This window comes from Apus apus, chromosome 17, assembly GCF_020740795.1.
Source record: "Apus apus isolate bApuApu2 chromosome 17, bApuApu2.pri.cur, whole genome shotgun sequence".
Taxonomy (NCBI): domain Eukaryota; kingdom Metazoa; phylum Chordata; class Aves; order Apodiformes; family Apodidae; genus Apus; species Apus apus.
This window is the reverse complement of record NC_067298.1, coordinates 4579598-4703467: the sequence shown is the minus strand read 5'-3', so window position 1 is coordinate 4703467 and position 123870 is coordinate 4579598. Positions and strand designations below refer to the sequence as shown.

Below are 123870 nucleotides of genomic sequence, written 5' to 3'. Positions count from 1 at the left end.
GCATCAGAGCAGCTTCCCTGAGCAGAGTGCTGCTCCTCTCCAGCCCTTCATCCCAAGCTACCTCAGCAGTGCTGGATCAGAGAGGCAGTGTCTTCTAACCAGCTTCACAGAGTGCCTGTGGCCTGTATGAAAATAGGAGGGGAAAAGGAGAGGGAGTGGGTTTAAACCAGGCAGGGTGCAGCAGGCTAGAAGAGGCTAGAAGCTGGCAGGGGGACATCCTGCAGCCCGTTCTCAGCACTGTGCCTTACCCTGCCTTTGCAGACACCATTTGTTGTGTGCAAACACTGTGCACAAGCAGGTGTGCAAACCCCATTCCCCTCCTTCACAGGTGAGCGCAGCCTGGAAAGACCCTTTTCCCTGAGTCCACCGGAGAGGAGGAGCAGATGCCAGCACTTGGCTGAGGCTCACCACAGCCCTGTGCCTCCCCGACACTGGGCACACCTATGGTGCCATCTGGAGCGTGACACAGGGACAGAAAATCCAAATTCTGAGGCAACAGGGCCAGAGAAATGCCAGACACATCTGGCTGTGTCAGGTCGCTCCGCACCGCTGGCACCCGTCACACGGATCGAGGACAAACCCTCGCCTTTGTTTTCTCCTGTTTGAGCATCACGAGCATCCTGGGCTTTGTAGGATGGCAGCTTGGGAACATTAACTCACCGTAGGGTTATTTTGTCTTCATGCTAAACTCTTCCTGGAGATGTCAGCTGCCAGAATGTGTCATTTATGCTTCACGGCGCTGCCTTAGCGTGTGGCAGTGACAAGGAACAGCGTCCTTGAAGGAAAGGCTCAGTCTGGATGGTTCTTCTCTAACAAGTGGGAGCTGGGCTGGGCTGAGCTGGGCACTCAGGGTCACTAAAGGTGTCAGGGATGTCTGTGGTGGTGGGGACATGCTGTCCTGAAGGAGCATCAGTCCCTGGGATGTGCTCCTGAGGCGAGAGGCAAGACTCGGGCGGTAAGAGCTGCGTCCGAGCGGCAGCGCCCTGCCCACCTCCTGCTTCAGTGAGTCACAGCACATCACCCTGGGAAACCAGAGGGTATGGGAGATGGTCACTGGGTTGCTGCTCTCCTGGCAATGGGCAGACAAGAATGGTGGAGCTGACAGGGCTTTTGAAAATGAAATGGCAGGGTGTTTCTGCCAGCAGTGACTGCAGGTTAGTGTGCTCGACTGGCTCCTTCTCGCCATCCAGCCCAGGAAAAGGTGTCACCAGGGTGAGCCTGCCAGCAGCTGGGGGCACCTCAGAGGGTTTGGGTGCTCTGCTCTTGGTGTCCACAGCCCTAGGGCAGGAGAAGGCCCCATGCAGAGTGAGCAGCACCATGCCAGGAGCAGGCTGCAGCCCCTGTGGACGTGTCTCCACTGCAGCCCAGGTGGACAGTTGGCATTTTGCAGCTTTGCACTTGTGTTTTCACCTTTCAAGAAGCTGCTCTACCAGCAGGGAGCACGGCAGCACTCTGCCTTCCTTGACTCAGTTTACCTTGCAGAAAACATCTCGCTTCTCTTCCCCTCACAGCTGCTCCTGCAGTTTTTTCACCTGTGCCCTGCAGCTCCTAGACAGAGGGATGGAGCCGAGGAACTGGAGCTGTGGATGGAAGGCTGGGACTTGTTTCCTTCCCACGTCCCTGTTGTGAAACAAGAAGGAACTCGGCCAGGATCAACACAACAAGCTCCATCCATCAAGTCTGGTTAAATATGGACAATTGTTTTGAATGTTATTGGAAGGGAGAGGAGAGAAACACATGAGCAGGCACACGGGTCACTGCACAAGGAAAATGAAGGCAGGCGGCTGCTGCAGGAGGTCCTGCCTGACCCACAGGGCGAGCGTGGCCCCGGCTGGGAGATGGGAGAAGGTCTTCAAAGCCTGGTGTTCTCTCAGCATCCCCTCCCGGTGCCACCGGAGCTAAACTGCCCTTGATAAAAAGGAGACCTGATGTTGAGCAGAAAGCAGCTGCAAAGGGTATCTTACCACTGCCAGCCCAGCTCTGCCTCAGGCCGGTGCTGCAGGAGGCTGATGGAAGCGACCTGCGCGTCGTGCCTCATCTTTAAAGCCATGGAGGAGCCACAGAGCTCTGCTCAGGCACTGGGAGCAGGGAGTCCTGCAGACCTGAGCCAGGGCGAGGCTCAGAATCACAGACTCATTCTGGTTGGAAAAGACACTCAAGACCACAGAGTCCAACCATAACTCACCTCTACAAACCATTAATGTAACTCCACCAACTCCAGTGCTTAAACCGTGTCCCTCAGCACCATATTTATATCTTTTTAACATCTCCAGGGATGGTGATTGAACAACCTCCCTGAGCAGCCCGTTCCAGTGTTTAATTACCCTTTCAATGAAGAAGTTTCTTCTAATACACAACATAACCTTCCCTGGCGCCATGTGAGACCATTTCCTCCTGTCCTGAGAGACAACTCGTCCCATGACAACAGGGTCCAGCTGTGGGCAGTGAGGGGAAGGTGCCATTTCAGGGCAACACCAACACCAATTTGCTTCCTCAGAAACAAGAACAACTTGGGAAAACCCAGAGAGCTGAAGGACTGGGTGGGCTCCAGCAGTTCAGTGAGCAACCCTGAGGAGAGCAGGCAGGAGCTCAGCAGGATGGTGGCCCTAGGCTGAACAGGGCTGGCTGCTTTTGATACTTACAGACAGAAAATACGTTTTGAAAAGTGCTGACAGGCCGGGGCTGTGATGGAGCCCTGGGTGCTGTCTGTGAACAGAGCCAGTGGCTGCTCCAGCAGGGCTGTCAGGAGCTCTTATGGTGATGCCACTGTGGGCGAGGTGGCAGCCAGGGAGTGGGGATGGCGTGTGAGGAGCAGGAGGATGATTCCTCAGCATCAAAGGGTCAGGAAGAGAGATTCTGGAGGAAGCCAGACCCAAATGTTGAGACTCAACAGCTGAAGGTTGCACCTGACCCCTGGGGTCACAGGTCCCCCAGCTCACAGGGGACACACAGCTCACACTGTGGCATTTGGCACATTCAGGCTTCTTTGTAAAATGAATGAAAATGTTTTGTTTTGTTTGCTTGAATTTATTTTTTTTTTAACCTTGCTTTCCAACAGATCCATCCTTTGCACATGCCCTGGGTAGGAAGGAGCAGCTTCACCACAAACGTGGCCATGGCAAAAATCATCTCAAGCTCTGGGCCAGCACCAAGGTAAGTTCCCCCTCTCCCCCCACCCCATGATGTAAAGATTAATTTTGTTAATAAAGGACAAGAGGTCACTGAGGAATAGATGGAGGGTGGTGGCATGAAAGCCTGAGGAAGCAGCAGGGAAGGAGCCCTCACGTCAGTGCCAGGCAGGTCCCGCGGGCAGCACTGCTGGGCAGTGTTTACAGCTTGACATTTTCATGCACTCTGAAAGAAAAGGAAAAAAAAAAAAAAAAGTGTTTGGTTTTCAGGGCGAGGGCGTCACGTCTGCCTGCCTCTGTGCCCTGGGGCATGGTGCCAGCACTGCCCTGAGCCGGGGACAGCCTGGGCCCTGCAGGAGCAGCTGGGGGTGAAGACAGGCAGGGGCTGGACCAGCTCCGTGGTAGGGTGCCCATGAAACCCTGTGCTCCCATCACCCAAGTCTGCTGACCTTGTGCTCATGCTGTGGATCTGCTGCAGCTCCCATCTCCCTTCCGACGCTGCCACAAGGAGCCCTGTGTCCACTCCTGGCTCCCCAAAGCCCTCCTCACCCCTCGGAGGTGCCAGCCTTGTTCTGAGCCTGTGTAGCTCTTCTCTTCACTGCAGTTAAGTCTCTTGAACAATGGCAGGTCCCTCCACTGTGTTTTAGGGGTGTTCTTACCCAATTCTGCCATTTTTTTTCTGGAAACACCTTACCTGTGCACGCCAGGACACAGGTGTGTCCCTGCATGTCCTGTCCTGTTGAATGCTCCTCTCTTGTACCACTTCTGTCCATCCCTCTTTCAGCTCCACTGTTCTCTCAGCTCTCCTGGCCCCTCTCCCTGCCCTTTCCCACCTCTACCCTACACCAGCACAGCAAGACCAGGCTTGGTTTGGGGCTTTCATGCCTACAGTACTATCAGCCATACAGCCAAGAGACCCCCACCCCTGCCCAGCCTGATTTATTTGCAAGTGACCAAGGGTGAACAAAGGGGCTACATGTGGGGATGGTCACAGCGCCTCCCCCCACACCTGCCCATCACCTCTGCAGCTGCAGCCCCATGAGGAGGAGGCTCAAGCCCACGTGGAGAAGGTTCAAGGCTCCTGGAGGAGGTTCAACCCCATACAGAGGAGGTCTGAGGTTCAACCCCATGTGGAGGAGGTTCAAGGCTCAATCCCATCCGGAGAAGGCTCAGCCCTGCTAGGAGCTGCTCAGTTACCTTGTACCCCCCCATCAGTTGACCAGCTGCTGGTTTTACTGGCCCTCAAAGTGGCTCAGCACCAATACAAAGCTGTGATCAGTACAATTTTGAAGCCATGTGCTCCCAGAGAGGGTAAGGCACGTGCTGGGGCTGGGCTGGGCTTCCCTCCTCGATGCCACCCTAGTGGGACCCCCAGGACCACTGCAGCCCACTGAGGGAGGGGTGGGTTGGAGCTGTGCTCCCACTGGCACCTTGGGGCTGCAGGGACACACAGCTGAGACCCCGGCACCACACATTTCATCTACTGATGACCTGAGAGCACTGCCACAGAGCGTGTCACCCCGTGTCACCCGAGGAAAAGCCGTGTCGGTGGCCCAGAGAGAGGCAAGCTTTTTGCTCCAGCTAATAATCCCAGCCAGGAAAAGATAAGAGATGCTACAGAGCTCCTCCAAGCCCCAGAACAGCTGTGCTAAATCCCTTTAGTCCTCAGCAAGACATTTGTTTACAGGGAGACTAGATTTTATTACCCAGGGTTGTCTAGTACAGGGTGTTCATGGGCTCCCTGACCCCCCAGCAGTGCTGGTGCTGGCACAGAGTATGGGGGCTGTGGCAGGGTTTGGGTCAAGGTGGGTTTTCAAACCTGAGATGACCTCTTTTGGAAGAGAGCAGTCAGCTGGGAGAGGGATGAGCCAGGTAGCACCCGTGCCAGGGTCAGCTTCCCTTTGTGCCTGAGACCAGCAAGGGACAAGTGACACTTGCCACGAGCCCAGCTGCAGGTCAGACCAGCCCCATCCTGGGAAGGGTCCTGTCCCCTTGGGCAGGACATGCCACAAGTATGACTTTAGTCCCCCTGAAGCACTTGCTGATGCCAGCAGGGATCTCCTCCCCACTCCACCAGCACCAGAGGACCCCAGATCAGCCCAGCTTCCCTCCCTCTCCCCACCCATGCCCAGCAAACCTCAGCTCCCACCTGCAACCAATTCCTGCCTCTCCCAGCCTGGCAATTAGAGCCTTTAATTAAACCATTAACCCACCTGGCACTGGGGGTTACCAGGCAGCAGTGAGGCAGTGAAGCAGGGAGCCAGGGTTGGTGGGACCCTCTCTGGGACTGGTCACCCCCATGTGCCCCTCCAAACGGGGCTGAGCCACAGCCTTTCCACACTGGGGGTGGTTTGTACCCTTCAGTGGCCCCACCAGCACCGGGAACAGGATCCTCCCGGTGACACGTTGTTCCAGACAGGCAGCAGAGACAGACATCCACGTATGGCTGATCCATCTATGCATCAGGGAGGGCTGTGGCTCCCCCTCAAAAGTGGGGGCGGTTCAGATTTCTCCTCTCACCTGTCACTAAATCAAAGGCCATTTGGATTTAATCCGCGGGAGAGGCAGGTTTAACCCTCTCCTGTGCTGGGTGTCCCCATGCTGGGGTGAGGACCTGCCTCACCCACCTCTGGTGCAGGGAGGGGGGGCAGACAGGCTGCCAGCCTGCTCCTCCCTCCCCCGTTTCCTCCTGGTCTCCCATCCAGGGCTCATTCCAGGTGGGAGAAGAAATGCTTCACCCCACGAGGCTGCTGCCCAGCGCCTGCCTGCGCTGATGGGGACATGCTGGGCAGGGAGGGTCTCACTGGGGTTTCTCATTACAGCTTCCTTCTCACCTTCCCAGCTGACCTGCCAGGCAGCCCAGCTGAACACACAGCTGCTCTCACGTACACCATGAATTTATCCAGGGGCAGAACAGGGGCACAAGTGGGTGACGTGGGGTGGACGCATCCTGCAGGCACTTGTTGCCTTTGCTGCCTCTCTGTCCCGTTCTGGGGTACAGAGGCACCCCATGGCAGGAGTCAGGGATGTATCAGCTCCACCAGCTTCCAGAAGCTGGCCCAGACTCATGGAAAAGTGTCTCAGTGCTGCAAAGCATTTGCCACTTTTATAACGATGCTTAGAGCTTAGGAGCAGCGGGCCAGGCACATCTCTCCAGCAGCTGGGGAAGCCCCTCAGCCCAAGCACTGAGCTCCTCACCCCACAGAGCAGGTTCTTGGGCACCATGTCCAGGACTGGAGCATCCCAGCACCACCTCCTCCAGCACCGTGCCAGAGAACATTGTTCTCAGCTCCCTCGCTGTCCACTGTCCCCTCTGAACCATGACAGCTGAACACTGAGATGTGAGCTCCCTGAAAGCACAGAGACAGCACGGGCTGTTCCTAAGGTCTGGGAACTGTCTTGCTGGAGCTCATCCCAGCACTGCAGCAGAGCCATGTCTGGAATTGGGGGCACTCGGTGCTGGGAAAGGTTCCTGTGGTCTTTTGGATTCCCCCTCATACCATTGCTTTAAGGCAGCAGCCAAAAGGCTTGCTAGTGAAACAGAGCAGTAGTTGTAAAAGATGCTTCAGAACTTGGCAGAATATTAGGACCTTTACCTGGGAGAGTTCAGCTCACACCCTCCAGTCAAGGAGCTCCCTCCCTCCTGGGCCCCTGTGAGGGTTGGTTCAAGGACAGAAGAGGCACCACAGTGTCCCAAGTCCCAGCCTGCAACCAGCAATGGCAGGGGCTGTGCTCAGGCAGAGCTGGTGTTTCAAGCTTGGTTCACTGCTCTGCCTGAGCCCCAGCACCAGCTTGGGACCTTGGGAACTGTCCCTCATCTCCACCCAGGTTACCCACCATTCCATGGCTGTTGGCCCTACAGAGGCTGGATCTGGGGTAAGGATGACCAGGAACACTCTTGTTTCAAGTCTCCAAATGCCCCTTGTTCCAACCTGCCTGCGAATGCTGGGCCTGGGGCTCTACCTGCCCCAAACCCACCCAGCTCATTCACACCCTGTCCCAGCTCCTGCTGATCAGGGCTGTTGCTCCTCATCCTTCCTCCTGCTGCTTGCACTGCTCCCCGCCAGCAGCTCGGGGCTGTTTCTCCTCCCAGCTCCCTTGCAGGCAGCTCACTGCCTCCCTCCCTCCCTCCCAGGGCGTCCTGGTCCCCTGTCCCATCCCCAGGGCACGCTCCAGCTCAGTGCTGGCACAGGCTTTGCCCCTTCCAAGCTCCAGTGCCCATGGGTGCTGAATCCAGCACTCCACCCGAGTTACCAAATCCACAGGGGCCAGATCCCAGCCACTCCCACAGCCCTGCTGAAGCCAAGACCCATCCCAGCTCCCCTCACCCTCCCAGTGAGTCCCCACGGATGGATTGCACAGCTTTTCTGCAGGACACATCCATAAAACTCCCCAAGTGCTCATAAAGGTCCCATGAGTCTTTCCCCGGGGGGGAAACCCAGGCTTTAATTACCATTTTTTTAATGATACCTGCCCCAAGCTGGCTGGCCAAGCCCTCCTTGGAAAACACAGCATGTAAGCACCTCATTCTGGACACAAAAGGCTGCAATGGAAAACAAGGCTGTGTGTTCATCCCTCTCTGGTTCCTTCCCCCCACACTTCACTCTCCCTGCTGTCAGTGGACATGAGCTGATACGGAACGAGACACTCATGCAAAAGGCCTTTGGAAATATTCATTGCTCATCTCTTAACAAGATTACCCCTGAAACCCTCTGTTGCTCTGAGGGAGAGTTAAAGCCTTCCTGGCTCTCGGTAACCATAGCAGCACAGATGTGAAAACTGAGGGGAGGCAACTGATGTGAAAAACCATCGGGGCACCGAGGCAGGAGCTGCTGCTCCAGCACACGGGGGCTTTGTCTCACCCAGACCATGAGGGATGGATCCACTTCCTGCAGAAGTGGCTCAAGGTGTAGGGACAGGACCTGGTGGTGGCTCCCGTGGCATCAGGGTCACCTTCCACGATCTGGGAAACCCTCCATGGCTGGCCATTGCTGCTTGGTGTTTCCCAGCGTGTCCAGCAGCTCGTGAAGGAATGGTTTAGAGCCAGGATGGGGGTTTGGAGCCTGGGGTCCCCATTCCCTCCTGGCATGGGTTTCTCCTTCACCGAGGGTACCTCTTCTGCAATCTGTAAGAGACACTGGGTGTTGTGAGGTTGAACAGATCCATGTTTTGTGGCCCTGTGGAATGAAACACTGGGAAAAGAAGCAGTGATGAAGGCATGGAACAGCCCCCAGCACCTCCTGAGAGCTGGAGAGCCCCCCTGCAGAGCTTCCCCAAAGCCAAGGGGAGCAGCTCTGGGACAGGCTCTCACCTCCTCTCCTGAAGAACCCTGTCATTACAGCTATCTAAGCAAAAAGAGGCATTAACCAATTTCTTGTCCAATTTAAAAAAAAAAACAAGGGTTGTTGGGGTTTTTTTTGCTTTCAACAGCTTCCAAAGCTGGGGTCAGATACCTCGGCACACTCTGCTTCCTCAACAGCTTTCATTCTTCATGTCCACCAATGTCAGTGGCACGTCAGGCACCAACCCATGATCACTGCTTCACGGTCATGCCCAAACCCAGCCCTCTTCACTCATCCACCCCTTCTCCTGGTCCTATGGCTGTGCCATCACCCCTCCTTCATCCTCAGCCTAGGGCATGGCCTCTGGGCTCTCCTCACAGCAGAGTAAGTCTCTCCAGAGAGAGCTTCAAGTGTGCAAGAGAAGATACATCACTGGATGCTGCAAAACCCCATCGGTGCTGTCGTGTACTGGGGGTATCTGGACACCAGCCCCACGGCCCGGCCTGTGAGAGACCCAACCCTCCTTCTCCCAAGGCAGACTGAGCCAAGGAGGGGACCCTGCTCACCCTGACAAAGTCTCTTGGCTTTCCTCACAGCAGGATCAGACAAGGAAAACTCCTGGCAGAGCTAAAACTTCAGTGTTAAGGGTAATTCTTACGTAAAGGGCTTCTGGAATCAACAGAATCAGTTCAGCCAGAACCAAGCACTGGATCTGGTACTTGGTGCTGGGAAGCAGCCCCTCCTTTTGAGCAAGTTCTCTCTGCATTTGCACTTTGCATAAATCAGCTCCCAAAACAAGTCCAGGGTGGAAGAGGGAAGGTGACTGCTGTGGAAACACCCCCAGACCGGGCAGCCCCACTCCCCTCTCAGCAAACCCGTGTCCGGGGGCAATGCCCGGCCCTGCCGAGGGGACACAGATCCCACCTCTCACCACGGATCAGCCAACCCTCCTGGGTCACTGTCGTGCTGAAGGAGGTCACGGCTTCACCCACCCACCCACGGCTGCTGGGCAGCTGCTCATGGAGCTGGCCATGCATCCTTCTCAGGCACAGCTGGTTTTTTTTTTCTTCTTATTTTCCCCTCAGGTTAAACATTTCCTAGAGTCACCGCCTGAGTGACAGCCAGACGTGGTGGTTTTGATCCAAGGGTTTTGGGGAGAGATTCTTCTGCCCCCTGAGGGAAGTATTTCATCAGCTCCCAGAAGAGCTGGGCACGCTTGCAGCAACCCCACCTGCAAAACGAGGTCCCCAGCCCCAGAGAAGAGCAAGAACTGTCGCGGGTCACCGAAGCAGCCCCTGCTATGGCTGGCCATGAGCCACCCAACGGGTGGGGGACCCCTGCTGAGCTCCCCTGCTGCCAGCAAACCCACGCCAAGACACGAGATGTTAATCTCCAGGGAGGAGGGAAGGGCAGCAGGGCTGGCGCGGCGCAAGGGCTGCGATGCTGCCGGCTCCCCGGCTGCGGCGGGCGATGCAAGCGCAATTTGCAAGGCAGCGCTGCCTTCCAGGGCTGGAGGGGCTTTCCAGGACTGAGCTCTGCGGATTGGCCCGGAGCACCCCGCTCTCTCTCCTCCCTCCCTGCCCTCCCTCCCTCAGCACCCTCAACCCACGGAGATTGGACAGTCTGGTGCCACATGGCAAAGAGGAACCAGGATAAAAGACGAGCTGGACTTGGAAGCTGTAGCGTTTGTGGCAGATCGGCTGGGAGAAGTTTGCCAGGGAAGTGGCACCAAAGTTCCCTGACTGCACGGAGCTGGTGCAGGGGAGGACAGACAGCCAAGCAGCCAACCAGGGACACCGCTGGGGTGAGCAACAAGCTGTGGAGCATCCTGTTCCCCTCTGCGCCCAGCCATGTCCCCGGTGGTGAAGGAGAAGAACCACGTGCGGTTGGTCTTCTTGGGAGCTGCCGGCGTGGGCAAGACAGCCCTGATCCGCCGCTTCCTGATGGACACCTTCGAGCCCAAGCACCGGCGCACGGTGGAGGAGCTGCACAGCAAGGAGTACGAGGTGAGCGGGGCCACGCTCAAGGTGGAAATCCTGGACACCAGCGGCAGCTACTCCTTCCCCGCCATGAGGAAGCTCTCGATCCAGAACAGCGACGCTTTCGCCCTGGTCTACGCTGTCGATGATGCCGAATCCTTCGAGAGCGTCAAGAGCCTGCGGGAGGAGATCCTGGAGGTGAAGGAGGACAAGTCCCCTCCCATCGTGGTGGTGGGCAACAAGGCGGAGAGCGGCAGCGAGCGGCAGGTGCCGGCAGAGGACGCCCTGTCGCTGGTGGAGCTGGACTGGAACAGCCGCTTCATGGAAACATCGGCCAAGGACAACGAGAACGTCCTGGAGGTCTTCAAGGAGCTGCTGCAACAAGCCAACCTGCCCAGCCGGCTCAGCCCGGCGCTCTGCAAGAGGAGGGAGACGCTGCCCAAGGAGCAGGTGCTGAGGCCTCCCATGAACAAGACCAACAGCTGCTCCGTGTGCTGAGCCGCCCGCCCGGGCCGGGGGAAGGCAGCGGCTGGAAACTCAGGTGGGCTGAGTGGGGAGAAGCCAAAACCAACCTTGCTGCCTCCCACACCTTCCCTTCTCTTCCCCACCCAGCCTGCTGGGACTGGTGAGAGTTGGAGATGATGAGGTGGAGGGACCTGGGGTGGGGGGGATGTGGGTGCTGGAGGGGAGAGTTCCCGGAAAGCAGGAGGTTTACCTGGGACACGGCCATGGGGCAGGCAGCAGGTGGCATCACCACCCTGGTGAGCTTGCAGGCGAGCAGGCAGGCAGCTTCTGGGGTGCTAGGAAGTGGGACAAACAAGAGGTTTGGGCTGCATGCATCAGAAGGCAGGTGTGGACCCCCAGGCAGCCCCACCGCGTCCCCGGTGCCGCTCTCTGGGGTCTCCCGTGGGTCCCACCAGCGCTCGCACCAACAACCTCCTGGCTCCACCAACAGATCCAGTGTCCAAAGTAGTTCTGGTTTGGTACCTCACACCCAGCATGTGACCGGGCAGTCTGTGCCTCTCTCTGGTTTTCTCTTATTTTGGTTTTTCTTTTTGTTTTGTTTGTTTTTAAGCACCCCCAATAAACACCTGGTTGCAAAGTGGAGCTGGGACAGGTCTGCCTTTCTTTCTCCTCTGCTTCAAATGCTGCAGTGCCTGATATCAGTGCCCATACCCCTTATCACTGTGTTTGCTTTCCCTCTTCCATGCTCCATCACTATCTGAAGCCTCCCCAGCTCTCCAGCCTCCCCTGGAAGTGTCAGGACACTTGGTGTTCCAATTTTCCTGACAATTTAACCACTACAGTTTTTACCAAGCATGAGTAACTAAAAATAAACCAGCTTTTCTCACGTCCAAGTACAGAAAAGAACAACAGCCATTAGAAGGCAGCTGATCCAGTGACATAAAAACCATAAACACATTAAAAGGAGGTAATAAAGGGAGTGGGAGAGGAGCACAGAAGGGCAGTATTTGCTGTGCTTCAGCATGCACTGCCCTGCTTTACTCTCCCCTCACACAGCCCATCCCTGCTGTAACGAGCATTTAACCTGCTCAGCAGCCCCACAACCACAATAAATAAGGATATTAAAGCTTTAAAGTGGATTAATGTCATCCATCCTGCTCCAGATTCAATGGAACTGGGCAATCTGGGGTCCCCAGCTTTAAGAAGCCCAGCCCTACAATAGGTGCAGGATCACATCCAGTGATCCCAGCCCCTTCCCAAACCAGGCAAAGGAGGAGAAGGTGCCAGCAGGGAGAGCCCAACCTCCCCGTGGGGTCCCAAGCTGCCACATCCCCTGTGGGCCTTGGTGCAATGACAGTGACCTCCAGGCAGGTGAAAGCCTCCTCCAGGAGCCTGGTGCAGGATAAGGCTGGGGGCAGGAGTGGGGGGGCTGGCAGGCAGCTGGGGGGTGCAGGCAGGATTGCCATGGGCTGGGTTGTCCTCACTGCTCTCCTGCTTGCAGCCACATACCCTGGTGCTGCCACCACGACGCTCTGCCAAGCCATGTGGCTGCTCCTCACCCAGCGCCTCGGGAACACAGGGAGCAGGACTCAGGGCAGAGCCCTTTACTGGGGAAACCTGGGGTCCTGCCCAGGGGGACCGAAACAGGAGGGCAGTTCACTTTTGGCCGCTGATCCAAGGGGGTGGCCCCCTGCCCACCGCAGCCATGGGCACGCTGGGTGCAGCCCCAGGTGATGCTGCACCTTGTCCCTGCCCATCACCCAGGCCACCCTGTGCCCATCACCTCCCTGCCATGGCTGGATGGGGACAGGGCTGCAAACGGTGCAGCCTTCCCAACAGCCTTCCCCCCACACCCCGAATCACCCTGGGGAGAGGCTCCTCGTGCCCCACCACCCTCCCTGGGCAGCCCGGGTGGGCCAGGACCCCTGCTCCCCGCCAGCCCCCGCCCCAAGACCTGCAGGGTACAGCAGCACTGGTGCAGAGATGCTGCAGCTGCGACAGACGCAAGAGCCTGAGATGCAGAAGACGCGAAGGCTGAGATGGTGGAGACGGAAGAAGGTGCCAAGACCAAGACGCGGGAGCTGCAGCCCGAGGTGCGGGAGGTGCCAGGGTCCTCTCCACGTGCCCACCTCCCGCTGCCCCCGCAGCGCGGGGCTCCAGCAATGAGTGGAGCCATTGGAGGAGCTGACCCAGCAGCACAGGCCACACACCCAATGCCTGCCTGCCTTATACAGCCCTCCCACCCCCACCAGCTCCCGGCGGTACCAGCGGGCCGGGTCCCACCCCCACATGCCCCCCCCTCCCCGCTCCGGGGGGCTTTGCGGGTTTTGTGGGTCTTCGCAAGACTCACTAGAGATGCTGGTGCAGGCGCTGCTGAGCTGGGGTCACCTACGTTGGGGTTCGCAAGCTTGGGCCATGGGGGGACACAGCATGGGAGCTGGGCTTTGCCAGACCTTTGCCACGCGGGGAATCCAGCAGGACAGGAGCGCTGCAGAGGTGTTCTCCCGGTGGCTGAGGGCAGGATGCAGGGCAGGGGGCAGCAGCCTGGAGCCTCAGCCGTTGCGGGGCAGCTGTGATACCAAAAATGCAAATAAAGCAGCGTGCCAAGAGCCCCTTGGTGCCCGGCCCGGAGGAGAGAGCTTTGCCAGACCCAGTGTTGTCCTCAGGGCTGGTGTGAGCCCTGCCCCAGGGGCTGCCCGGGCACGTTGTTGAGCTGAGAGTCCAGCAATGGGACAGGGCAAGAAGTGACCCCACTGCACGTGTGCTGAGTGGGGCTAAAAATACGCAGGTTTGAGATGTGGGGGTGCAGCCTGTGTCCAGCCTCTGCTTTAGCAGAAAAATGCAGCTAAGGGCAGTCCCAGGGGAGCTGGGTCGTGCAGGAGAGGTAAAGCCCTCTGACTGGCTTGGTTCCTACCTGTGTCTCTGTACCATGTGGTGAGGTGAAGAACTAAACACCTGCAGCGCATTTTCTTTCAACAAGTGGCAGCAGGTGAAACGGCTTTTCCTCCCCAGCCCCCAGCACAGCTACTGAGCACAGAGTCCCTGCGGTGTGGGGGCTGAGCCCGGGCAGGTGAGCTTGGGTGCAGCTGGGACAGAGCAAGCCATGCACACGGGCTGGCTAGAGCTGTCCCTGCTCACCTGCTGCAGGCACACACCTAATGAGAGGAGCACGATTTGCCCTTCCTTCTGCTTCCCTTCCCAGGAGGAGAGGGCAGTTAGGGGAGCTGCTTTGTGCCAAGGTTTCAGGGGAAAGCCTGGGGAGGGCAGGATCCCTCCAAACATCCTTCCAGGTCTGCCCTGGCTCAGCTCTGCCCTGCAGTGCTTGGCTGAGGCTTTAACTGTGACCCTGGGCACTTGCAGCCTGTGGGTCAGGGGCACAGTGGAGGAAGGGGCTCTCACCTCCAGAGCAGCTGCTGGAAGCCCTCCAGCACACAGGAGATCCAGCGTGTAGAGGGGGGGATGCCAGTGACTGTGGCCTGAGGGCAATCAGGGCCTGCCAGGGGCTGGATTCTCCCTTAGCCAGAGGCTGCTGTAACATACCAGGGCACAGGATCCAGGGAAAAGCCTCTGTCCCCAGTGAGCCACACATGGGCATGAGACTGCTGTCCCCAAGATGGCATCCCAGGCAGCAGCACTTGCTCTTCCAAACCCATCTCTGGGAGGCTGGAGAGACACACACGGGGACACCCCCCCCCCTCCTGGCTGGTGCTGAGGCCTCTGGTGCTGCATTTCTACAGAGACATTGCAGAAAACTTCACCTGTCGACGGGCAGAACCAAGGGCTGCTCTTTTCATCCCCCAAACACCAGAAAGATCCTGAACATCTCATTGCAACTCTTCTCTTTCCCTTCCCTCTGCCTTCCCATTCCCCCCCCCCACAGCTGAACTTTTTCACTCCAGAGCAGACAACTAGCCCTGTCCCCATGCTCACCCACGTCACCCCCCCACTGGAGAAGAGCTCTGTGTGATCCCTCCAGTTCTGTTCCACATCATGTAACACATCCCATCGAATGGCTGCGAGATGCTGCCTCTTAATTTGTGTACACAAATAATCAGGGAGAATAAAGATGCTGCCTGGGAGAGCTGCACAGCAGCAGCAGCCTGGGGGGGTGAGGGGGCAGGTACTGGGGCTCCACTGCCAGACCCTGATGTGCCTAATTGGTGCTGGCTGCTGCAGTTTGCTCAGGTCTTGATTGATGTAAAGCTGGGGCACAAACACTTCAACCAAGGACACTGCATGAGAAAGCAAAACATTTTAAAACCAAAAGCAGCACTTACGGATGTAATTAGCCTTATTTGTCCTCAGGGCCTTGCACTGAGCCAAGCTCAGCTCTGAGGAAAACAAAGTCAATGTGCTCAGTGCTCTGGAAAGAGGGAACCTGCTGCCCTCGCATCACGAGCCCCATCAGGACCTGTTACATGAGCCCCATCATGAGCTTTAAGCTCATCAAGTCCAGCCTATGACCTAACACCACATCAGCCAGACCATGGCACTAAGTGCCACCTCCAGCCTTTCCTTGAACACCTCCAGGGACGGTGCCTCCACCACTTCCCTGGGCAGTCCATTCCCATGTCTGATCACCCTTCCCATGAGGAAATGCTTCCTAATATCCAACCTAAATGCCCCTGGTGCACCTTCAGGCCAGGCCCTCTTGTCTTGTTGCTGGTTGCCTGGAAAAAAAACCCAGCCCCCACCTGAGCACAACCTCCCTTCAGGTAGTTGAAGAGAGTGAGAAGGTCCCCCCTGAGTCTCCTCCAGGCTAAACAACCCCAGCTCCCTCAGTCTGTCCCTATAAGATTTTCCCTCTAGTCCCTTCACCAGCCTCATTCTCTCCTCTGGACCTGCTCCAGCACCTCAAGATCCTTCTTGAAGTGAGGAGCCCAGAACTGGGCACAGGACTGGAGGTGAAGCCAGTTTGGAGCATCCTGGTCCCTCACAACCACACCCAGCTCTCTTGGTTTGCACACTCTGCAACTGCCTTTTCCCAAATTTCCATCCGAAATTGCTTCCAAGCAAGGAATTATTTACAAACATACAGACAACTCCAGCCAGTGTTGGGAGGAAAGCCTCGCCTCACCCGGGAGGTACAGCCGCAGAATGGGTGGCAACGGGCTCCAGATGTGCCAGGGGAGGGTGCGGGACGGAGATTCCGCGCTGGGAGGGTGATTAAACTGCTGCCCAGGGAAGTGGCTGGATCCTCATCCCTGCAGGTGTTTAAAGGACAAGTCGATGCGGCACTGAGGGACGTGGTTTAAGGCCTGGATCCGGGAGAGGTCGCGGTTGGACTCGACGATCTCGAAGGTCTTTCCCAAACCAGAAGGACCCGCTGCTCCCGGGGCCGCCCCCGCGGGCCGTGCCGGGCGGCTCCCTGCTGCCGCCTGCTGGCGACACCGGGAAGTACAGCCGGTGGGAGCGGCGGGGGCGTTTTCCTCTTCCCGCCCCCCCGGGCAGGGTCTGAGAGGCGATTTACGGCGGCCCCCCAAGTTCTTCCCGAGATGGGAGGGGAAAGAGGGGACGAGCGTTGCTGCTGCTCCTCAGGGATGCCCAAATAACGCAGCTGGCGTTGACCCGAGCGGGTGGGCAAGGGCAGATCCTACCTGCTTGGATTGCTGGCCGGGGGGTGAGGACTGAGCTTCGTTCTGCATGAACCCCAAGTTTAGTCTCCAGTGGTTTGTGCTTGAAAGCAACACCAAGGGGTGTCCAAAGCCCCGTGCTGGAGTCACTGGGTGGTTTTGGCTGGTCCCAGGTGCTTGACTTCATGTTTTGCATCCCTGTTTCAGAAACCCCCAGGAGAAGGTGCATTTCAAGGATGCTGAAGCACCTGGGGCACCTGATTTCAATAATCAACTGATTATTGAAGTTGCTTCTAGCTACATGCCCATCCAGGCCACTGTGCAACCCAAAAGCCACTAAGAGGCAGCAAAAGCTTAAAAAGCAACTCGGGGACACGGCATCAAAACATGTAGTAACCATTTGATGAACAACAAATACAGGCTTTCAGACCGATGCAGCGAGTTGGGCACAGCTCCAGAACCACCATATGACATGTTTGCATAGTGATGCTACAAAGAAAACCCTCACTGAGCCAGAGCTATCAGGTTAAAACAAGTAGTTGGGGTGTTCTGTATGTTCTGTTTGGTTTTGTTTAGATTTGAAAGAAGCAACTCACCTGCAAGTCAACTAGATCCTTGTACTCCAGCCCCTGTGCCTGGGCTCTCTGTCCTGCTCCCCAGCTTTGCCTTTCCAGCCTTTGCTGCTGCACACTCAGACATGGTGGGAAGTGCAACTCTCCTCATCCTAATGGGTTTTTGGAAATCATAGAATCATAGATTCATAGAACCATTCAGGTTGGAAAAGCCCCTTGGGATTCCCGAGTCCAACCATCATCCCTGCTCTGCAAAGGTCTCCCCTAAACCACATCCACCAACACCACATCCAAACCACCCTTCAACACACCAGGGATGGTGACTCCACCACCTCCCTGGGCAGCCTGTGCCAGTCTCTAACCACTCTTGCTGTGAACATTTTTTTCCCTACTGTTCAGTCTAACCCTGCCCTAGTGCAGCTTCCCTCTTGTTCTGTCACTGATCACCTGTGAGAAGAGACCAGCACCAGCCTCTCTACAATGACCTTTCAGGTAGTTGTAGAGACTGATGAGGTCTCCCCTCAGCCTCCTCTTCCTCAGACTACACATTCCCAGCTCCTTCAAGCGTTCTTTATAAGACTGATTCTCCAGGCCCTTCCCCAGCTTCCTTGCCCTCCTCTGTCCTTGCTCCAGCACCTCGAGATCTCTCTTGAATTGAGGTGCCCAAAACTGGACACAACACTCCAGGTGTGGCCTCACCAGTGCTGAGGACAGGGGGACAATCACCTCTCTACTTCTGCTGGTCACACTATTTCTAATACAGGCCAGGATGCCATGGGCTTTCTTGGCCACCTGGGCACACTGCTGGCTCATATCATTAGAAACCCCAGGTCTTTTTCTGCCAGACACTTTCCAGCCCCTCTTCCCCAAGCCTGTAATGATGCAGCAATAAATGAACGGTAAGGTAAGCAGAGCTACTTGCCAGTTAATGTTCTTCCTATGATCAGACCTCTGAACGTGTGATCATCTCAGGGAACAGAGAGGTAAGGGCTGCTTCGCTATGGAGATTCATGCCTGTCCCTCTCACATAGTTCAGATGTGCTTGTGCTCAACCTTCCACTGAGCACAGGGATTCTATTTCTAAGTGTGTACACACACACACACACACACACACACACACACACACACACACTCTCTCTCTCTATATATATACTTCACCCTGGCAGAATTTGCAGTTCTTTACCTGCAGCATCATCAGTTCCTCTGCCTTTATCCAAAGTTTTTGGGAAGGAGACAGACATGTGCCCAGAACAGGCAGAACAAGTGGGTGCTACTTACACTCATAAAATAATGAAAAACTTGTTTGTTTGTTTTTTTTCCTGCTCCTGGGGGCTACAGACAGTAAAACATAATTGTAAGCCATGAATGCTGTAGCCAGAACAAGGCGACCTACTGCAAAACCAGAATCTGCTCCTTTCCAACACCATCAGTAACACAGATCTTGAGTCTGTGTCAGTACATTTTAGCAGTATAAATTAAGAATAAATTAAGTGAGGAAAGGATCCAGAAGATAAAATTACAAATTACAGAGGAATCTGCTACAGTGTTGAACATTATCAAGTGCAGTCCCCGGAACAAAATGAACATTTAAAACAATAACCTATTTAATTAACTCAGGACAGACCTAGGCAGCTAGCAGATGGGGGGGGGGGGAAGGAATTTCTCACCAAGAGTCAGCAGCCTCACAGCTAGTTCAAGGCAAGCCACCTTTACTAACAATAATATTTATTGAAAGCAAATCAATCTTCCAGCTTGTTGTGTTTGATAACATTTTAATCACCCTGAAATCATGACTGCACTGGGACCACGTTTTTTTTTTTCATCAGAGAAAATGTACAAGCAAACTCGTTTCCAATGCATCATCCGACAGTAAAAAACAAACACCGGGGGGTGGGGGGGGGGCACACACAGGACAAAGTGTCATATTAATTTCTAATGAAAACCTTTTCATTAGAGAGAAGAAAAACAGCGGGAGCGCGAGGGATTGAAAATGGTCAACTTGACTGTCTTTGCACAGGCTGGATGGGCCGTTGGAGGCTGGAGTCTGGCAACTTGCAGCAAGCAATAGTTAACCTGAGAGATTGGGTGTATCCGCTGGAGGAAGACACCTAGACCCCACTAGAACATGGGCATGTTTAGTAGTCCGTCCTCCCTCAGGAAAGCTACCATGTGGATGAGTGTTGGAGGTGCCTCTCCCAAATTCCAAGAGCACGGGTGCGTTACTGGAAGAGGCCCCTTGGGAACGAGGGGCAATGCGAGAGGACAGAGGTCGGGCTGCTCCCGGAGACGTTAAGGTGCCGCGGGTACGTTACCACCTTCGAAGCAACGCAAGGAGCTGGGTGGGACAGTCCAAGAAACCTGCAGGGAGCAGAGATCGTCCTGTGCGGTCCGTGGACGGGCCCATGGTCTCCTTCCAATTCCCACTAAAGAGAACATGGTGAACCACAGACATCTCCAGACATTTAGGGAGCTGCCGTTTACCTTGGGGCTCGGCGGGGCGGGCGGGGCATCCGGACAGTTCCCATCCAGAGTTCCTTTGAGCTCGATATCCCGTTTTTTCAGAACTTCCCTTCCCTGAAACTGGCTCGGCAGGACTTGAGCAGAGATTGTACATTCAGCATCAATACAGTGACACAGTTAGTACACCTGTCGTTTGTACAACGCGTGGACTCGAACAGACATTTAGCAGCAGTTCATATACAACGTTAGGAGAGGATCCTACAGGTCACCATGGCAAGCTTTGATCTGGTGTCATAGCTCCACACCTTAGCTGCCCATAACCCAAATCCTAAAGGGTTTTGTTTTTTCCATTCCATTCCCAGACTCTGCCAACTCCAATAATTCTTAACATATACAGATATCCATATACATTTATATTTTTTTTTAATTGAAATGCTCCTTCACATACACAATCATATATTGAATTATTAAGAACAAGAATATATTTTTGGAGCAGAACGGCAAAACGATCTGCTCTGCCAGTGCCACCCACAAACTAGACAAGTAACTAAGAAGAAGTTTGACAGTTTCAGACCACTTAGGAAAGAGAAATCCTCTTGGCCTAAAGACAGGGGAGCCATGCAGTGAAAGTGCTATGGAGGGTACAGTAAATGCAATATACAAAAAAACCCACAAATTGTTAAAACATGTTTTCTTGTAAAGATTCTGGAGCCGTAAGGAGAATCCTTATCAACAGGAACTATCTTTACAATTTCAGAAATATTGGATAGCATTAAAGCAGGAAAGAGTATGACACCAAAAATAAACAGAGCTAGGCAAACACTAAGAGAGATTTTGGCCAAAAGCTGTATTTCTTTTCATATACCAGGATGGATATTGAATTTTAACAGTGCATCTGATTTACAAAAAGCCACCTCTGCCAACCTTGTGGAAGACAAAAGCCCTCGTTAGCTAAAACATCTGACTCCATTAGGGACTTTGATGTCTAGGCAAACAAAGCTCAGGGATGCTGAAACTGAAAAGCCCTCCTTACTAAGGCAGAAAACTCCAATCAAAATAGAACTTAAACCAAAAGCAAGGAAGGCAAAGAGAAGGCAACTCTCTTTGAAAAGTTTCATTACAAACACCTGGAAGAGGAAAAAAAACAAACCAAACCAAAGAAACCAAACCAACAAACCAAGCAAAAAGAAAACCCAAACAAAAACCCCAGGAGGTGGGAGGGGAAGCAGCTCACAGCAAAAACCATCCCTGGCACTGGCTGTGCAACTTTGGAGTGGGCTTGATAACCAAATGAGCAGAACAAGCTGCAGCCTGGTTAGTGCAGCTATTGAGAGGGCAGAAGGTGCCTCCAAACCTAGATTATTTTTAACTCTATCATATCTGGCAACAAACTGCAAACTTCCAAGAGTTGCTGGAGTTTCCCTCACCCCATTAGTCTTTCTTATTAAAAGTACATGAAGTTTATGGCAGAGCTGATAATCCTGGTGACACCGAGGATGGGCAAGTCCCAGGGCAAGTTGTCCAGGGCTGTGAGCTGCTTCCTCAGCCCTGTTCTTCATGGTTGGTTTTTTCCTTCTCAAATGACTTCATGGAATGACTTTTACTGAACTAACCAACTCCTAACCACTGGGGCCACGCCTGCTATAAATCCCACTTGGTGTACAAATCACCCCAGTGTCACCAAGAGGTGAAGAACTGGTTTGGTGGAGGTTGGAAGAGAACACAGGCTCCTCTTCAGAACAAGGGAGATGGAACAAGTTTAGGTCCCTCCACAAACCTGCTGCGATTCACCTCCTGTGCCTGACGCTACCTGCTGGAAATACCTCCCTTGATTTCAAGACCTGAAAGGCCAAACATGAAAATATTTGGGTGGTTTTTACCTTATTATTTACAGGCTATTTCCTCATAAAACGTAATGGAACTGGCATTCTAGATCTAGAGGCATCCAGGTCCAGAAAATGGGAGGCTACGAGGTGATGGTAGAGCCGGAGAGGAGCTTCCAGCCTTGCAGTATCCAAAGGTTAACAATTCATCTACTCTATTACTAAAGCCATGAATAAATGAGAAATCCAGAATTATAAGCAAAAAAAACCACCAAAGTATGACTGCTTTTGATGCAGCACTTGTGGACGTGATATGCAAAGAGTTCATGCTACAAGCTCATGAGGATGTCATCACCAACCAGCACAGACTCCATGTGTGTGACTGTGCTCACAGGAGTCACTTGCCTGGCTATATACACTTCATTCTCATTCATATTGAAAGAGTTCAACTACTTCCATGAAAAGTCCCTTTAAAGAGATTTTAACAATATATTTTTTTTTTTGTCATATCCCCTGCATAAAAGAAAAATACACTTTATTTGAACAGCCAAGAAAAAACTGCAATTTATTAAGTTTCAAAGAATCTTCGTACTCTTGAAAGCAACTTTCGGTGCATGTTCTTTTAACAATCACATTCTATGAGGAGAATAAACATTAAAAGCCACAATTGTTGGTTTTTTTTTTTTAATCTCAGAGTTACAGACATCTTTAAATCCAAAAGGAAAGGCAAAAAAAAAAAAGCCCCAAAACGAACGAACAACAAAAAAAAATCCCACCCTCCCAAAAACCCTTAAACAGAGATTTTCATTCTCAATTTTTAAAATATCAGGAGTTTTTCTACAACTCAATGCTAAACTTCAGCATGGAAAATTGTATGTAAACACGCACATACACACATACATATTTTATATAAGTGTGTGTGTGTATATATATATATAAAATATATATGTAGGAGGCGTGTAATGGCAATGAGATGCAATTACTCTGAGGAAAGGTTATTCAGCTAAATACACTACTAAAACTTGAGAGAAAAAAACAAACAAGTCTTGAACCCAGTTTGTGCATAGTTCATGATCCTCTATAAAACCAGCTTTTGTTAATTTGCAATCTTGCAGGACCCTTTAAATCTGATAAAACCATTAAAAAGCTAATCTTCAAAAGAAAAAAAAACAACAACAAAATAAAATAATAATAATGTAATGCACAAGTTTCCTGATCCAAGCAGGCAGGGAGCACAATGTTCATATAATTTTTAAAACATACTTGAAGTGTATGTTATTCCATTGTCTTTCTTCCTTTCAAAACAATCAAAAACATTGATTTTTTTTCTTTTTTTTTTTAAACATAAAGCAATTTTTTTTTAATATATAAAGCACTCTTCAAACATCTATTTCTTTTGAGTCCATTATTTGGTAAATATGTAACTGCTACACATTAGATTAGGTATTTTCTTCTTTCTTACTGTCTTTTTTTTTGTGTGGTTTTTTTTTTTTTTTCCATTTTATTTTTGTTTTTTAATAATATCTTCAGTGCTAGGAGTTGGGTTTTAAAAATACATGAAATGGTGTGGAGTTGCTCCTCGGGAAACCCGGCTTTCCTGAGACATCTTCCACCATGTGCAAGATAGTGATCACAAAAGTTTTTTCGCCACTTCGACGAAGAGGAGGAAAAAAAAAACCAACAACAACAACAACAAACGACAACCAAAAAAAAAAAAATCAAAGTTTACACACAGCAATGGCCAAAGAAAAGAATCATAACAACACTGTTCAATCCCAGAGCTCTGAAGTAGCATATCTTCATTCTGAAAATAAGTTTTCTTTACGATGGAAGTCTCTCTCTTTTTTTTTTTTAATGTTTTTTTTTTTCTCTTTAGGTTTTTTTTTTCTTTTTTAATTCCTTTTTTTTTTATTTTAAAGTTTGAAGGAGGAAAACAAACACAAAAAAAAAAAGGAAAAAAAAAAAGGTCTGTAAACAGGTGGGAGCCTCAACTCCTGGCTCCTCCAAAAGCAGTCAAAACCTATGTCCAAGTGCTTGTTTCTGTTCCTGCTTGCAAGGGAACTATCCACTCTTTACAATTATCTATGGCCACAGTTCAACAAGAGTATTTTTGTTTTCAACTTGATATTCCAAATGGAAAAATGGTGCAATACTCCGGTCATCATTTTCTTGCATTAGTCCACAATAAAAAGCTGCTAAAGGTAGATATACATATTATTCTCCAGAGATACACACTGTAATTTTTTTAAATGCAATTAAAGAGTCCTTGAGTAAACATTTACACGTGAATTGTCGCCGGCCCCTTCGATCAGTTTCTTGTTTTGTTTGTTTTTCTTTGTAACGTGATAGGATTAGCTACAAGAAGGGCTGCGGACACTCAGTGCAAAGTTAGAAGCTAATAACAATTCAACATTTGACCAATGAGCAAACAAAAAAGCATATACTGAAGGAAAAAAGAAAAACATCACACTTGTAGTTACACCACCCACGGGCGCTCACTCACACTCACACACTCACACAGCTGTTCCAACAAAAACATATAGTCTGAACTTCAAAAACAAAAATCTTAGAGCCTGTTTTTTTGTGTACTGATGCCAACCTGGAAGTGTAATAATTAGACTTAGAAAGTGTTCACATTTTGTTATTGGCCTGCTGGATTCAAGTATTTGCATGTTGATATGTTTTCTTTTTTTTGTTTGTTTTGTTTTTTCTTTTTTTTTAAAACTTTTTTTTGTATATATATATATTTATATTATTTTTTTTTGGGATTAAAAAAATGACATGAAAAAAGTAATGAAACAAGGGTAATGTGCATAGGCAGATCCATGGGAGTAGTGGACACAGAGATACCCCAGCCCTGCCCTCCCCTCTCCCCCCCCAGCTCGACCTGTACAGTCAAGAGTCACTTTTCTGATTTGTTAACTTTTCTGTACCAATGGTAAATATCACACTTCACCCTTTCTGATTATTGGGTCCGCCTCTGGTAATGTGCATAATAGTCACAGGCTCATTTTAAATAGGCTTTCATTTCCCCCTTTCCCCCCCTCCCTCCCACCCTCCCCACCCAGTTGATAAAATAACCCTTTCCAGCCCAAATTCTGAAAAGTGCCCTTCATGATAGACCTATTTCTAAGCAGCTTTTATACTTGGTTTTGAAAAATCACCATACAAACATAAAAAGACAACATAAAAACAAAAAGCCATGAAAAAAAAAAACAACAAACACAAACAACCAAACAAACATCAAAACCTGTCATTAGCATGTGACACTGACCCAAAGTAGCCCATACTGTTTCATCAACAGTTCACAAGGACTTCTGCAGTTTCATATTCGATATTGGACAGAGGTACTAAAAAAAAGGGCTGCCAGTCTGATCTGTTAAAGCTGGATTCTTCATCAAGCCCGGGACTGGAAAGGGTTACAATATTTTTATTTTTTATTTTCCTTTAGTGCTGATGATTGTTATTTTCCATTTTCATTTCTCTTGTTTCCTAGATGGACTCCCCGCTGAGAAGATCACCTGGAAGAAGAGTATTCAAAGGGGTCGGGCTCCCGATAACTCTGCCATCGTCAGTGCTGGGGGGTCCCCAAAGGCTGCTGGAGTACTGAGGGACCCCCCCCCAGAGCAGGTCGCTGCTCCCCTTGCCCCCCAGGCAGGGGGTGTTCCAGTGCCCGGCGTCGCTGCGCACCAAGGCGTGGGAGCTGCTGGAGGAGCCCAGGCGGCTCGGGTTGGTTCCGGCGTTGGACTGCCAGCTGGAGGTGGGCGGCAGGGCCTGGCCTTGTGCTAAGAAACGGTTCACTTCTTCCTCCCCAGCAAACTCGGCCAGGATGGTAGTGTTTCCCAGGACACACCTGGGGACAGACACAACAGGAGGAGGGAGATGAAACAGGAGCTGCAAAGGGAGCTTTCCGAACATCACATCTTCAGGATTTCTACCTTCCGCAAGCGCGTCGGGGAAGGGCCACAAACGCAGGCTGGGAAACCTGTGCATTCCTCATACCAATTTCAACTGATTTGCCACATTTGAGCAACATCTACATAGCAAAAAACCCCCCACATAGCCAGAGATGGAGAGTGTGAGCAAGCTACTCCCATCTCAAACCCAACAGGAGCTGAGGGCATTGGCTCTGTGATGTATTTTCCAGCGATCAACTCCATGTAAACATTAATCTGTGGAACAGACAGTGGCTGGTGTCTCTGGGAACTCTAATACTGTCCTCTTGGCTTCCACAAATCCCATCGTATTTTACCCTTGTCAGCTTGCCAGGAAACCAAACACATACATAGCTCAGCCCTTCTCATTCAGAAAGGTCTGTCCTGTCCCTGCCAGCAGTGTAATTATAGTTGTGCCTCAACCTATCTAAAAAAACCCACTGAAATGGAGGCCTGCCCAATATGATAATGTAAGGCTGTTGCCATATACATATTTAAAATAAGCACTTATCTCCAAATTCACATAATGATTTTCCCTTTGGCATTATTGCTTTTATCTGCACTTATGTATCTAAGACGGGTCAGTTCTTCATTTCATTTTTTCTGAATGCTGCTTCTTAAGAGTTGATTAAAGAATGGTCAACAGTTAAATAAGCAACATGCTCATTAATATAATCATTATTAATAGAATTTCTGTTAATCAGGTTCATAATGGGAAAGCAGCTGCAAGTGTACATATGGAATAACCATTGCTCCTAAATCTTTATGGGGAGGTTATCAGGCCACTAGTGCAGCCAGCTCCAAATGGTGTTTCCACTAGGACCAGTATTTTTCATCCTATTCATGCTTTAACCTGTTGGTAAAGAAAATCACTTTGCAACTCTAAGCACCCACGTGTTCTCTTGAAACATCAATCTCTATGTTCTTAATCCTCCCTCCTGTCACTGATATTATCAGTTAAATTCTCCAGCTCTTGTGTAATATGCCAATTAATCCCATGGATTTGAAAAACACATTTTGTTGTCATACATTTCTTTCAAAACTCCTTTAAAAAAGGGTGACCACCACCAACACATGATTTATCATCCTTTTGTCATTTCTGTTGCCTTCTCATGCTCCCTCTGAGCTGCCTTTGCAATTCTAATCACCTCTTACAAATTCTCTGCAGGTGATAAAAGCTTAATGAACACTTTATTAATGGTGAATATCTATGATCAAGTTTTGTAATGACCTCTTGTTCACTAGGATACCAAACCCCCAGTTACTTCTCTCTCTGTTTTACAAAACAGGCTTCAACTAGTGATCTGTTCTGAGTCTTAGCAAATAAACACCTAAGAAAATAGTTTCTGAGCTACAACTGGCTATATAACAAAGGAAAGAGAAAGCAGGAACATACATATGCAGAGACTTCTGGGCCTTGGCTGCTTCTTCCTTGGAACTGTATCGGACCACAGCATTCCCTTGCGTCAGGTTCAAGTGGAATGTTATTAGAGGGCCATGTTGCAAACACAGTGTCCTCAGTGTGGAGCCATCAATCTGGTAAGAGGAAGGTTGGGAAAGGTTACCTGTATTCTTGTGAGTTTACTTTAAATGCTTGTTAACTGAAGTTTTACAAGCTAAAAAATAAGTACAGGTGAAAGAAAAAACATTTTTCTTCCATAAGAAGAATATTTTAATTACAGACTTGTGGCTTTGTTGAGAGAGACAGTGTCTTTTTAAGGCTTCCCTACAGTCCAGTGCACATTTCCCAGTGTAGGTGATACAAATGGTATTTCTCATTAGAAGTCCACTGAAGTCTAGAAATACGTCAAAGGAAAAACACGTTCATAAATACAACTCAGTTTTCCCCAAGATGAATTTGGATGTCTTCATTCAAGGCTTTGTGGCTTAAGTTCTTCCTTGTGAATGACACTACATGGAGGATGTGACAGACTTAGGGGGAGAACCAAAAAAAAAACCAAGCCCATAGGAAAAGCAGATTTTACATCTCTGTATCTGCTTTAAAGCATCCCCCTCCTCCAAACTTATATAAATGGTGCACAATGAATGACTAATTACAGCCTTGAATGCTTATACTTGATTTGACAGCACTTTGAAAACTTCATGAATTCCCTGCAGAAGACAGACACTGGTAATAAATGCAGAATAATTTCCCTTCAAATGAATGCAATGACCATGGTTCACCCATGTTCTTCTCATCATCCCTCAAATCTGGTCAGTCTCTTCACAACTAGTTATGTACCATTCCATTTACCTGGGGCGTGAGGTTTCGAAGAACCAGCCAGCTGCTTGTTCTCCCTGAGCTGTCAGTACTCCATGCAGAACCTACAACACCAATGTCACCACAAAACATGGTATCAGGGTGTGGAGAGCACAGTACAAGAAGAAAACTTATCTGCAATCAACAACAGGCTAAGCATTACTGCTACTGAAAACAAATCCTACAGCAGTTTCCTCACATCTTGATTTATTGTCTCCTTTGGAATGAAAACCTGCTTTTGTTACATTTAAAAGATCTGTGCCATTTTTCATGTTCCCACAGGAACTATTAGAAAACGAGTGGATGTGAGCATGACACTGCAACAAACTATCTTCAGGTCACATTAGAATTAATCTGGAAGACACATTTTAAAAGCAATTCAGATATCCAAGCTCAGATTGCTGCTTGCTATTAAAAGATGTTTATAGCCCTGCAGCATTCTGCTATTTGCCAGTGATAGATTAATGTATATGACTTATTCAAAACAGGTAATTCTGCACTGACAATGTTCTGATTTAAGATGCAAGGACATAAGCAACAAAACCTGCTTTTCCAGCTCCAGCCTAAGAAAATTGTACAAGCTTGGTATTTATGAGTGGCACTTGAGAAACCAGAGCTTCTGTGGTCATGTCTGTAACCACACTCAAGCTCCAGAGAGATTCCTGGCACCACCAATATCTGCCCTCCAGGTGGGGTTTTGGTGAAGAAAACATAAAATAAATGGCAAAAAGGGATGAACATTTAATTCCCAATACAGTGAAAGCAGATTAATAAAACAGTCAGCTTTAGAAAATAAGAGTAATACTTTGAAGGTGACAACACCTCAGAAACAAACATGGCATACCCACTTACATAGCCAGATCCATGGTTTCTAATATTTGTATTAAGAAAAACAATGTAATCAAAAAAAAAAACAACAAAACAATCAGCCTGCATGAAAAAATTAAAAGACATTTCCTGAGGACCCTGCAATGCCATCAAGTCCTAAATGCTTCTCAACCATGCTCCAAAAATGTGTTCTGTATTAAATTCCATGAGCTGATCTTGAAGTCTTGTAGGCAGTCATAAATCATCCCACAGAACAAGAAGCATGTTTGAAAGATATTTTTAGTAATCAAGGAAATGGAAAAAAAAAAAAAATCAAAGTTGAGGTGAAACTATTTGGCAATTGCTCTGTAAAATCAGGAATATGACCAAGTGAAAGATGACAGCTTCATTTTTACAATTTTACCTAGAACAGACATGAGCTTCATCCCCAAAACAGACACATTCAACCTGTACTAAGCCTCAAGTTTCTGGAGCCTAGTAACAGAGCTATTTGGTGTCCCTGCTGTTGTAACACAGAATAAAAGCAATCAATTATAAAAAGGCACTGTGGTGTTACAAAATAGAGAAGCCAAGAGTACCAGAGGAGTAAGAGCTGGTCCAACCCAGGGGACTGGCACCCCACGTAGATGATGGCTTGGTGTTTGTTAAGCCTGGAGGTGGTCTTGTAGGAGCAGTAGTGTTTCTGGGTACCTTCCATAGTTCATGGGATAGAGAGGCTTGTGTATGAGAGATTGGGCCAGAGGACCACGTAGACTTGATGTCTGACAATTTACCTGCAATAGAAAAAAAAACCCACAATAAATTTGTGTGGTTTTAGTTAGCAACAACTCTTAAACCAAGTAGGATGGGGAATCATCAAGCTTCTGCATTGACTATATTCTTCCAGCCTTTCAGGAGATGGAAGAGTAGCATTCTTAATCATTCAGTGACATAAATCCTGTTTTCTTTGAACACACTTTCACTAGTATTTACATTTTCAAAGAACTTTGTATTTAATGAACCACCCAACACCTGCTACATATACAGTTTCCTTTTTCAAATCTCCTAGTTTTTTGCTTTCTTGTAAAAGACAATACATGAAAAAAGATCAGAAAATTGAATTAAGTATTTGAAATCTAATTTCATAAAAATTATAATGAAATACTTCAAGATTGTCTCTCTTAAAAATAATTTAACCACTTGATCTTACACAACTCATTTTATCTGATATGAAGTACCGAGTATATATCCTTCTGCTCTTGTGATATTAAAATTCCAAAGATCAAAGACCAACAAAAACTGTATTTCTGAACATTCAAAGTAACAAATACTCCTTTTCCATGTCTTTGAGAAAAATGAAGTTTTCAGAAGGCACGATCATATCACAATCTGTTACTCTCTGTAACTTCTTACTGTTCAGTCTGTTGTACCTATCCTACCCTACTACTGTTCCTACCAAATCAATTTTTTTATAAAAGAATAGAAAAAACCAAGAATAACAAATGCATTTAGCAGTCAGACTGGCAGACAAAACTGATTCAAATTACAGATACCAAATCAAATTTTTTATTCACCGTTAGACTTAAGACACCCTTGCTTTTCTTCCTTGTATCAACACATGTTGTGAAGAGTTCAATTTTCTGGTCCTAGCACAGTGTTTACCACTGAAATGGTCACATCCCTGCATCTGCTCCCAGAACAAATAATACTGTGATTGTGCTGCCTTAATGCTTTAATGTTGATACTTGGTCTGACAAAGTCCAAGATGCAAAAATCCTGTGAATCTTTTTAAAACCAGATTTGAACTGGCAGACCAAGCTCATATTGAATCAGTGCTTTCCATCAGGCAGCCACTAAAGTTCTTCATTAGTCCCTACAGCCAAATTTACCAGTCACCAAATCACAGTTACACACACACTCCCCACGTTGCCTCTATTTATCACTAAACTCAATGATTTTATACTCAATCATAACAATTGAAGTGAAAAGGCAATCACTCTCCCACCTTCTTGCAAACTGTAGCAACAAAAAAAAATTTAACAATGTTGATGAAGACACTAACAAGGGTAAAATGGCAGGAGGACAGGGAGAAAGTCTGAGTTTTGGAACTCAGAGCAGCTCAGCCTGGGGTGTAGCACACGATACATGCACATTCCCACAGATTAGATGTTGCTATGTCACTACTCATGAGGTTAACAAAGAGATTAGATGACACTGCAACCAAATAAAAAGCAAACAAAGCAGAAATGCATGGCAGATAAAAGAAAAGCAAGCCACTCCTTTTCCCTTCATTGGAGTTAAAACATTCCAAACAAACCCTTTTCATTTTTCATTCTGCAGTATGAACTGGAGGTTGCACCTTGCTTTATTCAAAAAAGTGGAAGGTTTTTATTGATTAGATATGAAAATATTACCACAATCCATACAACAGCCCCAAATCATTTTTATAATGGGACAAACTGGATATTTAGATACCCAGCTAGCAAAGTTTCCATGATGTGCAGAAAAAAATGCTCCAGAGTGTATAACTCATTAAAAAGAATAGGATAACTGTTCAGACCATCTACAAGCTCAGCATCAGGCTTGGGATTGACTATTAAAAGACATCTAAGAGCCCCAACCCCTCCAGAGCCATGCAAAGTACCTCCTTGAGGTATTGCCAAACTTCTTCCTGAGCTGAAGACAGTTCACTTTTAACAGTGAGTTTATTAACAAAAACCATCAGCTCTTACTAGATGCGTCTTGTAGGGGCATTTCTACTGAGGTCCTAGGCATTATTCCTCCTCCAAGTTGCAATGGAAATAGCCATGAATAGACTAGGATGCCAACTCAAGAGTGACAGCACGTGGCACCAAGTGGAATAAACACATTTTTCCTTAGCACAACTCCAGGCATACCATCCAACGCTCCCCGCTGAAGAGCTACCAGGAGAGCTGCCAACCTAGCACAGGACTTAAAAACATACAAATCTGTCCCTCGTAGCCCTCCTGCACTAACTGGGACAGCACTTCCCAGGGCCTTTTCTCAGGATGCAGAAGGGTGGGGAAGTAGAAAGGCCAGATTTCCTACCTGCAATGCTAGGTGCGGATGCAATGCTGCTGAAAGAGCTACTGTAGCCGGAGGCACTAAGCGGCCAGGCACTCGATGAAGGCAGCGTGGCATTCTGAGATGATGTTGGGGATGACCCTGCAGAACCAGCAGAGAAGCAACTAAGAAAGATGAGCATAATGATGTTTGGTGTGACAAGAGCAAATCTAGTCCGTGCAAATACAAACCATGCAAGGCATTTTTCTTTCATCGGCCTGGTCTCTCAAGTCTAGGAATGAAATGTTACAGAAAGCATGATACAGTGAAACAGAAGGCTTTGATAGGGAAGAAAAGAAAGCTGGCACAGTAGCAAATGTACTAGCACCTGTGCAGAAGATAAATTCTGCATTTCCATTAAGAGATGTGACTTTCTTAAAAAAATCAAGTGTTAAACTGTTTAGTCTCAAGGAACAGGCTTCATTGATAAAGGTGCTCTGCCAGCTGACTTAAGCAATGGCAACTGTAGATGAGCATAGATGTGTATGATAAACTAACCTCTTAACCATGGCTGATTTGTCCTAAATTACTCAAGGTAAGCACTTCTACATCCTAATGCCCACAAACATCTTCAGATTTTTGCACACTTTCAGTAAGGCAAGGGTATATTTTAGCAATCTCTTCTCCAACTGATAACATTAAATGAAATAGCCTGAAACCATCTTGGTAAATCATTTACAATCTGAGGAGCTATCTAAGCATACATACAATTTTCTTACTGGCAGCAAATGAAAGAAACTGAACAGAAAATAAAAGATCTTCATTATAAAGACCAGAAGAGCTGGAAGTATTCTCTCCAGCCACCAACAAAATTAAGTGTGTATTCTAGGTGACTTATCATTGCTGACATACTGAGATGGGCTGTGATATTGAAACATCTTTAACTGACTAACAAGAACAGGTGAGTTCTTTGGAAAAGAGTGCTGCACTGAAGGAGGAGGCAAAAGGCCACTCTCATCCCTCATAGCCCAATAAAAAACAGGCTTCATGTTCAGCTGGAACAGCAACCAATACACTTCACCTCATTCAGACTTCCTTGTGCTGCAAAGGACACCAATGCAGACACGAGTCTCAAGAAAAATAACTATGTCAAGGCCTTCTCTGTAAAGAATTTATTCCCCAGGCAGGCCTACAGAGCTGAAACTGTTCCTAATTCTGCCAAGACTTTCAAGCTCATAGTAGCTGACACTGCAAAGCTTCATTAGCAAACAGGGTGAGAAAAAAGATCAGTCCAAAAGCTTAGGTTTTGTCTGTTTCTAAGTGTTCAGTGCAAGGACAGGGTAAGCCACAGTCTAGGCCTCTAAATGGAGATCAGCTCTGTTAACACAATCCATGTGCTTCAAGCTGCAGTGTTCACAGACTGTCTCTTCCTGGCAGCATGTTGTGAAAGCCCTGATCTCATATGGGGAGCTACTGACAATAACAGATGATTTTACCTAGGAGCAAACACCTCGGTTAATGAGCATAAAGAAACTGATTCTGCAACTACATTTTTAATTAGAATTTTTATTATTAACTAGCAAAAAAGCTAAGGAGGAAAGGCAGCATATGTGGACCCCAACAGTCACTGATTTTCATAAGTTTTTGGCTTTTGAAGGCCCGTTTGCTTCTGCAGAGATCATCTGTACTAACCCTCTGTCATTGTTTCCTCATTCCACAGATTATACACTAGCACCTTACAGGTGCAGGTAGCTCTGCAGGGCTAGGCTTTTGGCCTAAGGGAGCATCTCTTGGGTGCATACCTGAACTGTGACTGGATTAAGTCTTATACTTTGCTTTTCATAACCTCAAACCACCCAGGTTGCCTGCCCCTTGAGGTGCACTTGGGTCATGAAAAATCAATTCACCATTACTCACATACACAAATACTTCATGGTTCAACCAAAATGAAGATTGTTTTCTGGTAAGAGACAACAGGAATCATTCCAGGCAAGGAAAATCCCTGCTTCCCTTCCCTCACGTTTCACATCCCTTCAACTGAACTAACAAGCTGGAAACCCATTTCAAGGACACTTGTGATTCACAAATTACTAGAACAAAATCCCAATTTTTAATTCTGACAGGTCCTTCTTGACAAGCTGATTACACTATTCCTGTGCATATCAGAATGCTCAATTGAGTGCAGATAACTTGCCTATTTGGGCACACTGATCACAGCTAAACCAAGGCACCTCCCCCTTGATCTACTTTCAGTACATGTAGCTAACAAGTAGCATATTCCCAATGGTTTATTGTTTTGGAGAATACCCTTTTAATTCTGGAGCAAGCACTGCCAAGACAAAAGGAATGGAAATGGCACTGGGAAATACTAGTGTACTAAACAACTCCCTGTTTTTTTTCTTTTCTTTGATGGTTTTAGGGATAAACCAGCTCTAATTTATTTTGCTGATTGGTCTTCTAACAAAGCTACAATTAATTAACCTGGCAGAAGCCTGCTGCCTCAGCAACAACTGCAGAACTTTTGTATTGTGTCTTCTGAGCCTTTCACAAAGTGTATGTAAGAGATTGGCCACCATGGAGAGTGAAATCTTGTTCAAAACAAAGCATTACAGGTTACAAAAACTTCCAGTGACCACAGAAGTGTATAGGATGTCTCTCAGCTTTTTCCAATATAAAAAATATTTACATTTCCCATGGAAAACATATTTAAATCAACTATTTCTGGATTTGCAGGGAAAGTTCAGAGAAGAAGCAGTATTAGATAAGGATTCCATGCAAAAAAACAGACTACATCCACAACATACGAAGTCAACTTTTTTGGAAAGAAGAAGAAAGTACCCACAGATGTGAAAGCAATTTGTGTGTTTACCTCCACTCTTGAGAAGATAGCGATTAACATCCTGTATCGTGGTGTTTATGGTAGGCCCAGTTGGAACACTTCCAGGAGTAACATCAGGGTCATTTTCAGGATCAATATTCTGCAGTCCTTTCCACGGCACTCCTGGATGAAACTCTGTTTCAAATACAGTAAAAAGAAGAGCAGCTCAAGTTATAAATCTCCTCAAAGTTCCTGTGTAAACGTGAGGATTCGATAAATTAAACCAACGTTACGTTTTAAGGACATCAGTTTAGCTCAAAATGCTTTGTATTTTGATACCTGGTGGCCAGTTGATGCTGGAGCCATTGGAAATCTTATCACTCTCAGATTTGGCACGTGACCAGCTGTGAGGAACAGCTACAGGTGGGCTGGCAGGAGACTCACTGTTCTGAATCAGATCATACCGGCCGTAGGAGTCATCAATGGAGGACTTTCCTGGAGGACCAATACTTAAACCTCCAGGTATAGCACCTGTAATGGAAAGGCTTTGGTTAGGAGTGGGACTCATTCTGGGTATGGAATTTCGTCAGTCCCTGTATACTGATGTACTCTTTTTTTTTCTTCTGTAAAGATAAAAAATAAAATTAACACCATGATTAAGCCTTATCAACACCATGAGCAAGACTTAACAGCCTCTGAAGCCTATGAGGAAGTGGATCTGGTACAGTCTAGATACATTACATTACTGCCACAAAGAGACTAAGTAATTCAAATTATTACACTGATGGTAAAGAGGAATTTTCTGAGATAGAATACTATGGAATATCACTGCAGGCAAGTCCTCTTCCCATCCTTCTCTAGGTATTCATTGCTGATGGGTTGGATGGATGATTTGAAATGGCCATTCTCATGTTTCTACAAACTTATCAAACAACAATTTGGCATAAACAGTGCAGCTACTTGCAGAATAAAAAACTATTGTAAAAGAAATAATTAATGCTGGTCATAATAAAATCCAGGATACAACAAAGTTAACAGAGCACCATGTTATAACAGAAAAACTTGGTACAGGAAATAAAGGAATAAATGACTCAGGATACTGGAGGCGTGTGGGATAAAGGTGTTCAAAGAGATTAGCAATCACTTCTGGCAAAATTTGAAGTTTGTGCTCCTGATTCCCAGGGTGGGTAACAATGTAATCCATCATGCCCTTGTACAGGACTGGCTGGGAAAGGTTGATGATACTGGAAGAATTGTGGGAGAAAGCCAACGTAAAGTTTTTTTGGATTGAAGGTATGCAGATCTGGAGTAAGGGGAAGCTTGTGGGGCTTGTTTTACCAACACTAATGGCTTGTTTTACTTCAATTCCATGTTCTGAGCAACAACATTCAGCAAACGAAAAAAAAACATTCCTACACTGCATGTAGGAAGTGACAGCTGCAAGAACTTCAATGCACTGCTGAATGGGACTGCAGAAATCATCTTAAAAATACCACAGTCTCAAAAGGTGCTCTGTACCGACCATTCCTGAGCACTTTACTGAAACTAGTAATGAGGAAAAAAAAATGACAATTGCACTATGACTCAAGTCTCTTTGCAAAAAGCCAGGCTGACAGATGAAATGTGACATACCGTGCTTGCTGGAGTTCTGGTCAAGAGAAGAAGCAGCACTAGACAGATTATCCATTGAGTTGGGGTGTGTCCACTGAGGAAGGCGAGACTGGGACTGAGAAGTGTCCTTCACTGACAAACCACCAGTAATGTCCATGTTATTTACATTCATGTTCGGGTTCAGTCCAGCTGTGAGGAAATAGGTCATTAGATATCCTGCAGGATTTAAAAGTGTTTTAAAAATCCAGCTCCAGAATTTATTAACCATTGATTTTCGGGTATCCGTATTGATTTACTTGGCACATTTTCAATCTGCTGTCAGGAACTTGGGTTTTTATGGGAACACCCACTTAGCTCCCATGAATTCAGAATATGTTTCAACTTTGCTAAAAGGAAAAAAGAAAAAAGATGTAGGGATACAATTTCAAAGCTGCCAGTGTTCCTACTTGCTGTCTTTCCTTGTCTCAGAAGAGGCACTCTGGAAGAATGCACTGGAACACTACATTTCAACCAGTGAAGAATTTGCAGCATTCCATTTCCAAGCCAAAATATTCCAACTGTCTCACCAGCACAGCCCCATGATGTCTGCCATATTGTTTTGCTGACAACATTGAAAAAATCCCAAATGAAGCAACTACTTAAAAGGAAGTACACACAGCTGCTATCTATCAGAGCTGGTATTGTATTATTTGGGCATAGATTTTGTGTAACCAGAACAAAAATCACTCACACTGTATTTAAGGAATGATTTTTGACATGCCTCTGTGACACAAATCTGGGTCCTTTTTGATATATAATCCTGAATGTTAGCAAATCACAGGAAGCTGAGATATGACAAGAACCTCTTAGACTTAGGCATTTAATTCATACATTCTTTTGCCTTCTGATGCTCCCTGCCACAACAGCTCACCCTAGCAGTCAAAATTACCTTCTTAACTGCTGCATGGTAGATAAAGCTTGGCAATTCTATTGTACACAGCATAAAGAGAGTCACAAAGAGATTAAACAAATTCCTTTATGTCATAAATGAAGTCTGTAGCATATGTTAAAGAATCACAGAAAACAGGTTGGAAAGGTTGTTCTCTTCACCCTATTTCAAGGCTGAATCAATTGCTTTGACATCAATCATATTTGACAGAGCTATGTCTAACCTACCACCAAATGACTGGTGGAGAAGACTTCAGACACTGCCCAGGTAATTTATCCCAGTACTCTAGTTTGCTTAAAGCAAATAAATTATCCTTAATGTTTAACTAGATCTCCTTTTATGCAACATAAGTTGATTACCTCTTGCATTAGCCACATACAAGAAAACTTCAAAGCTAGCTTTTACGTTCTTCAAGATTCCTGCATGTCTCTTCAGACTTCTCTTTAGATGAAAGTGAGCAGAGGACTTCACTTCCTCCTTAGCAATAATGTTTTTGAACCATCACCTGCACAACACTCTGCATTTCTTCAAAACTGATCGATCTTTCTTGAAATAGATTGACCAAAATTGATGCTTTACCAGATTATTACAGGAAAAAATGACTTTGCATGACTTTCAGATGATAATTCCTGTTCATCCACATGACATTTGTGTGTTTTACAATATGACGCTGTTAATATGTATTTAGCTCATAAACAGCAACATATGCAGATAGTTAATGCAGCAAATCTTCCATCCAGATATTTGTAGGCAGAGCACAGGTGAGCAAAGAAGGTTCAAAGGGAGACCTTATTATGATGTTCCAGTACTTGAAGGGTGGCTGCCAAGAAAATGGAGACTCCCTTTTTATAAGGAGTCACATGGAAAAGACAAGAGGTAAGGGGAGCAAGTTGCTCCTGGGGAGATTTGGACACAAGAGGTAAATTCTTCACCCTGAGGACAGGCAAACATTGGAGTAGTGTCCCAAGGGAAGTGGTGGATTCCTCCACATTGAACAGGTTTAAGTCTCAGCTTGACAGGGTACTGAGCTACCTCATAGAAACTATAGTATTACCTAGAAAGGTTGGATCAGATGATCTTTGAGGTCCCTTCCAACCTGGCATTCTATGATTCTATGAAATGCATGCCACCTGAACAGCTACCAGACAGGCACCTAGCACCATGGGTTTGTTGAGGCATTTCAACCCTATTTAACAAAACACATCTTCTCTATTCCTGTGTTGTATTGTAGAGCACAATATTTAGATGCTGAAGCAGTGAAATCCACTCCCTCTGTCTTTTCCATGGGGAACTGCTTTAATGAGGGACACTTACCAAGAGGGTAAGGAGCAAAGGTGTTCGGTGAAGACTGTTGCTCTTTGGTCTGCAGGTCAGGTAGGCCGGGAGCCTGGGGATGGGGTGAAAAGCTATCCATGGCTGATTTGCCTGCAGAGGGGTGCAAAGATAGATGTGGAGGGGGAGGCTGCTGCTTCATAAGCAGGGCCTGGGCCAGCTGGCGCTGGTGCTGCTGGATCTGCTGCTGCATGTTATTGATTGTACGTGCAACCTGGCAAGAGAAAGAATCAATAAATGCTCCATTGAACAAAAGGACACTAGATGTCTCCTGCTTTTCTCTACAGTGAAATGATACAATAGATCTCTTTACAAATAGAAATTGACTGTTCGAAGGGTTGAAGAGCTTTCCTCCAATAACTGAATGCTGTGAAATAGCTTCATTACTCTAGCACTCTTCCCTTTTCAATACTCAAGCCATGCACTGTGTTACTGTTTCTAAGGATGCTTTAGCTGCTTCGGTGTAACAGAGCACAATCTCTTGAAGCTACTGAAACCAAACTCTTAGGAGAGAGATTTTAACTGGCAGGGTAACTTACTTGCTGCTCCTGTTGTCTCATGGGTCCGGAAACATTACGCTGAGCCTGTAACATCTGCTGCTGGATTTGTAAACGTTGGTACGCCTGGAGACAGAGAGGAGAGGGCTGAGCTCCTAACACATGCAATTAGCCAGACAAGCTTGCTTGGACTGCTCTGGTACATTACAAAATAAGACACTAAGAGTCTTCTGAAAACACACAGTAAAGCAAAAGTAACATCCTTGTTCCAAATGTATTTTATTATGTATTTAATTCTAGTGTTCCCTGTTGTTTGCTTTTTTAAAATCAAACATCAATTAAAAATGTTTTAAGTTTATGAGCAATAAATTGTCATTAAACATGGGAACCTTTTTCTTTGTTTGGAAAAAAAAACGTAACCCAACACAAAAATGAAAAGAATGTTTATACTATTACACAAATAAGATAAATACCAATAGTTATTTTTGGTTTGGCCATTTTGAGTTCTGACAGCACTTGGTAATTAGTTGTGCTGCTTCATTCCAGAAATTTTCCACAATTTTAACATGATTAGCTAGGCAGTAAATTTGTTGTTTCAAGGTGTTGCTCTGAAACATGTATTTAAAATCCAAAGGAGCTCTGTAAGGTCTCTTTCATCTGGGTGCTGTTTAATTATTACCATTGCACGAGATCAATGCTGTACTCTCCAAAACTAGGAAACTAGAAATGAATAATAGTATCAAACACTACTCCTAACAGAAGAGCTTGACTAGCACACTGAGATCAGCAATTATGCTAGTCTTCATCCACAAGTCTACCTTTGAAACACTGACTTACTGGTAGCAGTACCTCTTCTGAAAACATTCTTAACATCTAATTAAATATTTTCATACACACACACGTGCAAAATTTTCAAATACAGCAAAAGAGCACAACTTTTCAAAAGTAGTTCTTATTACATGATGTGCTTAATATACATGTCATTAATTACAGGAAACTTATCCTACACTTCATTATTTAGTGAGAGAAATGAAGTTCTCCAGGTAACTCAGGTGACCAGCACTGCTGAGATTTCTCTCCTGTGTGACACAAATCTCCCAGTTGTTCCATTAGTTGCATTTGTTGGCATGTAATACACAAGTTTAGTGCTGTTTGAGAACATACTAGGTTACTCAAACCAGTAGGAAGACAACTGACTTTTTTTTGTTTCACTCATCAGCTGTAAAGGATAATTACTCCACAAATGACTATTTATAAAGCCTGAGGCAAAAAATGCATGATTTTGTTTCTTTAAAAAGAAATAACCACCAACGTAATCAGCATCTGACTGTTTGAAAGATCTGCCATGTCCATTGAAAAATTTAGCTAGCCACTTTCTCATTTTATCTTCATGCCTCCCATTCTGGAGCTTATTTGCCACATCTTTTAACTTACCAGCTGCAGCTGATAGAGCTGGTTCAACATCGTCATATGCTGAGGATTATTAATTGGCGAGGTTAACTGTGCAGGGCTGAGACCAATGTTTTTTGCTGCAAACTGCAAAAGCTGTGCTTGAACCTAAGAAAGAGCAGTGTATTAAACATTGTATATTTACTTTTAACAGTGGCAACTGTGTAAGCCATTAACAAGAGTCACAAGACATCAGCTGGAAAATATTACCAATACCCAAAGTAGCACCATGAACTATAAATTAACAACAGGCTCTAATACAAATCCTAATAACCACACTCCAATGTCCATTTAGAGCAAAAGAGCTGAGAAGAAACTCCTCAGCTCTTTAGAAACACTACTTTTTGCAAAAAGGAACATGAGAATGTGCCCACACAGATCATGTAGAGAACAGACATGCGAGAACATCCTACCTGTGTTACATGCTTACTGGGCTAAGAAATAAATCAGAGACACAGCCAGGCAACAGTAGCTGCAAAGCCTCAGCAGCCTGACGGAATGCATATGGGGAGAAGAGTGTGTATGGAAGAGTTCCAGGGAAAGGAAAAACTCAGGAATGGAAGTGTTGTCTAACCTGAGGGGATAGAAACTGAGGCACTTGAGCACGAAGACTAGGCTGGGATGAATTAAGAGGTTGCACTGGCGGTTGCTGCGGCTGTTGCATGGTCCTGGTTTGTGCTGCTCCGCTATTGCCAAACATACCCAGATTGCCACTCGGTATCTACAGCAGGACAGGACAGACATTGGCATTTAAAGACATCACTCAGCATATCACCTGGAAGTTACTTATCCGCGCAGCCTTTATCCTCAGGGATTATGACGGGCACGGATAAAGAAGCCAGCAGATACAGACTGTACTGACGATCAGGTTTAGGATCAGGCATGGCAAAGATCGCCAGGTACCCAACGTCCCAAACTTTGCACAGATGCCTCAACAAAAGGCAGCAGAAGTTGAAGATCAGTATTTTAAGGATGTATAACCCTAGAGGGTCACAAGATGAACAAAGTACTTGCCAAAATGTTTGTGTTTGCATAACAAGGGACAGGAGAATGGAGTCATTAAACTCACAGAATCCAAATCCTTAAATTATCTCGGCAGTTTTTATGCTTAAGTCATTCTACGAAGCTACTGATAAGGGACATGCTATTAGTTCAGTCTCTGCTTCTGAAAGATATGCTTAATGGGCTCTAAGTCCTGAACAAGTACTGCCTTCAGAAAAGTAACTTTAAAAGAATATACATAACAAAAGCCACCAGAGAATGATTCTGTAGTTTTCCTGTGTTGTTCTTTCTTATCTTCGCTGGAACGTCAATTTATATGGCAAAAATAACCTTTTCGTAATCAACAGTAGTTTACAGCCTCTCAGTCTTGTGGTGTTTATCAATCTTCCCCTCCATCTCCTTCCCTTTTCTTTCCCTTTCAGCCAGTTTTACTCAGCAGCCAAAACATCTCCCTTGCCACCATGCTCTATGTGACCAGAGGTGCAAGAAGCACAGCTTCTTTCTTCCCACCTGTCAATGCTGTGAGCCCTCTTGGCACTTATAGCAGCAATAAAAAAAGACCCCATCACTTCTCTCCCATCTCATCCCTGAATAATTATGCCAGCCAGGAAAGATGAATTAGAGGAATGTCTCTGCCTCAGAGTGTGTGACAATTAGCCATGCCTCAAAAAAAGACACCTCACATCAATCAGGGCAGAGTTAGACCAGGGTTCAGTGGTATAAATCCAGAACACTACAGTCTCTTCTCAACGGATGCATGTAATTAGCAGGCTAATTACAACTAAGCAGTTGTTTTATGTCCTATAACATGGAACATTTACACAGCAGGTAGTTTCTCCCCTGATATTTCACGTGAACAAAGACGTTGCACACGCTTCCCGTGTAAAACACCGTTTCCCCCAGGGAACCGATGAGTCCAAGAGAGCTGAAATTCAACTTGGGATCTTCCCCAACAGCCTTACCTGTCTAGAAGAATTCAAGTTTTGCATGCCCAGCCCTGAGGCAATCCCGCCCAGGGTCTGATTAGGGAGTGCACTGTTTGAAAGGGGGAGCTTCAGGCTTGGTGAAGGCAAAAATGGTGAAGTAGTGGGCTCTTCCACTAGGCCGCCATCCTGATTGGAGAAAGAAAGGGTGAGCTGCGTGCGGTGCCCAGGAGCAGGCAGCACACAAAACAGTGTCCCATGGAAATAGAAAAGGGCATGGATGAATATAAATATTAAAAAAAAAAAAAGAACAAAAGAAGAAAAAAAAGGCATGAATAACAGGGAATGAAAAATATGGAGTGAAGGGAGAAGAAAGAAAGAAACAGTATTAAGGTACTGTTTTTCTTTATTTTGGTACACTTAATCCACTAACATAGAATCACCCTCACCCATCTCTCCAGAAGCAAAGGAGGAATTCAACAACTGAGCACTGAGTTATCACCTCTTCCTCCCCTCTTAGCTCCATCTCCTCTCTCCTCCCCCAGATGGAAAGGTGGAAAGAGAAGAGACCCAGCAGATTTTGGGGAAGCCTTTTGTTCGGTTAGTAAACTCCCAGCAGCGTAGCACCAAGATACTGCTTTTGTTAGCCCAGAACCTGAGAAAGGCCAGATCAGCTTATATGATACCAGCCTGCACTTCGTTCCACATCACAGCTCTGCTCTTAAAAAAGCATTTTTGCACTAATCCCCTTTCCTAACCGAGACACATGAGCCTCGTTTAATATTCACATAGCACCGAGTTATTATTATCCACTATGAAACATCACACTCTAATGCACCCAAGGAACACAAATATCCTTTAAAACAATAATTATAATGTTTTCTGCATAACCTTCCTAGGAAAGTGATTAAGACACTGCCTGAACATCCCCCAGGAGGAGGCAGATTCCAGCAAGCCATGAGGACCATGAGGGATCTGGCACACAGAAGGCAGCCCCCGTGGGGGGAGGAAACCAGCAAGTCAGAAAATAAAATAAATCATATAATCCCCAATCAAACAGGTAGATATCTAGCTAGTATTACAGTGGGGTACCAAGGTCAACCTCAAACTGTGCTTTGATGTCTGGGAAGCCTGCGGCAAGCATGATCAAATAACACTGTGTACAAAGTAGAGCTCCCAAAAAAAAAACGGGCAGAGTGAAAAATCTTTAATTTGCCATGTGCTGGACTGGTGTTTTCCAGCCAATATATTCATTGCAATGTAAGGCTTTTAAATAGGTGAGGAGGCTAGGTTATTTCAACCAATAAATGTGATGCCCCAGAAGATTGTGAGATACTGATAAATCTCCTTTTGTTAAAAAAGCAGCCCACTCTCCCAATCAGATACCCAAACAAATGACCTAACACAGCAACCATGCTCGGTAAATTTTATGTTCTAAGTTAATCCTGAAAAATGCATTTTCAACAGCTCTCCTTTGATGCAAAGAAAAAGTTTCTTTACTATCAGGCAAAGTGACACTTGACATGCTATCTGACTATCCTGAGGGGGACACTGACATTTTCTAATGATATCCCCAAGGCCTTTCAGCTCAAGATATTTTACATTCTACTGGACATCAGTCACACTCCACAAACAACTGCAGCTTGCATGACAGTAACAGGTTCAAGGATTTCTCCTTAGATCACAGACATATGTTTACAATTCCACCCTTCCCCCTTTAAAGTGAAAATAATTTCAAGCTTCATGCGTGCTCTCCCCTTCAGATGCCATTGTTTCCTATGTGAAGAGGCCTATTGACCATGAAAGAGCAATGCAGTTCCTCCCTGCCCCCAAATTTATTCAAGCCTTGTCTCATTGTCATTATTTTTTCCTCATTTTGGAAGCAGGCAGTGCCAGGGACAGTGGAGGACAAGCCACATTGGAGACTCAGGCATCTAATTTCCAGATCAGGCAGGCTCTTGCTGCAAGGCCATCTTCACAAGAGTGCTCCTTGGCTGAACTGCAGCAAATGTCTTTTGTGGCAAGTTTATAACGGATTATTCACATTTCCTTTGCTCTATTTTTTTCCAGTTTGAACTTGTAAGGTGCCAACTGCGCTGCACAAACCTGTGCTCTGTAAATGGAGCTGAAATCAATTCATTTCACATAAAGTACTTCAGTTGGTTGACACGAAGTACTCCTCCATCATTCTGAACCTCGACTAGGTGGTACCTCTGCTGCTGACTGGTTTGTGATCCTTTATTTTTCAGGCTTTTTATGTAACAATTGCTTCCTTAAGGATAATCTTTTTTCCTAACCTTTCCCCTTCAGTGATTTTCTTAGAAATTTATGTTCAAGTTCTCACTCAGGCTAATAAATTAAGCAAATCCCCTACATCTGAATAGTCAAAATCAGGCTCAACCCAGCACTGCTTTTAAATTTTTGAAGGGACTTGAAGTACCTGTAAAATCCTACCAGTAGCAGTATTTCCTTCTGCAATTACCCAATACAAAGCACCACACTGCTGCTCAACAATGCATTATTTTTAGGACTTCAGAAAGTCTCTCTCAAACATCTCATGTACCAAATATGACAGAATGCAAGGGGAATTAATGAGATTTTTTTGCCCTGTGAGATACAGATAACTTAGCAGAGGATTCCTGGATACTTTGGCAGTCACTTGTCAACAACTGCCACTTCATGAATCAAAATGTTCCGACAGATGAGAGACTGATGAATTTGCCAGAGGTCCTTATACAAAGTCAGTTACAGAAGTAATTAGTAGAAAATACACATCAATGACTTCTTAAAACAGAAAAAAAAACCCTTATCCAGAAGAGGGAGTTAAAGTAACAAAATTTCACCTCAAAACAAATTATTTTCAAATCTGAAAGGAGTTGGGTAGAGCTGAAAGGAACTGGTATTTTTAATTTTGAAAACACAACGTGAAAGAGATTTCAAAATTTGGAAGTTCAGAAAAAGAAACAATCACTCAATCACAGGAAGCTGAGATGGAGGGAAGAATAATTTAAAAGTCAGTCTTAAAATCCTGGGGACCACCATCCAACTGCAAGGCCTACAAAAGTGTTTCTGCATAATGCTAAAATATCCCATTTGTTATCCCAAAGACAAAGAGCAACCACTCTCACCAGAGACAACTGGGACCAGAATGTGAAGGGTAAGGTTGAAAAAAAAAAAAATCCAACAAACACTATGTTTGATTGAAAAACAAGGGAAAACCCTAGTTGGAACATTTTAGGATGAACACAACTGCAGCCAACAGGCATCAAGACTTGTTGACCTGGATTTCTCAACAGTAGAGAAGAGCAGCTATGACAGGGAAAAAAGAATATCTGCAGCAAGTGTTGAGGAATCACTCAAAGCAACACTCAAAGCTTTAGTTGCACTGGCTATTGCTAATCCAGAGAGAAAAGGGAATTCAACGGGTCCAAAGCAAATGTCAGGGTTGGATATTCTCTCTCCTCAAATGCATAAGGTTAAAAAAAGAACTAAGTGCTGGCTTTACCTGTCAGAGAAAAGGTGAGAAAATAATAATGGAGACTAAACTCAGGTGAGCAGAGAGGCTGAGAGAATCCGCTGGGAAAGAGTGGTGGCAATGAGCACACTAACCCAGCTTACAATTTTGTCAAGAGGAACCTCACATGACTTGTTGAAGACTCAGGAAAGCTAAGCAAAAGGATCATGATTTGAGATAAGACAGTAAGTAAAATAAGGAACACTGGCTGGAGTGCTTTGTGCAGCTGTGCAGAGGGCTTGTTCACTGACCAAAGATCACCTGAGCAGGAAGCAGGACAGCTTCAGGCTCTGAAATAGGACCTCAAAGGGCAGAAAAGTTTTGGAGGAGTTCCTTTAGCAGTATGAACTGTAAATCTCGAAATAACTTCTTTGGAAAAAACCTATCTAGTTTTACAGTAGGAACTATATTTGTTAAATTCACTTAGCAAGTTGCTCCCATAGATAACAAATACAGTTTGGGATTATTTCCTTTGTCATAGTCAAGTCACTGCGACAGATTATGCCTAGACTGACAGGTTCTACTTGCTGTATTAATATTAATGGTTTTAGTATTCACAACTTCTCAATAGTTGTGTTTAACATATGCTTCCATAATTATGCATTATGCTGCACATAATGCAGCTCTCTGTCTGGCAGCAATTTTACTGCTTAAGACATTGTTACCCTAGAAAAGGAAAGGTTAACTGGCATGCACGCATTAATTTTGTGACCTTCATCAGGAGAGAGATCTTCCAATTAACATATTCATTAAAGTTTGCCATAAACAACTAGATTTGCCATAGTTAAGAATGAAATTTACATGGCAGCAAGACAAAGGAGAAGAAAGAAGAGCCAGGTGGAGGCTTGTATGTAGGAAATACAGAACAAATTAATGGACACCACATCATTCCTACGTAAGTAGAGAGCCAAGAAGGAACAAATGTTATTAATTCCCCCAACAGCAGAAAAGCACTTTTCTAACATATAGCATTTAGAGGGAACTGCCACAACACTAGATTACTCAACACTGTGGCAGCATTTGAATTATCACGAAAACTTTTGGTATGTAAGGACCCTCTAAAGCAAACTTTATACAGATGCTAATTTTTCCTTATTAACAGAAATAACCTGTAATTATGTACGATGCATTTGTGTTTAATCAAATTAACTTGTTTTACAGTTTGTGTTGTACCAGTCAAAAAACTCCACAAACTGTTTGGACTGTGATCACAGCAGAAATAAGTAATGGTTGTCATAAAAAGGTCAGTATCTATCAGGTGTCCTGGCATAACACCTGGGAACCTGTTGCAACACAAACCAGAACTTGAAGGCTAATGCTACAGTTAAGACTAGAAGAAAACACAGGGTGGAGGGTAGGAAAGATCATAGTTATCTACAGTTGGTGAAGTTTTTAATACACCCTGTGTGTATTAACAAGTTGTTACTGCTTCCTATCCTGTAAACAACTTATGTAAAATGAATTGGTTTCAGCACAATTTGTGAAAGGCACTGATTTCTGTCTTCAGAAACCACCGACCTCCATCTGTACCAGTATTTCAAATAAAGAATGGCACCAGAGACTGTTCTTTATTAATAATTTGGGGAGGATTATGAGGTGATCTGGAGGGTCTCTTTGTAGGACTTGTACAAATCTCATTCTATTGATGATCTGGCTGCACTTTTCCCTACACTCTTTTATTTAGTCACTTTAAATATTGGACACCATGAACTTCTGAGGCCTTCTCCTCAGCCATTAAATGGTGCTTGAAAATTTGTCATACGTGATCACAGAGAAAGAAGCTCATTGGAGAAGCTATTTATGACTGTGTGTCTGCTCTTCAACTTAAAAATACCTCAGCTCCTCATTCTCATTAAAGTACAGAACTTCAACTGAAATCTAAAAGGAGCTCAACACTAAAACAGGCATTAGGAGCCTGATTCTTCAAGATTTTAGCCTTGGTCCTGCCTGATCATTAATTCGGGCAGGGCTCACTGACTCTCTGGACTCTTATGGAGTCAAAGGCTTTCTGCATCCTGTTTCTTAGGTTTTGCCATTTCTAGTTCCATTGCTTTACTGATTCTATAGTAAGTTTTCTTTTCAAGTGTCACACTGGGGCATCATGATCACCACTGCTCATTTCCATGTGGGAATCAAAGCACTGGTCCTTTCCGAAAGGACTAAATTCCCCACAAGATTAAAAAAGAAGAGAAAAAAAGAATCAAGCCATATGTAATTTCCATCACATTTCTCTCTCCAACCTTCTAAACAGACAGTGGAAATCAGCAATATTTCTACCCAGTGTGCAGTTTCCACTTGTTATCACATCCATACACCTGAGCTTACCTTGTCAAGGAAGGTGGGGCGGTCCATGGAAGACTCTTTGGAGATTGGTGGTGGGCGGCAGCCAAGGGGTTTGGTGACCATTCCATTATAGTCGGTCACTCCCATTCCACGCTTGTCCATTTCCACCTTCTTTTCCAGCAGAGCACCTTGACAGAACAAGGAAATATATATTGAAAGAGGTGGTGCAAAACCAATCAATTTGCCAACAGTTGTTTGGAGATGTAGGTCTTTCTTACAAAAGCAAGAGCAAGGAAATAAATATTATCCAGTAGATCTGGGGAAAATCAAACTCTCAGAGTCATGAATGGTCCCTGTATGGCTTTAAAGAAAAAAAATATTTACACAGGTACTTACTCATGGCCTGATCAAGATTCATATTGTTGCTCTTCAAGGCCTCTTCCGCTGGCTCTCTCTGTCAAAGATATGGATTATGTTAAGAAAAGAAGTCATCATGCTTATACAATTTCAAAGCAAACAGAGACAACAGATGTGTCTCCTAAATATTGCATTTAATATTTACTCAGCAGCACAAATAATGACCACACACATTTCTTCCTGCTTTTCACCAACTTCAGTAACAATTCAGTGAGTTTCAGTATGTCAAGCAAGTACCAGTTCTACAAGGTAAAATGATAATAGTCTATTTCCATTTCTTCCTGTTTGCTATGGACAACAGAAATATCACTGTGATATGCCTTTTTCTCTAAAAAAACCCCAGCTATTCTCTAATTTCACCTGTGTAATAAAAAAAGAGGAAAAAGTAGAATTATTACTGAAGTCCCAAGTAACACCCGTTATTTTAAAGCTGAACTTCAGAAGTTCTACGAATGCCATCACACAACGTATGTCACCAAGTAATCTCAGAGAGCACTCTACTAGCTTATGGTAGATTTCTGAAATTAAATGTCTGAACTGAGGTCACAGAACTATTTCTCATGCTGAGAGGCTGAAAATCTTTTTGTAGCTACAGCCTGGAAAGGCCAGCCAAGCCCCAGGTGTGCTTGCTATGAACTCTACTCACAGGGAAGCCCATGTCTGTGAGCTGTTTTATCAGACGGTTCATGATCCAGGCCTCATCTTGCTTGCTAGATGTCTTCATGCCCTTAGTAAATAAATGGGAGATTCCATTAATGCTCTGGTTCCCATATCCATGCTAGTGAGATGTACATAAAATAGATGGTAAGTTTTTTTTATTAATAAGACATGCTACTGAAAGATGTATTAGTAGATTAATTTAGAAAGTACTGAAGAACCCTCCGAACAACGTAACTATGATTTTCTTCCCCCACAAAGTGTAGAAATTTTATCTCAGTTGAACAGGTGTTCAGTGTGCTATTTAGTATTTGATTTGCTGACCACTGAATTAAAGCCACCTTTGAATTTACTTATTTCATTTTAATCCTTGGCAGAAAAACTGCAATTAATTAAAAATTTCTAATAGAGTACAACACTTCCTGAAAAACATTCCCAAAAACGACTTTGCAACCTTGTAGTTAAGAATGTTATTCAGTGTATTTTCTTAAAAACAAACAAGAGCATCTAGATAAACACCTTTAAAAGATCTCTGTGCAGCTTTTCTATCACAAAATCCTTAAGAAGTCTCTTCCTTTCAGTTCTCCAGAAAGTACCAAGGGACAAGCGTGGATTTGTTTTGGGCTGCGGACAGTACAAGAAACAACCATACTTGATCAAATCACTGGCCTAACTGTTGGCTAATGGAATAACAAACAAACTGGCTAAATGCATTCCCAATTCCTTTAAGTTACAGCCTGGCCTTGTCCTGAAATAAAGGCTGTGCAATGGAAAACCTCCTAACACAATTGGCAAAATGTTCTTGGTTGAGCGTGGCATTAATACAAGTTTGCTTTGTTCACATACCAGGACACACCTTAGAATTATCTATTTGTTCCTCACAAATAGGAAGCAGATTATTTTTTTTGTTGAACCATTTCATCACAAACTACTGTTTGCTTTTCTACCACCATGGCAAGTGTCATAAAGCCCCCTTAACACCTTTTTTTGTTTCTGTTAATACATTAGCATTTCTTCAGAACACATGGAAGCTGATACAACTTAGAGAAAAAAGCAGCAACAACAAAACCTCCCAAAGCTTCTGACAGGCTGAAAGTCAAAGATCTCCCATTTTCCCCTGGAAGCAGTTAGGTGGAACTTGAACCACTGTAGTGGCAAGCTGTGTTTGTGTTCAGGTGTCAAGAGGTCTAATTTAAGAGTTCAGGCATAATGCAACGACAACTGATTCTAGTAATGTTACTCTAATTCCACTTACTTCTAGAGACCATCTTTATTTTTGTCTTACCTTTTGAAGTCCTTTCTTTGGGGCATTCCCCCAGGAATTACAGGAGGAGCTGCTCTCTTGTGAAGCAGTATTATTCCACATATCTCCTTCCTCATCTTCCCACTGACTAGTACTGAGATTCACTTCATCCCCACCACTGCCCCAGCCTTCTTGCATAGATTTTGAAGCTGGAGGGAAAGAAGAAAAATCAGATCCAATTTCCTGCAGATTTTACAGAAACAGCCTTTTGTGCTACCATTTGAATATTTTGAAGAGAGACAGAGGTTCATCAAGTAACTTAACTGACATTAAATAATAAGGACTCCTCCCTTGAAGCTTGGAAAAAATAAAAAACTTCTCTAAATACTTTATAGCAGAAAAAGTCCAGCAACTGCACGTCTAACCTTTTCCTGTACAAGATCTGCGCTCATGGTTATTCCAGTCTCCTAGGAACAAGGAACCAAAAGTATGACCACTCACTTGGTAACTGCTATTTTACTTCCAATTCATCTTGTCAATTCAGCTGCCACAGTCTTTCAACGAACAAAACCAAATTTCCAGGTCACTAATGGTCAGAAACTGATTCCTATCTCAGAAGAATGGGATCTGAAAGGAGCACATGGGCTGCAGGGAACACTTTAAGTAATGAGGTTGTATCACCTCGTTCCCCTGTATTCTGTTCATTCTGTTTAAAAATGGCATTATTCATCTGGAGACCTCTCACTCCTCTTTTTAGGTTTCCTGCGTCTTCTGTCTCTCAGCACAGTATTTTTTAGGGATGAAACTTAAAAAGACTTCCACAGCCAAAACTGAAGTCTGTAACAAGAAGTCTCCATTTGGTAATGGAGGATGTTTATCAGGTAACTTCAGTCAGGAATTGTGACGCAGTTCCTGAACCTGTGAACAGTTTTAACAGCTGAAGAAGGTGGTCTCTCCCTCAGTTTAACCTAAGAGCGAGGTTATGACTAGTCATTCTTATGTGCTGCTTTTCCTATCAGAATCAATCCTATCTTGACTGAGCTCAGTTGCTTCTCATCCCATCACAGGTTTCCTTTAGGCACCCAGGGGTAAGCACTGCTCACATGCCTCTGCAGTCCCAGTTTCCTGCATGCCTGCTGAACTGCTTTCCAAGTACACAAAAATACTCCAAGCAATACTTTTAAATTAACTGGATGGATGCACTGTATTCCTGGTTTTGGATGAATTTGGTATCTGAAGTATCAATGTTCTGACACAGCCAATAGAACTTTGAAATTATTCAGCCAGCCTCCAATTTGAATGCACAGAAAACCAGAAGTGCAGCTTAAAAATACTGGCAGAAACAACCACACTCTGCATTATTTTTTTCCCCCCAACCTCTGATGCCAGTGACATCCACACACCTACCTGGTTTGCACAGTGCTGGGGCAGCAGCTGGAGCATTTGTTCTTCCATATGTCCCTGCTGACTCGGCAGGATTCTCTCCCCACCCTGTACCACTGCTGGGGGGCTTCCCCCAGGCTGAAGTGCCATTATCAACTGCAGCAGAAGGGGATGAGGGCTCTCCCCAAGAAGCTTCAGTCTTGGTGTGGACAGTAGGCATTTCTCCCCAGCCTGCTGAAGCGAGGGGAAGCAGAGAAGAACAGTGATGAGAGGGAAGGTTTCTCTTGTCAATAATTTCAAAGATGGACATTTTATTAACGCCTTTGTCTGGAAAGAGCATGAACCAGTAAGTAGACAGTAACTCTAAACACATATATAAAAAATCCCTTTGATTTGGTCTCCGAAGTCTTTTCTTAATTGAATACTAATTCCAAGTTGTCAAGACAGAAAGTGTTTTTTAGCATAGCCAGGAGCAGTCAGGCTGCCAGGCAAGCACCAGAGCTGGTCCCAAGGGAGCAGTTGCTTCCAACATGACTTCTCAGAGCAGACCCAACAGGGCCCAGGGAACACACAGCAGTGGAGAGCAGTCAGGAGACCAGGACCCAAGATGGAGCTGGGCCTTGTTTCACTGAAAGATTTTAAGCTATTTTAACTTAACTATCTACAAATTATCCAATCTCTTTTCTCATACTCTACAAGATAATTTGTTTGCTACCGTTTTCAATGTAGGTTTATGTAACATTCCTTTTGGAAATTTTCCTTTTGGAAAGCTTTTATTACAGCTTATGGCTGATTGTGCTCCCTATGTATCCCTTCAGCACTGAGGGTCTACATTAGAATAAATACAATATTTAGAGATGTAGGCAAGACTGCAATTAGAATCTACAGTCAAATGTGCCAGGAATGGCCACAGAGATTCTGAGTCTAAAGAGCAACACTGATCAACACAGCAAAAGCATAAATTGAATTTTAAATGACCACTAGGCTCTTCATCTATGATCCAGATGTGTCTTTTCAGATAAGAACTTTTTTTGGAGTTCAAGGTACTTTTTAAAAGCATACGAAAGAGCCAGACACATGAAAGGCCAGTAAACAGAGTTTTTCATATACCAACTATTAACCTGTTTTTTCTATAATTATCACAAAAAGCTTTACATTGCATGACAACTGAGATCTCAAGGTACTGCAGAATTCAGACTGCTTAGAACTTCCAACTGTTGATTAGGCTGCTAATTCAAGAACCTGTCCTCTTTTCACTAGAGATTAATATTAGTAACTTTGGGTATTTTATGTCCTGCCAAATCCGTTATCACTTCCAGGAGCTCACAACACGAAAACAGATCTGGAAAGTATAAAACTTGGTTTTGCTAATATGCATCACTATTGTTTTTAACAGACTTTCATAATTTAAGGGCTTTGGTGCAGCACTATTCCTTTTTTTCTCCTCAGTGTTACTTATAAAAACACTCCAGAAATGTTTTCAGCACAAACTGACGCCTAGAGTAGGTAGAAAATGGTAAGGAAATCACAAAAGAACTTTTAAGAGTATCTTGAAATGTATTAATCCAACTAAGCAACACACAGCAACAAGTCTAGCAGATTTCTTGCTAGATCTCTTTGCAGAATTTACTGATTTCAACAGAATTTCTGTTACTAGAAACTGCTGACAAACACCACCAACACTGGTTGGGAATGAAAAAAATGCCTTTCAATTAGATGGGCTGGTGTCTGTCCACCACTGCAGTGCTACCATATTGCATCTTTATTTTAGGCTCTATTTCTTAAAGCAGCTACAGTTCTCTCAGATACTGATAAAAGCGTATAAGACATTAAAAAATCCAAACGAAGCCAACATGTTCAGGACATGTAGCTTAATAAAGCTCCCTCACTACCAGCAAGATTGTGTTTCAAAACGTAGAACTGAAACAACACCAAAGTTCCATTTCATGAAATTGATTTCCATTTGAAACGGAAATTCTGTGTTCTGAGCTCTTTCAAAGTATCTTAAATTTCTGGTTATTTTAAAGTGTATACAGACAACAAACTGGCAGACACACACATATATAGAAATGAACCTCTATTAAACACAACAACTTCACTGGTGTTGTACCAAAATACTTATTCAATCTTTCTGCATGTATCTTTGAGCCAACTTTATTTCAGGAACACTTTATTTGTATTTCTGCCTCATTGCTCAGGGGGCAACCTTGTCAGGCAACTGCATGTATTCAATCATATTGGCATCTAAAAAAGATTAACTGCAGGCAAATGAAACAGAAAACAAAACATCTCTAAAGCACCAACTAGAATACAGATACAAATAGATAAGAGTGCAGAATACTAATGTTTCCCTGGGTTCATGTGAACTATACTGGAAATTCTAAGTAATGAAATTTATAAAATCCACCTCAAAACACAACTTATATATTGAAAAGATAGAAGTGTGCTAGGTCGTAGAGTAAAAACCTCACAAGAACTGGTCCTTCTGTTGCTCTTTACTATAAATGCAACAACATTGATTAAAGTCCACAGATGTGCAATGTCCAAGTTATTTTGGGTTAAGTGCTTTAAATGCTCTGAGCAGTAAATAATGCGGGATTACAAATAACGAGGGAGCCAACCTTTACTAAAAGGCCATACTTGCTAACACAGGAAAGCAGATAAAATGCATCAACTAAAAGGTTTCAAAACTGTCTTAACAGATTAAATTAAGTGCAGGAAATCAGGAAATAAAACCTGAAGGCTGCTGAAGAAATAACTCGTACACTGCAAAAATTAACCTGGACATAAATTCCCGAGTATTTTTCCTCTCTGTGCTAAGTACCTGGCTGGATTAATGTTACTATCTATGTGCTGCCTTTTTACATCTGCATACCACTCTTATTTTAGGAACTTAAAAATGTAAAGGAAGCTACATTTTTGCAAGACACCAAATTCTACAGGTGAGAGGAAGATATTTACTTTGTGTTCTCCAGGAGTCCCTTTTTTGACCCAGGTTTTTTCCTAGATTTTCGTACAGGTAGAGTAACAGTTCAAAGAGTCTGTGTAGTCGAGCAGCCTGCTTGGTGGTATTTTACAGCACTATTAAATACCTCACAATAAAGGCTGCTCACAAATGTTACAGTGGGTGGACATCTGAAGCTACTTCTAAGATGCTCTACAGAGCTGTCTGGAAGAAAAACACCATCACAGTGGTCAAAAATTCTGCTCAAAGAAAATGTACTGTTTTCTTTCTGAAAATAATATGCAGGTAGGCTTTCCTGAGAAAAGGATCCGTGCCTTAACTAACAGATCTGCACTCCTGTTTTCCTCCAACAGAATAAGCTTTTTTAAGGAGTTCTTCGGTTAGCGAGTGAGGTTTTAATACTAGAGTTTTTAATCACTGTTAGAATTGCAAGAAACAAAAATATCACAGTGTGTCAATAAACATGGACACATTGGCAGAGCTTTGTTTTATTGAAATAAAAACATAATTAACATTGGGCCTCAGCCAACAGGAAATCCTCAAGGGGAAAGTGAAATGTTAACTAAGCTGTGGCAGGATGCAGTTGTTTTCCCTCAAAATAAACCTATAGCCATTTGGATGGCAGAAACTGTTTTCCTTGAAGTTGTTTGGTCTGTGATAATATCAGAGTGTACCACTACATACAGACAAACCAAAATATTAGCACCGTATGTAGGTGAGAAATAAAATTAGGTAGAAAAATGAGATTGTTTACTCAATAGTTACTAGTTAGTCTGCTAATAGAAAATAAAGCTATAGAGAAATGTGTGTGTGTAAAAGGGAGGGTTATTTATATATATACATATATATATATATACACACACACGGGTCACCTGTAACCCTTAACCTTTCAAGTCTTCATTTTCTAAAATGTATTGCAGTTCATGTGGTGGAGCTCTGTGCCTCCTGTATTGCTCAGCATTAGATAAGCTCTTATTTGGCTTTCAAGCAATGAAATTAACCTTGTGTGAAAGAAAATAGAGGGCAGGTTTCTCAGCATCACCCGGCTGTCCCCAGAAATTGGCTGTTAAGAGCTGAGCACCCACAACAGGATTTTAGGAGCATACTAAAGGAGTTCAAAACTGATGTGGTGTCAAATCCACTCTGCTGAAACTTAGAAGTAAGGAAGACACATCACTTAGATCCTCTGTTTCACAGAAATTATGTGCTATGAATGACACATAAATTGCCACTGAGACAACGGCACTGGATTATAACAAGAATAGAGGTGTTCAGAGCTTTCAGAATTTAGAACCGCTTCAGATCTTTAAAACTTAAGCTCTTTATCCTCTAGACTGTAAATTTTGACCTACAATCTCCATAGGGAAGCCTATGTTATCACTGGTTGTTCCTTTGCTCAGCTGGAGGATAGGTGGTTGGAACCCTGCCAGTCCTGAGCTACCCAACAGGAAGAGGAAAGCATCAAGCCCACTCCTCAGTGTTTGGAGGAAGGATCTGGTGCTGTTTGGGATTCAAAAATCTCTTTTAATCAACCCTGTCTGCAAAACCTCTCCTCACTTCTTATTCCCCTTGTATCAAAGGTATTATGCACAAGTAATTTAGATTAAAATTGATTCTAAATCAAAACCACTAGCTTTCTGCTTGTCTTTTTGAACAGCTCACCCATGGTATGGGAGAAAACTCCTAGAACTAGAAAGAACTATGTTTATCACATTACCTATCCTTCCCTCCCCCCAGAAGAAATGAAACTTAATATTATGCATTTTTATCAGTGTGTACCAGCAGCTGCTTCACATCAATAGCTTATAAGTTTAGAATTAAAATAATTTTCAGAACTTCTGGGGGTGGGCAACAACTTGAATAACAAGACTGTAACTTGGCCTCCATTTCTAAAAGATATTATAAACTTAAAACCCCACAGGGACTACTGCTCCTCTGTGAACAGCTACACTCAAGCTGCCCAGCGAAATTAAAATCACAGAATCTTAGCATGGTTTGAGTTGGAGAGGACCTTAAAGATCATCCAGTTCCAACCCCCTGCATGGGCAGGGACACCTCCCACTAGACCAGGTTGCTCCAAGCCCCATCCAACCTGCCCTTCAACACTGCCAGGGATGGAGCAGCCACAGCTTCCCTGGGCAACCTGTTTTAGTGTCTCACCACCCTCACATTAAAGAATTTCCTCCTAACGTGTCTAACCTAAACCTCCCCTCAACTGCTTTGCTTTCTGGATGCCTGTGCCATCTCACAGCTACACCAGACTTCCCTACTCATACAGGAACAGAATCCAGGGTTCCTTCTTCATTATATTCCCTAAAAACAAAGCACCATCATGACCCATGCAGAAGACAAAATGCCAGTGGTAACGACTTAGTTCAAGTCTTGTATGATTTTAGATGAGCACTTAACCTGAGCCCCATGGCACAGTCTTGAATGACACCATCATGCTTTGCATGGAAATGTTGCAGGTGAAATTTTGCTGCAATTACAGGATTCTTGACTCCCTTGCTGCAGAGGTTGGAAAGGCATAGCCAACAACAGGGAACTGGAGTAGGAAAAATAAGGCTGAACAGCATGACAACAAACTGTAAGCCCGTGTCGTAGCAAAGCTGCTCATTACTTGCATCTCATCTTTCAGCTGTCCCAGATGGGACATGATTTGTAGATGTTTAAAGCCTGTGTAAATTTCCACAAAGACCAACAGGATATTGCTCTGCAGCTGCCCTGTGCTACACACAGCGTTAAAAATAGGTCTCCTGCACTTTGAATGGGGAAGCTAATAAGGTCATTTCAAATGACATTTTTTGCTCTCTCTATCCAAGATAAGCAGCAGACTGGCCCTGCTCAGGCACAGGCAAAAGTAAAAATGTGCATAATAAAGACACAGGGGTCTGCTTCCATTTGCAGGTTCAGCAATAATCCTTCAAAATGTTTCCATGTATGGCCGTAATATCTGTACCTGTGTTCACAACTGTAAACATTTGTAAGCATAAATACACAACAAAACGCCTAACGTGTGCCTTCAATAACTTGATCTACATTTTAATATCAGAATCGTATTTTATACTGTCTTCACTATGACTCGATTTGACCTCTTTCATGCCATCTCAAGTATATTCTGAGAGTTGTTTTTGCTTCAGTATCTTAGAATCTTCCTAATGAACATTTCTGCAAGATGCACAATACTCTCATTTTAACCTCGTCATGTGGTAGCTGGAGTGGATGGTTACAAATTAATAAGCAGTTCTCTGACTGCATAAACAGATCACTTCAAAGAAACTCTTCCTTTGCTACCATCTATTCTCCAGAGAAATCACTGGAGATCAACACCAGTTTTGAAATTCCATTTGCCAAATCGGCAGAATTCATAACAGTTAAGTTTTCCTCTGCAAGGAGTTAAGATTATTTGAACAGCATTAACAAGAAATTGCTGGATATGAACAGTTCCAGAAGCACAGATGTAAACATCCAAAAATCAGCTTAATGAAAATTAACTCCTCTAAAATTCCACCCCAAAACCAAACAAAAACCTACTTCCATGATACTACCACTGTAATTAAAAAAATGAATTGCCAGTTCCACGGGTAAAGTTTTGGATTAAACATGGATTAAATGAGTTTAAGGTAAATTAATTATACACCACCTATGTTAGACTGACCAAGTACAAACCTGTTTGAGGATTTCTCTTCCTGGAGCACATTATTTTATTAAACCAGATACTCTCAACTGTTAAAATATTTGACCAGAGTAGGGAACATGAGACTATTTTTACACAGACATTACAGCAAGTTTGAATTATCACAAAACATCAAGGAGAAAAAATGATGGAAGTAAGAGAAGTAGAACCAATCCCACTTGGAGGAAAACACAGTTAAAAAGTTAATATTTAGCCATGACCAAGATGAAACAAAACCTTGGAGAGAAAAATCAGATGAAGAATTTCAAAGAGTATTGCAAGATTAGATTTATTTTGAGAAGTCTGTGGTCAGGATGTAGAGCAGGGCTGCCAGTAACTTTTATTTGAATCCCTCCCCCCTAACCATTTTTCTCATTTTTCCCCATTTTTCTTCCTTGTTGCCTGTCTACAACAGTACTCAATTTGATTACAAAAAATTCTAGATGGTTAAAAACTTGTCTTTGGAACACAGCTGAAGTTAGAATAACTTTTCACAGCCACCCTGAATATTAACATCTTTAACCAATCCAGCTTTATGAGAACCACATAAAACTCCAAGATACTACTCATGCTTGAGACCTGAAGGAGGGAAGAGAACCATTTCTTTATAAAAGGCAACAAGCAGAAGACAGAGAGTCAGTAACATCCTAGATTCACGCAACTGTTAAAAAACATCTGTTGCCAAGAGATATGGCTTGCAGAAAAGAAACAGATGCACAGTGTCTAAACAAGAACAAAGGCTGAGCAATGGTAACAGAAGACAAGAGAAAAAAGGTTAGCAAAAAGACCCCAAACTCTCCAATGGCTGAATTAAAAGAAAATGCAAAATAAGCACGAAGACTTGAAGAAATAAAACAGTTCAACAACCTCAGGATCTATTGCATTTTTTACCAGGTATTGTTTCAAGCCTTTCTTACATTCACTGGAAGTAGGAAGGGTGTGCACCAGGTTGCAGGGGTTCTGTCTTCGAGTCAAGCAGTTAGCACTGCTTCAGAGTAAAAAACCAAACTTTTTCTATGACATAAAATCAGGATTCTGTCCTTACTGTGTAACTACACACTGACGAGGCCAGACAGCATTCAATAATCAGCAGTGCTGTAAATTATCTTACAAAACTATTTTCATACCTGGACCAAGCAGCGGGGACCGGTTCGGCTGGGCACTTGACTGGTGCGACGGCTGAGGTTCAACCATATTTGTGTTGATAATGGTGCTAGTGGTGGTGGTATTGGTTGTGGTACTGCTCTGAATGATAGGATTATTTCTATCCCACATGTTTACAGTCTTGTTGTTGTTGTAATTTGGGTCGCCCCAAGCTGAGGTACCATCATCGATTTCCATCTTGCGGCGAATGGACGGTGGGGATGGCTCTTCCCAGCCAGTTGCCTCACAGTTCTCTTTTTGTTTGGCTGGCACTGGCCCACCAACCCACCCTGACCCCGTCTGTTTTACAGAAGCAGCTCCTCCCCAGTTACTCACATTGTTGTCCTGGGGTTTATTAGCCCAATTTTGCTGAGGGCTTGGCTTTAAAGATTCCCCCCAACTTGTACCTGTATTAGCCTTGCTGTTTGTGCCATTTCCCCACCCACTGGTCCCAGACCTTGTGGAATCATTCCAGCCAGACCCCGATCTATTGTCAGAATCCCATCCAGATCCATTCTTCTTCCCATCACCCAAGTGTCCAGGAACAGATGATGAATCTGTCCAATCTCCACCTCCTGAAGTCCAGCTTGAATTTGATTTCTGTCCATCTCCCCAGTTTTGAGATTTGGGTTTCTGAGGTTCACCCCAGGTAGGTGATTTGTCCTCCTGGTTTGCGGTCCCACTCCAAGCGTGGCCGCTTTTGGCAGCAGCAGCATTATTAACAGTAGTAGAGCTTGCTGACTCTCCCCATCCCCCTGGGCCATTTGGTGCTTTGTTGTTATTGTCTCCCCAACCTGTATTTGTTGGAACAGCTGCCGGTGGAGAGTTGACCCACCCAGATACTGAAGAGGTATTTGTACTGTTCATGATGGACCCATCGTTCTTCCCCCCTGAGTTTGAAGATTGAGTAGCTGCACAACCCCAGGCCTCTGTTCCATTGTCATTCTTTCGTTCAGACCTTGGGGACTCTTCAAATTCCCAGGCAGTGTTTTGCTTTACAGGGGTTTGTCCCCACCCCGTATTGGACAAGACCCTGGGGTCAAGGTCATTTCTTGGCAACTGAACTTGCCCTTGGTCTATCATCCCTTTGTCTCTCCTCCTGCCCTCTCCAGCCCCCTCCCTCCCAGTACTGCCTTCATTTTGACTTCCACTGCTGTCGTTACTTCCTTCACTAGCTGTGGTGCCAGATGCAGCAGCTTTGGCCCAAGAGTTCATTTGTTCATTGCCCTGCTGCATGGCAGGATTCGGACTGGTAACACTCGAGCTATCCCACCCTGTTGATCCTTTCCCATTGATGTCGCTGTTGGAATGCTGGTTTGGGGACTTGCCCCACTCCCCGTTCACACCGTTACTGGTGTTACGGTTGGGGTGGCCCCAAGCTCCAGAATGCATACTACCAACACCACTGCTGCCACCACCCCTGCCCCACGCTAGTACCCCAGGACCAGAAGGAGGTCCCGAATCCCAAGCATTTGCTCCGTTTCCTTCCTTTTGCGCAGCACTGCTGGATCCGTTTTGTTTAGCACTTAATGCTGAGTTCACAGTGTCTCCATTCCCCTGACTGAACCCAGAATTGCTGTTTCCTGTGGCAGGATTACCTGGGGACATCCCCCACACTGAACTGCCCATTCCTTCACCACTGCCCCCACTGACTTGAGAAACTGATGTTCCATTAGCACCAGGAAGGCCTTGCAGGTGGGGCGGGATGATGGCCCCCATACCAACAGCCATCCCCCAGTTCGGCAGTCCATTTGTCTGCATTGCATTGATAGGGTTTGGTGAAGAGTTCATGGGGTTAGTGTTATTTGGTCCATCAGTGTTAAGGTTCTGAGGTTGTACGCTGAAAGACACATTCTGAGAAGTGGACGTTTGTGGTTCTGTGCTCTCTTGCGGCAGCAAGTTTCCCCAAGCACCCAAAGTGCTTGTTGGGTTCCCATTCTGGTTGCCCATGTTCTGACCTATGGCACTGACTGGACTGCAAATACTGGAAGGGTTGCCTGCTCCCACAGTTCCTTCATGTCCGAGTACAGGCCAGGCAGCTGGATTGGCATTAGGGTTAAGGTTAAGATTAATGCCAGCATTCGAGTTGGAAGCACCCCAGCAGTTCTGACTTCTACCATCTCCCATCATGTTGTCCATCTTTCCATCCCCACCACTGGCAGAGCAGTGAGCTAGGCCAGAGCTGGAGCCTGCAGCCACCCCCCACACTCTGGCCGAGTTGCCGTTACCGTTTGCTCCACCAGCTCCAAGGGCACTCTGGTTAGAAGTGCTTTGGACGAGTGCTCCGTTGGCGCCATTATTGCCATTAGTTTTCTTTGTATGTCCAGTGAAGTTGCCTTGGGCACTCCCTGTAGCCATGCTACTGTTCTCTGAGCCACAGTTGGAGGCAGAGTCAGTGTCTGTAGTACATTCTGAGGCAGACTCAGTCTCAGCTCCGGTAATGGAAGGCCACGCTTCCTTGTCAGTCCTGTCTATTATCACTTTATCCCAGCTGCAGTTGCCTTCACTCCTGAAAGCTGGCTGCTGTCCCCAGTGGGAATTCTCATAATGGTCTCCCAATCCACTGTGGCTGAGATCTGAAAGGATTTAACAAGGTTAAAAATTAGTCCACTGTTCAAGCACTGCAAAAGCCCTCTATTAAACACTATTTTACACTGCTAGTCACAACACTGCATTCTGCTAACATTTAGAGTACATTCTATAACGTAATACAGCAATTTTCCTCTCTACAATAAAACAATGCTCATATTTAGTTTTTGGGGTTTTTTGTTTTGTTTTTTAATCTGGAAAACTCTCTATTAAAATAATGGAGTTATTCCACTTTAGAAAAGAGCAATGCAAGTGTTTTGAATCCCTAAGTATACAAGTAAAAATAACAGGCAGGAAATAAAGGAGGACAGCAAGAACACTCATCTGTGTGAAAAATCTGAAAAGCAAATTTGGAAAAAACACAAAAGATAATCTAAGCAGACTCTTCCCATTTATTTTTATTCAATTCTCGCTCTTCAGAGAAACACAAAGAACATCCAATTAAAAAAAAAAAGTAGAAATGTCTGCCTGTCACTAGACATTACACACACACTCAACACACTATATTCATCCTGCATTTATGTTTTCAACCCTTCCTGTAAATGAAGGAGCAAATCTGGACAGACCTCTTCACTGTTTGGTGTCAATTATACATTTAAACACCACTACTGGAATTTACACTCCAGCAGAGAACTTGGGCATTTCTAAATAGCAGACTCTTTTGTCAAGAAACTCATTTCTGAAAGGATTGATGTGTGGCTTAAACTTTCTTTTGCACTTGCGCATACAGTTCAGTTTCCCCCAAACCCATGAGAATCAATGCTATATTGTACAAATAGCCAGAAGACACTCTCTTCAGAGCACCACCCACATCAAACACAAATGCTAATCCAAAAAATTAAACAAAAGCTCTTGAGCACCTAACTGCTTGCTGGGGTACCATGTAAAATTGGAAGACAACGCTTCTCATGCTAAGACTTCAAGCTTAGGTGAAGTTTTTTGCATGTCCTCGCCATCCCACTTGCTCTCTACAAGATTTCTAGTACAGATTACTCCTTTTAATTTCTTTTGATATAAACTTTATAATAAGTAATTCAGTCTGATCCTAGGGATACACATTAGTGACCACCTGCAGAAGAGTTCCTCTTAACTGGTTGTCTAAATAGGCAGAAAACTTCAGATACCTAAGTTAGGAATTTTGGATGCAAATTACTTTTAGTTGCTGAAAATCTACAGAAACATTACTTTTTAAAAATTCTTTTAATAAAAGTAATGTTTTGTGGGGAAGACGGATGCAACAAACCTCCCAAATAAGCTGTTAACAGTGGATGCCTAAGATGTACTTAATTAAATCACAAATATTTTGGTGTGATTAGCTCCTCTAACTGCCTCCAATTAGAGGTGTTCTCATACTGCAGAAAATTGTTCCAGGAATAAAAAAAGCTCTCTCTCTGACATAGTCTTCTTATTCACACATGTCACCTGTAGCTTTGCAAGGAAGAGGGGGGGTGATTACTTGGTTGCCTCATGAAAATTTATCAGGATGGAGAAAGAACACGCTAAACCAGGACAAACTGCACCTTGCCTTTTTTTTTTTCTTCCCAACTTAAAACAAACTTAAACAAAAATGTGAATGCTAGAGAGAAGGGAAAGCAGTCTTAGCTCATCACTTATCTTTTCATGATGCCAGGAAAAGCCTAGCATTTCACAGGAAGAGCAAAAAATGGACATGTACACAACAAATCCAAAAGAGCACGTGAAAGGAGCCACTTGGATTTACCTGGATTCTCCCCCCTACATGCAATGGCTGGAAAGGAAGAAAGCATCAGGTTATTCCTGGATAAAGCTGACAGGTCACATTGCAGAGCTGAGGAGGAAGGTTGAAAATTTACCTGACAATCTGTGTTTGCTGTACAGGTGTTAAATAGAGACCAGAATCCCAGATTAGACATGAGAGGTGAAAGAAAGCCTGTGAAATGACTTTGAAAGGGTCAACAGGGTCAGAAAAATGAGCCAAACAGCATCCTTAGCAGAGCAGAAATGAACAAAGGAAAAAAAGTGGCGGCAGGCCGGGCCAGGAGATAAGAAGTTGAGGCAACCAAACCATCAGATAAGAGGAGTTCTGTGAGATTCTTTTCAACACTGTGGGTGGTGAGATTCGACAGTACATTTCAGAGATGACAGAAGATTTAAAAGTGGCTTAAAACACACTGTTGCAACAAAAAGGGCTTGTCAAAACCAAAACTGAAGCTACCTGTGTGAGTGCCTGGGAGAACGATGGTGCTGCCCAAGGCCAATGAGAGTGTCTGTGCATGGCAGGCTTAAGGATTAAGAGCCCAGCACAAGGTGTCTCAAAACTCACAAAAATGGCACTATCAAGATGAGATGAAAGTGAGCTACTTGTTCGATCATTCTTTATTTTTCTCTCTTGCAAAGATGGTGTTAAACCAATGCTCAAGTTTGAGCACACGTGGGGAACAGAAAGTAAAGAGAAAGGGGTGGGAATGGAAGAGGATTTAGAAAGATTGTGAGAATAGGGAGCAAAATGGTTCATTAAATAAGACACCAGGATTTTGAAGAGCACTCCAAGAAACAAGCAGAAAAAAAAAATAAATTATGAAGGGGAAGAAATGTGAGGACCAAGAGATAATCATGTTAGAAGTAGAAAATAGCAGCTCCTTTTACTGAGGTGGAGATTACTCCCCCAACAACAAGCACTGACTAACCAGAAAGTGGTTATTTTAAAGGGATTTCAATTTTTTTTTTTTTAAGGTGACAAAATAATCAAGGCCCCCCTGGAGCAGCAGTACTACCTGTGCTGTGCCTTCCCTGCTCTGGAGCCAGGGGGATCACACTGGTACTTCTCACAAAAAAGAAGAGCAAAAAGAGACATGCAACAACTTCATAGGTCCAAACAGTTACTGAAACAATTGGTTCTAACACCAAAGGCTGCTGCTCTAAAACTTAAAAGAAACAGGACAGAAAAAGAGAATGAAGAAAGTTCACATTATAAATGGAAAGCTGCAAAACCTGTGATTTTGCTGCAGGACAAACATAACAGTTAAGAGTACAGAACTGATCCTGAACAGAGGACTTTTTACACTCCTGTCTCTGGAAGCAAATAACCAAGACATTTTTTATTTCCTCTAGATTAAAATAAATTAATTCCATAATCAAATAACCAAAGAGTAGCACAGTCTTACTTAATTGATAGGAATTTAAGCATTTGGGGAAAATGATGAAAGCAAAATATCTTAAACAATTAAATGAAGAAAATTTTAATTTGGTTGTGTTATTTTAAAACACAGAAATTTCCCTCCAACTTTCTAGGAAACCAACTCTTCACAAAAAATGCCAATATTTTCTTTTCAAAGCTGTTAAGACTGAAAGGGGAAACACATTTTAAAAATTAATTCTTAAGAATCAGTTCCCCTTTATTTATGCAAAGGTCAGAAATAAAGCACTGCAGCTCACTAGAAGCATTTCTACCCTTCCTCTGTGACATAAGCAAAGATTTTAAGCAAAGCATCAGGAACAGGGACCACTGGTATCTTGTGGTAGCAAATCTTAATGCTGGTACACTGCAAAGCAAAACTGATTTTAAATTAATATTTTGAGTTTTAAAATCTTAATTATGCATCTTTTAAAAAATACTGTTCCCTTGATTAATAATATTTCTTCAGCAATCAGGAAAGCTAATCTGAGAATAATAGCTCAATTTAGTTTTAAAGTAGTGTACCACTTCTGTCAAATTGCAATCATCCATGCCACCTGAAAAAGGCACAGCTTTGATCAGTGTTCCCAATAAACACGGGCAGTGTATTTGTTTGTTCTGTGTTGGTTGGGGTTTTTTTAGTAATATCCTTAATGGGGTAGGAGGAGATTGCTGCTGTTATTACATACTGAACCCGATGTACTTCACCAACTTCAGTTTAGTACTTACTAAAAATAGAAAACTGTTTTGGCTGTGTTTAATAATAAATATTAAAAACTAGTTAAAAAATAAGTTTAAGATTTACACAGATTATGACAAAGTATGAGTGAAAAGGGAGAAGCTGTAGCATGCAATTCCTAGGAGAGCAAAATACTCTGCCTGCACAAGCAGCTCACCCAAACCTTCAATCCTCTTCTGAAAATGTCATTTACAATAATATATTTCATTTTTATTCTGCTGAGTTAAAAAAGCAAGCATCTTCATAACTTCGTTACTGTAATTAGTTCAAATGCTGTGCAGTACAACTCTACATCCTCAACTATAATGTAACACTCAGCTGATTTAAGAACCAAAGCATGGAGAGGGTGCAAAATGGCAAAGCCTGGGAGAAACTTTTAACGACAACCACATTATTAATAAATTTTGCTCATCCAATTTTAAATCAGATACAACAGTGATTCTCCCTCTTTCTACTATTTTTCAATTCATGTTAGTCAGTAACAACCACTATTGGCTCATCCTGTCCTGCCCACAGGACTGATTACAGACAGTGGGGTTGTTTGCTTTGACGTGCAGAAGGAAAAATCCCAAAGGCCACTGACACTCCTACTGGGGATTTTACTTGTCACACAAAGGTTAGTGACTGAGTAGGAAGGCAAGAAAAAAGAATTACTTTCTTTCCCCAGAAGAAACAGTTCTCATTTCAACACGAGCAGATCTTTAAAAGACTAGATATTAATTTTTTCTAAATGAGTTAAATAGGCACCGCCAGGAAACATTTTAAGTGCTAGATCAAATGTAGGCTAATTTCACAAGAGAAAAAGAAAAGATGAGACAAGCATCTATTCTGAAGAACAAAATATAATTAAGTAGAAAATCTGGGAACTGTAGTGCTAATATTTTAGGTTACCTGCTACGTACAGCTCTATGCACAAGCTGTCTGACGACAAATATGAGAACTGCCAGCTATGTGAAGTCACTTACAAAGCTAACTTACAAGAAGTCTCACAGATGTTACAAAGCTGAAATTCTGCATAGCATACATAATGTAGAAAGACAGAAAGAGACGGAAGCATCGAAAAAAAGCAGCTTTATTTATTTTAAACCTAAACCACAGCTAAGTACCAAAGAGGGAAAGCCTGTCATCCTGTTTTTATTTTCTGCACTACGACATTAAAATGTAGTTCCTCTCCTCTGATGCTGAAAGCTTTTAAATGCATTAAGAAAGCAAGCAAAAACAAACAACATTTTTTTCACTTTTAGTAGAGATTCCACTAAACGCTACCTCTCCAAAACAAAAGCAGCAGCAGAAAACACCAAATAATTGCATTTCCCTGCTCAGTGCAACGTATCGTTTGCAAGCAGCTCGCTGCGAAGACGCCATTTTATCAAACCTGAAATGCAGCCAAGAGCTCAGGACGCTGCTGCTTGCTCTCTGAAATGTTATGTAATAAACTGATTTAACAGAAGCAGATGCTATTTTCTCAGGGTTAGGGTTGCTTTCTCTCTCTCTCTCTTTTTTTTTTTTTTTTTTGGCTCTAAAAAGGGCTGATGGGTAATAAAATACCTGAAGAAAGGAGCCGCCCAACCATCCTAGGAGACGCTACATTGTGTGCAGAGCTGTTTCTACTCCTGCATCTACGTTCTCCAGGGCTCCCGGCTTCAATATGTCGGCTGTGTACAGTGTGAGCCTCATCCTGTAGAGCTGCCAAGAAAATCTCTCCGTGCAAGCGTGCGCCCAGACAACCTGCAAGCTCGGCCGGGCCTCGGCTGCACTGGCTATGGAAATGCCCTTTCCACGCACAGCCCTCCTCCCCCTTCCCCTCGCTCTGCTCCTTAACTCTAGGTGAAGGTATCAACAGAGTAGGATTTTTAAGCTTTGATTATCTAATTGCAGCTGACACTAAACCGATCTTCCTTCCTCTTTAAATTCTTTCAACTGTCACAAAACATTTTCACTTCAGGACCCAGCTACAATTAGCACCCTAGCTGCTTTTCTCCCGCTTTTGAAAGTCAGCCAAGAGAAGACGTGGGTGCTGCCGACTGCCTGTACGGGCAGCAGCTCCTGCCTGGTGTGCTCCCTGCCTGCCCCAACCCCAGATCCTACCCCACGTCCCCCTGCCTGCTCCTGCCTCCTGCCCCATGTCCTCCTGCCTGCCCCAACCCCAGTTCCTGCCTCCTGCCCCACGTCCTTCTGCCTTCCCCCAACCCCAGCTCCTGCCCCACGTCCCCCCTGCCTGCTCCTGTCTCCTACCCCACGTCCTCCTGCCTTTCCCCAACTCCAGCTCCTGCCCCAGCACCAGCTCCCACCACTCCCCAGGGCAGAATCGAACCGAGTCCCAGCTGTATTTTGGCAGGCTGCCAAGCCCTTAATGACTTCCCTGCCTCTATCTGAAAAAGATCTAAAGTGGTAAACATGAGAGCGTATTAATCAAAGGAGCTGTTGTTTATCAACGCAGAGAGCTGCCCTCAACAACACAGCCCCGGATCAGGGTGCTCTCTGCCTCCTGCACAAACAGGGACCATCTTTTAACCACGGCAGGCTAGAAAGCACTGGGTCTCTTTAAGAGGTATGAACACACAGAGTGTGAACAGAAGGGAGAAGGGGGGTGGGGGGGGGAGGAGGGACAGATGACAGATTCACATTTTCAGGACCTACATATCATCACAAATTCTGAGAACACACACAGAGAACTTTTACCAATGAATATATAAGAATCTCAGCAGATAATTTACACACCAACATCCAGTATGTCTAATACGCTCCTATACAATTATTTCCCCTTCTCACTTCCTTGTTCTTCCTCCTCCTCCTGTCTGCCCTAAATACATATTAATTACGCAGTAAACAGAGCACGTTTTAAATTTGCTGTTTTGACTCTTGTCAGGTGTTCATCTGAGCAGTTTCACCCTTCTGCACTGGACTGCGCACAACTGATGGCTCTTTAAAGGTTTGGCTGCATTCTCAGAATTGCTGCCACTTCACTACCAAAGCACAATTGCTGCTGCTATTCTTGGCTCAAGAACTGTTCTACTAAAGGACTCCTGAAAACAGTCGGTTTCCTTCTGAAGACATTTATTCTCTCTTTCTTTGCAATGGTCTCTGCATACTGGATGGGTTTAACCTCCTTTTAAACAGCAAGATGAATGAAAATCAAATCTGTTTGGTTTTGTTTCCATTCACAAACCTATTTCAAATGCAAATAGACACTAAGCTTGAGAGCGAATTTTGCAATAACTGTAAAATCAAAGTATTGTTGTGATTATATTCCTTTATATCAGCTATACATAACTGACGTTTTTATTAGTTAAAACGGTATCTCCAAAATGGAAGAGAAGATTGTTCACGTAGCTTCTATTTTTCTGATTAATATTTTAAGCTTCTTGAAATCTACTTCAATGTACAGAGGCAGGTACTGCTGAAGAGCACAACATCCAGGGGACTGTGTTTATCAGACAGGGTCTGTAGGAAGGCCATGCAGAACCCCAGAGAACAGTTAGTCAACGTTCAGGGGCAAAATAAAGCACAGCTTCCATTCCAGCCTGTGCTGGAGGATGAGTGGCTGTTCCCTTCCAAACGTTCCATCTTGTAGCAACCTCAGCAGGGCACGAGTCTGATAAATTTGCTAAATCCTTATAGATACTTAATGACTAAAGAAGAGGACTTGAGGTCACATAGACCGCTCACCTGACCTAAGAAACTATTCCTAAGGGACATTTGCCCAACCCAGCAAGGAAGTCCTCCAGCAACAGAGACTGCACATTCCCAAGTGCTGTCTCACTTCTTAAGATAGCTTTCATACAGGCACATTTTGCCTAATGTCCAACCTTTATCTTCCTTTTGAAATTTAAGCCCATTATATTTCTTATCTGATCCATCACAGGCATACAGAACATATCTTTTTCTTCCTTGCAGCAGGCATTTAGGTATTTCTGCATTTCTAATTTCAGTCTTTCTTTGACTTGGCAGCTCCAGCTCCTTCACCCTTTGCAAGGCCTGTTTTCAAGATTTCTGTTGCATTCCTCTGCTCTTCTTCCTGCTGGTGCACTTTTCTGAATGCAGTCCCCCAAACAGGATTCAATATTCAAAGGTCTTACCAGAAGTGGCTCCAAAAAGCAGTATCATTTATTTCCCTCAGTATGCCTGTCTTCTGCAACCATTAATCAGATGTACCCTGTGACCAACTCTAGATCCATTTTTGCAATGTTATACTCACATATTTTTGTACAGAGCTGTTCTGGTCAAAATAAAGAACCTTTCCTTTTTCCTTCTTATTCAATGACACAGTTTTCTCAGCATTATTCTATTTTGCAATTTTGTCTTACAGTTGCTTTCTCCAGTTTAACATCATTAAGAACTCTAAGGAAGGCTGCTGTTTGTAGCCAAAAGAGTGATGCAAGTATCAGGGTACAAATGTGCCTTCTCACTCAAAAGGTTCTCATTTTGCCAATAAGGACTGACAGCCCCTCCCTGTCTACAGCTTCCTGAGCAGTTATGACAATTCTTGCAGTAGTTTCATCTTATACTTCCCACTTATTTACACCACCACACACCCATCATAAGAAAATCTTCCGAGACACTAACAAAGGCTGCACAAACTCAACTTCTAGGACACAGTCTTCCCTCCCACTTTGCAGTACCTGTTGCACTGCTGGCGGGGAACGACTCTCCTTTGGCACGACCTGCTCTCCACAAACCCACTTTGCCTCTGTTTTTCTCTCTTGCACAGTTGTAAATGCAAAAAAAAAAAAAAAGCTGCTTTGGGGGTTTTTTTCCAACATAATTCTAGCAGATTACAATCACTGATCTGTGATCACCCAGTTTCTCCTTTCTCACCTTTTAAACCCAGCTATTTTCTGTTTTCTAGTTCTCACACTGAAAGAATGCTGGTGGACCAGACTGCTCCAACCCATCCACAATGCAGCCTACTACAAATTTCATCACTTCTAGACAGTTTGAAATACTTTATTTCCTTTAAGTTCTCCAACTCGCTGTAGCTTTATTCTAAGCCAATAATTAGTTTATATATGTAAAGGGAAAAGCATTTATAGTATTCTTGATGCCATCTATCAACAGCTCTCCCTGTCGAACATCACGTAAGTTCCCTTGGCCCTTCTTTCACTAATAGGCTTAGGAAAAAGTCTGGGTTTTGTTTCCTAAAAGCTACAGACATATTTGGTTTACATTTGTTCCTTTTAGTTCCATAACTGTTTCCTGAGCTGTACAAATTCAGCTTTCTGATAATTTTCACATACTATTGCTCCCTTTCTGCTTTTCCCAAGGACTAAACTCTTACTTCCCAGTCACTTTGACCTTGGGGAGTTGCTTTCTACTTTTTCATTCTCCACTATCAGATAGGTCTTGCTACTTGGTCTCTTCAGAGGCTTTGTCAGAAAACTGCCATCTGCACATTTTAACAACTTGCCAGACTCTTTGTCTCCTGACCTTTTTTTCTGTCCAGACAACTGGGCAGTTGATGTATCTGGCTATCACTAGAGCACAGCAGCCTACACTGAAGCTCAAGGTAAGATGCAGGTTTACTGATTTCAAAGCAAAAGGAGTGGCCTTTGAGACATCATGTGTTTACACATCCCCACTCTTTGAAAGTGAGGACAGCAAAACTGTAAAGGCACCTCAGTTATTTATCCTTTTACAGATTTCTATTTTCCTTCTCTCGGTAAAAAATTCTAATCACTGTCAAATAGATTTGAAGCAGCAGATTTATTTTTCACACTCTGCTGCCTGATGTCAGATAACACACACAATACAGAAAAATTCATTCCAAAGATTAGTTTGCTGATGAGTTTTTACCATCATTTCTCATTCACAATGCCCCCATTTGTGCTACAGAGTGGTTGCTACTTCTCTATCTATATTCAAACCACTATATGGAATTTTTGAACATTTACATGGGAGACAAAACCCTTTACTAGCTGAGACTCACTGCTCACAGACTCTCCCATTACTGCATTTCAGAAAACATTCCTCACTCAGGGGGACATCCAGACAGTACTTACTGGCTAGATCCCATCGCCATGTTAGCTGCTCCATATTTGACTTTACACAATGTTTTTTTAACTCCTTTTGTCTAAATACATACCTGTCATTTGTGCCCTTTGGTAACACTGCCTGCTTTCCAGAGACACGTACCAGACATCAAGCAATACAGAATGTTAAATAAAGCCCTGGAGAAAATACAAGAAACATACTGGAACAGGTTGCCCAGGGAAGCTGTGGCTGCCCCATCCCTGGAAGTGTTGACAGGCAGGTTGGATGGGGCTTGGAGCAACCTGGGCTGGTGGGAGGTGTCCCTGCCCGTGCAGGGGGTTGGAACTGGATAATCTTTAAGGTCCCTTCCAACCCAAACCACTGTATGATTCTATGATAACCACCACTCATGCAGACTCCGGTGGTACCTGGACACTCCTCTGCAACACTAATTCAGTGAGACTACTGGCAAAAGACTTAACCAGAACAAAATACTGATAATGTCCCTATTGTTAAAACAAGTGGCATCACATCAAATTGGATCCCACTACCAGGAAACCTTTCATTGTGGAAAGCCTGTGTGTAGTGATGAGCTGTTCAGTGAACTGCTCTGCAAATTATGGCCAACACCTGGTCAAGTGATGCAAAACTAGAAAGCTGTTGAAGTTTTATTGCACTTGAAGCATCACCTGCTTGCTACATATACTTATGTTCCTCAGCGGCAGCAGAAACAGCCAATAGTTGTGTTTACAAAAGAAACATCACCATGCTCATTCCTGCAATCAAGATCAACAGCCATGATAGAACAATTAACTTTTTTCAGCTACTAGGTAGTACACTTTAAAATGTGCATTTGCTACAGAAAGTGTGAAAAGATGTAGACAGAAGGTTTCCAAGTAAGGTGAATAAATATACGTGATCTAATCCTCACTTTCTACTTTAGACTGTGTTCAGTGTTTTAACCATTACGTACAAAAACCACTGCTTATGGAGGATACAGGATAAATCAATTTGATCCTTAACTTTCCAACTAAAAGCAAAACCACGGTGACATTTTGCCAACAAAGCCACGGTGCTAGTGGAATTACAGAATACAAGCCCAAAGAGATAAAAGTCCAGCAAATTGTTTCCATTGGGGCAGTTTTCACATGTGTTTGATTAGGTAAAAATCAGCCTGTTTGCCATGCCTCCAGGAAATGAAGCTCCATCTTCTTTCAGACTCCTGAAATGAGACTTCATGTGCTACAGACCCACTTTTGCATATGCATGCCATCACACAGGACAGCCAGCTCAGCTGGGTAATGGTTCCAACATGCATTTACCCTGAGGGTTACTACTACTTTGCTAGATCTGGTGACACAAATCAAAGCTTATCTGTGTGCTCCAATTGTACCGACTTTAGGAGAGAGATACTTTCTCCCTAAAACGTCTTCCCTAATTTGACTTTACAACTGTATAAAATCACTCTATGAGGAGGAACTCTGAAGTAACCCACAACTAAAGGACTGGATGTTTGAAACATGTGTTGTCAGACATCATTTTAACAGTAAGCAATGAATATGCAAACTGCAGCTCAAGAAATCTTGGAACTTGAAATGAAACTTCCAGCTTCATAGAAAAGTTCAGCACAGAATCTGGCACCAACCTACGGCAGGACAATAAATCTCTGGAACTGCTGTCAAATTCTCACTTCCCAGAAAACATGAGACAGAACAAATTAAAAGTGTGACTCTTCAGCCTCCACAATGTTTGAGTGTTTTCTCATTTTGACTGCGGCAGGAATTATTTGCTTTCATTTCTTTTTAGACTTTGTAAATACACATTAAGGATCCATTCCACAAAATACTCTACGGGCCAATACAAGAGAAGTGCAGAAGTTTCATCATGACTCCTGCAGGACATGGTCCATTTCTTCTAAGCCAATGGATGTTGGTGTCATATTGCTAAATTGCAGAAAAGTGAAAGGCATCTTCAAGATAAACTGATTCTTTCTTCTGATCTTTGTTCTTATAATCATCAAACACACAGTGGTTGCCCAGAGACTCTTACACAAACTTCGTAATTTGTTAAGAAACAAAGAAGGATATATTACTTGCTATTTTTAATCTCCCATGGTAGCTTCCAGAAATTACTTTAATTCTTTTAGATCACACAGTAAAAGGATCATTGCACTGATGCCTCACACCTTAAAGAAGTTAACCATTCACTGCATTTATCTGATTTAGTAGACAAAGTGGGGTGGGAAGGGATAAAAAGCTCCATCTTTAAGTAAAAATAACAAACTGGACTAGATATTAGAATCCTGCTCATAAATTATAGATACATTTTTCCTTCAGTGTTATCACAAAAAGGATTACAGAGCAGGCACATCAAGAATGAGCTTTGTAGCCCAAGATAAATGTTCCAGACAAAGACCTACTCTACAAAAAACTGTGTCTAGTACTTACAGGAAATAGTTTCATTCATAATATTTAACAATGAACAAAAGACTATTTTAAAGGGATAAGATTTCTAAAATATTTTATGCCATTTGAAATGTTTTAATTTCTTCTGTTAACAGTTTGTCTAGTTAACACTTTACAGATTACCTTATAAAAGAAACAAAAAAGTCACCACTCCCACCCACTCCAGTAATATTTCTGGATGATAAACGTGACAAAAAATTTATTAGTGGTCATTAATTTCCACTTCCCTTATATTGGCAGAACATCCTTTTTATTTCATGGCATTGCAGGTAAGAGTTCTGATAAGTGTTTTGGATAGGCCAAGGAGGTAGATAACAGAGGCTGCTGATAAGAGAATAAAGAGATAAAATAGTGTGATTTTTACAGTGAGAAGGCTGGCAATGCCTCTCTAAGAGCCTTCCTCATATCCACAGTTATAAATAGGGCCTGGAAGGAATGTGATTGCATAATTTCAAGTTCACTGTGAAGGAATATGACTGTATAAAAAGAAAAGTTACAGACATGACTTTACATTAAGCATCTTCTGGATTCAAGTGTACAACGATCCTTGCACTTTGATTAATACCAGTCATCCATCAAAAGAATGCTACTATTGTTCATCAGGAGGATAAAGAAGCCACATATAGAGACCTCCTTGGGTAGAATCCAGCAGAAGTCTAATGAGCTCTGGTTAGGCAATCAGGTTACCAGAGAGCCAGAAAGCCCTGAGAACTGATGTGCTATTGACTGTCTCTAGACTTTGAAGACACCTGAGCATGTTTACAAAGTGATTGCTCTTCTGCAGTGTTTAGAGAGACAATGCTCAGGGCTGTTCAGAGAGACAAAATTTCCTGTTCGAATGTGCATCAGGTACCTGCACTGATTCTTCTGGACAACTTTGATTATTTTGTTTCTTCCCTTCACCTCCTCAGAGAACTTTTACTTGCCAAGACTCTTTAGCAAATGAAATAGGCAGGGAACCAGAGACAGACATTTAAAGGAATACAGGTCCTACTGATGACAGAAGAGAGCAAAATGCTTCCTTCTGACAACATATTGCTCAGAATCCTCGTGTTTAAATGTCTTTATTTTCATATTCACTGTGGGAAATAGTTCTTTTTCTTCCCCACATAAGTCTAAACAAAATAGCGCCCCTGGCAGCGGCCCATGACATTCACAAACACGTGACCCAGTTTGAATTAATTTTCATATAAAATCCATTATTTCAGTGCTGGAGGTTTCCAGGATACAGAATCCCAAATCTCAAATCTTAACAGCTGAGAAGAAAAGGTTTTTGCCTTCCCCAGATATTCTTCTTCTTTACTCTTTATGCTCATCAAGACGAAGACGAAGCCAGTAAGAGAGACCAAGTAAGACTGTCAGTATGTGTTTCATTCCTACAAAAGGTCTCTCAGGAGTGAGATATGCCCCTCAGCCTCACAAAGCAGCCAGGCACACAGCTGTCGTGGTGATAAACCGAGCTACAGAGACTCCTTTTTATTTCCCTCCCCCCGCCCTCCTGTGACTAAGTAGTTAGTAAATGAACTGATGCTCCCCCTGCTGGAAAGAGAAATAAATGAGCTCTAGTAATTCAGCAAGTTCCTTCTGTAAGGAAGATGCAACCATTAAAGTCTCAAAACACAACCTCCTGCATTTAGCTTGTCTAAGATTCTCTTTCCTGCATCAAGATCTGTGCACAGATTTTCAGGTGTTTCTGGAAGTTTTTGGTGTTTGACTTTACATAGTAAACAACAACCTGACAATTTCGATTTTGTGCACTAATTGCTTTCAAGTGGTACTTTTGCTAAGAATTTGACATGGTTAACGTGTTTTGTGCAATATGGAATAATCCAATCTGAAGAAGAAAAGCTGCTATACTCCTCCTCCTATTTTGTACTTGCTTTTACTGCACTCTCAATTTTTCCAACGGTGACAGAAAAGCAGCAAAAGCGTAAAAAAGGCAAACTAATTCAACAGTGTAAAACATCTGCTGATAGCTTCCAGGCTGCCAAACTACAGAAACAAGTGCTTATTTTATACAGCAAGTTAAACTAGGAATCAGGAAAGTAAGTCTAAAGCCTCAAGGTACAAATGCATCTGGCAAGATCAAAGCCAGACAGCTCGTATTATACTCTTACAAGCTAAGTTCTTTCATGGATTATGTTATGATTTATGGTGGACTTTGTTTCCTGATTTACAGTATGTTTCCTAAAGATCAAACAAAGATGCTTCAGATACATCTGTAATGATGCTTGGAAGAAATTTAATACTGATCCTCAGCCAGCCTGAGCCACTTGAGTCAGTCAATCTGTCTCTACCGGATAAATAATTTATAAACTTTTGAAAATAAAATAATATACATATGTATACACACACATTTTATAGATATGAATATATCTAACACAGAACATAAATCTGATAGTTAAAAACATCTCCAAATCAAAAAGAAGCCATAAATGTCAGCCATCATCCCTGCTGAACTTGGATTTTCAAAGACGCTGACCAGTGGGAACTCATTACTTTCCATCTCACTAGAGCCAAGTACTTGGGAATGCATAAGTAGAACCTCTTCTCCTCCCCAAGAACCCCAACTCCTTAAATAAATGAACAATTGTTTTATTTTTCTTTTTCAGATTTGTGTTTCTGGGGAGTAGCTGAGTAGTATTTTCAAATTCATCTCCATAACCATAAACATTGTAATCTGATAGATGTTGTTTTCTTATCTAACTAAAATTCCCAAGGCCAACACCAGATAATGTTCCCTGCTGGAGCTCAGTATCACAGCAGCAAGTACAGCAAAAATACTGCAAGATTCACTAATGCCCAAAGGAGAAAACTGCAGACTGTTCAGATCCACATTTTGTGATGTCTGACAGCATTAATGGGTGATAATGAGCAACACTTGAGATCATGGAGAAATTACTACTATTCAAGATATCAAAACCCTCCCTGTGACTTAGTCCAGGTAACTTTTTCTAAGCCCTAGATACTTCATTTTAAAACACTCCCTGCTTTGCCTGACACAACACACACATGCAGCAGTGATGAAAAGGGTGATTTATACCAATTACTGACTGAGCTCATCTTCACTGAAAAGTGAAAGTTACATGATCTCTAGCACAAAAGGACAAATAAAAGAGAGCTGCTCTTATTTTCTCAGCAGCAGCTCTGGGGGGGAGGAGGAAAGGTAGCTAAGAGAATTACTCCTCAATATGCAATTTTCAATAGCCACAAGAAGGTCTGTGTGTCTCTCTGCAGAAAATGGAATGAATTGGTAGAAAAGCCTGAAATACTGAACTACTTTTCCCAGAATTTTATTTTTCTAATGTGAAAGTAACAATTGAGACCATAAGCAAGTAAAGGCATAAAGAGTGTCACAACACAAGCAAAGTTCCTGATTTTGACTGACATATAGTGATATGCAAAGAACACTATAAAATTGACAGAATTATGGTAAAAGCCTTGGAGATATCCAAACTAACAACACTTTTGTGAGAATGATCAGTGAAGAAATATTTTAATGTCTTGAAGGCTGTATCCATTACAACTATCAAAGAAACAGGGAGAGAGAGGGATGGACAGACCCCACAGGTCTGAAAGCATCAAAATAAATACGGAAAATCTGAAGAACTGGATCCTAGAAATTACACTGTATGTTCTATAAGAGCAGCAGGCATTTTGTTTTATATCCTGATGTTTTAAGATAATTCTTAACATTCCACAAGTCTCTGCAGCGCCCGTGCTAACAGCGGAGGGCACAACTACATCAAGAACCAGTCGCAACCGCGGGGGGGTTGGATTCTTACCTGTTTGGGTCTTACTGGGATGATGCTGTCCACCTGCTCCTTGCTGGGGAGGGGGACTTGCCCCTGCTTGGCCAGTACCTGGTGCTGGGCTGGTGCTGCTCAGAGTCCCGGTGGGCAGTGGCTGACCCCGCTTTAGGAGCTGCTTCTGTTCTTGCTGGCGGAAGCGCGGAGGCACCTCACGAGGCAGGTAGCGGGACGCAGGGGGCTGCTGCCCGGTAGCAGACGCACGTTTGCCATTGCTGCTGTTGGTAATAGTGCTGGTGGAAGTACTGGTACCGGTACCGGCAGGTTGGGGCTGGCTTAAACTGGTCTTAATAGGTTCTGGCACTAGATTTTTCAAAAGACAAAACATAAAATTGCTTTAGTATCAGAAAAGTTGTGGGGTCTTTTATTCTGGAACTGAGCACAGCGATACTGTTTTCAGTCTCCCAAACAACAGCTGGCAAAACATGGGCTATAAAATACATAAAATATGTTCTAAATAGAATAGTGTTACGACCAGATCTCAGTGCTAGTTTACTATGTATCCTGAAACATTTTATGTAACAATTTTGAAATCAAAGTCTAAAAAACCTGATCTTTTATGGCTGTAAAACGTATGGTACCAGAATAGAACTGGTAAGAGGCTTCGCACCCAACTCGGTGAGTTACACAACTTTTTTTTTAACTGTGCAACCCCCCCAGCTCTATCACAGTCACCTCCTGCTGCATCACAAGTCAGCAGCACACAACAGAGAAGCTGCTGACTGTAAATATCTGGTACCCACTGGCTGAGGAGAGAGCACAGAGGCTGAAGATGGAGCAGCCTACATACAGACCACCAAGTCCACACAATTCTCAAATGACTCCCACAGACACAGATGTTTATATCCACCTGGGTGTCTGAGTGGTCACACTAAGTATAATTTAGGGAAGCACAAGACTAAGGAGAAACACATTGATTTCTTAGTAAGTCTACAGCAGAGCAAATGAAAAAACTTTCGATGTTTTCATTTTCAGCATTTCTAAGACTTCTTGCGTTTTTGTCAAAATAAGAGATCTAAGGACACTGACTCTAAAATAGAGAATGAAAGCCAATGAGTAAAAGGATGGCTACAAATAATTGCTGTGATGTTCAAATAATGTGCAGGCAGAAAAAAAAAGTAAATAAATAGTGGCACAGAGTAGGTAATTAAAAAAAAACAAAACTGGAATACTTAGTAGGTTAGAGAAAGCAGCATGCTGTGAAATTAATTTAACCTAAGTGTATTTGGGGGTTGGGAGGAAAGTTTCCCAATAATGAAAAGTTGTAGAAAAAGTTTTCAAGTAAAGATTAATGTTACTCCTGCTTTACTCATTCTGTAGATCCATGTGCAAATACTCTGTACCTACAATGATGCACAAGAATAATCTGTGTATAGAGATTTAAGAAAAATACACTTGTTAGCAATGTATTAAATTATTTTTAAGGGCTTCAAAACTATGGGGCTTATGTTTTCAAAATTATGATTAAAACTCTGATCATAATGAAGTTCCTTTCACTGGAAAGGGTGGATTACGTCTACTACTCTTCTGCCATAACTGGACTCTTTCGGGGGAATTTTTTTTTAAAACAGTATCTTACAAATACACAAGGTTCAATTTGCATTTTTAACATGTATGTGAAAATGACTTTGTTTCCACAACATGCATAAATCTGTCACTCACATGATACATGCTGGTGGGACAACACAAGCTCTCAAGTTCTCCCCACCCACCAGCCTGGGTTTAGGGAGGCTGCACCACCTTGGGTGTGTGTATATGCATAGATGAGTCTCTTGCTGTCCAAACTTGAAACTGTATCAAAAGCCAACTCCTGCTTACTTGTGCTTGTGACAAATTGAAAGGATAATTAAACTTGTATGACTTTTAATGGTTTTGAACAAAGTGTATATTTCCCTTTCGTTTGGGAGATGGAGAATAGAAAAGGAAAAATGAGAGATCCTGTGGTATTGTTATTACTACTATTACTACTGCTGCTATTATTGCAGAGATGTAAGCATTCACCAACACTGAAATTTCAAGAACTCTACTTCTGCAGAGAATGAAGCTGTATGTGATTTGCCCACAGCCATAAGATTCAGAAAGAGGACCCTGATCTACCCTACATAAATAGTCTCACCTACCAAAAATACCAAATCATTTCAGTCCAGAAGTTTTATCTAATTCAGACACAGCCACAGAAACCCTTGCACCAATGGATCAGAGGGGACACCAGGGAAGAGGAGGAAGAGGGGCAGGAGGAGGCAGCCAGGAGGGGATGAAGACCACTCCCTCCATCACTGCAGCTCAACATCTCTCCCTGAGCCAGCTCAGCTCCAGCCATCAAACACTGAAGTACTCCAAGGTCCTGGTCAGCTGGGAAAGAAAGGCTGGAAGGGACAACCCCATGGCAAATGAGAAACTAGAGCCTTCTTTGACTTGTTCTTTTAAAAACTAAGAAATTAATTTCCCACAGAATTAAAAAAGCGTACTAGAGAATTAAAACCACTAACTGGCACAACGCCAGCAGAGTGGGTATTTGTCTAGCCCCAAGGTTTAAGAAATATTAACTAATTTGTAATATACTTCAGAGAGCAATGCAGGCTGCTTTTAAAAAAGAATTCTGTTCTCAGTACTGTATATATAAATTGCATCTGATGTTTCCAAATAGCTGTGCGTACATATATATATGAACTTAATATTTATAAAACATCGCTAATGCAAGTCCTAGAATACAATTTTTTACTTTAATATAAATTAACAAAGCTGTTTCATCACAAAGGTGTGGCCAGAGAAAACAAATTTCTCTGCTAGAAACAAATATTCCCCTCTGCATATCTGAATCAGACGAGAGAAAAGAACAAAGAGCATCAAAATAGCAAACAGACTGTGCACTTAAAAGATAAAAATATTTCTGCATATTAGCATGACTCTTTTTTCTTTAATCAACACAGCAAAGTGTTTTATTTTGTACATCAAAATCTCTTTAGGACTAGATAAATGGAAGCTCTTGCAGGAATACTATGTATACAAGTCATGGTAGCTGGAAAATAACCATTTAATTGCACCCTTGACAGGAAATAAAGGAAAAAGATTGAACAACATCATAGGAATCAGCTTGATTCCACCTTCCTATCAGGCTAGACTTTAGCCTTCAGTTTTAGCCTTCAAATACGGCAATAATATTTGGAGAATATATGTTACAAAGACAATACGTCTGTATTCTTCAAAAAAACCTCAACACCTATTTATAAAGTCATCTTCAGCAATGTTTAAGCAGCAATTTTCATTTGATATGCACCGTGAGGAACACCTACTGCTCAAAGTGCCGACATTGGATTTCCTAATTATCAATTGTCATTAGATATTCGTTCTAAGAGCATCTTTATAAACCATTTAGACACCCTCCTTCCTACGACAGCTGTATTTTGAGCTGATGACTGTCCCTTGCAGAATAAACAATGTACAAAAGCATAATACTGGAGCAAACTGCAGGCTGAAAAAGCAAAGCAGGCAGTAACCTTTTGCACAGAGCGTGGCAGTGCCTGTGGTCAGCCCAGAACAGTGATGCTCTGTGCACTATACATTTAATCAGCCCCAAGGGCCAACCTGCCAATCTACAGAGAGACCCTGCTGGTCCCTGAAGGAGCAGCCTGTCTACCCTTTCACCTGAAAGTAATACACTGTCACAGCTCATGTTATGTGGGCAGCTGCTGGAAATCCAGGAATTCAAATCTAGCCTTCACAGCTACATTTGTTTTAATGCTAAAAATATTATTTAAAATATGGGGGAGGAAGTATTTGATGCAAAGTGATTTTCATACTAGCACATGATTAAAGAGCTAAAAGAAAAAAAAAAAAAACAAAAACATTTATGTGGAAAGGCTCTTGCAAAAATACAATTAAAGGCATAAAATAAAAGCCTTGAGATGGCTTGCTCTCAAGATGTTTGTGATGGGTATCTGCTTATTCTACATTCTGAGAGCTGTACATATACTAAACAAAAGAGCTTGCTTGTAATAATTATCAGTACTTAATGGTATCTAAACTTCTTAATCCAATTTTACCCAAACAAATAATTACTCCATATGCTGTTTGATGATTACAATCTCGGGAATCCCAACTGCATAAAAAAGTGTTACGAGCAATTGTAGGTGGATTTTATTAATATAATGAATAGGATCAGTCTAACTGATTTCAATTACAACAATAGCTTTTAAGTACATTTCTGTGACATAAGGAAAGAACATGCATAAATGAAAGAAACTGGTTAAGCCACATAATACTGATTTATGGCAGCTTTTTCCTTTCATTCACCTCATTAACATTTCTCTGTATTTCAGAATCTTCCATTCCAGCTCCATAAAACTTGCATTTCTAAAGTGTTCAAGGAGCAGACATTCCAGAAGAGAAACAGTTAAACCCAGAAATGCATTCTTGGCTGCGACTGTGACAGGATTTATTTACAGCTTCTATTAAACACAGCAGCTCCATTACAAAGTGCTGGATGTGAGAAGAATTTTTGATTATACAATGCCAATGCCTCACTGCGTTAAACATATCATGCCAGTGTATTATTTTTTTCCTTCAGCAATTCGTTCAGGTCATTGTTTGATGGGTTTATGAATTCATTACAGGAAACAGATGGATCCCATAATTCAGAGCTATTCTCCCAGCCAATCATACGGGCAATATTTTTTCTCATCTTGCTCCCCCCTCCAGATCAACCTTAATGAAGCCACTTCCTCCATGTCCAATTCCCCACACATACAACACTGCAGCGACAACTGGTGCTTGTTAAAGCAACCTCCAAACACTAAATGCTTTCAAAATAAAGCTGAGCAGGAGCAGGCTCACCCACAGACACACACTCCCTTTGAAGTCAAGACAGAAAACCGTGAACTTACCGAAGTCGGGGGTAGATGGCCAAAAAATAAAAGATTGTAGCGGGTAAAAATAGATACCCTGATTAGTAAGAAATGCATTTTTATCTGCTGGAAAAAGGCTCTCTTGAGGAAAAATGGTTTGCCCCCCCAATCTACTTTCAAAGGATGAATTTTCATTTAGCAATTACCTCCTTTGTCTACTAAGCACTGGTATTTTTTATCCACAGTGACATCTACCGGCAAAAGTGAAGGTGTTTCAGTAAACTATTGCATAAATTACTGCTTCCTGATGTTTCTATACAAAAGTGGGTAATTTTATGTCTGGGATCTTACCTTCCCCCAAGCACACAAACTTCTGAAAAATACTGCAAAAAAAGCTACAGTCTGAAGTAAAGAGAAATCCCAAAACTAGTTTTCAATAGTACTAATAATGGCTGTAAAAAAGTAACCAGAAGCTACTCTCTGCCATCAAAGCCCACATTCAGGATTAAAAGTAAAACTATGTGCATTATTACAGCTTTAGAACTTTAACACTAATTTATTTAAAGCAATGCTTCTATTTTTTTACTAATTCCTGAACATAAAACTTATTCAGTATTAAGAACAAATAAAGTATTTTCCTGGTTTAACTTTATTTCTCCCCTCCATTTGACCTCCTAATCCACCACAGTGCATCTGCTCCTGCCTCCTCTTCCAGACATTTCTCTCCATTGACTTTTGCAAGGTTTCCTGCCTCCTTCCTTGAGTCTTTCAAAATCCCACTGCCACAATCTCTCACCATAATCTACTTTTCCCAACAGTCTCTACAGGCTCCTCTCACACCAACTCAGACCTTCTATAGAGAACGAACAGGAAGCTGCAAAGCTCATGGAATACCTCTAAATCAATTGTTGGGATTTCCCTACCATCTCCAGTAACTCAATTTTGTGTAATTTAGTGGTAGGAGATAACCAAGGAAGTTCTTCAAAATTATGTGCTATCTGATCCCTCATCCCTGTTTCAGTACGTTTGGATTTAGGAGTGATGGTGTGGTCAATATGGCCAGTCTCAGCCTCACGCCTCCACAAACCAGCCTTAGTTCTTCTTAAGAATTGCTATTGCTTATATAGTGCACCTAAATGGCAACTGATTAAAAACAGAATTTGAGGCATTGATATATGATGCATAATTAATTAGAACAGCAAGAGCTTACAATTCCAGAAAAGAAAAAGAAATCAAAGCTCTCAATACACATCCACCCCCCTGAACTAGTTCTGTAAAGGACATTTTATTCAGGAAATGCCCACAGGGAAGGGCTTCCCTGCTTCTTTTGGAATAGTTTCAATGTCATGTTTACCAACATGCTCATTGGCTGATGGAGCTCTCCAACCATAAATAAATGGTTCTGGCTTCACGGCAGAAGATACCTATGCTAGGATGAATTCAGACCCTAAGCTCTGCAGCTCTCAGTCTGATCTGCTCATCTGAACACATTTCACAGGCTTCATCATGATATGAGCATAATTTATTCTAACACTATATTCAGACATGATCGTTGCATGAAGTTAGCAGATAACTACCCACCATAAATTGATCTTATTAAATGCTGAAATGTATTTGTTATCTACTCAGTGGATTGCAGTTCAGTCAAAAATTAATTCCTAATTTTGATGCTGGGAAACCTCTTTTGAAAATATGTCATCCAGAAAGATTTTACAACCTTCTGTGGGAAACCAATATTTTATGAGGAAACCATAATAAGTTATAGGGCCCACACTGACAAGCCAGTCACAAATCATCTCCCTAAGAGCAAGACTTCCACATTACCTCTTGGAAATTAAAGGTTATATTTTAATCTTCATTCCTCTGTGTTAGAACCATATAAATATTAAAGCAAGCTGGAAAGTGCATTCCATTTGGTTGTATTTCACCATTTTTTAAGTACTAAATATTCTTTTCTTAAACAGACATTGATGTTAACTATACTATGGCTTGTTCAAAGCTCCCCACTGGTTGACCAGCCAGCTGGTGGACTAACCAGAATAGATAAAACCAATCAATTCATATTAAAGACTCTCCTCAAAACATTAGTAGATAGGTAGGAAAGTAAGGCCAATAAGGCAATGTCTTGCACCCAGCTGCACATCTAAGGAACATTTGTGGACCTTCTACCAAATTTGGCCAGGAGGGGCCAGGAATTTCTATAGCTAAATGGGGAGACTGAAGACAGGAATATAAACCCATCTCATGAGTCTCATTCCCTTAGGAAACTAGGCAAAAATATACCCAGAAATTTTACTTATTAGAGCATTTTCCCACAGTTTTATATAAAGTGTCTCTAAAATGATGAGTTTGCACTATTTTTGCAGAGGTTGATACTGGCAAATTCTGTATCAACAAAGAAAAGAGAGAAGAAATCTTTTGGGAAAAATTAACAGGGAAAAGTACAGAAATTATAGCTTCATAAATCATGGAATAATGGAGGAATCCAAATATTTAAATTAATAAATTTTAAACAAATATCATCTCAGTTACTGATAGAAAAACATACACTATCTGTGTAATGTAAGGGCCTTTTATCTTTCTGCATGAATTAGGAGGCCAAGCAAACAAAATCTCTCCAAACCACGAGCACAAAAGCTTGTGCCCTGCTTTCTCTTAGTCCTGTGCCTTCTCGGACCATTCCACATTTTTTCATACCTACATTCACACTGTTTATTCTTTTACCTTTCTTCTCTTATTTCTGCATCTCAGGGTCCTGACAACATAGAAAAATTTCAAGCTTGTCTTAATAAACCCAGCTGCCCCCAGTTGTCCCCACAGCTCTGCCCCTCTCACAGAGGTGCTCACAATAACCTGTCTCAGCAAAATGAGCTGCAAGAGCTCGTGAGGTTTCTAATGGCCTTTCCTTGGCCAGTCCTTGGTGTCTTAATATACTTGCTTCATCCAGAAAGTTTGAGATAGCAATGCCTGCCTTGAATCTGTCCCTTGCTAACTCTTACAATCTTTTTCTCATCATCTTCTCCTTTTCTTACTAAATCGTTTAATTACAGGTGTTACCTTCTTAACTGTAAAGGTCTGAAATAGAGAAACAGACTTTATCCACCACCTACCTCTCTCTACTTTGATTCTAGAGCAGTATATCCACAAATCCAGCTGGCCCCTAACTCCTACCCTGACAATCATTCACTCCTCCCTCCACTCAGACCCAGCCATCTGCTTCAGTTCAAACAAATTATACCCATTTTCTCACTTATTCCATTTGTGTCCCACTATCCGAATCTCCCTCTATACATCTTAACTTCATAATGGCTTCTGACATGAAATTCTTGCTTGAGATTGTCATAAAGCAAATTGGGGAAATGTGAGCTAAATGTAAAGTTGGTTGAAATATTCTCTGGGAGAATCAATGGTTTGCTGTCAAAATAGAAGTATGTTTCATTCCACAGGGACTTGATCCAAGCTTATGCTGTTCAATGTTTTTGTTAACAACTGGATGATGGACTAGAGAATATCCTTATTAAATCTGCAAATGACACCAAGCTAAGGAGAAAGAAGATGGGGGTGATCAGATTGCTGCCACACTCAGCAATGATAAATGGGAGAAATCGTGTGAAAAAAGCAACTGCAATTAAATAAGGAAAGTCATGTTACTAGGCTGGAAGATTTAAATGCAGAACAGCAAACAGTTCTCTCCAGAGCAGTTCTGCAGAAAAGGTTGCAATGTTTTAGCAGATCACAAAGCAAAGCGAAGTCAAAAGATCAGACTATTGGAAGGAAAGAGGTGTTGCAATGCAGTAATAACCAGCTATGAGGTTCAAAGTAACACTTCTGCTTCAGTCTGGCATCCTAAAGCCTTCACCTAAGCACTGCCTGTACCCACCATGGTTGACTCTCTTCAAGAAAGTGAGAGGAGCATCTGGCAACAGTACCCAGGAAACAAATATCTGCAAACATGAACTACCACAGCAGACAGAAAGCAAAGAAATAGCTGAGTCTACAAGACACTGGCTACACAAAGCAAAAAAGAAAACAATATAAAGGAAGAGGAAGAAATAATGTACTCCATCCCACAGAGAGTAGAGCAAGACTTGTTGGGTTTACATATCAGCTGGGGGATTAAAATATAAATTTCTAACAATAAGGATTATCTGCAAACATGACACAGGTTTGGTGATCATGTCTCAGGGCAAGAGGATGGAATAGATGACCTCTCAAGTACCTTTCTAGCGTTATCTTCTACAATCCTACCTGTAAATTAAAGCTCCAAATCCATCTTCTTCAGTTCTCCCTCTCCTCTAGGTCACAACAAAGAAATAATTTTCCTCCCAGGTTGACAGTCACAGCACTCTCTCCAGCTTCTGCTGGTTTTAAAATCAGTTGAAGACATGGTCTTTCTTCATCAGCCCCACCTGTCAAAGGTCTCTCCATTCTGTTCTTGATTAATGTTAACTTGAACTTGTATCAGCACTGAATGACAGTTTCTTCCTCTACCACAGGTGGGTTTGCATTTTCTTTGGAAGCTCAGCACAGTCCAGCCTTCTGCAGAGCTGTGCAGACAATCCTAACCCAACTCTACTGATCCAACCCTGGATTCACAAATTTCACTTCGCTCTTAAGAATCGGAGACACTCCTAATACTAACATAGGTCTTTGCACACTTGAGAGCTCAGATACTAATTTTGTTTCCCTTTCTTCACCAACATATACTTCTTTTTCTTCCAGATCAGTCAGCAGAGAGGGTGCCAAATGCTTCTTTCGAGATAAAGACACAATTTTGTGTGACTCAACATGTATTTCTCAAAGTTTTCTTCAATGACATCCTACATTATTCAGGTTGGTTTCACAGGCAGCAGTCTTGGGAAAGAATACTTATATTTGTAACAGCTTCTAATATTTTCCTACTTTCCTCCATGTTAGCACTGATTATGATTTTAATTTTAAATTCACAATTAATTAGCTGTGCCATTAAAAATGGTACAGCTAATTAGGTTGATAGGATGTCATCAACAATAGATTGGTAATCCAAAGCAAATATGATGCTTTCACTGCAAGTCAAACTCCCTCATGTTTATTGAAGGCTCTGAGTGCATACACACGTGGGTTTACTGTGGCCTAATTGATGAAGAGAAATTGGATCACACACATCAGGACTCAAAAGTCCAAGCTACAAATCAAGATTCTGGGTAGTGGAACAGCTAAATTATCATAGCTTCAAGACTTGAAGTGTTAACAGATGGTAACTTTCAAGACTTAACAATTAGTCTGTTTTCTTTCAAGCAACAGTTCTCCTATTTACTGGCAATATAAAGCTGCATTAATGAATTAATCTAATTCAAATACCAGTATTAATCATGAACATCACTCTTAAGAGGCTTGCCCAAATATACACCCAATGAATGGAAATAAATAAATAAATGCCTATTGCTAGAACCTGGTCTCTAGACTAGATTTATCCTGAAGCCTCTGACATTTCAGCATAGGCATGTTTTGCTGAATGTGTCATCATTCATTTAACTTTCAATTCAGGTCCCTATGAACTCAATTCTCAACTCCAGAGTAGGACTATACACACTGACTTTAGAAAGGCAACTTGCCTATTAAACACAGAAGATTATGAAGCTATGAGAAGTTTTTTAATCACTTGTGTGTTAATAACATTAAGAAACAACAGCATTAAGAACTGCCTAAAAAGGTCAGAAGGTAGGTAAGAGTCATGGCTGAGATGAATTTGCTTGTTCAAATGAGAGGGCAGCTCTGGGTGAGAGGGGTTGCTCAGCTGGTGTTTAGAAACATTTGCAGAGTTTTTGAGGTTTCTGACGTAAGACTTTTCTGTAACACTAGTTCAGTCCTCATGGACTAAAAGTGCCTATAGAATCCACACCTTCTATTCCTTCGTGGAGTGTTTAGAAACATCTAAACTCCAATTCATTTTAGAAGACCCACTAGACAAGCACATATTAAGTTCTAGCTCACCAACAGGATACAAGTCTCACAAACACACAATCTCAACAATTTGGTAAAACAGTAAAGGAGTAGTAAGATGGTAAAGGACTATGCCATTTTACATATGAGGAACAAGCCACAGGCATGACTTGTTTATATAAGGCTCCCTCCTTCACCTCTGCTCTCACCCTCCAAGCTTCCTAAATGTTGCTCCAGGCAATGCAACCCCATCAGTAACGACACAACAAAAGAGTCAGAGAAGACAGGAAACAGCTTAAATTACACAACGCTAACACTACCATCACCACAAGTACTAGTGGGAAAATTCAAGCATGTAATTACAGATTAAATAACTTCATAGAGTCACATAAGAAGTCTGGGCAGAACCAGGAATTGAATCCTTTCATTTTAAGCTGAATGTGTGCATTAATCTCATTAGACAATGCTTTACACAGTTTTCCTATTTAAAGGAAACCTTTTAAACAAATTTACAAACAGTGCTAAGTCATCACACCAGCAACCTTCTTTTTTCTTATTTCATCAGGCCACTTCCAGGCACAGACTGAACAGTAAATATTATTTACAGTAGAAATCCACTCATTGTTAAACCACTCACACAAACAGGTAGGTATCAAAATTCACTGTTCAGAATGTTTAGAAGTAAATGACGACCAACGTAATTTCAGTGTTGATCGGTTTACTGTACATAAGAGCCTAAAATTTCATTTGCACCTTCAAGAGGTGCACACACATGAACAAGCCTTGAGTCTTGTTTAAAACAATACAGAAAGCAGAGCAATCCAGTGAATCACCACCTTCCAGGTTAACTTTATTTTTAAATTTAAGTGATTAACGCCTATACTGTGTCAAACCACTGCTGTTCCAATCAGCCCTTCTGCAGCAGAACCCGTGCAGAGCACAGAGGACCCAGCTCCCCCCATATGGATGCTGAGGACTGAAGAGATGCTGAAGGCAGCTCCTCTTCAGTTGGGGCTTCAAGAGAAGTGAGTGAATCACAGCATAAATGCTTCCAGTTTCAAATACTGAAGCAGTTGAGTACTGTAAAGAGATACCTCATATATCCATTATTCCCATCATCTCGGATTGCCTCCACAGAAATCTGTTCACAGGTTGGTAGGTATCACACCTAGAATGTGTGTAACCTCTTTTTCCACTTCAAAATTTGAGCTGGAAAGAAAGTAGGGACTCTGGCTATTTTTCTGGAATGTCTGGAAAGCACCAGTGTGTGTTTGTGGCTCAAATATCTTAACATGTGCATAGTGCCATGTGTCCAGGACACATCAGACCTACTGGGTGTGCAGGCAGCCTGCACTTGTCCTTGTGGATGCCTTAGGTCCCCACACATGCACCATTTGCACTGCATGCTGGAACACAGCCTGGACACATCCGATTCACTGCACACATGCACACATTTTTGTTCTGGAAACCAGAAATACAGCTTCTCCAATTATTTTATTTAATGCTGAAACAGGCTGCCCAGGAAAGCTGTGGCTGCCCCATCCCTGGCAGTGTTGAAGGGCAGGTTGGATGGGGCTTGGAGCAGCCTGGTGTAGTGGGAGGTGTCCCTGCCCACACAGAGGAGTTAGATCTAGATGATCTTTCAGGTCCCTTCCAATCTAAACCATTCTGTTATTTTTGTTTCTATGTTTTGGGTGGGGAGATGCAAGGGGAGCAGGTTACACTGATATTTAACCCCTTTTAGACATTTCTATGAAAGCACAGTGTCGACTGCTTGCGGACTGCAAGTCTGCTGCAAAATATTAATATTTACTGACAATGGCTGTGCTGCTGCAATCATGCACACATGTCAAACTGACAAGAGTCCTGTGCAAACACAAAGCCTTGGCTCTACTGTCATGTACATTTAAGGTACCAAATGACTATTTTATGTGCAATACTAAAACAGTAACAATTTTGTGGGCAACCAGTAAAAGACCTCTTGTAATTTTGGCATAACCCTTCCAGTTCACATTCTATCTCAAGAGAAGGCTTAAGAATATGTTTATACTATAGTCCTAACGACAGTGTAGAGATATCTGAGCTATCATTCTAAAGCACTCAGCATGAAGAACTGAAGCAGGGCCCAGAGAGCACAACATGGTCCAGCTTCCCCTCTTCCCCAGCAGGTATATTCCAAGTCACAAAATATTTTGAGAATCAATGCTTTGAGCAACTAGGTTCTTAAAAACATACAAGAACCACCGTTACCACTTCAGAAGACTGTGCCTACAAAATTCCACAGATTTTCTACCTAAAGAAGTGTTCGGGGATTCTATATCCTGTTTTGGATGCAGTTCCTAGTATTGGAAAGACAAGCAGTCCTATGGAAATGTCATTCTTCTCCCTTTGGAAATGGGCAACTGGGAAAAATCTGAAGCCCCAAAATAAGAATCTTCCCTTACTCAGAAGTCATGCTCTGGAGAAAACAACTAACAACTGCTTAAGTGTGCATACTGATCTAGAAGGTGAAAAAAAGAAAATACACTGAATTTAAAATCTGTATTTCGGTTTTGATACCTCCTCTTAAATCTAAACATGACATTTAATATGTAGATAGTGTTGTTCTGTGCCCCAAAGACAGGCTCTGCACTGGAAGTGTTTTGTTTTGAATGAAGAACTCATCCACCTGATAGCAAAGCTGGGAGAATCTGAAGCAAATGCTTCATTTCAGATTCAACACAGAACCTGAAGCAAACTTCATTAATTCAGTTTAAGCTGAACAGATATTTTTTATGTCTCCAGTGCCACAGCGCATTACTGCCACATATGAAAAACAGGATTTAAATTATTCAGAAACAGGAAGAAAGCAATTCCAGCAGCTTTCAGACCCCCTTCTTTGCAGATTCTTCAGAAGAAAATCCTGAATAAAAGCAAACTGAAGTCTAACTGGGATTCTGCAATCATTTCTCTCTGCAGCTAAGATGAAGCCAAAAAGAAAAAAACAAGCTCCGTTCAATTTGTTGAACACAGTCTGACAGAAAACCCCTTTTGTGAGAAGGGTAGAGCCACAGCAGGTCTGTTAATGACCCAGCATTCCTCAGGAAGCTTCTCACTACTCCTCGCAATGCAACCCTGACACCACTGAAGATTGAAGCAATCAAGTTCACTAACAAGACCAGGACCAGAGAAAGGCATGGAGCAGAGAGGATCCATCTGTCAGTGTTTATAGCCCAGCAGCAGCAGTGTCACTGTGCAAAGCAGGGCTGGTGTGTTTGTTGTTTTCGATGACAGCTCTGGTTGATCAGGCTGTCACCATAGCAACTTTCACTAAGAACTCACAACGCACCCAAACGAACTCTGAGCTAAATTAACTTATTGCATGTCACCAGTGAGAAATGACTGTTCAGAGGTAATTTTCTGTACTAATATGTAATGGAGTTAACTCTCTAAATTGAATTAAATTAATTAAATGCCACTCCCAGTAAATCAGATTCTATTACATGAATGTTAAAAGAAATTAAAGATGTTTTAATAAAGATTACTAATAATAACTTAATATTATTACTTCATTTTAATTCAAAATTCTGCTCAGTTTATTTTAGACACATGTCTTCCGCTTACTAGGAAGGAATATCCAATTACTCCACATACATCACACACGTTTATCTCACATAGATGTGCTTAAGAGTGATCCAAAAGAAGTAACACCAGCATTTTAAAGACTGTTCACCTGCGAAACGCAGCTTGGCTTAATATATAACACCTTAAGATTTTTCTTTCCCACACACACTTAAGCTTTTCGGAAATTCCCACACCTCCAGTGACTGTGCCCACTTTCCAAAGAGTTTTGTGTTTTTTACAGAAAAAAGACTTTTTGCAGTCAGTTGAAGTGCCAAGAAAGAGGAAAATACTGTGCCTGCCTAGGCAGGCTAGTAAAATAACAGCTCTTTAATGGCTTTACAGATCTACCTAACAATGTATTATTAACTTCAGTTTTTAAAGCAGTGTCTTGCACATTAGAGTAGGACAGTCAGCTAGGAGGCAAATCTAAGATGCCCCCAGTTCCCAGTGTAAATAAAGGGCAAGTTATAATTGCCAATTGATGGTATTAATGCTGTCCCGATGATCCTGATTTTATGTTTAACTCCCATTACAGGCTCACCAAGATACTTCAGGCAAAACCAGGCCCTATCTAACATTAATCATCTTTCAGAGTTGCAAACCACATTATTACTTTCCTTTTCAAAAAGAAACTCCATTTACATGTAAGAAGGCAGCTATTAACAGCAGGGGGAGCACACGGTGTTTTCCTATCTGCCACTGGCCAGGTTGATGACAATGACAGCAGTGCAAGCACAGGGTTCAGTTCAAACTCTGTTAAACACTCACAGGAAAGTCAATACTTCCATCAAAAGAAGATGACATGTATCTAAACATTTTCTGAAGCTCAACTGAAAAAACAGGCATTTAAAAAACAGATGGGAAAAGCAAGGGTGCATCAATGCAAGAAGCCAAGAGTGGGAACAATATCAGCTTTACAACATCCTGCTGACATCCCAGGTATCTGCAGAAAGAAACTATAGCTACATTATAGCCTCATTCACTCACAGGAAAAAAGTAGAAATCTGACCTGGGCTGAGAGATCAGCTGTTTTTTATACTAGAAAGCTGGAGCTACAGCTGTGGTCAGGCACTAAGGGGTCACAATGGCAAATGCAGTGGGGTTTGAGCTACAGGCGAGCTCTGCACAGTCATCAGTACACGGAAAGGAGGCAAACACGCTGCCGAGAAGAACACTGAAGGAAAGATGAGGCAGAGATGTGGGGTCTGGAGTTTGCTAGATGGCAAAGGGAAAAAAGGTGAAGAACAGACCCATGGACCCTTTCTGGGAAGGCAGAGCTAGAAAAAGAGGAAGCTGAAGAGACCTCCCATTTGATTTCCCATGGTGACCATGGTGACAAGGTTAGAAATAACTGTACAACAAAGGAACAAAAATTAAATAATTACTCCTGGAAGACGGCAGATAGCAAGGTAAGAATTATGATGGAGCTTATGTCAGAAAGGCAGCATTGAATAAGTTACTTTCTTCCTGTTTCACTCTGAAGACTGTGTCTTGTTGAGGAGAGACAGAGCCATTACTCAGATGCCCAAATGAAGGGAAGGGCTGCCCTCATATGTACATCAGAAAAGAATTTCAAGTGCAGCAGGGCAGCCCACCACCTCCAGCACAGTCAGGAAGTTTTCCCATTGTTTGTCAATCAGCCCTCAATAACTGCAGCAGAAACTGTTGGGAAATTAAAGCAAATAATACATTCAAATGTCTACTTCAGAGGACTACCTGCAGAGAGCAGATCAAAAAGGGGAAAAGGGGGAGAGCTGGAAGAAATTCCACATTATCAATTCAAGACTCTTACAGAATTAGCTAAGAGGGCATCTGAAAACTAGGAGCTTCTTAAAGCAAGCTGAGTTCAGGGACAGGTAACTGAATAAGTGGCAGCAGCACTGCTCTGCATGGCTTGGATTGCAGAGCTCCACAATGGAGTCAGCCTGAAAGGCATAAAAATATAAGCCTTCAATTTTACTTGTAAACAGCAGTAGCAAGGTTAGAGTTGCACAGGTTAACTAAAAGGTTACTCAATAATCCTCCAATTACAAATACCGTGTTTAAAAAATAACTCTGGACTAACTGAAAGGACTTCCAAAGAAGAGAAACAAACTACTGTGGTTTGAAAAACAGCTTGAAAACACTAGCATAAGGGAAAACCAAATGGGCTGTTAAGTAAAAAAAAGAAAACACAAAAAGGCCCCTCCAGAGGAGGGGAAAGATTTGCTCTCCACATACTGGGCAAATCAGCCAAGAAAGAAGGGGCTTAAGTTATAGGAAAGACTCTTCAGGCTGAATACAAGATGACTTTCTAACAATAATCGAAATGTCTTTCAAGAATATCCGCTGGGCCTGTCTGACAGTGAGGAGATGGATAAGCCAACCCCTTCTTGTTCATCTGAAGGGATATATCCAGTCCTACGGTTGTAAGACTTCAGTATGGCATTGGAGTTTTCAATGGAGTTCAGGAATCATCAGTTCTGGAGCTTAACAACTCATGCGCTTAAGAACTAAAGTTCATGAGAGCCTATCTGGCCACAGAGAGATGAAAGGTCCAGCTCCACAAAGACTGCTGAAAAATACAAGACAGCAGAAGCAGTCAAAACAGAAATTATGTCAAAAAAATTACGAGCATCCTGAAAACAGGAGGACAGACATTCAGAAAACTCCATGATAAGACAGAGGAGAACAACTTCAGTTAACATGGGAAGAGGCAATCAAGGATGCCTCAAGTTCAGCTGTTCCCCTTGGGCAAACAGTAATAACAGCTGCTGACATGTTCAGGGCAGCTGAGGAGTGTCCAAAGCACTTAGTGGTGCTACTAAATGCAGGTCCCACAAAACTGCTTAGTATGAGCCACTGCTGCCATGCCACAAAGCAAGGGCAGGATGCTTAAGAAGAAAATCACCTCCTCTAATCATGATCTCGGACCCACAATCAACCTCATGAGTAACCACCTCTTAGGATGCTAATGCACACACTGCACTGCCTGAACCAGTTCAGGAATAACCTGAAGGGTCAGATGCACAATGCAAACCTGACCAGAATGCTTCAGAGCATTTACCAGAGTGTGAGCTGGTTGAACAAACATTTTAAGTAGACCTGTAGGATTTGTAAAGCATGGGCTACCACCTTTAACAACTCAGGAAAAGCATCAAAATGATCTAGCTAAACACGGGGAAGTCCGGAACAGGCCTGCGTTCTCAGAGTCAAGGAATGTCAGCATCAGACAGTCAACAGAAGACAAGGTCCCTCAGGCTAAAGGCTTCACAAACAGAGTAAAAAAACCTAAACACCTTTTTATTACCTTCATTTTTCCCAAGATGACCCTCTTCAGCACGTGTAGAGTAACTACCCCAAGAGCATGTACTACTGTTACAGTTCCAAGCTGGTTTCATCCTTCCCAAGGAAGGGATCAAGAAACATTAGAAAACTGACGTATCTCAAAACAGTCATGATCAAACTGAGTTAATATATTGCATGATTAACCTCTCTTCGAGCTTATAGATCTTGTAGATATTATATTTGTATGTAATGCAAGCCCTATCTAGATAGTGAGATGAAATAATGGAAAGTAGTCAGCACGCTGCAAGTACATCAAAGTTGATAGGTTTTCATGGAGAAGGCATCACAGCAGTGAACTCAGTTTCCCATAAAAGAATTATCTAAGTGAAAAAGTCCATAAGGCAGCCAAGAAATTGCCTTAATGTACATATTTCTTTATAAGAACAGTAGAAGTGAATGACAGACTTTAGTTCAAAAAGTAAAGGGAGGATAAAATAGATAACACTGATAAAACAGGGCAGCTGTGCCATAAAGCCACTTGCAAGGAAACAAATCTCAGGCTCTGCTGAGTGGATAAGAAAGCTAAGAGGTGAAGGGTGGGTGTTCACTGTCTGTTATCAGTTGATACAGAACATAGTGGTGGAATGCTGAAGTGGAAAAATACATCTGGTCTCTAATACTGGGGCATACGTGCTCTAATGGACTGTGGGATCAGACAATATTCTATTTCTAACTGGAACGTCATTATTTGATAAACAGGCTGAGAGAAGAACAGAATCTAGGCTATTGTCTGAACTGCTGTGATGCCAGAAAGTGTAGCAGTTTGACTGTTTCACAGCCTACACAGTTAAATACACTGCATGAGGCAGTGCCCGTAACTGGAGCAGCAGTCTATACCTGAGTATGAAAGCACACACTGTGGGCAGATAAATAACCATAAACCAGCATGCAGTTTGATCATAACTACTACTATTATCATTGTGTAGCTGTGTTAAAATGTAAATTGTACAATATACAGTTGTCAACAACCCAATTGGCAGTTGTTTAGTTTTTTCAGAAAGCGGGCCAGGGATTTATCAGAGAGGCATTACCACCAAAGGGCACTCTGACAATTAGGTCAAGAAAAGTCAAACTGGTGTTATCTAATTTGTTCCTATTCTCTCTTCACAGAGTACCCTGGTGGAGATAGTGTCCCAGGCTTGACATTTATTCAACAATGGACAATGTAAAGAGCAATCTGATTCATCAGCATCTAGTCCTACTGCCTTCAAGCAGCCTATCAAGCCTCACAACATTCTGAGCATTTGAAACATTCTCAATCAACTGCATCTAGTGTTTGAAAGCTCCCCATTTTCACCCAGCTTTATAACTAAATATATACAGGTCAGCCTGTTGCCACCCTCAGTCTGGTTAAGTCCAGATCATTTCCTAATTGAAGAAACTAAGACAGACTCTGTGGAAGACCAGAGCAGTATTCTGTCTGTATTTATCTTATAAGCACATGTCTAAATTCGCACAATGGCAAACTAGAAGAGAGAATAAAAAACTACCTCTGAGCAGTACTAACAATATCAAGGATCTCTGACTTGAGCTCTTACCCACTTTTCCATTCCCCGCTGAGGAACCTGTAAAGCTTAGAAGGCAACAACTGAGCAGGATTGGAGGTGCTCAGTGGAGCAACAGCAACTCCAGGCAAAGATGCTCAAGTACTGTACATCTCTTTGGGGGGCTGCTGTTCTGTAAATCCAGCTTAGGAAGAATACATCTCCTGGTTTCTGTCTTATTTTCAAATTACACTGTACTTTTGTGTTTGTTTGGGTTTTTTTAAGTTACATTCTTGCCATCAGTGTCTGAAAAGAGTGTTTATTTGAAAGCTAAGGAGTACAGCTTCACAAGAGCTACAGAAGACTTGAATCTTCAGAACTGTCAACCTTTGGTTGCAGAGCTCAGGGTGTCAAGACTTGACAAAGCCTCTCTCTGCAAAAAGACACCGAGTCTCAATTCTATGACTGATCTCTAGTTGGACACTTTTGACTAGCAAACCAGCATGACCAACACAGAAAGTGCTCACAAAGCCAAATACAGCTTAGAGTGTAGTCAAGATTATTCATAAACTTACTTGTTACCTTAAATTTTCCTCCTTCACTCCACAATGGCAATCTTTATGTAAAATAAGATACTCATAATTTTGTGAGAGCAAAAAGCATAATAAATACTGAACCACTGCCACAAGAAACTCAAGATGGCTTATCACAGCCACCCCACCTGAAAGAATAAGCAGGAAACCAAAGCTTTTTTCTGTACTAGTTAACTCCAAGCCTCCCAGCTCATTCTTCTAGCTTTGTCTCCTCGAATATGCAAAATTTCTCCTCCTGCCTCTTCTAATCTTTCTGTATTTTCTACTCATTTTCACCCATTATTATGGCAGTAACTCTACGAATTATCTTCATACTCTATAAAATCATGCTTATTCTCTATCAGAGAGGCAATAACTCAGTCAGTTACAGGAAGAATAAACCCGTGTTTGTTTAAATATACTTATAATAGCAAACCAATACCATGATAACATTTATCAAAAAGAAAACATTTTTGTGTTATAAAGCTTTAATGTATAGCAATAGGTTATCATTAGGATATCAAATGACTGCATATTAAGACCTAATTGCAGAACTTATTACAGCGCTCCCCCTCCTTCAGCAAGGATGATTTATGGCACATTTTGTCACTACAGTGTTGAGCAGTTCAGTACAGACACAGCACTTAACTATCAAGATGGCAGAGGCACATATTCAAGCTTAAGCTACATGACTCAAATGAGTCAGAGGTGGCAATTCTGTTTTAAGTCACACCTGATTTGTAGGCTGAAATACATTTTCTAACCTTACGTAAAAGAACACTGGCTCCAACAAGAAAAAAAAACACAAAGTTGTGGGTTTTTTTTAAAAGACTGCTTGTGTTACACACAAAAAATACTGAGGAGATTCTCTTAAAAGTTTATAGTCTTCCTTATTTCATATGGAACTACCACTGAAGATCTGTAACATCTACTAAAGTCAGAAAAAGCACGTTATCAAGGTACCTAAAACTGCCTTTCTATCTAAAGAGAATGAGTGGAGGTTACAGGAAGGTAATTCATATCCAGGTGAGTAAAAGCAGAGAAGGTACAACAGCCCATTTGGGCAGTTTAAGTAAAGAATCAGTTTAGAACTATGTAACAATCTACACCTCTGATTTGGGAATGAAAATACATGGCTTTGAAGAATGGATGACAGTAGTGGCATGCCTAACAGGAATGACAGAGAAGGAGATGGGATGTTAGATCTTTTGTTCTACTTTGTTTTCCTCTTAACTCCCATTTATAATATAGTTGACCATGTTCCTTCAGGTAAAATATACAGTGCTGCGTTATAAAAAAACTACAAATAAATGCAAATTTAAAAAGAATCCAAAGTTTGTCAACATTTGTAACACCACAAATGGTTTATCAAGCAACCACAGACTGTCAAATGCTTTCTGCTTTTTCAAATCGCCCAAAATCAAACGTATTCAAGTGTCTACCTTGGCAGAATCATCTCTCAGTCTGCAGACAACCTTCCTGACTCTGCAAGCTGCATATTAACATCATCCTGTGGTGAAGAGTCCCAAGGCAGACAGCACAGACAGCCTGGGGGAGGGGAAAGTCCCTGACATAGACCTTAGCTCAGGATCCTTTCTATCACTTTAAAAGAGGACGGGCTGTGCTGGATGGCCTGCTGAATCCCAGGATTACTGCAGTCCAGGATTATAAATCCAGCTTCTGCAGTCCTGCTTCATTTCATAAGCAGTGAGCTGAGGTTCCCATTTTCCCCTTGGAAAGCCCACATCTCTTCCTGGTCTCACACCATGAATATGCTAAGGACAGATCTGCAAGGATCATGAAGTCCAAAGAGGCAGACGTTGGCCACCTCTGCTTTAGACCATCGGGGGAAAAATATTTTCCAGGCTAGCATATCTAATCTAGTTTTTACTCAAGTATGTTCTATATTAGACTAAAAATGGCACATATTTAACTCTTGTTACTTGTATGTTTGCAGATTTATCACTTACCTTCAATGTAGATAAAGATGGAGGATTAGATAAATACTTTGCCTTTCAACTACCGTGGCAGATATTAAGAGTAACAAACCACTGCAGTTGCCCTAAAGCAGCAGTTTGGCCATTTTAGACATTGAATTCAGCTGGGCTGGGAGACAAGCAAGGAACTGATCACCTGTGTGCTGGCTAAACCTGCAGCAAGATGCTAGAAGAGGAGTGGGTGGCAAAGTGCATTAACCTCACAGTATTTATCACATGCATAGTTCTCTTTAAAGTCCCCTGTAGTTATTAAGTTACAGCCATTTACCACACTAGTGACTATTTACCATACAGTACAAAACTCTTATTGGTAGTTACAGCTGAATGTTTTCATTACAAAAGCCTTTATACACCAAGTTTCTTTATCAAGTGCATATAAACTGGCAGGAGTTTACACATTTAAAACAAACACTAAAAGGCTGTGCTCAATAGTCCTGTTCTCAAAAAAATTACCATAAAAGAACAGTAACATGGAAGAACAATGCACAGCCTGCAATAAAAGCATGTTCATTTCCCACCTCATCTAATTCTGCAGCATTCCTCTCCAGCTGAACAGGAAGACTACTTTCATTTGTTTTCAAGTAATTGAGAAACATTTCAGCTACTTATCAGCTCTTCCAATCTTTACTCCTTTCACACATTCCCTACAGCTGTTGCCAACAGTGTATTTATGAAAGATTCAGCCTAACAAAAATACTCTGGCAAACTATGTTGCAGAAGAAAATCAGAAGCTTAAGAAGCTGTTAGGTAGAGAAGACTTAAAAGAGTTGGATTCTTGTTTGAACAGAAAAAAAGAATTGAAGCTGTTTAAACAGACCCAAGAGCTGTGTCAGGGAGCAGAAGTAGCCACATACCTTTCCTCTATTGGTGGAAATGTGTGTTTATCTTGGAAGGGTTTGGGCTGCATATCACAAATGGAAATATTCATCCCGGTCTGAGGCCTCAGAGCAATATTTAACTGACAACACAGCATACACACACACCCACAGGAAACCTCTTTCCTCCCTACTAGTTTCTCTTTCCTGAGGCCTCACCAGCAACTGAACATGCAACAGCCTGTATCATCGTACAGCAAATTATAGCTACACATACGAGGCACATGAGTTAATTACTAGATAGGAAAACATCTCCCCATTTTCCATTTGGCTAGAGAAATAAATTAAAATCTTAGTATTAATTTTAACTATTAAAAAACACCCTGATGACAGCATAGGTTTCTGGTATAGCATAAGCCAACCAAAAGGGCAAACCTTTCCTACTGCTTATCAAGTCCCACAGTTGGTCCCATCCTAGCTACTTTAAGAAAGTGCCTTCTCCTTCAAAAATACAGCAGAGAGCAAATAAGAAACAGCAGAAACGTTGTCTTCAACCAGCTGAAAACCAGAAACTGAAAAGTTCTTCATATCCCATCTCCAGTTGTATAATTTATGTTTCTCCAATATGATTCAAAGGGCCTGAGCATCTCTCACTGCCACAGCAACCCAGCTGCAGAACTGAATAACACAGAGAATGCAAGAATTTTTTTTTCCTAAGTTACCACAAGCAACTACTTTCGGTCACATTTAATAAGACCTTACCCTAACAAAATCGGGATATAACACTCTGCAGAAGGTTCAGCTCCAGCCTGGTTTTAATCTTCGATTTAACACATCCTGTATGTTGCCATGCAGTACCTGCTGCAGTCAATTCACCCAGCTGTAGTGTCATCCTGTCTTTAAAATTTATTTGCTGTGTCCCAGATATGAAAGAAGTTAACCAAATTCAGGGATAATCCCTGTGTTGCCTTTTTAGTTCTAGTAGCATTTGTCACTCAATGTTGAAAATGTTATAAAAATAAAATACTTGGTGCAGTATTGCATTAAAGTTTGACAACTTTAAATACCCTACCCAAAAAGTTGAGCCAATTTTTTCCTCTCATTAATTTAGAATGAATATTTCTGTATCTTAAGGAATTCCTGCTACCTATCATAAGTTTGTGTACAACCCTCCTAAAAACAATTGTAAGAAACAGTATCAAAGTGAAAACAAAACATTCCCACAGACCAACTTTGGAAGCAAGTAGCAATTGCCTACCAAACTAAATTAAAAGAAGGGTTATCCATATGACTCTAAATAACCACTAACTTGCAGTGAAAATGAACACGAGAGGCTTGGTTTCTCTGCAGGCCAGGTCAACTCTTTACAATGACGTTTAACTGCCAAAAAGTGCATTATTGCTTCCTGATAGATGAAACAATTAATCAGAACTGATTAATCTTTAACTTAACTACATTTATTTACTGTTGCCTTCTTCCACATCCCTACCTTACAGCAGCAGCACAGGATACTTAGATAGAAAGATAATGGGCAAAAAACTAAACAGATGGAGAAAAGCATTCCCTAAATTTGAAAGAAACAAACTCACAAATGTACCTGAAAAATGAGAATTATTATAATGATACTTTTAAAAACAAACTCAACATTTTCATGCAATTAAAAATAAAGCTGTCACAACAAAGACAGTAATAATAATATCCCACAGAGGAAAGCAGAAGGCACTGTACTTCAATATTAACAGAAATGAAGAGCTACTGTATTACACATGAAGATGAACTTCGTTACTTTGACAGTAAAAATATCTGCAACTGAATTATGATATTAAAAAATCATTATAATACATTATAGAACAGTGAAACCTTTTCACACAGAAATGAGCTGATACAGTGAACAAAACATGTAATACTGTGCAAACAGAAATATTCCACGTAGATAGAAATGGCTCTGATACATCCTAATTCCAAATTTTGTCATGTACCTAAGATTTTGAGGGGCTTAGCTACTTCTGCTGCCTTGTCCTCCTGGAAGCAAAATCCTCTGTTACAAACTGAGATCTTACAGGCCAGATGCAACAGAATTCAGACTAAAATCTTCTGATTTCACACTTTGTACATAAGAACCATTTGGAAAGAAATGGACAGAGTTTCAATAAATTACTTGTGACAGTTTCTTCATCATGTAGTTAAGACTATTTTTCTGAATTCAGAATTACTGAAATAATACTTAATTTTTGCTATATAAATGCATAAAAAGTGTTTGCAACATAAGCTGTTTTGTCAACCTCATATGTTAGGCTTGGCTCTTCTTTAATTCCCAGTCTTTGGGAATCTGGGAAGCTCTACTTGCCTGTCTGTCACCTAATTACCCAGCAATAAATAACAGTGCACATTAACTCGTTCTGAGCTGTTCTGCAGCCCTGAGTTCTTGCCAGGGAAATCAAAGGACAAACTACACAAACTGTGAGCCAACAGCTGCCCCAGAGTGGCAGCATTACACTTCCACTCTCTTCCTCACCTTTTTTAAGCCCACAACCTCACTAGCATCTCTCCTAAGGCACTGCCCTAAAAAGGAGAATGCCTTGCTTATCTCTGCTGCTTCCTGGACCATGCTGCAAACCAATCAAACCCAATTATCAAGCAGAAAACCCACATGGGAAAAAAAAAAAAAGAGGTGGTAGTGGGGGAAAGAGCTTTCTTGTAAGTTCCATTGAGTTTTGCCACTAAACTCAGTTGAATTGTGCATGCAGAGAGAGAGATTTACTCTTTTTGGTGGCAAACATTTATTTCAGAGACAACCAACAACCAAACAGAAAACTGCATGTCGTGACATGAGAAAAAAAAAGATGATATATGTTGTTTCACAGAGATTTAATCCATGTATTGTCAAAAAGGTGCTATACATTACCCAACAAGATAGGCTAAAATCAAGCCTATGCTGAGAATACCAATACATAGCCAGCTCCTTCAGCAAAACATTAAAAACAGAACTATCCTAGTAAGATATACTCTCCCTATTAAAAAGACACAAAGAATAAAAAAGTACAAGCACATTTTTTAAACAGACTTGCAAAAATACCAAATGGTTCACAAAGAATAAACATAAATTTACCTTTGGTTTTTTGTTCAGCAGCCTGAAAGAAGAAAAGAACAAAACCAAGTCAACTATTTGACAATATTCAAAGTGATACTTCATAATGATAGGGCTGCAGGTCTCACTTTATGCAGAAACTGCTACCTAAGTCAGGCTTTAGTTCCAATTAAGGACTGAAGAATGTTCATTTAACTCCATATACTAGCAATGTAAGAATAACTACCCTTCTCTGACTGAAACCAAAAGTAGATGCCAAAGAGACAGTACAAAACATGGCCAGCAATATGACAGTACCCCCAGCTACCCACCCAGCCTTCCATCACTTGAGCTTCAGAGGCTTCCTGAACTAAACAGTAAAGTCAATCAACTTTCTAATGCTCAGAATTAATTCTGTGAATTTGTCCCGTATACCTCTGAATCCATACAAACTATCAGCTTACAGGGATTGACAGCACATTTTGTCAAGACCTGTCTTTATTTTTTTTTCCTTTCTCTGTTTGGAACCTACCCACTTTTTTTTAATGATGTCTAATCTTTTTATACTGGAAAAGACAGTCCTGTCCACCTCCTAAGGGTCATTTAAGATTAGAACTGCCTATGTCATCCAGAAGACAAGGCAGGAGAATGCACACCACAGAAAATGTGAAGTGGCCTTAGAATCCACAGTCCCCTCAGTATCAGCTGAGACTAATCCACTTAACTTTGCAGTGACGTTGATGAGGAACATCAACACAGCTGTGGGAGCAGCAGTAACTTAACATCAGGGGATGGTAAGCAGCTCGGGGAGTGCTAATGAACTGCCACAACTGTTTCTGCAGAGATTTTCTGACCACAGCCTCACTCTAAGTTGACAGGACTGCTCACTTGTGTCAGAATTATTCCCAGAAGTAAAGGCCACAGAGTCAATACTTGTTCATTACACATAAAATGTATATATAATTTAAAACAGTAACAAACCTTTTTCTGAGCACCTTCCTTCTTTTTCTTTTCTTCCTGCTTTTTCTTTTTCTTTTCTTCCATCAAATGTTCCTCTTCTTGTGTTTCTTGTTCTTTCTCCCTGATAAGAAAAAAGGTTAGGAAGAACTTTTCAATAAGATGAAGTTTATCTAGTAAGGTAGACCTACTGTCTAAAAAAAGGCTGCTTCTAATGCTGGAATAAAAGTTATGTTTAAAAAGCTGCTTCAACACTGAAACCAACTACAAATAAAATAGTAGGCAATGAAAATTCAGGAAGAATATATTTTATTTAGAACTTCATTGTATAATCACTCAACAGTACTAATTAATATTAGCACATCCTATGGAAAGAAAGTCTAAAACTGGGGGGAAAAAAATGATGAAAGACAGGTCATTCATACAACTTTTGCTGGCTTCAGCAGCTATGATTCAAAATATACCTTTAAAGACCACGAGAGCAAGTACATTATTACTTAATATTGCATTGAAGAATACTTAATGTTGTATTTTTAAAGGTATTGCCCTAGGACTTTGCAAAAAGGGATGACTTACATTGCCAAAGGAAACTGAGTTGAAAACATAAGAGATGACTATTCACAGTTCAGGTGAACAGAAATCTCCAGGATTTCAGTAACTACAAATGACACCCAGCAGTCCCTCCATTTTTCCCTACCCAAGTTACATCACACTCTAGAAAGCCTGTGTCTTCAAGAGAACTCTCCCAAACTGTCAGATCATTGTCATGGCAAGTTATAACCTTTTTTGTTTTTTATAGCAGGTGAATGAAACAAGTTAGTGCAAAGTGAGAAACTTTTTGGCTTCCTTTTGCTAGTAGTACTTAAGAAAACTCATGACATTACAGCAATTCCACAACACCACAATTACACTTAAATCCCTTTTAATTGTCAGTGCAGTATTAAAAAAAAAAACAACAAACCCAAACCAACCAAAATACACCACCACCATTTGACTTAATTTGCAGAATTTAAACCGAAAGTACATACTTCCTTGGTAAGGCCCTTTTTTTATATCAAGTACCTTTCATCACTGCCAAACTCAATACTTAGACTGGACTCCACTATGAACTCTATTTCCAGCCTTTCTGTCCTCTAAAGTTGGCTGCTTTGACATTTCCCAAACACTGATATGTTATTTTTTGCCCTTACTCAGGTAATAAATACACCACGTTAGAGGGTTTTTCAAAACAAAGAAGAGCAAACATTTTGCTCCATTAAAAATAAAACGCATTTTCTTACCATATTATCCTATCAATTACAACCTAAGAGGTAGAAGTGCCACTCAGCAGAAACCTGTTTGGTTTTGGTTGGGTTGTGGGTTTGTTTTTTTTTTCATTTCTGAGATTAAAATAGCCTCAGATTAACTCAGAAAATGATACTATAATTTTTAATGGAGTTCAATTTTCAAAACTGATTTACATAATAACACTTCTGAATACATGTGCTTTAAATAGGCTTAAAATAGAAATAAAGCTCCAAGTGGCCTCTCAGATGGCAACCCTTGCTGTCACTTCTAGGCAGAAATTAGTCATCTAAGAGCAAAACAAAAGGGAAACAATAAAAACATTGCTATATAAAGTTTGATTACGTTGTCAAAGGCATGTGTTGCAGTTTTACTTCCTGAGAGACAATTTAATCTTTATTACAGGAAATATGCTAAAAAAATTATGAACACAAAGCTCATATGATTTAAACCAGAAGTGTCTTAGGATATTCTTGTAGGAGTTGCCTTTTTTTATATACATAGATCTGATGTACCAAAATTGTGGGGGATTTTTATGAGCAGAGAGGAACATTTTACCATAGCATCGTGTTGCTTTTAAAGACTGCAATTAGCTTATTAAATCAAAACCTAAACCAAGGTTATCTTTAAAGTAGACATGCTTAGGGGTTCTATCTGAATAGGAAAGCAATATGAAATGCAGGTGATGATCAGAGCAACTTTAGAACTGTGGCTATATTCTGTGAGTGCCTATTGCAGAATGGCTTATTCATCCCTTTAAAAATTAACAAATGTAGATGGGTTTTATATCTAAACTAAGACCTTCAGTTTTCTAGCTGGTATCAGACATGGATTGCTTTCCCATTTGAAGCCACAGCTGGTAATTCAAATTAGCATTGATGTGACATTCTAACAGGATTTTGCAATCCACGTTTTGGGAATATCATATTCTTACACTTCAAATAGAGTCTATTTGTGTTTCTACATGCAAGGTTTTTACCCACAGTGTTTTATAGTTCTGAAGTCCCTTCAATAGCTGACACCTGAACAGAGACCTGTCTCTCTTGTCCCTGATGTGACACAGCTGCAAACTTGCTGCCCAAAAAATTTGGTTTGTATATATTTAAGATGAAGGTTTTTTACACAGGAAAACTGCCTGGAATCTCTCTAGAGAACAGCAGTCCTAATCTTGGTCTACAGATGTCTTTGGTCTAGCCCAATGACAGAACAGCTCCCATACCTTAATTCTACAATACCTCTTGTACCTTAAACTCACATGCTACTTTCTGATGGAAAAAACTCCCATGATGGCTGTGAAAGTTGCAGTTACTGAGAGAAATCCTACAGATTGCAGACAACTGCTTCAGCATTGCTCTGGTTTTGACTTCCCCCACCACACCACAGGACATCATGCATTTCTGAACACATTTTCCTCACCATGTTGGTAAGGGGGGGGGGGGGGAATCTTTAGACTGTAATTGTAAGGCACTGACAAATAATTCCCCAAAGGCAGGCTACAAAAAGCACAGAGAGGGTTTTTTGAAAGGAGCTAGGAGTGCCATGCATCATTGTATGTGATAACAGAGGGTCCAGACAGCACAGACATGAAACACAAAGTAACATATCTACCAGATTCTCAAAATCTGGTATCATATACTTTCAAACAGAAAAAAAAATACTATTTAGAAAGTTCTTCAACATCTGATTCTAGATGGTAAGCCACAAGTGGCTGAGACCATGAAGGCAGGAAGCAGCTTGAAGGCTGGCAGTGAAATGGAATGAAAAAACTACTGAAATAAAGAGCAGGGAATCTTGGAAAGGAAGGCTCCAAATAGTTGTTCAGGGCAGCTGAAAAATATTGTCCCACAGGAAGAAACAGGTGGTATTTCTTGGAAACTGCCAAAAATCTGAATGAGAAAGCAGATACCCTAAGGTATAGAAGGAATACTACATAAAGCAAGAGGTCACCAGATCATCATCAGTCCTTGATTTTCATGACTACTAGAAGGGTTAAAAATTCCCCATCTGCCTACTGCTAATTCTGTTTCCTGCCTCATCCTTATCTGGCCCAGCTCTCTGTGGCCTTTCTAGAGTAAACACCAGTTAAGGAAAGGAGCTGCTTTGACTTCAAGCAGTGCCAGCTTTTTTCCCTTGATATCTAGGCTCAGCCATCAATCAAGAAGAGTCAAGCTGGTCCCTAATTACAAGCCCTCCAATCACTTCCAAAAAGAAAGCAGCACCCTAAACTGGGTCAAATATATGAGTATTTAAAAAAAAAAATCATAAAAAACCAGCACAAACACATGGGGACAAAAATGAGGAAGACCAACAAGCAATTAGCATTGTGCATATAAAAAAGTAACTATAAAACAACCTTAAGTACTTCATTAAAAAGCAAGAGGAAATACTGGTTTTGGTACTCAGTGGGAAAGGGAAACTCTTGATAGATGACCCTCAGAGGGCTAAAGTGACAGTACTTTTCTTTCTGCTTTAGCCTTCACTAAAGAGGTCAGCAGGGAACAGATGGCCAACAACCCTCTGATGACGACAGCTCCACAGAGGGATTCATAGTGCTCCTCCCTGCGTGGGGAGGCTTTGCTCCAAGCTGGTGGCAGTGGCAGGAAAAAATCCAGGAGCCAAGCAGCTCCTGCCCCAGGATCTCTGCCACCACCACTGCAATGCTTCATTCTGGCTTCCTCACCCAAAAGGACTGATGAACACAGCTCCATACAAGAATTTCAAGTGGGAATCTCAACCTAAGTGCCTTTTCCCCAAACTTGGGAAGCAGGAACTTCTGAGGAAAACTTCCATGAACTGGCCAAAAGAAGATGGAACCAAACATTTTGCTGCAAATAGGAAATCAGGCCAGCTAATGTTAAGAACAGCTTAAAAAGTCCCTAGAGAAATCAGATGTTTTTCCACTGGCTGGGCCTGATGTAATTCACCACAAGAACAACTGTGCCTAAATCATTACAGATTACCTTAAAGAATCAGCAGAAGATGGATGGCACTCCAGAACATCAGCAAATGGCAAAGATTGTGCATGTAACTTAAAAAAGAAAGGGGTGAAAACCATGAGTGATGGCTAACAAGGATTGGGGGAAGGGGAAGAAGTTTATTTTATTCCCCACGGCATAGTTGCAGGTATTTTTTACAAGGATGAAAGGGAGACAAGTAATTTATTGACTTTTCAAGCAACATGTAAAGTTTTGTTAGTAAGAGCACAGTTACCGATTTTTTTTATTATTATTATAAAAATAAGGCAGGGAACATAAGCTAAATGAAATTACAAGAAAGTACCCACAAAACCAGTAACCGCAGCACTTCCCCTTCCAACAAGTCAGAGAGACAATGTATTTTTGTTGCAGAACGCCACATGTGCAGAAGCAAAATTTTTATTAACCACTTTGCTGCTAAAAACATGTGCACTAAGTTTCTAGACTACATCAAGTCATGGGGCTGCAAAATAAATAGGGATGGACAGTATCCAGAAAAACTGGATAAACTCAGGATGGTTTTGGCTTAGCTTCTACTGATTGATCACCAGTCACTAGAAATAGGGAAAAATCCTAGGGAAGAAAAAGCCTTTATAAATTAAGGATATGTATTAATTGAAAGTGGTAGGTCAGCCATCAGAAGTTTGAAGAATTCATATTTGAGCAGTGTCCAAGTCCCAGTGGATGTTTGTAGGACTTTTGGGGTTTTGTTTTTCACCTCTAGACTTCCTTTTGTCCACTTTCTCCTGGATTGTTACCAGAGACAGATGGCAGAATAATGAGAACGTTTCAGGAGATGTATGTTACATCTTCATTACTAAGTAGTGTAGGCCAACAGAAGCAGATTTGCAGGGCAAAACTGTTGGTGCGGAGGACTTGATAGCCACTATCCCCATAACAGATGAATTCATTACCTGAGACTAGTGTCAGTCTGCTCCCCTGTGCTGAACGTTCACTTGTAGGAAAAAAGCACTAACTGCACCCTCGGAGCACATCATCCAGTGAGGTTTTATTTAAAAGGAAACCAGTTGTTGCTCTCACGTGATGTCCATCAAAGCACAGTAACTTAGGACAACCAGAAGGTTTGCTTAAACATGAAACCCCTGATATAAACAAACATGCTAGTTTACGTGATCCTGCAGTATGTGAAGTTGCTGTCACACAGGCACACCACCTCTTCAGTGGAGGGGTTGCTCTCCACAGTGCAGGCCTATCAATCTATACACAAGCTCCATGCTGGCATCACTTAAGGAGTTAGTATGGAAATCCAGCCACGGGCCAGAGCACTGCACACAAAACCTCACCCTTACATGTTTCAGGCGCTACGCATACCAGAGTTAGCTTCCTTAGCCTGCTAAGGAAAACAAACCAATTAAAAAAGAAAACCAAAACACCAAAAACTCAAAAAACCCAAACAAGCCCCAACATTACATTCACCACTCAAAGCACACTACAAACAAGAAACATGCTATAAACTACATCTCTCCTCCTTCAACAAACAGACTCCTCTGTCAGAAAACTGAGCACGGGAGTAGAGCAGGTAACTAGATTTACTTTCCCAGCACTGCCACTCTCCCAGGCCCAATGATATCTACCAGCAGTTGATGCAGCATCTGGTCGAGAGTTCTTCTCTAGTCTTCCTGGGAGTTATTACACAAAGGAAAACAGCTTTGGAATTCAATATCTCAGCAAGACTATGCCACGTTTGCCTCTTTCCAGACACGTTTGCTATTTTGTTTCTGCAAATACTCAGAAGACCAGATGCCTGTGCTGACAGAGGGAAAGCCCAATACTGAAATTGTTCAATTAAGTGTCACTGATCAATTGACCTACAAGCAGAAGCAACCTATGGACAAGTTTCTGGCTGAAATTACTTAGCTGGACTTGAAGAACATGTCAGAGGAGCAACTGCTTCCTGGGGCAGCTGCACAGGGATACTGCCATGCAGAAGGCCTGGAAACTGGATCAGGAGCAACAGCTCCACAGGATGTTCTGCCATACACCACAGCCCTGGGGTTCTCTGTGAGGACTGACCACTCCCAAGGATGGAGGCTGGAGGAGCTGGTCAGTTTGTCACCTGACAGTGACACGGTTAGGTGGGACAACACACACTGCAGGACAGGCAGCTCACAGCACTGCTTTTGTAACAGATCTTTGCATGCTGCAAGCAAGCACTGCTAAATGTTTATGCTTCTTTGTTAATAAAAGTGAAAACTAAGCTTGCATAACTAGAATCATCCACCGAATCACAGAACTGTCAGAGTGGGAAGGGACCTTAAGAGATCATCTAGTCCAATGCCCCACTAAAGCAGGATCCCCTGGAGCACTTTACTCAGGACTGCATCCAGATGGCTTTTTAATATCTCCACAGCACAGGACTCCACAACCTCCCTGGGCAGCCTGTTCCAGTGCTTTGTCACCCTCACAGTAAAAAAGTTTTTTATCACATTTAAATGGAATTTCCATCCTCCTTGCACCCACTTTTTGCCTGTAGGGATTTCCAATGCCCCTAGTTCTCCTTGCTCCCCTTCCATCAGCTACATGCCAGCAATCAAACTATTTCTAAGCCAAAACACTTTTGCTAGCAGCAGGTGAAAGCATATTCAATTTGCCCATTCCAGGAGCTGAAGACCAGGCTGGTGCCCTTAAGACAGGTCAAGCTACACAAAACAACCCACAGGATCAAAAAGCAGGCAGCAGAATTTATGCTGAAAAGAACTATGTTTACAATGCTACTCTTTTACTAATTGTAGGGAAAAGGTGGTACACCACTGCATCTTCAACAAAAGGCACCCAGCTTCCAGCTGTCCTAGCCATGCATATCCATTGCCACATTCATGAGCAGCCCCAGTGTGATTAAGAGGGCCTGGGAAGCAGAGGTTTGGAAGAAATAACAGGGCTTTACATTAATTACACAGACTTCCCACCACTGGCACAGTAGAAAAATCCATGTGCACTTCCCTCACTCCTACCCACAGGCAGGGAAACTGTGTCCAAGAATAACACCAACACATATCAGCAACACAGTGAGTGGCAGACATGTTACCAGACATGCACACGTCACTTGACTTAAACACAGACCTGCCTAGCTGAGATGTCTTCCGAGGTCCCTTCCAGCCTGAGTTTTCCTATGATATTAAAATCATTTCCCAGATGTGTGGCAGGAGCCTGCAGAAACCAGCCTCCAGCAAGATGGCATCACTCTACCATGTCACCACCCCGATCTCCAGGTGTAACTGTTGTGTGTCACCTCAGAACACACAAAGGCAGGTACAGGACACTGCTGCAGCCCCAGCTCCTGGAGGGTCATGGGGAGTAAAAGTACACCGGCCTCAAGATGTAGAAACAGTAAAAAAAAAAAGGACACTAAAAGGACACCATCCCTCACAATGTAGGGATCTGAACAGCAGTCCACAGCACAAGTCCTGCCAGCAACACCAGCAATACTAGTAAGAGGATAAACAGTAAAAAGGTACCCGGGAGGAGCACACAAGCTGGGGCATGCTGGGTGTACAGCAGTGGGTGCTTTTCACACTGCACACCTGCTGCCTTGGAAAGCCAAAGTTCCAGTATCTGGGCATTTACCACCTTATTATACTTGCTCCTAGATACAGATTTCAGTGGGATGAATGCAGGGCTCCTGACATAACAAGGCAATGTTGGGTGAAAAAGGGAAAACAGATGCCAACAGAACTCCTTATTGTAAAAACCAGAAGGAAAATAAAAACAGAAGATGAAGATGGAGGCTTATGCTTTCTGTAAAATATTTATTCTCTTTAAGGATTTCAGAAAACACAAACCCGTCATTTACTACTTCTGCATTTACAAATTTGCAGGGGGAGCTCACTGAACATTCAAGTTGTTGTCTTCAAGTTTTCCAAATACCATTCTATTTAAAGGCACTGTGAATAGGGAATTCAATTAATCAAATGAATGAAAGAAGAATTCTTAGCAGGAACCCTGGTGAGCTAATCAAGAGTCACAATAAAATGTCATGGGCCCTGGAATTCTCTGCAGGAGGTTAACTCCAAATTTGATCCGAGTCAATGGTGACAAAACATACTATAGACTAATAAACTGTACTAGAAGTTGTGCATTGCAAATACGTGAAAGTTTAAATGCAAATGAGAAAATCTACTTCTTTTGTTCACTTTTTATACATTCTTAGTGTTTAACTACAAAAAAAATCAAAACACTGCCCACCATGATAATTTCACTCAAGTTTAACACATTTTGAAGCAATTTACTTTTTGTTCCACTGCATCTTCAACTGCAATGCTTCTTTGAAAATTAACACAGCAACGTAATTCAAGTGAGGTAAGAGACCCTTACATTACTCTGTACCAATCTTTAGCCAGGAAACTGAATCTGCAAAATTCAGAAAAAGACTTGTTCTGTCATCCAAAGTAAGGAAAGCAGAAAGGTGCAAGCTAGCATCTTTCCCACCAGAAATCAACCAGAGTTTAAGAGATTTAACTCTGTATTGCTGAAAAGGTAATCCTTATTTCCATTAAGTACATTGAGTTTCAAAGTTCTCTGTTCCTCCACTTCACTACCCATAGTAAAAGCATCTGGATGCCAGTTCCTGCCAATAATAAATTAGAATATCAGAGCCACCATCAGAATAGGCCATCATCCACTTTTCAACTTAGCAAATGAATAGTGTCTCCACAGGGGGGAGGAAAGACAAGGTGAGGGGAAGGATGGGGAAAGGAAATTACCATAAGCGACAGGAAAACCAGTTGCAGTAAATACCATTTTGGAAATCAATTTATGGTCAATTATGATCTTAGTAATAACTATTTTATGTCTTCAGTTAGTCCATGAAACGCTCAAGGGAGCAAATATTCTCAGAAATACATCCAAAATGTCTCCAAGTATGTTATCTGATCAGCAGATGCAGACAGAATTCCAGCAAGATGAGCTCTTGCTTGTCTGGATGCTGATAGGAGCACTGGTGGGGGCTGGGGGGACTCAGCTTCCACGCAGTTGGACTATCAGTGCTGCAATATCATCCAGATAAAATAGATGATATCTATCAGTCTGGATTACTTACTACAAAAGCATGAGGTTTTGTTGTCACTGCAATATTTCACCTAGAAATTTGTGAAGAACGTTTCATCTTCCCAAATGCAAGAAAAAATGAAAGCTGAGGGTCTTCTTTTAAGGAATTATTATGTAAACATCCATCCAATAACACAACCATTGCTTTATTCAATTATTACAGGTAAGTGTGGTAGCACAGTAAAAAGACTGACATCACTAGATAATGTACTGTTGGTGCCCAATGAGACTTAAACTGAACCTGGATTTCTCTTTTCGAAAGTGAAGGACTTCAAAGTTCAATTAGAAGAGTAGAAAAAGTGAAAATTACATATTCCCCATGCTCCAGTAAGTCCCATACAATAACATCTTTCACCTGAAACAGTGATATTTATACAGAGACTCTCCTCCTCAATAGCAGCAATTCTATTACTGTGACAGACCAAGTTTAGTTCCACATCTGAATCAGACAGTTATATTTTATCATGATCATAGGAGAAGATATTAAATAGCATTTAGATTGCTGCCACCCAGCTCTTCTCCCTCCTTATCAGAAGATGCTGCATTTTCCACATTAATTTATTAAAGGCTTAAAAAGATAAACATGTATCTCTTTATAGTTTACATTGGCTAATGTTATGCCAAGAGAAACCAAACAGTTCCATAACCAGGAAAACAAAGAGGTATGTTATGAACAAATGTGATCAGCATTCTCATGCCAGTCGGTTATTTTTAACTAAGAGCAATTTTTTTGCAGCATCACAAAGCAAGACTGAGGTACATGACATCACAGAGAGGTAAGAATTATTAGATTGTAACATCTTCCTTTACATAATCAGGTAATGAGACAAACTTCAAGTGGAGCATCCATTTCAAAGCTCAAAATGTGGGAAAAATTCAGACAACAGAAACCTGGAAGGAAATTTCCTATTTGTAAAGTAAGCTTGTGTGATCCATTAAAATCACTGACAGAAGAGGAAAGTTGAGAACTACAGACAGAAAGAAGGTTAGCAGAGGGATAATGAGGAATCCTACTCCAGACTGGCTTTGCTAATACACCGTGTAAGAAGTCCTATTTGATTTACACACATGCCATTAGGCTTTGCCTGCAGTGCTAGTAAAGTCTGCAACCTCACCTTTCCTATGAAATACCATCTTCAAGGCCATTGTGAACATACATGAGTTCAATCAAAAACATCACCAGCAATGCCAAGGACCACCAACTGTGGTCACCTAGCGACCTCATAAGAAAACATAGTAAAATGGAAATCAGCACATGCATCTGTAAGTTGGGGGTTTTGTTTGGGTTTTTTGTTGGGTTTTATGGGGATTTTTTTGCATTCTCACTGAACTGCTTCATTTTTTTCTAGAATGGTTTGTGTTAAAAGCACTGGGGCTGATGCTCTTTTGTTTACCAGTAACCAGCTACTGTTTAGAAACAAGCATCTCCATTGTCAGCACCAACGATGGTAGCATTAACCATGAAAACATTTTGGAATTCCAAAGAACTAGAGTCCAAGGCACAACTGAAAAGCAGGCTGACACAACATAGATATCTGCTGAGCTTAAATTAGAGTTGGCAGAAGTCCGTTTGAACTAACAATCGATATGTGTACACACTGACCACCCAGAACGGTATCCAAGCCACTGAGTACTCTCTATCCCTCAAAGAAAACAATCCCTCTTCCACTTACTCTCATCGGGAAGTCCTGCAAATGCAGTACGACAGAGGAAAACTCTCAACTTCAAGCAGAGAGCATACAGACAGAACATAAGAAGGGAAAAAAGGAAAACAGCACATCTAAGAAAAAACAGAAGGGCTCCAGAAGAGCCCTTCTAGGAGACTGTTCTTAACCAAGATCATAACAAAGGCACTATCCCTTCAGAAAGTCATCACAGGAAAACACGCATAGACCCCGCTAAAAAGAAGCTGGGGGGGGAGGGAGGCGGGGGAGGGGGACGGGGAGGGGGGGAGGAAAAGGAGAGAGGAAGAATGGATCTGCCTCAGGAAACCCCCACCAGCAGACTCGAAACACTCCCTAGCCCAGAGTGGGTTTTTTTTTCCTTGTGGTGGAGGGGGTGGTGGTGTTATCTTTTCTTAATGAGCCTATAGATGGTAGTGGCATGATAACTATTTTGAGACCTATACACATATTTTTCTCTGGGGCTTAATTACCACAACGGATGCCAGTCGATTTGACAAGTGAATCTCCCGCTCAAATTATAATAATAAAACCACCAACAAAAAACCCTCAATTCTCTAGCAATTCAGCACTTACTGCAAAAAAAAGCCCCAACAGCCAAAGGATAAATATGAGCTATTTTTAATCCAAAGCAATAAGCAATTGTTAACATTTCTCATAAGTGAGCTTCTAAACCATCGAATTTCCTGGTTGAAATTTAAGTAAACGTGCAACGAGTTTGCCATTTTTTTTAAATGGATGTACAGTTCAAAACACAGAAAAAACAAGCTGCAGAGATAGCTGTTTGTTACAAATGACTTCCACCTCCATAGCCCTCAAAGGCAAACTATAAAGCTGTGTGCAAAGCTAGACAATCTGGGCACCCAGCCATAACACATCACTGCTGCAGCACAGATAACTGTTCTCACTCTCAAGCCATCCTTAGCTGCAAACCCACAGGGAAGAGCTCCAGAAAGCAGCCTTCACTGCCGTCAAAGCTTCTAATAGTTTATGAGCTTGAAATTACAACTAAATTCAAGACCTCAGTACTGAAAAAATCCAGGGCTCAGACCAAAGCTAACTCAGATTTTGATGCTTGGTACCTTGAACTATGAGACTTATGAACAGCTAGCTATTTTTCAGATGTCTTTCACAGGAGATACATCACATTTTTAAAAAGACAAAAGAATCGGCCACATATTTAAAGTACTGCTGCATTTTCCACAAGTGATATAATTGTTGATACCATCTTAAACAGCATTGCAACTGTTCTGTGCCAGAAGGGACAATTTGTTATTACCATCAAATTCAGACATTTTCATCTTATGCAGGACATTTTAAAACATATTAGTGACCAAGTAGGAAAATGAACAAAGAAAGTTTCAGAAAACAGTTATAACTGTGTGTTGGAATCCACAGTGAAGTTAATAATGATTAAGTAATGATAAAATAAGCACAAGTAATTCAACATCTGGTAATTACGATGTAAAACTAAGCTGTGCTTTCTACAGAATTTTTTATAAATGGCTCAGATTCCTAAAGGAAGATCAAATAATACTTTGATTCCTCTGCTTTCATACATTAAGAATAACCATCTTTCATTTTACCACTAGCATTTACCAGTAAAGAGACTGTGCAGAGCACATAGATCATTTAGTAATGCAATTTACTGTCACTTCTAGATCACCTCCCCATTCAATAAAGTACACTTCTCTTCTAAATACTATTTGCCCTGGCTGATATCTTCATAATACAGCTGAAAACCTCAAGCCATTATCACTAGAAGGCATCAGCTGATCCTAAATTGGCTAGACTGCAGCGTCACAGGCATTTAAGAGGTTTTCTTATCATTCATCTTTAATACTAAGGGATCGACAGGCTCCTACCTGCAGCTTCTAGGCCAAGGGGAAACCTTCTAATGGTATTACCATTATCTTGTAATCTGAATTTTAAACAATTAAAACAACAGCACTTGTGTTGCACATCTCTACTGAAACCAAAGATGATAAATTTTTAATCAGTTCTCATGTTCAAAGTCATATATAAAGCACTGATTTTTTTTTTTTTTTTTTAAAAGAAAAGGTAACACAATGCATTCTACATTTCAGTTGCTGTACCTTCCAAGAGAAGCAGCACAGTAACAGGCACCGAGATACAAGTAATCAACAGAGCCTATGTTGTTTATTTAGAAAACGTCTGGCCATTTTATTTTTAAACCTGCAGTCCTGGTAGTAAATGCTATCTAGCAATTCTTTCCAAATGAAAGCCTCTTTTTACTGAAGCAAAGGATGGCTCCACCCCTCACCTCCTCCTTCGGCTTGTTTTGGAAAGGGGCCAGATGACAGCATTTGGAAAAGCGCATGTTTATCTCGGCAAGGCCAGCTGCTAAGTTAACATATTACCCGTTCCCACATCCACCACTCTTGGTTAAGTCTCAACAGCTAAAACTGAAAGTAAAACGCTGCTATTGGACTTTTAATAACAAACTGAAGACGGAAGAGAAAAGGCGTCTGGATCGCACAGAGCATCTGAAAGGACTGTGAAGCCATAGGTGTCTCCGAGTTAACAGCAGGCACTACATCTCTTCCATGAATAAAACTTCCCAGTCTTTCTGAAGTGAATGAAAAACAAGAGGGTTTATTTCTAGACTAAATTAAAGCTATACTTCCTATAAGGTTGCCCTTCAGCAACAGTTTACTTCAAGACACAAAGAGATCAGGGCTTCTGCTTAACAAAACCTTTAACTTCACCCTGTTTTACTGTTACTCCAGCTTGGAACTTGGGAGCTTTGAGAACTCCCAACAAAGAATCTTCAAGTCAAAAGTGCTATTGTGCCCAATCGTGTTATTTCTCATATTACAACAACTTCATCTTAAAATGTTACCAAGCTTTAAAAAGCTTCTGCAAACAAATATGATAAATTACCTTCCTTCTTTAAAGTACCAGCGAAAGATCACAAAGGTCATCAAAAGCATAGCTTGTTACTTTAATAGTTAAGACAAAGCCCGGGAAAAAAAAAAAATTTAAGCCAGAGAGGTGGATTTTTCATTCATCCCAGCAAGCCTCAGTAGGTTTTGCAATAGCAGATGAGGTAAAACTCATCCCATTTACAGGTGATCAGAGATAGATTTTGAAAGATTTAAAGATGTCAGGACAAGCGGGTAAACCTTTAACAATGCAGCGACCCAGAGTAAATTCCACTATGCTTTGTGCTAACAAAAATGGCACAGAGCAAGGCTCCCTGTAATTACATTCCTAAAGTATGTGGGACTAACGCCCCGCATCAGTGACAGCCTCATTTCAAAATAATCCATACACTGAAACAGATGTAACAGCACCCATAAACCAACCATATATAACACACTATTCAGTTCAAGTCAGTTTTTAGTCTGACGTATATTGATACTTAAATTTGTCAGTATTGGAATCCACCTATATAGAGAACAGAAACATTAATAAATGCTACAGTATTGTATACTGCAATCCCGAAGAGCTCTAAATAAACAGGTTAGCGTGCCCTGTTTTTTTTCATTACTAGACAAGAAATGTTGATAGTCAAAAGTACATAATATTGTCTAAAATACAGCCCCTATTAATATGCATCACTCTTGCCCTGAAACAAGCCCTGCTCCCCGGCTCCAGCAGCCTTCCTGATGGCAGCACCTGCTCGCCAAGGGCTGAACTGAGACCTCTTCCTTTCTCAAGCTTCGTACCAGTCAGATAACTTCAAGTAAAAGATACGTTCTGCTTTGAAGATGAGAACAAAGCGATGCAAGGCATTATTACACTACTGCTAGTCCCCCGGAACAGTCACGTCCAGTAAAAAAAGTTCAAATTAATCTGATTTACTATAGCTGGTAGTGACAGATAGAGAAGCAGCAAGGTTACCCAATGCCCGTGCATGACACGGCCTCTAATCTCACCCCCGAAAAGCAACACTGGGGCTACAAATTAAAAACAAGCCTCCCACAGGCTAAAGCAGTTTTTCTCACTAGTTGTGCACAAGTCTGACACGGATGCTTTTACATTCTAGAAATAATTCTGGAAGCCGGAGCAGAAACAACAGTGCATCCGGGGGCAGGTTCCATTTTGAGTTCACAAATCACACACTGAAGTAGCCTGACAAGATATCCGAGGGCTTTCCCAATTTGAGGAACCGCAATTATGGCAAATTAGATGATTTGCTAAGCACAGGTTGCACCTACTGCAAGTCACCTACTACTTCCTTGGAAAACATAGGGGGGGAGGTAGCGAGAAGCAGCGTGTACCCCCTCCTCCTCTTTCTTCAAACGATAAAAAGGTACTATCTGCCAGAAAACTCCATTTTCATTCTCAGTCGTAAGTGAAGCCAAAAAACCCACCCACCGTACGCAACGAGGGCAAGGTCCGCAGCAACACCCCAGAGCCGTGCAGATGTTCTGCTCCTCCAACACTGGCATTGTCCTCCTGTCCACACAGCAGCACCGACAGCCACCTGATTTAAAGCTCAGCATCGCCAAGCAGCCCACAAACAGCGGGATTTATTGGATTGTTAAGTACCTTAACTGGCCTGATATCCAGAGCAAATTTCAGCATCCAGTCTCTCCATACACACACACGCATCCGTGAGAAAAAAATATGGAACGACATGGGCATGACGTCCTAAAGATCATGTCTCAGTTTAAACTGTCCGTTATTATTAATGTAAAGAAAAAAAAAATCTAATAACAGATACACTCAAGTAGTAGCAGAAAATAAAAGCCACGAAGTATGACTAGCAGTGTTAGATTTAATGGAAGAAAAGGGGGAGGAAACCAATTGAGTTCAATAAATCCCGTAATTGGACCTTCAACTAATTACATATTAAGAAGATTAACCTTTGACACGAAGTTGTGATACAAAGAAGATTCAAACAATTAACAAACTTCCAGTGTTTCAAGATTTCTCAGGTTAACAACGGAACTCTGCCCATTTTCTTCTCCTCCAGCCTCGCAGTTAAAAAGCATAAACTCAAATAATTCTCTCTCCCACGTTTCATATTTAGAGGAAGATCTCTCTGAATACTCACGAGAAAATTATAGTTCCTTATAATCTCATTACATGGGGGGACTGAGGGGTAAAAAAGAAAAAAAAAAAAATACCCCAGAGATCTGAACTTTTAACAGCAAGCAGCCAGGAAAGACAAAGCTTAACCCTCATCTGCTCACCCAGCAGAGCAGCACTGCTGACCACAGCCACACCACTCATTTCCCAGACCTGGGCTCATTTCCAACACGCTCTGCAATAATTTTCACACGTGTAAGTTACAAAGCAACTGCACACGGTCCGGGCTGCAACAGCAGCGCTTTGCATTTTTAAGTGGCACGACACACACACGCACACGGCACCTCTCCTGGCTTGTTTTGCTCACAACAGCTATTTGAACTGAGAAAGGTGACACATAAAAATACCGAATTAATTCCAGCATGTAAAAAAATACTAAGGGAAGCTGCTTAAAAAATATCTGATTAAAAAAATCAATGGATTTTGAAATGTTTTGGGGTGTTACTTGCTTCACTGACTAATAACCAGTAAAAAAATGTATCTGGTTTGGACTTGTGAGCAAAGGAGGCATGCCCTGGTTTAGCAGGTCTCTTCCACTTCTACCATGCCCAGATTAAACCCTTCTTACCTTTTAGTCTTTTCTTTATGGGGCTCTTTGGCAGCTTTCGATTCAGTCTTGCTGTAAGGAAACAAGTGAGTATTTTGTCTACCGTGTAGGGGTCTTTCTGACGTGTTCCTTTCTTATTTTAATGCTTTTTTTTTTTGTTTGTAAATGTACCCGTAATTTCACGAATCTAAATACGAAAAAATCTCACACGGCCAAAAAAATTAAGTTTTTTTTTTGTGGTTGTTGTCGTTTGTTTACCCCCCTCAAAAAAAAAAAAACAACAAAAATAAAAGTCTGCCACACGGAATTAAAAAAAAAAAACAACGGATCAACAGGAAAACACTATCCAAGTAGAAAAGCAAAAAGCTTCAGTGTTATCCAGCCCAGAGAAGAAGTGCAGCAAAAGCAGGTCCAATTCCAAAACACGCTTTTGATTTCCAGTGAAGCAAAAAAAACAAAACAAAACCCAACAAAAAGAAAAAAAAAAAAGACCAAGAAACCAGGACGAAATACACCTTAGAAGTTCCCAGCTAAATTTTTGCACGAGTGTGTCTTAAATACAAGTTTGCTTTTACGTGTTGCAGCAAAACCCACGAAAGCCAGGATCTGGGAGTTGACCGAGATGAGTTCTCGTGTTGTGTGTCTTAATGGGTTCTCAGTCCACATGGAGGAGCATCTGAGGGGGTTTTAAAAAGTGCAAATCAAAAAGAGAAACTGGGACCCAGTAAAACAGTTTTAAAGATGGATTCCCCCCCCACCGCTTCCAGAAATGGGGGGAAAAAAAAAATTTAAAATCAAAAAAAACAAAATAAAATCCCACCACGGAGCCACGGGGGGATCCGGAGTCTCACATGGGGCTCGGGGCAGGAGGATCCCGCAGAGTCTCTCGCTCCAGGGGCTCCGAGGAGGGGCAGGAGGAGCCGCAGAGTCTCTCAGGGGAGGAGGATCCGCGTCTCTCTGGCAGGGACCCCAGCCGAGCGATCCAGCAGCCTCTCCGGCGGGAGGAGGAGGATCCAGCAGCCTCTCTCGCAGGAAGGAGCGAGCGCGGGGAGGGGATCCGAGGAGGAGGATCCAGCAAAGTCTTTCACGGAGGGGGGGACGCGACGGGGGGAACAGGGAAACCCAACAGTCTGTCTGCCTCGCTCGGACAGGGGATCCGCGGCCAGCAGGAGAGAGATCCCGCGGGCTCCCTCAGGCTCCTCCGCAGGGCTCCGGCAGGGGCTCCGGGCGGGAGGACGGGAGGCTGCAGCAGCGGAGACCCGAGCCTGGGGACAGGGACCCGGACGCCCGTGCCCCCGGGGGGAGGCGGGGAGCAGGGCAGGCCGAAGCGGCAGCGTCTTCCCAGGGGCTGCAGCAGCGCCTCGGGCAGGGTCGGTCAGTCAGGCAGGCTGGCTGGGGGAAGGGATGGGGGGGGTGGGGGTGGAGGGGGCCGCAGCGCGTCTCTCCGTCTCGGCTCTCGCCTCGTCCGCTCGCAGGCAGGCGCTGCCTGGCTCAGTGCTGCCGGGCCGGTCCCCCGCTCCTCCGCGTCTCCTCCGCTGCCGCCGCCGCTGCTGCTGCTGCCGCTGCTGCCTCTGCTGCCGCCACCGCCAGGGCCGCCGCCGCCGTCCCGAGGAGCAGAGCTGCCGCCGCCGCCGCCATTTTGCTGCTAACTGACAAGAGCCCGCCAGGCAGCGCGAGACCGCGGCAGGCTCCGCCGCGCGCGCCCCCCGCCCCGCCCCGCCCCGCGCTGACCTCCCACAGGAAGTCTGCCCCCCCCCTCCCCCCCCCCCCTCCGCCCCGCGCGCGGCCACGTGACAGGGGAGCCCTCCCGCCACATGCAAATGAGCGCGGCGGCCGCAGCCAAAGAGCGGCGAGGCCACGCCCCCTCCCTTTTGCCACGCCACGCCCCCCCCCAGGCCACGCCCTCCCTCGCGCGCTCAGCCCGCGGCGAGGGGGCGGGACCGAGGGGGGGGGGGTTGGAGCCGCTGCCCCCCCCATGTGTGCCCAGGCGGGGGTCTGTGCATGGACACACGGACACACGGACACACACGGTGCAGGCACCGCCCCCCCGCGCAAAGGAGGCGAAGGGTTCGCCCCGCTCTCCCCTGCCCAAAACCCCGAGAGGGATGAGGGGAGCAGCGAGAAAAGGCCTGAGGGTGCTGAAACACGGCCCTGCTGCACCTCGGGGTGCCGCCAGCCTCCCCCCCCACGCACCCCCCGGTGGCTGCACCCGCGCCCCAGCAGGCGCAGCGCTCCCTGCCCTCCGGGGAGGTGCCCCCGAGCCAACCGGGGAACCCCCGCGTGTACCCACCAGAGGGGAGGTGAAACCTGCGTTCCAGGGACTGCCTTACACACACACACACACACACACAACCCCCCAATAACCCACACGAACTATTCGCCGGTTTGAGGAGAAAGTCGGGACCTACTCTCACAGAACCACGGGGAAGCGTGGAACGCGAAACTGAGTCCCTTTTTCTTTTTTTTTTTGCTCAAAATTGTTGTGTCCGGGTCTTAGCAGCTCCTCTCCGGCTCTCCTGCCTCGTCTCCCCCTTCTGCAGCGAACTTTTTTGGGAACTGCAAGGCAATCTCAAGCCTGAATCTTGATTTGCACAGGCCGATCCACTTAGATATTAATTAAATGTGGGTTAACAGAGCTTGGGCGTTTACTGTTGCAAAGTGGGGTGACACGCACAGAGCAGGAGCTGGGGCAGAAAACCGAAGAGAAGCCCAATCCCCATGTGATTTCTGTGCAGATCCCTGGTGCTGGGCACCAAAAGCCACCCCTTGCCAGCTGCAGAGCCTGGGCAGGCGG

General features: G+C 42.9%; 2 protein-coding genes across 17 annotated transcripts; one reads left to right on the top strand and one right to left on the bottom strand.

Moving 5' to 3' along the window:
• The first annotated feature begins 9987 nt into the window (after window positions 1-9987).
• LOC127391620 (GTP-binding protein Rhes-like) lies at window positions 9988-11098 on the top strand. Its single transcript, XM_051634563.1, has one exon. It carries the CDS (start codon window positions 10261-10263, stop codon window positions 10885-10887), a length of 627 nt encoding a protein of 208 aa, XP_051490523.1. The 5' UTR covers window positions 9988-10260; the 3' UTR covers window positions 10888-11098.
• A 10735-nt stretch (window positions 11099-21833) lies between these two features.
• On the bottom strand, window positions 21834-122717 carry TNRC6C (trinucleotide repeat containing adaptor 6C). 16 transcript variants are annotated; one of them, XM_051634516.1, is made up of 25 exons: window positions 121098-122717; window positions 104488-104587; window positions 103549-103570; window positions 77852-78178; window positions 63459-63485; window positions 59134-61725; window positions 51390-51599; window positions 50025-50191; window positions 49259-49363; window positions 48729-48809; window positions 48062-48119; window positions 47708-47853; window positions 41908-42081; window positions 40518-40664; window positions 39929-40051; window positions 38537-38620; window positions 37980-38211; window positions 35759-35926; window positions 34466-34657; window positions 34178-34321; window positions 31354-31470; window positions 28884-29078; window positions 27472-27542; window positions 26614-26753; window positions 21834-25135 (listed from the first exon to the last, which is right to left on the bottom strand). In XM_051634516.1, the coding sequence occupies exons 2-25, from the start codon at window positions 104548-104550 to the stop codon at window positions 24775-24777; spliced, it is 5946 nt and encodes a 1981-aa protein (XP_051490476.1). In that variant the 5' UTR covers window positions 104551-104587; window positions 121098-122717; the 3' UTR covers window positions 21834-24774. The 16 variants fall into 16 exon arrangements, with proteins under 16 accessions (XP_051490476.1, XP_051490478.1, XP_051490477.1 ...); XM_051634518.1 differs by having other exon boundaries at window positions 41908-42057; XM_051634517.1 differs by having other exon boundaries at window positions 51390-51596.
• Window positions 122718-123870: the final 1153 nt, after the last annotated feature.

Excerpts from the sequence above, each read along its gene's own strand:
- LOC127391620 (XM_051634563.1), top strand. The coding sequence starts at position 10,261 with ATGTCCCCGGTGGTGAAGGAGAAGAACCACGTGCGGTTGGTCTTCTTG.
- TNRC6C (XM_051634516.1), bottom strand. The coding sequence starts at position 104,550 with ATGGAAGAAAAGAAAAAGAAAAAGCAGGAAGAAAAGAAAAAGAAGGAA. Across the intron at positions 63,486-77,851 it reads TCCCAGTAAGACCCAAACAG|CCATTGCATGTAGGGGGGAG; the intron begins GTAAGAATCCAA and ends CTTCCTTTCCAG. Across the intron at positions 47,854-48,061 it reads GAATCTTGATCAGGCCATGA|GTGCTCTGCTGGAAAAGAAG; the intron begins GTAAGTACCTGT and ends TGTTCTGTCAAG.